Here is a 123,573-nt window from a genome sequence, read left to right as displayed (position 1 = left end):
CAGATAGGAGACTGAGGTTCAGCAAGGCTCAGTAATTTCTCCAAAGTCATTCAAGTAGCAATCTGAGATAGTAGAGTGGGAGGTGAGACCAGACTTAGAATTCTGCTTCTCCCTGTCCACACAGTCATGTGGCTATTGAACAGGTATGAGGTCACACTGAGCAAATGTCTCTCTCTTTATGAGAGATGGGCAATATTGGGGATGAGCCAGACCCTTGTGCATGCTAGGCAATTGCTCTACCACTGCACTCCAACCATAACCCTGTCCTAGTTATAAAACGTTTCTTTTACATGTTTTTCTTTTTCGAGACAGGGCTACACTAAGTTACCCAGGCTGGTCTGGAATTCATTCTGCACTCAAGGTAGAACTTCAGCTAACGATCCTCTGTCTCAGCCTTCCAGGGTGTGGAGAGCTTGGCCTGAGCAGCAGCCCTCCTCTTCCACGTATCCTTATGGGTTTTAGCAAACTGCTTAACTTCTGTATGACTGATTCATTGTACAAGGAGGTATGTCTACACAGTTTCTGACAAGGAGGTATGTCTACACAGTTTCTGAATGACTTTAGAGACAGGGTATAGAATGCACTAAGAACAGCAGCTGTCTCATGTCTCCCAATGTTAGATACAACATTCATTACTGTTCCGTGGCAAACCGTTGTTTGGAATATACTGGGTGATCAGATAAAATGTGTATCACTCTGCAGAGATAGTTAGGTTATCCATCCCATCCTGCAGGCAAGTCTAGGTCAGTCTCTTAGCAATCCAGAGAGGGATGTGAGGGCCTAACACTAAAGTGAAAATACTTTGGCCCGAAAGACTTATAAACTGACTAATGGCCTTAAGTAACTGAAAACCAAGACTTTTCTGGCCACTCCATAACCTGTTGCCGTGGTCTTAATTTTTCTTTTTCAAAAACTGCCATCACCAGGTCTGGTGGGTGGCACACACCTTTGATCCCACCACTCAGGAGACAGAACAGGCAAATCTCTCAGTACAAGACCAGCCTTGGGCTAGAGAGATGGCTTAGCGGTTAAGAGCACTGACTGCTCTTCCGAAGGTCCAGAGTTCAAATCCCAGCAACCACATGATGGCTCACAACCATCCATAATGAGATCTGATGCCCTCTCCTGGGGTGTCTGAAGACAGCTACAGTGTACTTACATATAATAAACAAATAAATCTTTAAAAAAATAATAAAATATTACTGCCAAAACAAAACAAACAAAAATTTTATGAATTATTTCTTGTTAAAGAAGTAATATTTTAGTCAAAATGACAAATTATAAGGCGATCTCTTTAGAAGTCTGGGCTTCCATGTCACATATGCTTGATGTATAGCTTTGGATTTTTCAGTCCTGTTGATGGAACTCACAGTCTGTGCGTGCTAGGTAACCATTCTGTCACTGAGCTACGTACTTAGTCCCATGTTGTTTATTGGTAAGATTCATTCTTAATTATTGTATTTTTATGTCTGAGTATGTGAGTGCTGGTACCTGTGGAGCCAGAAGAGGGCGTCAGATCTCTGGGGTTCCTCCCAAGAGTAGCAAATAGAAGTGAATTTATTTCAGCTGCTGTTGTTCATGTGCCTCTATAGAAAAAACGTGTTTTTGTGGCTTGTGGCTTGTCCTTGTGACTGAACACCTTACTCATGTGATTCTTCTGATGTTCTGAGTAAAGCTGGCTATTGCATGTGACTCTCTCCCCCAGACTCACGCCACCATCTAGTGTGGAAAACAGCCCTCCTGCCTCACCTTCCTATGATGGGCATGCACCCAGCTTGTATACATTCTCTATCCAGTTAAACACACTCCATTTGTCTCTCTCTTGCCTTGTATCACTTTCTTTTCTGTGATAATGCTGATGTTTTAAATATCATGTCTCTCCCATCCAGAATTTAAGCTTCATAAGAGTACAAATTCAAATATTTTGTTCACACAATGAAGTCCCAGTATCTAAAAATACCAGCTAATATGGAGGTTTTCAAAATTAAATATTTGTAAAATTAACAAAAACGTTTATCAAACTTTAAAAAAAAATTTTTTTTAGAACAGTGCCTCCTGTAGCCAGTGCTGGCTTCAAATGTCCTCTGTACATGCCCAAGGATGACCTTGAACTTCTGACCCTCCTGTCTCTGCTTCCAGAGCTGGGATTACACATTTGTACTCCCCTACTCAGAATGTTGCATTAGGGATCAACAAAAGGGTTCTGACATGTTAAGCAAACACACTATCAACTGAGGTGTTTTAAAAGGACAAGGCTCTGTACCTATGAGATCTGAGCTCAAATCCTTAGCGCACACATTAAAAGCCAGACATGGTTATGTGTACCTAAAACCTAGCACTGGAGAGCATAGACAGGATCCCCACAACTGGAGAATGTAGCCAGGAGCCAGCAGCCCAGCTTAAAGGTCACACTTCTGGTCCAGTAAGAGAACCTGTTTCAAGGCAGTAAGACACTGGGCATCCTGTTCTGACTTCCTTATTTACACACATGGGCACACACCATGTGATCCGACCCTATACACACCCCACACCCCCTCCCACACACCCCTACACCACACATAAACACACACCCCCACACCCCCCCCCACTCCACCCCCCTCCCACACACACCTCCCCCCCCACACCACACATAAACACACACCACACACACACCCTACCCCCCCCACCTCACACACACACCACACATAAACACACACCACACACACACACACTCGCACACTCTTTGGGGGGGGGGTGTTTATTTATATGTGTGTTTTGCCAGCATATGTGTATGTGCACAACTGAGTGTCAGAGGAGGGAGTCCATAGCCTGGATCTGGACACAGCTGGCCTGATGCTAAGTGCTGGGAACTGGACTAAGCGCTCTGCAAGAGCAACAAGTGCTCGTAACCAATGAGCCGTCTCATGTTTTAAAAACATGGTTTTAAAAAGCATGTCTCGGGGCTGGTGAGATGGCTCAGTGGGTAAGAGCACTCGACTGCTCTTCCGAAGGTCCAGAGTTAAAATCCCAGCAACCACATGGTGGCTCACAACCATCCGTAACGAGATCTGGTGCCCTCTTCTGGAGTGTCTGAAGACAGCTACAGTGTACTTACATATAATAAATAAATAAATCTTTAAAAAAAAAAAAGCATGTCGCTGGGCGGTGGTGGCGCACGCCTTTAATCCCAGCACTTGGGAGGCAGAGGCAGGCGGATTTCTGAGTTCGAGGCCAGCCTGGTCTACAAAGTGAGTTCCAGGACAGCCAGGGCCATACAGAGAAACCCTGTCTCGAAAAACCAAAAAAACAAAACAAAACAAAACAAAACAAAAAAAGCATGTCAGGTGGTTTGGGGAGATGGTTCAGAGATTAGGAGTACTTGCTGCTCTTCAAGAAGAGCTGACCCGAGTTCCATTGCCTACTTCAGCTAACTCCCACGGTTGATAACTGCCTATAACCCCAGTTCTTGAGGCCCTGAAGTTTTCCTGTGGCCTGAGTACAGACACAGATAAACCCACAAATAAAAATAACCCTTTTCCTTTTAAAAGACACATCAGGGTTCAATCACTTCTCATTGTTAGAATCACATTAGCTGTCCACTATGATAAAGTCTATAAAACTTACTTCATAGTGTTAATTTTTCCTCCCTACATTGTAGCAAGATCAAAACAGAGTTTCTATTCTTGGATTTGCCCCAGTCACAAGGTAGTCTTGGCAAACCACCCTGTTCTCTCAGTTTACTGAGGCTGCTTGGGAACTTCAACTGCCAGCCAAATAGAAACTCCAAAAGCCCCAAGTTATGTGGATGTGGTTGAACTGTAGATACCAATTATTGCAACTGGATTTCCTATATACTGCTTGAGGGGAGTTGGAAGGAAGACATTTTATTTCTGGGCTGGTAAAAAGGGTGGACTTTACAATATAGCTAAGCGAATTCAATGTTTGTGTAACATGCATTTTCAGCTAAAGATACCCTTTCTGTGTTCCTACTATATATGGACACCCCAAACCTCAAATGTTAGTAAAGGAATGTGGCTGAACTGGCCCTAGCAAAGTACACTTTAAATATATTGCTTCCAGACAGATAATTCTTAGTTGTGCTGTCTATGTGGTCTTAAATTCTTCCTGCTTCTGCAATCAGCATCCGCTCTTACAACTGTGTAGTGCTTTTGGGGCTCCTAATCCACCCCACTCCACGATGCCTTCCGACACAGTGACTCTGTACTCACACTGATGGAAAAGCCCTGGGCATGCAGTTGTGCAGGTCTCATATGGAGCTGCTGCTAAGCAAAACCTCTCTGCCACTCTCGGCTTGGCTGAGTTCCTCTTGGCTCAGGGTTAGTGATCTGGTAAGGTCTAGGAGGCTTAGGACCCAGGGGGCGCCTTTCAGCTGAAAAACACCTCGGCTGCAGCAAGCTAGCTGGGAAGCTCCCAGTTCTAAAGAGAGGCTGTTTACCAGAAGAGCAGAACAAGGGCCGGCCAGTCTGACTGCAAGGAGACAAAACTGCTGCCAAGGAGACCCCATTTGGACACTGGCTGTTGAGTCACCTGCGAGCCGAAGAGACGAGGATGCTATTGGCTTGGGTACACACATTTCTTCTCAGCAACATGCTTCTGGAAGCCTATGGATCTGGAGGTGAGATTACGTTTTCTCCCCCTTTCTGCAGCAACTTAAATGAAGCAGATCCCCCAAACGTGGTCAGGCCGACAGGGAAGGAAGGTTTTGGCTGCTTTTCTCGTTATCCTACGAAAGCATTCTTCTCTCTCTCCTTCCTTGCTAGAGGCTTGCAGCTCCATCTTTGCCATTAAGAACAAAGACAAGTAGTCACTTTCTCTTTCCCTTTCCTTTCACACGAGTGGATGGAGCTTGGGAATTGTCTCTTCTACTCCCCAGAGTCTTACCCTTTTTAAAGTCCGTTTGCTTAGTGTGGCAGGCGCACAAACCAGCCCCTCTCCAGCCTCCTCCTGTGGCTTTCTGCTGAGGGGGAGTGGGAGCTGAAGAGATGAGGCAGAGTCCCTCAGCTGGGGTCTCTATTGGATCTTTTGCTTCCCTGAATCAAAGGCTTTTGTGGAATTCTCTTGGGAGCTGGTGGTGTCTGTTAAACTAGCAGAAGGTGGCTGTATTCGTAGAGAAGGGAACACCAGTTTATATAACATTGACTTCTCAACACTGGGATGACTTCCATGTCTGACTGCCCAGAACCAAACTCACCATCTCCACAGAAAGACCTTAGGGAGAAAGACCGTCTTGTACCTTCAAAGTGGTCCCAAGTCCAAGAATAACAACCCTTTGCAGTTGTGCAGCGATCTCAAGCTTTTTTAAAAGGAAGGAAGGAAGGAAAGAAAGAAAGGAAAGGAAGGAAGAAGAAAGCTAAGTCTGAGTGTTGTGTGTGGACCAAACGCCGCTAGGGGCGTGACACTCTGAGGTACACAGGGCTTTCTCCCGCGGGGCCAGAGAAACGCACTAAGAGTCTCGGGCGGGTTCCTCTTCCTCATAGGCTGCTTCTGGGACAACGGCCACCTGTACCGGGAGGACCAGCCCTCGCCCGCGCCGGGTCTCCGCTGCCTCAACTGGTTGGCCGCGCAAGGCAGCGGCGAGTCGCTCACCGAGCCCAGTGAGTGTCCCGGGGAGGCGGGCGGGGTTGGTGGGCGGCGGCCGCGGCCCTTGACGCCTCTTCTCCCCACCTCAGGCCCGGGCAACCACAACTACTGCCGGAACCCGGACCAGGACCCGCGCGGACCCTGGTGCTACATCAGCAGCGAGACCGGCGTCCCTGAAAAGCGGCCCTGCGAGGACGTGAGTTGCCCAGGTACTCGCCCTGGGACCACGGGTAGGGGACTCCAGCCCCGTGCGCCGAGCAGCGCAGCGGCGGTTACACCCGCCGCGCACGTGCGGCCGCTCGACGCCCGTCCCGCCCCGTCCCACCCCCGCGCCGTCCGATTGGTCAGAGCTATCTCCAGGCGGCGGAGCTCAAAGCCCATTGGCCGCCGCGGCATTCGGAGTGAGCTCATCCTCTGCGAGCGCTTGTAAACAACGGTGGGAGGCAGCTTGCCTGCCTGTTCCGCCAAGCCAGGCCCCATGCTCACAGTCCCCGGCGAGAAGCTGTGTGGGGGATCTGAGTCACCCAGAAGTTTGACCACCTGCCAAAGGCAATGGGTGTGTTCTGATTTGAATTCAAAGCTTTTAGACTTCAGAAAACTAAAATAGTTCTCTAGTATTAGATGAGGTAGTCAAGGTTAAGCACTTAACACTGGGATTGGCAGGAATCTTGTACGCAGTGTGGATTGTCTTCTCCTGTGAAGACCTGTGCAGGCTCTGGAGAAACCGCGTGGCAATCCCAGCAAGGTGTAGGAAGATTACTAAGATTTGAGCAGACAAGTAGGAGGCCAGAGAGAGGCTATTGTTTCTTGATACCATTTCCTCACATTTGCCTTGTAACATCCCAGCATCCCTGCAGCCCTTTCAGGTCTGATTTTGCCCCTGGGGCAGGGGAGTTGTTTTCCCCCTTTCTGTTTTTGTGATAGGATCTCATTTTGCAGCCGGCTTGTTTGGCTGGCAGGGATTCACAGAGATAGATGTTCCTGCCTGTGTTCCTTAATTCAGGTGTTCACCACCACTCCTGGCCTGGGGCAGGATTTGATACCAGTTTAGGGAAGCATTTTAGGGCAGACCCTTCCCAAAACATCCCCAACAGTCTTGTCAGGTTTGGCTGTAGAATGCACTTAGGACAGCCTTTGATGAGAGCTATTTTTCACCTCACCTCCAGAGACCACTTCCCAAGCACCACCGCCTTCCTCTACCACGGAGCTGGAAGAGAAGTCTGGTGCACCAGGTGACAAAGAGGCACAGGTGTTCCCTCCTGCTAACGCCCTACCAGCCAGGAGTGAGGCAGCCGAGGTGCAGCCAGTGATCGGGATCAGCCAGCTTGTGAGGATGAACTCCAAGGAAAAAAAAGACCTAGGAACTCTGGGTATGGCTACGTGGGATGGGGTTCCTCAGATGATGTCATTGGCTGATTGTCCAGGGTGTGGCTAATGGGACCTGGTGTCCTGTCCTTTGCAGGCTACGTGCTGGGCATTACTATGATGGTGATCATCCTCGCTATTGGAGCTGGCATTATTGTGGGCTACACTTACAAGAGGTGGGTACTTTGTCCTCCTGGATCCCTCGGTATAGGGCTAAGGAAGACATACAAGCAATATCACATCAGCTTCTTGGCGTCTTTCAAAAGGAAGTAAGGCAATGAATCAAAATCAGCTTAATAGTAGCGATTTGGTTTTAGTCACTGCCTGGTGATCTTGGGCCCTCAGGGCAAGGAATCCTCCTGCCTCAACCTCTTGGAGAATGGAATTTCTGAGCCCGTGTCGTCATGCTCTGAAGGAAAAGAGATTCATTTTGTTGAGTTTTAAAATTTTGCTACTAAGATAGGTGTCCTGCTTCATACATACTCTAATCCCAGAACTCAGGAGACTGAGGCAGGAGGTTTACAAGTTTGGAAACTGAGGCTCTGTTTCAAAAAGACAAAAAAAAAAAAAAGTAAAAAAGCAAAACATCTTTAATCTCAGCAGGCAGGAGGCGAGTTACCTCCATTTGTAAGACAGAGACTATGTGTCAAAACATTCCACTGTTGAAAAAGGTCCCTAGCTCCTGGTCTTGAAGTCTCATATTGGGGCTTAAATGTCATCAGTGGGGTGTCTTCTAGTGTAGGGAGAAGAAAATAAATCATTACAGAAGAAAATCCATTTGCTGCTCCTTACAAGATATGAAAGTGTAAGAGACTGCTTGGGAAGCAAGGACAAACTTGCAGCCCCATGGGACAAGTCTGTCCTAATCAGTGACATGAATCAAAACCATTGTTACAACACTGAGTGTTCTCAGACAAAGTCCGGGTATGAGTTCCAGCCCCAAGGACCAGCGATATTTCTCTGCCAGGAGAAGCCTTCCTGAAAGGGAAGTGGTAGAGTGGGCTGCATTGTCCAGCCTTGGGAGCCACATCTAAAATGTGTTGAAGAGCCTCTCAGCCATCACTTTCTAACCCCGAGGCGTTCTTAGAGGTATTGAGTCAGCCACATTGCAGATGGAAAAGGGCAGGCGAGGCATTGCTTCAGCAGTGGCATGTTCTCACCTACTGCTATGCTATGCTCTGACGCTTGGCTTGCCCCAACCTCATTTTCTGTTTGAGACTGGGTCTCATCTACTAGGCTGGCCTTGGAATCTTCATATAGCGAGAACGTGGCCTCGAACTCTTCATTGTGGTTGTTGTTGTTTGATGGTGGTGTTTTGATGGAGAAAGGGTCTCAGTCACCCTGTAACTCTAGCTGTCATGGATCTCTCTAGACAGACCAGTCTGGCATTGGATTCAGAGAAGTGCCTGCCTCTGCCTCCTGGTTGCTAGGATAAAAGTGTTAACTCACCAAGCCTGGCTTCTTGCAGTCTGAATCCTGCTTCCTCCTCATGAGAGCTGAGATTCCAATCGCTCTTATCAGATGAATGGCAGTTCTTTCCAGCTCTCAGATGAGGAAACTTGAGGCAAGAGAGAATAGGTGGTGGAGCAAGCTGCCGTCTATGTGGCCTGCTGGGCAGGCTGCTTCTTGTTACCCATCGGAAGCATTCCTGTGGGGGGAAGGTGTGTGGCTGCTTAGCTTGGGTGCATGGCGCACAGCGAGTGATCCATTAGCAGCAGCTGGTGTGCTTGTCTATAGACTGTGAGTACTTGACTACTTACCTTTTCTGGACCTCAGTTTCTCTCTCAGCTGGGGAGTTAGGGATGGTGACTGCAGCCCTGCTGTTTCTGAAAAGGACACTGGTGCTGTATTGCTTTCTTTTTCTTTTCTTTTCCTTTTGGGTTTTTTGAGACTGGGTTCTCTGTATAGCTCTGGCTGTCCTGGAACTCACTCTGTAGACCAGGCTCAGAAATCCGCCTGCCTCTGCCTCCCGAGTGCTGGGATCATAGGCGTGCGCTGCCACGCCAGGCTGTTGTGTTGCTCTCAATCCCAGCTCTACCATTCGCATGAACAGGTGATTTTACTTTATGGGTTTCTCTGATTTCCTGTGAGTCGGGAACCATGGACCTGTGGGAGCATCCTGACTAAGGGTGTGGTCCTCAGAAGCATCGAAGACTTGCAGGTCCAGCCAGTGACACCCACTTGTTCATTTAGAAACTCTGAAGAAAACCGTATAGTTCCTCTGCCTGTCCAGTCAACTGACCCAGCCTGAGCGCTGAGACTCTCCCATGTTCCTTAGCCTCAGGATAGCGTTTGGCCGCCTTCCCATTTTAGGACAGTTTCCAGACCTTCAGGAGCTTGATCTAGCTGCCCTCAATTCCAAGTTCAGTGGGTGCCCCGTGCAGAAGCCAGGTATTTTTCTTTTAGTTTTACTCTTTTAGGCTGTCATGGGGCTGCCACGTGACCTTGAGTGAACTTTCCGGTATACGGGGTGGGGGTGGAGGAAGGCACTAAGTCACCAGATTCCCTGTCACTAACCTCGGGACCACCCCTTTCCTTAGCAAACAAGCTCTGAGAACAACCTGTACAACAGGAAACCGCATGTGGTCTAGAAACAAGCTCTGAGCTTCCCTCTCTCCACCCAAAGGGAACAGATGGCAGGGCAAGAACTTTACGTTGAGTGTCATTTCAGGCCACCCCTGCTTGGTAGGTATCATGTCTGTTAAATGTTTCCCCTGCACAGACATTTATGTAAGCAGTCGGACAGCATCAGATGCTGCATGCTTCTTGATAAGTCAGGCCCTGCTGTTCGGTGATTATTACTTAGCTCGTCGCCTCCCTTGAAGCTCTGGTCCCAATGAGGAGCTGAGACTTAGAAGAGTTAAAATACATCATGTCCTTGGTACCCAGTCTCGACCACTGTGTGTGTGTGTGTGTGTGTGTGTTTCTTGTTTTGAGATAGGTTCTTGCTCTTTTTGTTGTTGTTGTTTAGGGGTTTTTTTGTTTTGTTTTTTGAGACAGGATTTCTCTGTGTAGCCCTGGCTGTCCTGGAACTCACTCTGTAGACCAGGCTAGTCTCAAACTCAGAGATCCGCCTGTCTCTGCCTCCCAAGTGTTGGGATTAAAGGCATGCACCACCACTGCCCGGCAGGTTCTTACTCTTTAACCCAGGCTGACCTGAAACTGTGTGTGTGTGTGTGTGTGTATGTGTGTATGTGGGGTTTGCCTGCATATATATCAGTGCACCCTGTCCTCAAAAGCCCGGGAAGGCACTGGACCGTCTGGAACTGGAGTTGTGAACCACCATGTGGGTGCTGGGAATCCAGTCTGGTTCCTCTGAAGGAGCAGCCAGTGTTCTTCGGCTGCTGTGCCATCTCTCCAGCCTCGTTTCACTTGCATGTTTGTCCTGCCCTGTGGCCTTCCCAGAGGGCTGTGAGCTGCCATGTGAGGCTGGGAATCAAACCTGGGTCCTCTAACAGAGCAGCAAGTGCTCCTAACTGCTGGCCATCTCTGGAGCAATAGCTAGGAACTCTTGGCCTTTATACCTCGACCTCCTGAGTGCTGGGATTACAGGCCTAAGGTACAGCATGGCTGGCTGGACAGGAAGATATATCTAAATACTGTCAGTTATCTCCAGCACCCTGACAAGACCCAGCAGCCTCATCTAGATTTTAACCACTCGGGGCAGTAGAAGAGAGAGAAAGTTCTCCAACAATGACTTCATTTAGAAACTTAAAACACAACCAACCTAAGCTCTTCTTTCAGCATCCCCTCCAATTGCTGACAGCACATATCAGGGACATTATTCACCTTTTCTGGGACTCAGTTTACTCCCTAGGATGGAGGTGAGCTGGGATTTCTTTAGAGGACACTAGTGCTTGGTTTAAACCCAGTTCTGCTCTTGCTTGGACAGGTAGTTTAACAGCACTCCCTCCCTCTCCTCTCCTCTCCCTCCCTCCCTCCTTCCCTCCCTCTCCTCTCCTCTCCCTCCCTCCCTCCTTCCCTCCCTCTTCTCTCCTCTCCCTCCCTTCCTCCTTCCTCTCTCTCCTCCCTCTCCCCTTCCCTCCTCCTCTCTCCTTCCCTGTCCCTTCCTCTCTCTCATTCCCTTCCTCCCTCTCTTCTCTCCCTTCTTCCCTCCTCTCTCCCCCTTTCATCTCTCTCTCCCTCCCTCCCTCTCCTGTCCTTCCTCCTCTCTCCCTTTCCTCCCTCCCTCCTCTCCCCTCTCTCCCACCCCCACCCCCAGCTTTATCAGAGATAAAGAGATGATAATAGATGGGGCATGGGTATCTTGTGAGGATAGAGTCAGTGTGCACACACTCGGGTATACACTTGTGTGTCTGTACAGTAGCCTCCTACATACATAAAATAAATAAATCTGGAGTGAGAGCACGGCTTTGGGTTTGGAAACAGCCGCAGAGGCCTCTGCTGTTTCCACGCCTAGGGTGGTGTAGGAGGCAGGAGACAGGTACAGCTCTGATTCTTCACCTTCCTTCTCTCTGGCCAGCCCAGCTTGCACACGGGCCCTAGAGCCATTAGTGTGATTCCTGCAAGTCTTCAACTCTGTGATGCCCGGGGCTTGGCTGATGAAGGGAGCTTCCCAGAGTTGGGAAGGGTGGGCAGGCCCCACCGCTTCCTCCTTGGAAAGAATAGCTGAAGGTGGGGGTGGAAGGGAACTCACGTCTGGCTGGGCCTTTGTCCTGGTCACTCAGGCCACGAGGTGCAGCTAGGCGGCGGCTGGGGCTGCTCCCTGTCCCTGCTGAGTGCTGTCTTAGCTCTGCAGGGAGCTCTTAGTCTGATAAAAGGAGGGAAAACAGTAAGGCAACACCACCCCACCCCCATGGGAGAGAAGCTGAACCAGTGAGTAAGCCTTTGTTCTGTCTTGGCTGCCAGACAACAGCCAGACTGTCCCCTGCCCCCACACAGTGGGAGGGGGCTGGGCTGCCTAATGGTCACTTCAGCCTGGCAGCCTCCATCTCCAGGATTCCTAGGTAGGCACGTGGGATGAGGCATGCTTCCAGGCTCCTAGATGGATAAGGCTGATCCATCCAGACTAGTCACAGCGGTTGCTTCCTTCACCCTTGGTTGCTGTTCTAGCCCTCCACTAATACAAACTGTTTTGACTCCTATAGACTTGTGAGTGGTGAAGCCTGCCTTACCAGCTGTTCATCAGGGTACAGACACATGCTTCATAGGGGAGGGAGTGGAGGAAAACCAGGCTTCTGCATGTAATAAATGGGCAGAAGTGAGGGCAGGGCCTGTGTAGTGTGTGGCGTCCATCAAAGGTGCAGTTAAAACGCTGTCTCTCTTCCTGGATGATGCATCACTCCTGGTACCTCGATGGCATTCTGGAAGCGGTGGGTTCCTGGCTTGCTTTCTTCCTCCAGCATTCTTGTAGATTTTGAATTTTAGCCTCTGGTAAAAGATGTTCCTTCCCACACAGGGTTTCTCTGTGTAGCCCTGACTGTCCTGGAACTCATTCTAGATTAGGCTGGCTTTGAACTCACAGAGTTCCTGCCTCTGCCTCCTGGGTGCTGGGATTTAAGGCCTCCACCACGACTTGATTGCATTATTTTTGTGAGTCACTGCTAGCTTGGGGACGAGGATCCCTTACTAAATCAAACCCAGACATTCCAAGTGTTTGCCTACATGAGCCATCTTGAAGAGCATGGCTTTATATTAATTATACAGATAGGTGTTTCCTTCTGTATGGCAGTCAACCACAACTGATGGGTGACTGAGGAGACAAGTGAGGAAATGCTTAATCCAGAAGGCCCTCTCTCTGTGATGAGTGTACCAGGTGGGAGTTGATATCCAGTCAAGATGCTAATGGGAGGCCGGGCAGTGGTGGCGCATGCCTTTAATCCCAGCACTTGGGAGGCAGAGGCAGGCAGATTTCTGAGTTCAAGGCCAGCCTGGTCTACAAAGTGAGTTTCAGGACAGCCAGGGCTACACAGAGAAACCCTGTCTCAGAAAAAAAAAACAAAAACAAAAAAAACCCCAAACAAACAAAAAAGCTAACAGGAAGCACAGGCCAGGCCTGGGCTTGTATGTTGAGAAACTTGGTGCCCCAGGGGCTCCAGGGGGATGAGTTTATCAGCCTCCTGTGACCTTACAATGGGGACTCGGGGATCAGATCATTAAGTCACGTGGGGGAATCACAGACGGTCCAGGGCTCCAGAGATTATCATGCCCAACTCCTTATTTTAAGATGGTGAAATTAAGGCCCAGAGAGGAGGGTATCACTAAGTAAGATGAATAATTCTTGTCTTGGGTGGGTAATAGGAGAGGTCTTTTAAGGGCAATGAGGGTAACATTGCCGAGCGAGTCAGGACTGTGCCAGAGCAAGGCATAACCTAGATCATGCAAGCAGTTGCACTGGCTTGTGCAAGCTGCTTCAAAAGTATTTCACATGTGAAAAAAACGAGGCACAGAGAGCTGTCTTGCCAAGTGTTAAACAGATAGGCTAGACTGGAGCTAGGATACACAGTAGAGGGAATTAGCTAAGAGGGTATTTAAATTGAGGCTCCTGTGAATTTGTCCTCCAGTATTTTTTTTCTTTAACTTTCATCAGCGCCTATCATGTGATGGATGTTGGATACAGATGATCATAGCTATGTCCCTGAGATCTAAACCAGGCCCCTGTGTTTTGATTTAAACAAACAAACAATATTTTATTTCAGTTGCACTGGGCAGGTCTTGGCAAGGCGGGAGCAAGTTCTCATGGAGGGAGAAAGGTTCCTGCTGTACTTGCTGGGGATGAATGGGGTCCATACCACAGGATGAGCAGGGCCATCTTAAAGATGCAGTGATCCTTGTTGCTTAGATGACTTCTTGCTGTTGTTGCTCTCGGAGTCAACATCTCTGTCACATTCTCCAGCACCATGTTGCAGTGGTGGCTGAAGTCCTTCACCTGGCCTGGGAGCTTACTATTGCAACAGATGATGAACACCAGTGTTCTTGAGTGACGGCATGAGCAGAGAGAGAGGGGGGCCTGTGCCGACTGACCTCGTCCTCCCACTTCTGCAGTCATCTGGCTCTTGGGTTTATTGAGATTTGTGGTGGAAGTTTTGCCAGAAGACCACTCCCACCTGCACTGCATTGCTTCAGCCTCTACTCCTGAGGCTTGTGTAGTTTTAATCATCCACTTGGTTCCTGTCACCTTCTGAGAGCAGAGCCCAAGTAGTTGGCTTCAAAGGATGTGCCCTGGGGTCGGTACTGGCTCTGTCGTGCAGTCTACTGGACATAGTGGACGGGCAGGGTTCCCGTGGGAAGGGCCCACATGTGGAGTTAGAAGACCTAGGTTTGAATCCCTGTACCACCATGCCTTAGGGGTTGACTCTGCGTCACAATTTCTCTTAAGAGCAGCCAGAGCCCAATGAACTTGTTAGAGTCTATCCTGTATCCCTTAAATGCTCTGGACTGTTTGTTGTTTTTTAACTTTTTAAAAAAGGTTTATTTCATTTATATGAGTGCATTGTAGCTATCCTCAGACACACCAGAAGAGGGTGTCAGATCCCATTACAGATGGCTGTGAGCCACCATGTGGTTATGGGAATTGACTCAGTCAGTGCTCTTAACTGCTGAGCCATCTCTACACCCCCCGCCCCCTTTTAAAAATAAAATAACTAAATCTTAGGCTGAACAGAGACTGAAGTGAGATCTCCATCTCTCTCTCACTCTCTCTCTCTCACACACACATACACACACACCCCTCAGGCATGCTGTGATTATTCAACATAAGCAGAACAGCACTGCAGCCCAAATGGGTCACAGAGTATCAGGAGACATCAAAGACATTGACAAACTTGAGAGGTTTTTGATAGCCATTTTCATCGTTTGCCCTTGAGTCATTTAATTTCTAGCCTGGGCTCCCACTTTCCAGGACTTCAGGATGAGAAGACAGTCTTTTAAAACAAACAAAAATTTATTCTGTGGAGGAGAGGGTGCATGCCTGCTACTGCAGGTGTAGCGGTCAGAGGGCAACTTGTGAGATATCACCTGTGACCTTATTCTTTGGAACTCAGGCTGTCAGGCTTGGTGCTTGGTGCCTTTTCTTGCTGAGCCATCTCGCCAGCCCAGGAAGGCAGGTCGTGAAGCATTTGGGTCTCTGGGACTCCTGGGCTGAAAACAAAGCCCCGTCTTACTTTGTTTCTTTCTTGTACATTATCCCCACTGAGTCCCATGCAGCAGCCACCCAAGACAGGGCAGCCAGCAGTGGGCAGCGCTGCCTGCGGAGTCGAAGGCTGCCCGATAGGATGGCTAATCAATGTCTTGGTCCTGGGCTGGTTTAGTCCTGACTTGGTCAGGTGACCTGCTCAGGCTGCACAAAGGCTAACTGAGCAAAGCCATGTTAGAAGCTCAACCTGATGCTTTCTTTTCCTGACAGGGGGAAGGACTTGAAAGAGCAACATGAGAAGAAAGCTTGTGAGAGGGAGATGCAGCGAATCACCCTGCCCCTGTCTGCCTTCACAAACCCCACCTGTGAGACCGTGGATGAAAACACCATCATTGTGCACAGCAACCAGACTCCTGCTGACGTGCAGGAGGGCAGCACCCTCCTCACAGGCCAGGCTGGCACCCCTGGGGCCTGAGCCCCTTCAGTGGGCAGGTGCCCATGTAAACACTGGTACAGGACAGGTCACCCTCCTGCAGTTGGGAGGAGCTACATTTTGTGTTGTGGTTAAAACCTTATCCCATTTTTCTTTTGGGGGGGATGTGACTCCCCATGACACAAGAAGAAGCAGGTAGCATTATGAGTGAGGGTGAGGAGGCTGGGTAGGGTCCTATCAACGCTCCTTTTCTATCCCTTGGAGCAGGATTTGCCTGTGGAGAGAGACTGGCACAGTAGCCACAGTGGTGCTGTGGCAAATAAGGGCTTCCACATTGCCTGGGCCAAGGAAAGACTGGGAGCTGGCTAAAGCGCTTCTGTCCTCTATACTGAAGAAGGTGCCTCAGTCTCTGCTTTTCCATTCGTCATCCAGGAACTTGAGTGGCATATACTGTTATTCCTAGTTAAGGTCAAGCATAAAAAAAAAAAAAAAACTATATATATAAATGAAAGAAATATTTAGGATGAAAGTCCCTTCTAACTTCCAAGAACCAGAAATGAATCTGTAAAAAGCTAGAATTCTGGGCTGCAAGTGGGCTCTAGATGGGGACTGCTGGGCATGCCCCAGCTTGCTGGCAGTGATGTGCCTTGACAACTGTGGGGTAGGCCTGGGCCCAAGGGTCTCTTCCTACCTTGTAAGTTTCTGGAAGAATTGCACTGAACCTTCCACGTAGGTGAAGGACCCGCTTCTGCCTTCAGCCTCATGCAGTAGACCTGAGTATCTAGACTGTCTTTTGGGGGCTGGATAGAGGAACCTCTCAATTTTGCACTGATAAGAAAATAGCCAGCCAATTCATGGGAATTACATGCTTGAGAGTCTGGTGACCTGCAGCTGAAAGGTGAGCCTAGAGACTAAACCAGAAGTTAGGTAACAGGGGCATGGTGGGGCTTGCATTGTAGTCCTACCTGGCTTGCAGACAGCTCTATGACTCCTAGGCCAGTTCCTTCCATAGGGTTAAGATTAACCGGTACAAAACAATCACTGAGCCACTGGGAAAGACCTGAAGGGGTTTCCAGAAAGGGCAAAGCAGCTTCCCAGTGTCCTCCTGGCCTTGGCAGTGTCCCCAGCCAGGAGCCCTTCTACTCCCAACACTGGGAGCAGGCTTCACCAGGCTGCTCTCACGAGCCATTTGTTGAGGGGGCCTGGATCTCAGGGTTCCCATGGTGGTGGTGACTGTGGGAAAGAGAACAGTACTACTTCCTACTTTCCTATGAAAGTATTTCTCTGTATGTTTTATATACCTCATTCTGACACCTGTGTATGAACTATGGCAATTTGTTTTGCATTTGACTTATATAAACACAAAACATGATTTTACCTTGCACATTTTTTGTGGTGATGAGGATGTCACTTCCCAGCCACTGGGAGATAGTGGTCACTGAGTTGTTAGAATGTCAAGGTCACCATGACTATCTTAGGCTTGAAGCCCTTCAGTTTCTTTCCAAGGTAGAGCAGGGAAGTTTTAGGATAAACCCTCTCAACAGCCTTTGCTGGGGGTTAGAGACAAAGGGGCAGTTGATAATTCTGCAGCAGCCAAGGGAGAGAAAGGTAGGTTGTGCCTAGGGTTAGAAGGGTTGAGAATGTGCAGGGCTGGTGTCCAAGTTTTAGCAGTTGACCTCAGCAACAGGTTGAGTTGTAGCCCAGCACTGGGAACTTCAGATGCGGTGTTTACTAGGGACTGCATTTTATTCCATTCTTGGTTTCTCTGTGTAACAGCTCAGGCTGGCCTCAGATACACCTGCCTCTGCTGGGTCTAAAGGTGTGAGCCACCAATACTGCCAAACATACATTCTCTTAACCTGAAGTCTTCCACCACAGGATGCTTAGGAGACATTACCTTTACATTTATATACAAAATGACCTCATTTTAGAGCCACAAAGCTATTAGATCTGGCTTTCAGTGCTTTAGCCATAGCTGGCCCAAAATTCACTAGACAGACTTAGGCTGGCCTTGATCTTGGTTCCCCAGCCTCTGTATCTTGCGTGTAGACTTATAAACACACACTTCCACACTTGGCAGAGGCTGTGGGGCTTCTTTTTCTTTCTTTGGTGCCCAGGATCTTACCAAACATTGGCATTATTTGGGCCAGTGGTCTGGTGCAACAGCTCTGGAAGCAGAAGGCCCCTGAGGACTGGGTAAGCAGCCGAGAACCTGATAGCTTTGCGGGCCTAAGATGAGGTCATCAGCTGCTCCTCAGAGGGGCTCCAGTGGATGCATATGATCTCTGAAGGTTTGTTGTCCAGGTGAGGGGATTAAACTTGAGACTGAGAATTCCCTGGTAAGTTATATGAAAGTGGCCAGCAGACCATGTTTCTTTAAAACACTTTAAAATGTGAATTTATGTACCCAAGAGCATGTATGTGTACCATGTATGTGCAGGAGCCCACAGAGGTGAGATGAGGTACAGTACCCCTGGAACTGGAGATACAGATGTTAGAGAGCCACCACATGGGTGCTGGGAACCAAACCCTGGTCAGACAGTGATTATCCATCCTGTCCTCCGTGTTTAAGTCAGGCCCTAAGTCACTTTGGCACTCTCTGTCATCACTATGTTAACTGCTTAATTTATTTAGTCTGCTTCATGGCCTAGCGCGGGCCCCACTCCCACACTTGCTGGGGACAGTGCAAGCATACTCAGTCACAGGACGCTGAACCATGCCCATCGGGAGTTCAGGATTCCCTCTGCAGCAAGTGTGCAAACTCCACACGCAAGTACAGTCTACACAGCAAGTAAAGTGGCCAAAGACTTCCCATCCCATAATTCATTTCGTCTATGTACAAAATATCTCACGTATCACCCCAGAGATAAAAGCTAATAACAGCAACCACTCTTTCTGAATCCCCCACCAGTGCAACCCATCACACGCATTTATAACCAAACCCATTCCCAATTTGTTAAACATGGCGTGAGCTCCCGCTTAGATGACAAACCTTGGTGAGCTAGAGTCCCTGGACACCTGACAGCCAGGGGTGGAAAGTGCTCCCATAGTTGCCCATGCCCATGGCCCTCGAGTGTGGCTCAGGAAGCAAGCTGGACCAGCAACAAAAGAGGTAGAATCTACAAGGCCCAGCTCTGGGTGTTCTTTTCCTATCTCAGTTTCGGGACTCAGCAGCCACCAATGCCTGTCCCACGTTGCTGCCTGGCCCAGACATTCTAGAGGATGTGCAGTAGCTGCCACAAGGGTGCAAAGAAATTGATGGGACCCCCTTCTCTCTGCTTAGACCCAAAGTCTGAGGCAAACCAGGCTGGCATCCAGAACCCATGTACTGTTAGGCAACATGCTGAGTTTTTGACTGAGCCCACCAACCTGGATACGGGGCTTTTAGAGGGCAGGGCCTGTTTCCAGCCCCAGTTTCTTTGGTGTTTTTGTGAGTGACTGCTTGTTGAGACAGGATGCTGAAGTGGAAACTCCCCACGCACTGATGTGGTCCCTGGGCTGTGAGCAGAGACCAGTCCTTTGTTGGATTCTGTAGGTTTTACCACATACTTAAGACTCTTTAAAACCTGCTCCAAAGGGCATCCCAGGATGGATGAGAAATTGCTACTGTCATTTCACATGCTTTGAAGGTTCCCTGTTTCTGTAACTCACTACTACTACTTCAAGTCCTGCACCTTGCTGAGCCAGACTCCAGAGCCCTCAGGCCAGTTCACTCGGTCATCCTGCCCAGCAGGCCCAGATCATGTTGATTAGTGTAAAGCTACAGCCTCCCAGAATCTCAATCCACAGAGGTCTCAAGTAGTCCCGAGTAACAGACTCTTGGTCTAGAATCCAGGCTCTTTTATCCTCTTCACAGCTTTCAGGTGAGTGTTGGATTTACAGATAGAAACTAGGCCCCCAAAACTTGCGGAGAATTTTTTTCCCTGCACCGAAGTGCCTCCTGGGGAGGTAGTAGGGATGGCTTGTTGTGCCTCTAAGCAAGCCGTCAATCCACAGGAAACCTAGGCAGTCCTGCTCACAGCAAGGACAGGGTGCAGAGGGGGCAATGCTGGCTGTGGAATGTCCCCCTGCAGGGGGATGGACCAGGGCTAGGGTGGTGAGTCCCGGGTTAGGCCATACTCCATGCTCACAGTGTGGTCCAGTTCTTCTAGCTCTGCTGGCAGTGGGATGGCCAGCTCCCCCAAGAACAGGGAGAGTGCCTCAAACGAGTCCTCCAGCTTTGAGAATGCCGGTCTGCAGAGAGAAGGGATGAACAACAGACAGATGTGAGCAACCAGAGCTGAGAAATGAACCCATGGCCCCATTCATTCCACACATTCTATTGTGGGTCCACACACCGTGCCCAGATTTTCTTTAAAAACAAAAAACAAAAAACCCCACTGCTCTTCTATCTTGTCCAGCCCCCTTGCTTCTGAGCTGCCCCTGTTCCCTAATGTGGCTGTCAGAGATGTCAGGGGCTTGAGTGGTTTAGCAGTTTACTCTGGAGCTCAAGGATTCAATTGCTCATCTAGGGAAGGGCAGGGGTTGATCTAAAGCAAGCATCTCGGGACTGGAGCGCTGTAAGGTGGGAGAAAGAGGTGAGACACCAACCTGCTCTCAGGCTCTAGTTTGCAGCAGATAGCAGCCAGGGGGAAGAAGGCTGGGGGACAGTCTGTTGGGACAAACTTCTCCCAGAAAAGCTTTACATTGAGGCCAAAGTCCAGTGTGCGGGGCAGGCAATCGGGATCCGCATAAACCTGCCCAATGATCTGCAGGCAAAAAGAGCGATGGTCAGGAAGGACTACAGAGGCCACAGAGAGAGGAGGGAGGGTTGCTCTTATAGACAGATACGCAGGGCGGCAAAACCCCAAGTTAGAGGGGGCAGCCCTGTGCCCCACCTCCCTTCCCATGCTAATCTAGACCTCTCTACACTGAGTCCGGATACTGAGGAGGGCTCGGAAGAGGCCTCCCTGCAGCAGAAGCAATGCTGGTCACTAGAAGCCTCCACGTACCCTACCTGCCCATTTCTATTACAGCTACGTCCTCTACCGGGCCAAGGTTCTGGGCCAAGGCTCTACAAGGGGATGGACTGGGTTTCATTGATGTCTGAAACCCTTTGGCTGCCATCACCTTAATTTTCTATAGATGGCAGATATTCTATTGCAGTCTACTGAAGAAAGCAACTTCGTAAAAAATACTTTAATTATTCTAACCATCGTGTGTCCTCCTGTCCCTTATAATTTTGTAGGAGAAAAGGTTCTCAATGTGTCTCCGTGACTCAGGGCTTTGAGAGATACTGGGCTAGGCTGCAGCCTAACCACTGAGTTTGTGGCAAACTGTTCACTTGTAAGAGAAAAACCCAGATCTCAGGGAGGGAGGGAGGGAGGGAGGGAGGGAGGGCTCCTTGCGTATCTGAGCCCGAGATTACCTCACAGAGAACGATCCCAAAAGAGAAGACATCCACCGTCTCATCGTAGCTCTTGCCTGGGGAAGAGAGGGAAGCAGCTTTCAGGTGGCAGAGCCAAGAACTAGGGCTTCAGCAGCCCCAAAGATGCCCAGGGTGACTTTATGACTGCGTGTCATAAAGAACAACACCCAGGTTCAGGCTCATCTAGACTGACCATGAGCCAGGGTTAGCCAGCATCCACCAGGGGGCACCATACTTCAGTTCTTGATCTGGAGACGGAAGGCTAAGGCTAGAGAACTCGGAACAGCCTGGGCCATTTGGAGACAAAAGATCCCTAGAGCTTACCTGCCACCCAGGATGGCTTGCTGCTTTCCTAGCTGTTATTGAAAGTTTATGAGGCCTAGCCAAGCCTGAAAGTTCATCGGCCTCCCCTGAGTGCCTGTCCCTGTCACGGGCCTCCCCAGCTTACAGCACTTAATTTAAGACATGGCTTCTGTCTTCTCTCTGGCTCTTTTCCCTCCATGGATTTTGAACTTACCATTCAGCATCTCGGGAGCCATCCAGTAGGGGTTTCCCACCACAGTGTAGCGCTTTTTGCGGTCACTCTTGCGTAAGGTGCGTTTCTTGGTGGTGGCCTTCTCTACTGGAGGCCTTTTCCTCTCTTCCACTATAAGCCGTGACAGCCCAAAGTCGGCTACCACCACTGTCTTGTCCTAGTAGGACAAGGGCTAGGTCAGGACCCGGGGGGGGGGGGGGGGCTTCTCTAACCTGTCCCTGGGGTGTAGGCAAAGGCAAGAGAGGCCACCTTCAAGGGGAGTGAAGTTACACAGCAGAGAAGAGTCACACCAGAAAGTTCTCCTGGGAGGCAGTGGCTGGGCCTTTGTTGGTTTTTTCTTTTCAGTCTGGTATCTGCCCACAGATTCCAAACTGAAGGGGGAGAGCCTCGGGGAAGTGACCCGTAGAGTGCACTTCAGGTGACTTAGGATTTCTTGTCTATCTTCAGCCCTTTGTCTTGTTCCTAACAAGGACTTGTAGTTGCCAGAACAGGTTCAGAGAAAAGGTCAGGCAAAGGCAGTAAGGGAAAGGGAGGAGCTATGGGGCAGTGGCGTGAAGAGGGACGACTGGAGAGGGAAGCTGGCAGGAGACGCAACGCTGGAACAACTGTAACTGAGGGCTGTCTGAGGAACCCTGGCCCCATGCTACCTATGTGGATCAAAGACCCTGCAGCCCGTCCGCGTTGTAAAGTGGGATCAGCAAACTGTTTTAGGGGCCTGTTCCAAGGCAAGAGCTCTTCACAGACAAGGAATTCAGCCCCTATCCACACCCAGACTCCTGCCTGCCAGACAGGCGAGCTAATCCCTTCTAATAATAATCACCTCAAGGTTGCTCCTGGGGAGGTGAAATTGTTCCTGCATGTGTGTGTCTGAGAGCTTCCATAAGATGGGGATGGCAAAAGGCACTTGATTTAGCATAAAGCCCAAAATAGATCCTATAGATGGCGTGTCTGGTCTGAAGCCAGAGGGATAGCCCCAGGCATCTCAGGCCAGCACAGTGGGACGTACCAATTTGATGAGACAGTTGTGTGAGTTCAGGTCCCGGTGGATGATGCACATGGAGTGTAAATAGGCCTGTAACAGAAGCAGGAGCCATGGAGCCTCTTGGCCCAGGCCACGCCCATTCTGCTGCCCCTCCCCCAGCCCCAGCTACTCCTGTCTTCTAGGCCAAGCCTGTTTAGCTTCCCATCCCCATCCCCAAGCCACACTTGTGTCCTAACATCAACAGAAAACTGCCAGTTCCTGCCCAGGTTTTCCCACTGTCTCCACCTCTACTGGCCTCTGAGTCCCCCATCCTTGAGGCAATCTAAAGTGAGCACTCAAACACACTGCTCCCCCTGCCCCCTCCAGAGTCTGGCTTCAGCCCCTTTGGGGAAGCAATGACCTCCTGACTCACCTCCCCTGAGACATCCTCCTCCTCTGTCTGTACTTCAGCCCCTCCCTCTTCCTGTGCAGCCATTTCTAAACTATTTTTACTAGACATTCCCGAGTCACTCTTTTTTTTGTTTTGTTTTGTTTTTTTTGAGACAGGGTTTCTCTGTGTAGCCTTGGCTGTCCTGGAACTCACTCTGTAGACCAGGCTGGCCTCGAACTCAGAAATCCGCCTGCCTCTGCCTCCCGAGTGCCGGGACTCACTCTTAGGAGCTCATTTCTCAGTCTTTCCTTTCCCTGTAGATGGGGAAGGCGACACTGCCCTCTTCCTAGCCCCCTGTACTACTTCACTGTTCCTGGGCCCACAGAGTTTTTCCCATAGCTGTAACCCAGCCTGGCTGCCTGCCAACCCCTCCTCAAAGGCTGTCATACCTCCCCCATGTACCCTCTTTCCTGAGACCCCTGTGTGTTGATTCTGTTCCAGCCCCCACAGGGCCATCCCTTTGCAGAGCCATCTTCTCCTGTGCTGGCCATCGCTGCCTGCACAGCTCTGGCTCGCCTTCTGTTTACAGAGCTGGGTGACTGCTGGCAAACTCCTGGCAAGCCCAGGACCCAGCCCTTCCTCTTCTTCCTCACTTCTTGACTGTGAACAGAGGTCACGCCTGGGTGCAGCCCCTCCCTCGGCACAGTGCCTGCTGTGTGGAGCAGTCACTTCCCTAGTTGTGAGGATGGCTAGACTCGTGCCCACAATGCACCCAATAGGAACTTTAGTCTACTACTGGCTCATTCTTCAGCATTCACGTAAACATGTCCCCCTTCCCACCTCACCTAGAACACATGTCCCCCTTCCCGCCTCACCTAGAACACATGTCCCCCTTCCCGCCTCACCTAGAACACATGTCCCCCTTCCCGCCTCACCTAGAACACATGTCCCCCTTCCCGCCTCACCTAGAACACATGTCCCCCTTCCCGCCTCACCTAGAACACATGTCCACCTTCCCGCCTCACCTAGAACACATGTCCCCCTTCCCGCCTCATCTAGAATACATGTCCCCCCTTCCGCCTCATATTTGGTAGGTAAGGTCCCGCTGCACCTGAGCACCTCTTTGCAGAAAGGTCAGGGTACACTGAGCTATGGTTTGCCTTGTTCATGCCGTTTGGTGTTAAAGAGATTTGGAGTTCTTTGAGAACAGAACTGTTGACTGAAAGAGAGTAGCTAGCCAACATTTCCTTGGTACTGAAAGAAATTCAGTAGGCAGCTGATGAATGTCTCAGCCCCCAAGATGGGTCTCTGTCTTCCAGAGCAGCCTGCAATCCTGCACCTCACTCTACACATGCGCAAGGCTGTTGGTAGGACTCACCATTCCAGAGGAGATGCCTTTGGCAAACCTGACCTTCTGTTGCCAGGGGAACGGGTCCTGCAGGGTAGGAGAATGTCCATAAGAGGAGTCCTTCCCAGCTTTTGGTCTAGACTCCATTCCAGTCCCTCCCAGTATACACCACTGATGGCAAACAAGGTCCCTCTAACCCTCAAGGTTCCAGAGTAATGAGCACAGGTGTCCCTCTGATAACCCACCAAGGCTCCTCCTGACTGTGGGGTTACGTGCTTACCACACTGCGCAGGAAGTCTTTGAGTGTGCCTCCCTCGATGTACTCGGTCAGCAGGTTCAGCTTCTTGTCCTTGTACAGAACTCCGATGAACTTGAGCACATTAGGGTGGTCCAGGCTCCGCATCACTTTCACCTGGGGGAGGGGAGACAAAGTGAGTATAGCTTCACAGGTTTTGCACACTGGGCCCTGGTTTTCTAGGATATACTCTAGAGAGCCAGGCGGGAGGGCCCAAGAGTGAGACAGAGGCCTGTGGTGGTGCAGCCGAGCAGGAAGCCCAACCTGGCCCACTGCAGTTGCCCCAATGTCCCCTGCTGCAGCTACCTAAGGAGCAAGAGGCAGTACAAGTGGGATGTTCATGGATGGGGCATCTGTTCCCTGGAGTCCCACTTGAGGATATTTGGTGGTGACCATAACAGCATGTATTACAGTGGTACGTTTATACCATCACCTCACCCCTGTAGCCTGAATCTCACCTTAGACTGGCCTGTAGTGTCCTTAGTAAATGTGCACTCAACAGATGTACTGTAATTTAGAGGAGTCCCTTGAGCTGATGGAGCCAAGGCTGGCCTTGAACTCAGAGCTCCACCTGCCTCTGAGGGTACTGAGATTAAAGGTGTGCATTATCACAACAGAATCTCTGCCCAGGTTCTAAGATAATGGCTGAGGGCTGGGGAGATGGGGAGAGCACTGGTGGCTCTGCTCTTCTAGAGGACCTGGGTTTGATCACCAGCACCCACTTGACTGCTTATACCTACCTCTAACTCCAGGCCCATGGCCTCTCCTGGTCTGCAGACATACATGCAGACAAAACACCATACCATAAAAAGTCAAGAATAATCATGAAACTTGAAAAGACTGAGACAAAATAAACCTTCAGGTTTTTTAAATAAAATAAAATAGCGGCTGAAACAAGATTTCTACTGGGTCACTTCCTAGCTCAACTCTTATTCATTCATTCATTCATTCATTCATTCATTCATTCATTCATTCATATTTACTGTATGTGAATGAGTATTCGGTTCCACGTATGTGTGTACCACATGTGTGCCTGGTATTGGAGCAGGTCAGGGTGGGTCAGAACTGGAGTGATGGGATGGTTTTGAGCTACTATGTAGATGCTGCGAACAGAACCCAGGTCCTCTGCACTGGCGGTATGTACTATTACCTGCTGAGCCATTTGACTGGCCTTGCCCCACTTTTTTCTATTTTGAGACAGCCTCATTCTGTTGCCTAGGCTAGCCTTGAACTTCTATCCCTTGAACAGAAATCCTCCTGCCTTAGCCTCCACAGTAGCTGCAGAGGGACAGGACTGGGCCACTAGGCCTGGCAGCAAGTTTTCTTTTCACTTTCTTTTCTGAACGGGGTCTCACTGAGTTGCCACCTCTGGCCTGGGTTCCCACGATCCTCTTGTTTCAGCCCCAATACTGTCTGACGGGAAGTCCAAGCCCACGTCTTACCTCAGTCAGGAAGGTCTTCTGAGTTTCCTCGTCACAGCGAATCAACTCCTTCATGACCATCACTTTGCCTGTGGCTTTGTGAGTCACCTACAGGAAGGGCAAGTGTGAACAGCACAGAGACCAGAGACAATTCTGGCATTCTGTTTGGGACAATCTGTGGGCTAAGGGAGTCGCTCAGTGGTAGAGAACTCGGCTGACATGCTCAAGGTTCCAGGATTGACCTCCAGCACCAGGGGGAGGAAAATAAGAAAGAAAAAGCAAAGGAAAAATAAAAACCTTTGCAGTGTCATCCCACTCCTTGGAGGACAGACTAGCCAGGGACCATGTGTAGAAAACAGCACGGGGCAAAGGGGACTAGGAAGGAAGTGTATCTTCTCCCCTAGAATGCTGGGGCATGCATAAGGGCAAGCCAGGACGCTAAAAACGGAAACTAGGAAGAATTGGGAGGGTACGCTGCCAAGTCAAGCAGGGCCCTGCTCATCTGGGACAGGAGTGAATCCCCTGGGTGGACAGAGTCTGGGGGCAGGGTGTCAGTACCACAGACATGCACCCGGGAGCTGGATGGGTCGGAGGTGAGCCTTCCATCCCTGCTGCCTGGAAAGCTGATACACAAAGCTTACCTGACCCCCCCTCCCAGCTCTCAGCAGAGGAGGAGGAGAGAAAGAGAGAAAGATTAGTTCCTGAGCTCACCAGGGTAGCAGGAGCCTTCACCTTGTAGAATGCCCTGCAGCCTGGAGCCTGTGGGCACCTAGCACAGCCTCACTGATTGGTGGCGTGAGGGCCAGGGATGTGGACCCTACCTAACCTGAGCTTCCAGAGCCACTCACTACATCACTCACAGCCAGGAAGGAGGCCGGTGTCTGCATTCATGCCTGATGACTAGAGCTGGATCCCAGAACTTATGTAAAGATAGGAGAGAGCGAACCCCTCCGAGGTGTCCTCTGGTGCCACCCAAAGGAAGGTGGTGGTAGCAGAGCGTGCAGCGGCTGCTTCCGGTGCTCACCTTGATGGCCTGCCCAAAGAAGCCCTTCCCCAGGACCTCCCCGTGGATCAGGTCGCAGGGCCGGAAGATCTGCTGGGAGTAGCTGCTGGAGCAGCGGAGGGATTCTGAGCGGCTTATGTCCCGGCTGAGGAGCAGGGGCTCCTTGGGAGAGCTGGGGCCCGGAGACTTGGAGATGCTGTTACTGCGCCTGAGGATGAAGGAAGGGTTAGAGCAGGCAACACAGAATGACAGGAGGGAGAATATGCTTGGTCTAGGGAGTGGCACTATTAGGAGGTGTGTTGTGGTCTTGTTGGAGTAGGTGTGTCATTCCAGCAGTTAAAATTTGAATCTCGGGGTGGGGGTGGGGGGAAGGGTTCTTAATCAGACAGATGTGATCTTTGGAAGCCAGGAAATCAGGAGACTGGAGGTGAATCTCAGTGGGGAGGTGTCTGCCTAGCATGTGCGCCATCATGGATCCCATCCTGCACTGAGGAGGAGTTCAGAGAAGCAGGCTGGGGGCCGATGGACTGAGCACTTCAGATCAGGATAATCAGTCTACCAGCTCCCGATGCTCCAGACATAGCAGCACTACAGGCAGCAATCCACCACCTTAGCCTCTGTTTCCAGCCCCACAGCTGCTTGACTCAAGGTACCACACAGTGACAGAGGACTCCATCACAGAAGGGCCAAATGGCATCGTAGACCCAATTTTGAATGAATGTGTACTGGCTTACATTTCAAGATAATAAACATACATGATTTTTATGGCAATCAAGCTGCTGTGTTTGTTTGCAAAAGCAACCAGTTACAGTTACAGTTACATATGGTAGGTGACTCCCCCCCCCCCCCCAGACAGGGTTTCTCTGTATAGCCCTGGGTGTCCTGGAACTCACTCTGTAGACCAGGCTGTCCTCGAACTCAGAAATCTGCCTGCCTCAGCCTCTCCAGTGCTGGGATTAAAGGCGTGCGCCACCACGCCCGGCGGTTGGTGACTGTTGTTCTGACTTAGTAAAGACAAAAACTGACCTCTGTCCTGTTCCACCTTGCTTGCTACAGCACACACAAAGTGAGCTGCCCTTTCTAAACAGAGGCTCTTCAAGTTATGTGGGCAGCTCCTGGCCACCCAACCTTCCCTTTCCAGTCCGTCTGCCCTTTGGTACCTTGCCTCTACTACTCAGTCATGCTAGCCAAGGCCCAGAGGCAGTCAGGGATGACCTGTGGGGAGGTCGTGTTTCCAACAGAAGTCAGACAAGATGTCCTGACCTACTGAGCCATCGGCGGCAGGGAGTGGGAAGCATCTGGTCCCCAGTGCTGACCCTGCACTGTGCAACCTCATATCCTTGGCTAAATTTAACTCTTACACATCACAGATACAGAAACTGGGTACAGGGGATGGGAGGGAATGAATGGTACAGATATTTCTGCCTGAGAACACAGGCTCTTGTCTCCAGTCCTGTAAGTAGCCTAACAGGGCTCACACACAAGGCAGCTGGTGCCCTCCACAGGTTTTGCAGGCTTTGGGTATGGGGCTCTTTGTTCCCCAAGTCTTAAAACATCTGTGTTTGACTGGGAACAGCAGCGCCCTTAACCCAGCACTCAGAGAAACAGAGAGGCAGGCAGATCTCTGAGAGTTTGAGGTTTGCCTGGTGGTGTGGTTTGAATATGCTTGGTCTAGGGAGTGACACTATTAGGAGGTGTGGTCTTGTTGGAGTAGGTGTGTCACTGTGGGGGTGGGCCTTGAGACCCTCCTCCTAGCTGTCGGAAAGACAGCAGTGTTTTCCTGTTTGTCTCTGGAACAAGATGTAGAACTTTGGGCCCCATGCCTGCCTTGGAACTGCTGTGCTCCTGCCTTGATGATTAGTGACTGAACCTCTGAACCTGTAAGCCAGTTAAATATTGTCCTTACTTGCCTTGGTCATAATGTCTCTTCACAGCAATGGAAACCCTAATTAAGACACCTGTTCTATGGTCCCAGGACAGCCAGGGGTACATAGCAAGATCTTGTCACAAAAACAACAAAAAACAACCTCCCCAGCCAGGCGGTGGTGGCACACACCTTTAATTCCAGCACTCAGGAAGCAGAGGCAGGTGGATCTCTGAGTTCGAAGCCAGCCTGGTCTACAAAGTGAGTTCCAGGACAGCCAGGGCTACACAGAGAAACCCTGTCTCAAAAAACCCAAACCAAACCAAACCAAACCAACCAACCAACCAAAAAAAACCCTAAAAAAACAAAAAACAACCCCCCAAATGCCACGCTTCTCTGTATGTTCATACCTTTCCCCCTTCTTTTTTAAGACAAAGGTTCATCTGTGTGTAGCCCTGGCTATCCTGGAACTCAAGAGATCTGCCTGCCTCTGCCTCCCAAGTGTTAAAATTAAAGACAGCGCCAGCACTGCCCAGCGTCTGTCCATCACTTCCTTTACTAACTTTTTTGTACACTTACTTGGCCCTGCTTGTTTCCAGCCCCCCCCCCCTTTCCTCCATGATGGATTTTAAAGCTTGTTGACATTACAATTTCCAGTCAAGTTCAACTTGAGTGGATAAAGCCCACGCTTTTGTTTTGGTGTATGTGGATACTGTTAGAGAGGGAGGGAGAACATGTGTGCATGTACAGATGTGCACGTGTGCTTGTGTAGACATGCAGAGGCAGTGGAGGAGATCAGTTATTCTATGCCACTTTTCACCTTACTCCCTTTAAGGATCTCTCCCTGAACCTGGAGCTAGGCTGGCAGCCAGCAAGTACCATTAATCCTCCTGTCTCCACTCCCCAGTGCTGGGTTATAGGAACGTGTACAAGCCATGCCTCTCTTTTGACATGAGTACTAGGGGTCCAAGTTATCCTGTTAGCTTAGCAAGTAGTCTGACCACATCCCCAGCCTGATCCTCTCTATTCTGAGACAGCATTTACTGTCTAGCCTGGTCTTGAACTCATGGCAATCTTCCTGTCTCAGCCTCTGGTGTGTTGACTTTTTTTTTTTTTTTAAGCTGGATGGTGGTGGCTCGCGCCTTTAATCCCAGGACTCGGGAGGCAGAGGCAGACGGATTTCTGAATTCGAGGCCTGGTCTACAGAGTGAGTTCCAGGACAGCCAGGGCTACACAGAGAAACCCTGTATCCAAAAACAAAACAAAACAAAACAAACAAACAAACCCCAACCTTTTTTTTTAGATAGGTCTTACTATGTAACTGTAGCTAGCTCAAACTCATAATGCTCCTGCCTGAGCCTTGCTGGGAGAACAGAAATGTGCTGCCACTCCAAGATTCTGACCCCGTGGTTTCTAAGGAAACCTGATAGAGACCTGTTTCCGTGTCTATACAGAGACTATGAGCGGTAAGCCCCATGGGCTAGCTGGGTCAGCTCAGGTCTCATGTCCCGACCCTGGCCTGCTGGTTCCCTAAAGCTGCTGACCTCCAAAAGCCAATATAGCCTCTGAGGGACAGACAAGGAACGAGTCAGAGGAGACAGAGCAGCACCTCAGAGACCGTCTCCTCAGTGTCCCCTCCTGATTCTCCTTGGTGTCCAAGGTGCTGAGCATGAGCGCGTGTCCGGTGCTCTGCGTGTGGGGAGGAAGCTGGGCATCCATCCGTAACTGGTCCAGGCGCTGGGGCACAGGGTCATGTTCAATCAGCAGCTGAAGTGTCTGGCTTGTCTGCTTCATCGCATCCTCCACCTGTGGCCAACAGCAAGGGAAAGTTGCTTTCCACAAGCTGTCCTACCTGAGGCTACCTACTGCCCACCCTAACAGTCTAAGCACAGTGTAGCCAACATCTAATTTGCCTAGAAGGTAGCATTTGGCTGCCAGAGGTCATTCTGGCACCTTGTCACCTCTCCACCTGTCAGCCCATCTCTTCTGCCCTGGAAATCTGTTGGGTTGACCCTGGAAGCCACTCAGTTGTCACAGGCTCAGTGCTAAGACTGCCTGGTTATGGGAAAAACGTAAAGGCCATAGCCAGATCTTTCGGGGTGCCTGTTCTGTGCACCAGGCCCACAGACAGATGGACACATACGTACCTCCTCTACTCGCAGAGTACGGACAGGGGTCCCATTGATCTCCAAGATGCGGTCCCCAGGGTGGATGGCATTTCGGTTGTTGGGACTGATGTGCATCCGGTTGACCCTGAAGATGGACAAGAGTTAAGGCAGGATGAAAGCATTCTAAAAACTCGCTTGGCCACCTGTACAGGGAAAGTTCACCAAGTACCCAGCCCCCAGTGGCCACATGTTTGAGGTCCCCTACAACAAAATGTCGTACCCACCCCAGAATGCTTCCTCTCAGGGAAGGGCACTGTCATTGACCTACTGACCTAAGCCAGAAACCTGGACATTGTCCCCATTTGAGTTCCCCTCAAATCCTTCCCCTTTTCCCCCTCAACCCCCACCCACTTCTGAGAATCCTACCTTCTCTCCATCACCATAGTTACCAACATTTCTCTCCTGGATCACCAGAGGAGCCTCGTAACAGCTCTACATGTCTGGGCCTTTCCTCTCTCCTGTCTAACTTCCATACCAGTGATCCTTCCAAACGCCAACCTGGTTATAGTATCCTGATGCTTAGAGCCCTTAATAGACTTCCTGGCCTTCACAGTCAGGTCCTCCATATTAACAGCCACTTGGGCTACTCTCTCAACATACACTAAACAATGAGATACCCACCTCTGGAGATATCTGGCTTCCTCTGCCCTAAACACAATCCCCTCTCCTTTTTATCTACTGAAGCTACAGAATAGATCTTACTTCCTCCTGAATTCTTAATCCCAGTAACCTCTCACCTGCCTCACAGTACCTTCAGGGCTCCGTCCCCACCCCCCAACAGCCATCACAAAGTGATTTGCCACATGTTTCCCACCATGATGCTCTGCCTCAGCATAGACCCAGGGGAAAAAAATGAAGCCTGGTTACATGGACGTAGTCTCACCGCTTATCTTTGGATGAGACCCAAGGTAGGATCTTACCCTTTTGGGGGCCCATTTTCTTCTTCTCCATTCATAAATGCAACCAATAAAACATTAACTTCCAGGCCGGGCGTGGTGGCGCACGCCTTTAATCCCAGCACTCGGGAGGCAGAGGCAGGTAGATTTCTGAGTTTGAGGCCAGCCTGGTCTACAGAGTGAGTTCTAGGACAGCCAGGGCTACACAGAGAAACCCTGTCTCGAAAAACAAACAAACAAAAACCAAACCAACCAACCAACCAAAAACCAAAAAACCCCAATAACTTCCTATTAATGGTAGTTCAGTAGGTATATAGTACCGAACAAGACAAAGGGAGGCTCTTCTGGATTGTATGTTGGAGTGGTGTCTTAGGGTTTCTACTGCTGTGAGAAGATCCTATGATCACATCAATTCTTATAAAGAAAAACATTTAAGTGGGGCTGACTTATAGTTCATTATCATCATGACAGGAAGCATGGTGACACACAGGCAGACATGGTGCTAGAGAGCGGTAGATGAGAATTCTACATCTGGATCTACAGGGAGCAGGAAGAGAGTGACACTGGGTCTGGCTTGAGCATCTGAACCCTCAAAGCCCATCCTCAGTGAGACACTTCCTCCAACAGGGCCACACCTCCTAATGCCATTCCCTAAGCATTCAAATATATTCACTATATATTCAGATAGGAGCCTCTGGGGGTCAATCTTATTCAAGCCACCACAGGTGGGGAGGACAGATTACAATCAAGCTGAAACACATTGATCAGGCCAGGTAATTTCCAGGAGTAGACACGAAACCTGACACCTGAAAAGTTGGGAAGGCAGGCGAAGCACTTGGAAGAAATGTGAAGAGCCAAGGTCAGGAGAAAGGTGATGGTGAGGACGGAGGAAGCTCTGTGAGCTGAGCCCTGGGAGGCTCGGTCCATGAGCCTCTGCTGCAAGGCTCTCAAAACACTTACTCTTTCACTTGAACGGTGGTGGCATAGTTAGAAGAGGCACTTTCCACAGTCACCGAGAAGCCGCGTCTACACTCAGTGGTGGCAGGCATGGAGATGAGCGTGACAGAGTAGGGCAGCTGGTCCTGGACAGACTCTGTAGACAGCCTTTCAAACATGGGTGCCAGCACCACCTCGTTGTGGCACTTCCCACTGGGGAGAGGGACACAAAGGAAGCTGAGATCCTGCAGGCCCACCCGGAAGCCCTCCAGCAGCCACTGTATCATCATGTGGCTTGAAGCAGCAACCCCAGTCTCCCCATGACTGTCTTTGCTACAAGTCTTTTTTTTTCTTTTTTTTTTTTTGGTTTTTTGAGACAGGGTTTCTCTGTGTAGCCCTGGCTGTCCTGGAACTCACTCTGTTGTCCAGGCTGTCCTTGAACTCAGAAATCCTGCTGCCTCTGCCTCCCGAATGCTGTGATTAAAGACATGTGCCACCACGCCCGGCTGCTGCTGCTAAAAGTCTTGATGGGCTGTCCAAAAGGAGGAGCCTAAGACTTGGGTGACAGCTGAGACAGCAGCAGAGAGAATACTGGGAACCCTGGCCTGGAGGGGAGACGGACTAGGTTTTCTTGCTCTGCCAGACTCACACTAAGAACCCTGTCCTTTTCTCCCCTCTCTGGGCCTCAGGTGCCTTCTGTTAACCAAGGCAGCTGGATAGGGGACGCAGGTCAACTCTACAGTCTTTCCTATAATGTGAAGCTGTCCCTAAGAGGGCACTGCCCAGCCATTTTCTTCCTCTGGGAGGGCTACGAGGCAGCCCTCCTAGGACACCATCCAATTGCCTTTACCTAACTCACACTGCTCCTGTCCCGCTTTCCTGGCTGCTGTTACTGTGAAGGACACACAGGGCACATCTTACCAGTAGAGTGTAGCATGCTGCACCAGGGCATATGCATCTCCATCCTCAATGATCACCTTGCAACTCATGCAGGCGAAGCACTCTGGGTGGTACTTAAACTCCCCAGCCACCTGTGAGCAGACAGGAGGAGGAAAGGAGCTAGTTACCACTTTTGTTAGAGTGGACCAAATGAATGGCAGGTGAGTGACACCCATCAGAGATGTGCTGACCAAAAGCCACTCTTACCAAGGGCAGAGCTGCAGATCCCGGTCAAAATCCAGCCCTTCAGTCCCTGCCCTATAGCTTCCATGTAAGTGACCGGATGGGTGTAGGTGGGTGGGGTTGGGGGTGGGTGCGTGGAGATGTCTCCTGCCATTTCTAACACTACAGAAAACTGCTGGCCTCAGTCATAAGGACATGTCCCCAGAGTTGTGACTCCTACCACGAGTCTCACTGTTCCTCCAACACAGGGCTGGCTAGTCTGTTCATTCTTGAATCCCATATGTACACAGGCAGCAGACCATGTCTCCACCAGACCATTCTGGTTTCTGGCACCCGATTCTCTGATGAGGACCTACGTGCATCCTCTTCTCACTGTCACTGTCCTTTAGGTTTCACCTCACTGCATGTTAAAGTCCCTGAGGGTAAGACAGACACCATGCTGCCGATCTGTCACGTGATGTATGGACTCACTGGAGAAGTTGGCTCTGGAAGCAGGGCTGCCTGCTCCCATTGGAGACCTAAGCATGTTTGTCTCAAGGTGTCTTCCAAGAGCCCTTGTCTGGGAGTGGGCTTGCTCTCCTCGCTCTGACGGGGGGGGGGGGGGGGGGGATATTGACAACACAGCCCAAGAAGAAAACACCGTGTCCTTAAGAACAGGAGGGGCAATCATTCTACAGAGGTCACCAGTGTTTATGTCACGATATAAAAGTGCCCGCAGGAGGGCTTTTATAAAGGTCGGAGGTTCAGCCACCAACATTCATCCATGGCAGGCAAAGCTAATCAGGGAGTCTTGTCTCAACTTTCCGTCAGTGTCTGCTGGATGCTGTAAGCACCTGGCCTGATGTTCCTTTCTTTCGCTTGGTAGCTTCACCTGAGGGGACACTTGACTCCACCTAGGACTCTGCCATCGGGAGCTGCAGCTGGCTTCCTCGCTGGGGGTCTGCAGTTGTTCTGCTGGGTTATTTGTGAGCCTCTGATCTGATGAGGTCACTCCTGTCGGTGTCTGCTAGAACTCAGGGTCCTGATATGATGGTGTTTGTTGTGGGTCTGCGGCATCCTACCAGCTGCTACACTGCTGTTGCATTTACTGTTGCTTACCACTCACTGGAAACCAAAATCACAGCTCTCACAGATAGTCCTCTGGACCACCCAAAACAGAGGGAAGGCTAGACCTGTCTTTAGTAAGGGCTCGGTGGACTCCTGTGGTTGAATGAACGATAAAGGACATCATCTTTCTATTGACCAGGTGATGACTATCACGGGGACCTCGAAGGGTTATCAGTGGACTGTGAGGGGCAGAGGTGCAGCTCACCATGGCTGGCCCCGTCATCAGCAGGGAGCACCCATGGCAGAATTCTCCAAACTTGGCCCAGTAGTCCTTGTGGCAGTACAGCTTCCCATCCTTCTCATAGTACCAGTTGGTGAGGGATTCCTGGCATTCGGAACACCTGCAAGGCCAGAAAAGAAATGCTATTGGGTCGAGAGAACAGGCCGCACAGGGGTGCTTGGCTCCCAGTTTAATGACAAAACAGGCAGTCCTCTCTTCTTCCAAAGACAGGATGGAGCACAGCTGCAACTTCATGCCCTCCCAAGGAAAACTGCTTCCGAGCAAACAAGGCCCCAGAGGCCAGCTGTGCCGTGTTGCGTGTTGCCTGCCTCTGTAGCAGGGGCTTTGAGTACTGCAGCCAACTGGGAAGCTTCAAAGACCCAACCCCCACCCCTAATAAAAATGCACATATAACTTACGTGTGGGGTGTACAGGTATCCCTCAAGTCCATATGTTTCAAGGACCAAAAAAAAAATCCGAGTGCTGGGATTAAAGGCGTGTGCCACCACGCCTGGCTCAAAAAAAATATCTTAATCAGCCCACTTCAAAACCAAGTCACCACAGCATTGTGAAGGTGTTCTTGAGGGAAAAGGAAAAAGAGAGCAAAAATCTACCTATAGAGAAGCTTGTCACCAGGCTCAGCACTGAGAATACCCACTGCATCCAGTGCTCTAATGGCACCTGCACTCACAGGCACATACCTACACACAGATAAACACTGTCTAAATGGAAGACACTTCCTCTCCAAGGTATGGTAGAGGGCAAGGTTTTATTATGGATATGAGGGCGAGTACAGAGGCATCTGAGGGGGTTGAGAGAGAGAGTGCATGCAGAGCATAACTGAAATAGCATCGTTATAAAGGAATAAGAAGCTAGGGGTGGGAAGCCAATAAGCGGGGCTGGAGAGATGGCTCAGTGCTCTTCCAGAGGTTCTGAGTTCAATTCCCAGCAACCACATGGTGGCTCTCAACCACCCAGAATGAGATCTGATCCTCCTCCTCCTCTTCTCCTCCTCCTTCTCCTTCCTTCTTCTTCTTTCTCCTCCTCCTCTGTCTTCTCTTATTTTTTTTTAGAGATTTATTTATTTTATGTATGTGAGTACACTGTAGCTGTACAGACAGTTGTGAGCCTTCATGTGGCTGTTGGGAATTGAATTTAGGACCTCTGCTCACTCTGGTCAACCTCACTCGCTCCCGTTGCCCCACATTGCTCAGGCCCAAAGATTTATTTTTTATAAATAAGTACACTGTAGCTGTTTTCAGACACACCAGAAGAGGGCGTCAGATCTCATAAAGAGTCGTTGTGAGCCACCATGTGGTTGCTGGGATTTGAACTCAGGACCTTTGGAAGAACAGTCAGTGCTCTTACCTGCTGAGCCATCTCGCCAGCCCGTTCCCAGTTTCTTTTGAACCTGACACGTATACAAAAAACAATAAAGTGAAATTGTTTTAAGATTTATTATTTTTATGTTTATTGGTGTTTTGCCTGCATGTATGTCTGTGTGAGGGCATCAGATTCCCTGGAGTTACAGACAGGTGTGTGCTGCCATGTCTGTCGGTGCTGGGAACTGAACTCAGGTCCTCTACAAGAGCAACAAGTCTCCAGCTCCAATAAAACAAAATCTTAAAAAATTTTTTTAAAAAAGAAAAGTTTATCAGGCAAATTCAGCAAGTGGGTGTGGGGGGTTGGATAAGAATGGCCCCCACAGCCGGGAGTGGTGGCGCATGCCTTTAATCCCAGCACGCGGGAGGCAGAGGCAGGCAGATTTCTGAGTTCGAGGCCAGCCTGGTCTACAGAGTGAGTTCCAGGACAGCCAGGGCTACACAGAGAAACCCTGTCTCAGAAACAAAACAAAACAAAACAAAACAAAAACCAAAACCCCAACTAAACAAACAAACAAACACCAGAATGGCCCCCACAGGCTCATGTGTTTGAAACCTGAGTTACCAGACTGAAGCTGTTTGAAAGGATTAGAAGGATTAGGGTTAGGAGGCATGTCCTGGTTAGAGGACATGTGTCACAGGAGGTGGACTTTGAGGTTTCAAAAGCACAAGCCAGGTCCAGTGGCTCCTTTTCCACCTGTGGATCGAGGTGCAGCTCTCAGCTGCTGCTCCAGACACAGAGAGCTTAAAAGGATTTATTCTTTGATTCATAAACAGTTCTGTGGAGTTGTTTACCTCCTTCCAAGCCAGTGTCAGTCAGGGACTGAAATCTGGTCAGGAGGTCTTTGCCCATTGAGTCACCATTCAGGCCCCAGCACAGGTTGTTTTATTTATTTATTTGTTTGAGGCAGGAGGATCTCTGTGAGTTTGAGGTCTGTCTATCTTGAGTTCCAGGACCTCTACACAGGCTTTGGTAAATAAGTAAATAAATAAATATTCTCCTTTCTTCTTCATTTTTCCTTTTCTTTGAAACAAGCTCACATGTAGCAAAGGTAGGCAAAAAAAAGAGGTAAACTATTCTTTTCATTTAAGCCAGAGCCATAGTCTAAGTAGCTCTTTTATTTTAAACACTGTTTCATGTGTTTGATTGTTTGTCTTTATACTTCCCTGGTGCCTGCAGACGGAGGTGAGAAGGTATGGATCCCCTGGAGGGAGGGAGACCCACTGAACAGCCAGGTGGTACTGGGTACTGAAACCGGTTCCTCAACAAGAGCTGTGAGCGCTGGGAACTGCTGAGCCAGCATCCCAGCCCCAACAAAGACAAAGGGCTTAAAAAAAAAACCCTTCAGTGTGATTTCTACTGATATATGAGCTGCTTCATAATGTTCATAACAACAGATACGGTTTCTACTGAGTTCCCAAAAGTCAGCAGGAAAGTGGGTGGGGCTTGAGAAAGCCTACAAAGACACAATAACCCAATAAACACTTCAACCCTGGATTCAACTTTAGACTGAAAATGGAAATTGCCACAAGCAACAATTGTGGTAACAACTGATCAAATTTTAATTTAGATTACAATTTGATAGTCCTCCCAACCCCCCTGGGTTTTTTTCAAGACAAGGTTTCTCTATAGAGCCCTGGCTATCCTGGCTTGGTAGACCAGGCTGGCCTCACAGATTGGCCTGCTTCTGCCTCCGGAGTACTGGATTAAATGTGTCCATGCCTGGTGAAATGTGTTACTTTTCTTAGCCTTAAGAGTAACAGTTGAGGGCTGGTGAGATGGCTCAGTGGGTAAGAGCACCCGACTGCTCTTCCAAAGGTCCAGAGTTCAAATCCCAGCAACCACATGGTGGGATTTCTGAGTTCGAGGCCAGCCTGGTCTACAAAGTGAGTTCCAGGACAGTCAGGGCTATACAGAGAAACCCTGTCTCAAAACATCCCCCTCACCCCCCAAAAAAGTAACAGTTGTCACCTTGTTGGAGATTTCCACTTTTCAGTCAGTTGGGGCATGCTGTCAACCTGTGGGAACAGCCAGCCACCATCTCCTTTCTTAGCCTACCACTACACACAGCTAAGACCCAGTGCCTTGCCCACCCAGCAATGAACCTCATTCCTTTTAGTCAGACTCCTTTTTATTGAGATAGGTCTTACTATGTTGCCCAGCCTGGGTCTGGGCTCAAGAGATCTTTCTGTATAAGATCTCAGGTAGCAGGAACTGTAGGTCATCACACCTGTGCAGGTAGCCTGCCTACTGTAATCAGCAAGGGCTTTCTGACCCATACTGGCTACACTCTGACTTCTCAGAGGTCACACAGGGCAGCCCCTCCTAGGGCTGCTAGTCCTGCCTCTTAATAATTATGTCTGGGTAAGTATCAGGTAATATACTTTACTTCTCTGATCATCATCTGTAAATAGCTAGTTGTGAAAATTAACGAGACAATATGTATAAATATACAAACAGCTTATCTAAAAGGTTCAGTCCAGCTAGGACACAATATTAACTGCAATTAAAGGTGACAGCTCATGTGTCTTTGGATAGTCACTGTTCTAGTTAGGTGGCTTTCAACAACTTTTGTTTATCTTTACTTTTACTGAGTTAGTCTTTCTATATACTCCTGGCTGGCCTCCAACTCAGAGATCCTCCTGCCTCTGCCTCCTGAGTGCTGGGATTAAAGGTGTGTGCCATGCCTAGTTATTGTTTGTTAGTTTTGAGGTCAAGGTTCACTCTGTAGAGCAGGCTAGTCCCAAGATAATAGCAATTCTCTTGCCTCAACTTCCCACTATACCCAAGTTCTCTGAGGGGCTTTTCCCTACTGCCTGGCCCTCAGGGGCTTGCTTGGAGGCAGAGCCTTACTATAGCCCTGGTCGTCCATTAACTCAGAGATACGGTATGAAAGGTGCTCACCACCAGGCCTGGCTTCTAGAAGCCTGGTTAACCAGATGTAACAGCATCCCACTATAAACTGCCAATGTCAGGGTCCTGCTCCATTGTCTAGCAGGACAGAGACCACAACTGGTTAAAACGCAGGGTTCCTGAGCACAGTCCCAGCTGATGCATCTACAACCTGACTCCTGCACCTAAGGTTCAGGGATCACTCACTGCCCCAAGAGGAACACAGGAAGCTCCATGTGAAATTGTGTCTCCTAGAAATTTCAGAGAAGCTATACCCATGAAGTCTCCCCAACACGGTTGCCTAAACAAGAACCACACCAAAATGGAAGGAAAGCTCACGGGGCTTCAACCCTAGACAAAGAACTACAGGCAACTACGGAATGCTGAAAGTGGGAGAAATAGTCCCCCCCCCCCCCTTGCTGGCTATCAATGCCAAATGGCCAGCTCCAAAAACCTACATATAACAAGGAACACTGTAACATTATACAGACTGAGCAGGCTCTATTTCTATATTTAGGGGGGAAAATGTAACAATTAAAAGAAAAAGAGGCCATGAGTTTGAGAGAGGAAGGTGGAACATGGGAAGGGGTTAGGAAGGAGGGAAATGATGTAACTATATTATAACTTTAAAAAAAAATTTAAGGGCTGGTGAGATGGCTCAGTGGGTAAGAGCACCCGACTGCTCTTCCGAAGGTCCAGAGTTCAAATCCCAGCAACCACATGGTGGCTCACAACCATCCGTAACGAGATCTGGCTCCCTCTTCTGGAGTGTCTGTAGACAGCTACAGTGTACTTACAATAAATAAATAAATCTTTAAAAAAAAAAAATTTTAAAAGGTAGTCCAGGACAGCCAAGGAGAGAGAGAGAGAGAGAAAGAGAGAGAGAGAGACCCCTGTCTTAAAAAAAATACAAAACCCTTTAATCCTAGCACACAGGAGACAAAAACAGGTAGATCACTGTAAGTTTGAGGCCAGCCTGGTCTACAGAGTGAGTTCCAGGACAGTCAGGGCTACACAAAGAAACCCTGTCTTGAAAAAACATGAATAAATAAATAAATAAATAAATAAACAAACTAATTAGTAAGAAAAAACCCAAAAGACCTAGCTAGAATGAGGACCAAATAAGTTAATGTATGTGTGCAAAAGCATTTTACAGTGAAGGACAGCATTGCATTAACTTGCTAGGCAAGGCAGAGATGTGAGACAGATACACGGTGCCCTATATCAACTTCTAGAAGATCTATACGAAACCAAATCACACAGGTGAGAGGCCACCCAGTGCTGCTGTTCCCGAGCACAGTGCTTACATGGGAACTGGGGTGATCTGAAGCAGCAGTGGATAGCTGCCAAGCTAGGAGGGCTAGAGAAGCAAGCCCCGGAACACAGCGCACCCAACTGCCAGTGGATGCTGCTGCTCCAAGCCTTTACTTTTCTGCTTATTTATGGACGCTATTGACATCTTGTGCCACATCAGGCTCTTGGGAGCTGGGTGTGGTACAGAGAATATATGGATACAATGGGCCTAGAGAGTGTGATGAGCTCCAATATAGGAGAGAGCTAAATTCAAGTGCCTAGTGCTACATGTGCCTGGACAAACCCTCCCCTTCTGTGGGTTCAGGTTCTGCGCTTATGAAATGATGGGCACATTCATTATCCCCAGAAGACTTGAGGTTCTAACCTCAGGACCACCGTTTGCTTCCTGCCTGATCTTTGTTTCTCATTTGTGAACTGGTGGTACATGGTCCCGAGCACTTAGGTGGCTGTACTGGTTCTGAGTGACTGTGAGGCTTCTAGCAGGAAGCTGGCACTTGGAGTGAGGCTTTCGTCCTGCCTCCCACCTCCTGACTTAATGCTTTGGGGTATGTTTCCTTCTCTTCCTTCAGACTGTGAAGTCCTTGAAGGTAGAGGCGGGATCCTATTTCCTCTTGGTACACTCAGCATCCAAGCCCAGGGCGAGGCGGGGAAGGCCTTCAGCGAATGCTTTCAAACTGAAAATGGGCCATGTGTGTCAAGAACCGTGAGCCAAGGAGGGAGCAGAGGAGTCCCTGTCATGAGGCCTATCCTTCTCCAGTCTGCTGTAGTGCGATGCTGGTGCGGGCCGCTCTCATACACCCTCACAATGGTATGTATGCCACCTCAGGCCATGGAAGCACCAGAACACACCCTCCTCTCTCCTGCCAATATCCTGCTTTTGTTTAGTGCAAGTAGCTCTGCCAGGCAAGGGAGTGGGCAGAGAAACAAGTGTAGGCATGCAGGAGACAGCCACAGCAGCCTGCTGGGACGCACACCTGGCTGGAGAGCCGCCACACCGGTGCACACGGCACGTGTTACAGAATGCCATTGTAGAGGACAGCCAGATGCATACCCTGCCACAGGTGTCTCCTGAGTAAGGTGAGCAGCTGACAGAACCCACTGAGGTCCCTTAAGCTCTGTTTTTGCCAATAACCACAACAGGCCTCTTGGGCCACTGGAGAATTTAAAGTGCTAACCTAGGCATTAGCAAAATCTGCTGATATTTGTCCATGCAAGTGATGGAGCTGGGGTCTGAATCTGTGTAGCTGGCAAGGAAGCTTTCTTCATCGCAGCGGACCTCAGGGGCATAGCATGTCTTAACTTCCAGGCTTCAGGATTCTTGTCTCCAATAATAATGAGACTAGAACCATGACAGCTCATATTTGAGTGTTAAGTTAACCCTCCATGATGCTTCTCCTTCAGCTCAAACAGTTAATGTAACTAGTACCAGTAGCTCCTCACCCATTAACCCAGTGTTCTCCAGTAGCAGTGTCTGTTAAAGAATCTAAATCCATTGTGAAAGTGAGGAACCACTTGAAAATGTCCCACCTCAGATTCTCGGAAGCCATGGCATTTTGTTTTCTCCAGCTTTCCATTTTTGAAAGCTTCAAGTTGAAGTCACATCTGCCCTGGCTGCAGACCCCGAAGCGCCCAGCTAGGAGGCAGTAGTGGTGGGTCAGAAACCAGGGCTCAGGTACAGTCCCTTGTCTCTTGAGGAGCCAGGGTATACAGAGCTAAAACCTCAGAAAGACACACAGGAGGCTACATACTGAAGCTGTAACCTAAGGCCAGCGCTTGACCAGTTCTGACGCACTGCAAGTGACCTGGGCAAAGAAGGTGCATGGGAGCGCTCATTCTCAGACCTGAATCTGCAGAAGACTTCTCAGTAATCGCTGAGCTCAAGGGGAGCTGTGAAAATGACAGCAGGTGAAAAGCCCCGAGCCACGCCCACAGCAGCTAACCAGGAAGTTATAGCAGCTAACAACAAGTGTTCCTTTTCTCTCTTCTCCAGTTCGGGAACAACAAGGGCAAATAGAGCTGACCCTCTTCCTGCCCATGCCAGGGAATATAGGTCTGTTTCATACCTAGGACTAATAAGCAGGCTCTCAGGAGGAAAGGAAGACCCTAAAATGAATTTCCTCTAGAGCCTTAGCAATCAGGACCTACGTACAACATGAAAGGACCAAGATGAAATGCTGAGAGATGCCAAGTGATACAGGCTCCACCTCCACACATTTCCTAATTCCTTAGACGTGTTTACAGGTAAGTACTCAACCCCACGGAGTGAGGAAACCCAGAGTCCTGCGTATGAAAGCGCAGCCCTCCTAATGCTCTGGGACAGGCTGGGTTGGATGCTCCCCTTAAATCTAAGCAGCTGTGGCTACTACTGCTAGCCTCTTTCTGAAAGCTACATGGCCTCAGAAGTCCACCAAGTAGGGTTCCAATCGTCCTCCAGGGCCCACAAGAGCAAGCATGACAGGCGCTAGAAACTCAGGTCGCCACCACACTCTATCGCTTTTCTTCCTCAGACTCGAGGGACTGAAACAGTCTACCAAACACTGTAATTCTTGTGGACTATGTTGCTCCACTGTTTTTACAAAAATAACCAGACCCGTAACAAGCTTAGCAATAGAACACACCGATGCAGCTCCAGTGGGGGCCGGGGGCTAGTTGTCAGTTCACGTGATCTGCACAGCTCACAGGGGGCTGCCTCTACCTGGGAGGGGAAAGTACCAAAGTGTGTGCCTCAGAGAGTGGTCAAACAAGCCACAGCTGGGACCACTCACCTGACCCAAGCCCCTCAGAAGGCTGCAGGAGGCTGCAAGTTACCATCAAAGGTTGTTGCTAAGTATTCAAACACGGGGTGCTTTATAATGCAAACAGGTGCTTGTTTTCCTCAAGAGATAATGTCCAAACCAAGCTCATCTAACCCAAGCAGGACACTAACGGGAATCCTATAAGGGAATTCTTTCTCGACCGGGCACATAGCTGAGTGACAAGAGTTCCTGTTGATAACTGTGACGCCATGGCTTTACCAGCAACTAGACAAAAAGACCCCCTCCCTGATTTACCTCTTGCATAGGAAACTTCAATTTGAGATGTTTCCTTATTTGGGAGTACCTGAGATTACCCCGGGCCGATCCCACCAGCGGCAGGCAGACAAGCCGTACTCACTGCTAGAGTGGCTTGCTAGGCAGAGGGGTGTACAGGGCACAGAACTGACATCCTTCATTCCCGTCTCTCCCCGTCACATGCTCAGGCCTGATCATGTCCCATGGAATCTGGTTGCGTCACCTTTCTTGCAACCACAGCCCTAGAACTCTTATGTCTTACGGCCTTTACTCCTCCAGAGGCCCTCCACAGGGTCAAGGACTTCACTTGTTTGACAGAGTCCAGGAAGGGCTCTAATCCCTGTCACAGAGGAGCACATGACAAAGGAGGGGCTGATGGGAGGCTGTTTTATGACAAGGTAGTGGTTTGGCCTGGAGGCTTGGGAAGCAGGGTCCAGGCAGCCCCGCCCCCCGGGTGGTCACAGAGCCCTGAGGGCTTCAGCAGGAGCGTCAGGAATCTGGCCTCTCACATAGGAGAGGGCAGAGGGTCTACTGCAAGATTCCCTTTGACTCCAGCTGGGCAAACAGAGCCTGGAGAATGGAGGCGAGGTCATCAGGTTTCCCAGAGAGGTTGGCAGAGAACAAGACAAAGGACTGTGGGACCTGGGAGGCCCTGGGGACCTGGCTCTCAGAAGTTCATCACCTGCTCTAGCTCCAACTCCTGAGAAGTGTCATGGCCGCACAAATTAAAAGGGGCATATTGTTCCTGCTGGCTAAAGGAACAGCCAGCCCTTCCCCCAGGATGCCTTCCCAGGATTCAGAGGAACACAGAGGACCTGAACAAGTCGCTGCCACAACCCTTAGCACCCCACGTGGCATCGGATCCCACATGTTAAAATCTGCCTCCTAAACTCAAGGTCAACTTCTCTCCTCAAGTCAGAAAACACACACAACAAAAGTCTCCAACAGATCTGGCAAACCATCCCTCTCCTGCTTAGCCAGGGAGGAAAGCCAACCTGCCAAGAGGTATGTATGAGAGACGCGTACGGAGGGAGCTGCAGCCCCACAGAGGACAAGAAACTCTACAACCAAAACAAGCCAGCTGAGGGGACCTTGCGTGATGCCACTGTTGAGACTTCATCAGGAAAACAGGGCTACATCATATCTTTAGGCTTGATAGACGAAAAGTGCCAACAGGAGGGCTGCTGGAGTCAATAGCCAGGACCAGTCCCCTCAGTCTCTACAAGGGCCCGGTCATTCGCTGAAACCTCATGGTAGCTGCTCTTCTGCCCAGGGACAGCCACAGATCACTATCCTAATAGTGAGGTCTGGCCACCAAACTGGATTGGGAAAGCTGGAAGAAAAAGTCAGGCAGGGCTACTGGTGAAGGGGAGGCAGTCATCAGAAAAACAGGTTTCTCCCAAAGAATAAAAACAAGCCCCACCCGAGGCAGGAATGGTTCCATTCAGAAGGGACCCAGAGGGCCAGAAACCCCCTAGGGAGTTTCTCTTGAAGGTGGGGTGGGGCAGAGAGCAAAGACAGACAGGTCAGAGGAAGAAAGTCTCCACGCCTGCCCATGAAAGGCCTCACAGTGAGCCCCTGCAGATGTACATATCTGGGGGCTGACCCAGAAACTCCATTCATCTGGGAGCCGAGGAACCCCTCAAAGCCAGGGCAAATAAGCCATTAAGAGAACATGTATACAGTACCTACTGTGTACCAGGCTATCCACACCCAGGCCTTGCCAGCTTTTAGTTTGGCAAAACCTGCCCATCCAGCTTGTTGGGACAAATTCCTAGGCAGGCAGCACGGCCTGTAGGAAAGACATGTGAGAGTCACAGAATGGCACCCCATTTGTGCTTTCTCCAGACACAGTAACACCAAGGTGTGGCTTGTTAGGAAAGGGAACCCGGGCTCCCCAGGAGCTTCCTTCACCTCCCCGTCTTCATGACACCAGAGTGCCCTTTTCTAGGCTTCTGTATAAGCTCTTCTGGTAAAACCAGACTAAGTGAGGTCAGAGGAGAACAAGGAAGACTTTGGCCGAGCAGGGATGGGGGGGGGGGGGGACTGGGAGAACAACTCACCTAAAGGGGTCTCTGGAGGTGAAGTAAGCTGGGACAGACAAGTAACTCCCCATCTTCTTCCCACAGCAGATAAACAGGCTCAGCTGCAAACCCGTCTGGGAGCGCCTCAGGCTGGCTGCAGTCGGCCACCATGACAGGCTGGTTCCCGGCACCTTGGGTTGGAGCCGGCTGCCCGGTGCTCACCTCTGCCTCCGAAGCAGCAGGAGAGAGAGGATTCCAGGCCCCTGGCTCCTTGGCAGATTCCCGCAGGGGCACATGGCTGGCAGTCTCCTCCCCAGAATCTCGGGAGCTCCGTGGCCCCCCGAGGCTCCGGGAGGAGTACCTCTCTTCAGAGGCTAGAGACACACAGGCATTCTGGGGAAGGGGCTGGTGACTGGCTACAAATGAGATGCTGCTGTCAAGTCAGTCCGGTCCTTCAGTCCCACCCACCCTGAATGAGGGAGGGAGGAAGAGGAGGAGCTCGGGCAGAACCGAGGTGTGTGGTTGGAGCAGCTGTTAGGAAACAGACCTCGCATCAAGGGGTGGAGCCGGGGCGGGAGCGAGGCTGCAGGCAAGCGCCACAGACAATAACTGGAGCTGGCTGAGCGTCCACCGCACAGCGCGCAGGACAGGCAGCGCAGGGGGGTCAACACATCAGAGTCTAATGTCACCAGCCTGAAGAGCTGCCTACAGGGCGCTAACTCTGCCGAGGGGTTAAAAACACAGGATGACAGCTTCGGCAGAGCTACACCTACAGGAGGGGGACCCTCCAGCTCAGGAGGCTGTTCCCCAGAAACATCCACAGATCTGGGCTGGTCTCTGTTCTCTTCTGGTGTTGGGACTCCCATTCATCTACTCCCTCTGCCTGATCTGGGGACAGCCTCAAGAGACTGGTCATTTACACTCTGGGGCAGGGCTGTGCTGCCTTCCTGAATGGTTTCCACTCCAGATTCCCTGAGCTCCTTCCCTGACTCTCAGTGTAAACTGAAATAACTCCTTCCCAAGTTGCTTTTGGTCATGCATTTATCACAGCAACAGAGAGGAAACTACAAAAGTGTCACATGGTAACCCTGCTTCCTAACTGAGAGCCCAGCAGGTGGAGGAGAGAGTGACCTGAGGTGCCTGGGAGAGAGAGCGCAGGCCTAGCTAGGTATCTGGAATGGGAGCAGACCTGAGAGCCCCAGCTGTGGGCTGACCAAGCCAGGTCCTGCATGAAGAAGGTCTTCTCTCCCCCAGTCTACAGGGTTACACTGGACAAGACTAGGGACCCCCGTCCCCAAGACCTTGATGGACACAGGGTTGTGACACAGGCTGTTTCCCACCAGGTATACACACCTCCCCACTAGAAAGAGCTGAAGTCACCTGGTAGTTCCTATCTGTCACTCACTGTACAGTGTGACAGGAAAGTCCACCCAGAAGTGATTCATGGGTTACAAGGGGATGATTTCTCTCTTCTTCAGCTGGGCACAGACCATGAGCGTGAGGAGAGACAGCTCGCACCGAGCATGTGGCATGTTCCAGCCCCAGTTAACAGCTTGCCACATATTCACTATCACTTTTAAATGGCCTTTGTTCAGCATACATGTTGCACCCACTGAACAGATGTCAAAACCAAGGTTCTGAGGAGGTTGTTGACAGCTTAAAGACAAACAGTCTGTAAACAGTGAAGGTAGATTTCTACCTCAGTAAGAATGCCCATCGCAGGGGTCAGAAGACTTCTGTAAAGGTTAGAGGACAAATATTTTAGGTTCTATAGGTCACATAGACCCTGTCACCGCTATTCAGTATTTCAACATCTCAGCATCCTCAGTAAAATAGAAACAAATAGATCTGGCTATGTTTCAATAAAACTTTATTTGTGGACACTGATAATAATTCTCATATGCCATGAAATAGTCTTTGGCTTTTTAATTTATTTACCCTGTCAAGAATTTAACAATGTAAAAATTGGAGCTAAAGAAATAGCTCAGTGGTTAAGAGCACCAGCTGCCCTTTCAAAGGTCCTGAGTTCAATTCCCAACATCCGCATGGTGGCTCACAACCATCTGTAATGGGAAAAATACCCATATAAATAAATAAATCTTTTTTTTTTTAAATGTAAAAATCAAAGGCAGTACAGAAACATGGTTTAAAAGTGGCTTTGAGTGCCGGGTGTGGTATCCTAGCAGAGACAGGTGGAACTCTGAAGCCAGACTGGAGGATCTAGAGAGTTCCAGGCCAGCCAGGCTGCATAGTATAGTGAAACCCTGTCTGTAAAATAAAATAAACATTTTGGCATCTGCACTGGATGCTGAATTTGGGTCTGTGTATCTACCACTGCAGACAATATACTCCTGCTCCGGAGGCAGGGAGGTGAGCACTGGGTGGGCACTTAGCCCGCACCTCAACTGCTCGCAACATTTCGTGTAAATTACCTTTGACCCCTACTATATGACAGTACTGTACCCCCCTCACACCCTTCTCTTTGCAGAGGAATGAACTGAGGTACAGAGAGGTTAAACTGCTTACCTGAAGTCATCTCACTGAACAAACAAGATGGGAAGCCAGGGTTTGAACCTAAGCTAGACAGTATAGGCTGTGCTCTATCTACCATGCTGTACTGGGGAGTGCAGCTTGGGCCTAGAGCCAGACTGTCTGGGTTTGAATGCAGCAATGCACTTAAGCCCTTGGCACTAAGTCTGGGACACATGAAGAGTTGATGAATGTTAGCTGTTAATATCATTAAGACTACTGTTCAACTTCTGTGCTAGCTATGTGGCCCTTAGAAAGCTCCTGCCTGTCTGAGCTTTCGGTTAGGTCTCTAAATAGCTTCCAGCTTCAACATTTTTCATTCCGATGAGGTGCCGGTGGGCTCCCTGTTTTCCTTGGGTCTCAAGTTGAGACTGAATCTCTTGAGCCAGCCTTGAAGGAATTGGGATCTTGGCTGGGGGCCACGCAAGAGCCAAAGGGACTGAGACGCAGTGGAAGGGAAGTAACACAGAAGACACTGAGAGGACTGCCACAGGCTGGCAGCTTCCTCCGAGTGACAGAGCCCAGATATACTTACGCTCCCCCGTAATTCCATCAGGCAAGGGGGAAGCCCCTGGTTAAATCTGAACTGGCATCTAATTGCATCCTTTGATTTCCATCTGATGAATGGAGTGTACGTGGAAGAGAATGCAAGGCACAGAGCGGGCCAGGGAGCTCCTGAGCATAACTCCTTTTGACATTTCACACAGCTCTGCTGCTCCAGTGGCTTCGGGCAGCAGTGAGTCGGTGTCTAGGAATGCAGGCAGGAGGCTGCAGGCTTTTTATCTTCCCACTCTTCTTACAAAGGATTTGGTGGGTGGACTAGTGGGGGACTAATAAGAGGATTTCTCAGCGGCCATGTGAGTGCCTCCTCCCTGGCAGCGCAACAGCCATCTCCCCGTGTTCAGAGCTGAAGTGGAAGCCCCTCCCAGGAGGAATCTATCTACCCCCATACGTCTGGCTTTCAGGAGGTGCCTTTAAAGGATTGATCACCAGATGTAGGGAACAGCTATTCAGCTGGCGACTCAGATAGAGCTATTCTTTCAGGCCAACTGTAAAGGGTCCAAACCACTCAGAACTTGGAGGTGAAAAGTCACACTGTGGGTGTACTTTTTCCACACATGCCCAAGGCAACTGCAGGGACCCTGGGAATGGTAACCGTCGCCGGGATAAAACATCAAGATGGTGCTAATCTCCAGTACACTTCGAAAGCTGGAAACCATTAACCAGAACCAGATGACACTCCAAAGAGCCTGCATTTGGGACAGGCTGGAGAACAGCATTCAGAGATGACAGCCCCAAGTGACCATCCTTGAGAGATGTGGTAAATTAATGACTCACCCCATCCTCAGCCTGTACGAAAGCTCTGGACAACGGATCCGAAGCACTGGGACCTGTGCTTGCTGCACCAGGGAAAGGCTGCTTGTGGCTTGCTGCACGTCTTTAGACCGAGTTGGGAACTACTTGAGCATGCCGGGCAAACACTCCGGGTTTGTATATCTGGAGCTCTCTTTTTATTTTTTTAAAGAAAAATTTAAATTTTGAAACAGGATCTCACAATGTAGGCAGGACTTGCTTGTGGTCCTCCTGCCTCAGCCTCCTGAAGAGATACAGCCCCCCCCCCCCCCCTGTGTGTGCTGTCACAGCTTTCTGGAGACTTGCGTCTCCTTGCTGCTTAGCAAAGCCATTCCTCCAACAGGCTACTTCTCTGGTCTCTGCTCCTCCCCTCCCCAGGTCACTCTAGACTTTGGAAGTGCCCAGAACACTTAGAGAATGCCGTGATAGTTTTATGTCAACTTAACACAAGCTAAAATTATCAGAGCAGGGAACCTCAATTAAGAAGATGCCTCCATAAGCAGGTGTGGTAGCACACGACTTTAATCCCAGTACCCAGGCATCAGAGTCTCTGAATTCAAGGCCAGCCTGGTTTATAGAATGAATTCAAGGACAGCCAGGGCTACACAAGAAACCCTGTCTCAAAAAACAAAAACAAAACCCAAACCACCCCCACTCCACCCCACCCCCCCCCAAAAAAAAAGAAAAAGAAAATGCCTCCATAAAAATCAGGCTGCAGGCAAGCCTATAGGGCATTTTCTTAATTAGTGATTGATGTGGGAGGCCCCTTTACACCTTGACCACAACCCTTCCGTGGTCTTGGGTTCTATAAGAAAACAGGCTAAGCAAGCCAGTCATGGGGAGCAAGCCAGCAGGAAGCACCCCTCCAGGTTTCCGTCTGGCTTCCTTCAGTGATGGACTATGCTGTGGAAGTGGACGCCAAAGAAGCTTTTCCTCCCCTTCGTGATTTTTGGTAACTGTGTTTCATCACAGCAAGAGACACCAGGGGCTCCCTCCCTGCCTGCTTATGTGCATCACCTTTGGAGTAGTCCCTCAAGCAGCACGGACAAGGCGCTGTCATTTACACTCTGATAGGCTGCCCTGACCACACCTGGCTTCCCTCAGCTGCTCCCAAAGCTCTGCTCTTCGCTCCTTCTACAGCCTCCTATGCCTTCATCCGACATCATGCCTATCTCCTACTACAGCCTCCAATGCCTTCATCCGACATCATGCCTATCTCATTCTACAGCCTCCTATGCCTTCATTCGACATCATGCCTATGACTTTTCTTTTCTCTCACCCAATTATAATGGAACTCTTTCTCCTCTAGGAAGGGCTTCCTGCTCATGTTCCCAAGCCCATCACACACAAGCAAGGTCCTGTGTCCATGCCTGTCCACTGCCGTATCAAAATACAAGAGGGTAGGTGCTAGGTTCTAGGTTTTGGCAGGACCCAAGCCTACCCATGTGTTCAGCCTAGTGAGGCTGAGCCACCTCTCTTGTCCACATAACTCTAGGCTCTTACTGTGAGAGAGACTACAGTCCTACAGGAAACATAGATGATAATTAACATTGATAAAGCATTTTCAGTTCACAAAGGATTTTAGTCCCTCACATGCAGTAGGGCAGGGCAGGCCAGCTCAGAGATGCCAGGCAAGCCATTCACGTTTATACTGCCAGGAAGTACAGAGCTGGGATAAAAGCAGTGTTTGCTGATTTAAAATCTCAAGGCCTTTCCTCTATTCAAACCCAATCAAACATTTGGGAATCCCACCTCTGCAGCACAGGGGCTACACTGACAGATATGCTGAGGTCTTGGATCCTACATCTATACTGTGAGGATAAAACAAAAGAAAGAGTATCAGGCTCTTGGGAAATCCATGAGAAAATTTCACCACCGGCAAATCCCTGAGAACTAGAAATACCAACTTCCTCCATAGCCTAAGCAACCGGCTCCTCTCCCAGCTGTTCACTGCCCACCCTGCCCATCATCTGCCCAGAACTTCTGATGAACTCACTGAAAGAAAAAAAAAATCATAAATTTAATTTTTCTGTTAAAAACAAAACTGGGCCAGTCAGTGACTTCTATTTCTATTTGATAGCAGATTCGCATGGCCAGACAGAGTGATTAGACCTTGGGTGTCACCGCCACTCTCCGGGTTCTCTAGAGCCACATGAGTGGCTGCATCACTGTCCCTCCCTTTCAGTGCACGAGAATGACCTTCTCTAATAATCAGGTCACGGCATATAACGGGGTGGCGCTGTTGAACATGTTGCGGTTTGCCATTCCTAATTTCAGCTTACATTCTACCCAGAAGCCACGCTGTCCTCTCTTCTTCCTGTAATAGCTGATTAGTGTGCTGTCTTAGTCATGGCTGCTGGGACCACAGCCTGAGCTCAGCCTCAGTCAGCCTGGGCAGCATACGTAACTGCACCCCATACCTCACCCTGGAAGGCGAGTGCTCCAGAAGTGTAGGTATTTAGTCTTCAGACTAGAAAACATGGAGACCCACGAGATAGACACTGAGGCAAGCTTGTTATGCATGCACATGTTCTCATTACATTTCTCACTGTAAGGACGGCTACCTCCGTTTGTTTGTTTGTTTGAATACAGGGTTTCTCTGTGTAGCCCTAGCTATCCTGGAATTCACTACGTAGACCAGGCTGGCCTTGAGCTCAGTAATCTGACTGCTTCCACCTCCTGAATGCTGGGATTAAATGGTGCATCACTGTTGCACCTCCTTTTTCCATATGAAGAAATGAAGACTGGGAATGTTGTTCAGAGTCTCATGAGTAAAACTTGACAAGGTTGGGATCTAACTCGAGTCTCTGAACTCCGGCTCTGGCACACTTAAGTTGCTGCAAACAGCTGTTCTGTACTTGCTACTTGGTCATGGTGAGATCTTTCAAGGTGTGGTTGAGGAACAGCTATCTGGATCCCACTGGGAAAGCGAGGCTATCCCTGGCACCACCCAGCCACACAGCACCCGAGGTTCTGAGGGTGAGGGAAAGAATCTGAATTTTATATTACATCTTCGTTGTTGTTTTGAGACAGGGTCTCTCTGTGTAACCCTGGCTGTCCTGGAGCTCCACCTGCCTCTGCTTCCTGGGTGCTGGGTGGGACGAGAGATGTGGACCACTCCCCCAGCCTGTGCACCAAACCTCTATTTTTAAACAACACCTAGTGGTTCTGATCCACATGGACACTGAGGACTCCACCCTACTCTTTCCCAGGCACTTCTCCATTTGATTTCACCTCACTGTCACAGTAACCCTAGAGTCGGACAGAATAGCCACTCGCACTCCCTCACTGCAGATGAGGATGCACAGGTAGACAGTTCATTTTATTCTGGAGGCAGCTTGGTCACTGTCAGGGTTAGAGCTGCTTAAACCTTGATGTAATGGGGACTTCACTTTCCTGATGTGTTATTACTCATTTGAAACTTCATGGTAGCCGTCTCCCTCTTTCTTCAACAACAGTGTATGGAGACATGGCTACTCTGCCCGGACTGAGCCGTAGATGTAACTCAGCGACAGAGCTGTTTTCTAGTATGTATGAGGTGCTGGGTTCCATTCCAGCAACACATGCATGCGCACGCAAGCGAGCTCAAACAAATGTGTGCTGCCAACTTCAAAACCAGTTGTTGCTTCTAAAAGAGTCATTCACTGAGGGAGTGGGACATCGGACTGATCCAATCACAAGTGCTTCAGAGCACTGTCAGGAAGGCCTAGCCAGAATGTGACAGAGACACAGAAGTAAATAGCCTTAATTTATGTCTGACATGGATGCCTGCGGCTGTGTGAGGAACATGAAAAAAAAGAGAATTTGTGGCCGGGTGTGGTGGCACATGCCTTGCATCCTGGTACTCAGGAGGTAGAGACAAGAGGATCTCTCAGTTTGAAGCCAGCCTAATCTACACAGAGAATTCCAGGACAGCCAGAGCTATGTAGAGAGACCCTGTCTCAAATCCCTGCCCCAGAAAAGAGAATTTGTTAGCACCCCTCTAACACTACCCAGGGAGAGAGAAAGCACAGTGGACGGCTATAGCAGCAAAGGCACGCCAGGGTTCAATGACCACATTATAGACAGAGGTCTTTTTTTGTTTGCGTTTGTATTTTTTGAGACAGGGTTTCTCTGTATATTCTGGCTATTCTGGAACTCACTGTGTAGACCAGGCTGGCTTCGAACTCAAGAGATCTGCCTGCCTCTGCCTCCCGAGTGCTGGGATTATAGGTGAGTACCATCACTACCAGCCGGCTATATACAGAGGTCTTATTCTATTGTCCATTTCAGAAGGAAAGCTCTTGCCCGGGGCAATGTCGCACAGTAGAGATGGTGAGGGTGCATACAGGAAGGAGTTTATTCAAGTTCTCTAAAACACCATTCCAGAAAGGCACCATTCAACCCTGAGACTGCTCCGTTCTAGGTAGTCCGCTACGCCATGGGGCACAGAGGTAGATTAGATATCGTCCCACCCTTGGAAAACTATACCTGAAGACTGCAGCTGGGTGTGCAAACAAACACCGAAGGGGATAGAGTATGAGGAAGATAACAAGGAGGTTGAAAAAACTCTCCTCTGATTGGTGGGGCTGGGGGTCGGGGTGGGGTTCCTCCAGAGGAGGTGCTGTATCAGCTGACGAAGCAGGCTGATTGCCAGGCAGACAAGAGGCTCCAAGCTTGAAGGAACAACATAACCCTGAGCATATCACACTGGAGCCCATACTTAAGCAGTGACCACAAAGGAAGCAGGGATGGTAAGGAGTGCAGACCACTGTGTACCAGGCTGGGGCAATTGGGTAATTAAAGACACTCACAGGCAACTGGGGTGGTGGGGTGGCTATTTATCAGAAGCAAGCAGGGGCTCCCAATGGCCAGGACATAAAGGCTGAGGCACCAAGGACAATATGCATTATCAGGTGCTGGCTTAGTTCAAGTCTACAGCTAGCTCTGCTATGTTCACACCAAGTTTGTTTGCCAACCACTGTTCATCACCAGTAGACAATGCCCTTGTCCTGAGGCCACATCTCTATGGACCTGCTCATTTTAACCACTAAGTTCATTAAGAATCAGATGGTGGCCCCTACAGATTATCATGAACTGTTGTTCTGTAACGCTAATGCTAGGAAATTCAGGGGGTGAGATGTGGCTCTCTGAAGCCCAGCACATAATCAACTGTAACTCTTCTTCCAGGAGATCTAATGGCCTCTTCTGATCTCTGCAGGCAGCAGGCGAGGACATGATGCAGACATACATGCAGGCAAAACACCCATGTACGTTATTTAGATGTAACCTGCAGAACTGGAGTTGCAGACAGCTGTGGGTGCTGAGAACTGAAACAAATGCAGATCTTCTGCAGGAGCCACAAGTGACCTTAACCACGGAGCCATCACTCCAGCCTCTAACTTAAAAACTTCACAAAACGACAGCAAACAATGTTTGACATTCAGTGTCAGAGCCTTCATTCCCACAGACATTCTTCTGACTTCTTCTGGGAGAAAGAAATCCTTTCACCATACCAACATATCTCTGAGGCGATGCCCACAGCGCCATTAGAAGACCTGAGATCCTTCCCTGACTGACAATGGCTTACTGTGTGATCTCAGTCAAGCCTTTAAACCTCTCTATGCTTCTTCTTTGTTAAAAGAATTAAGGTGAGAAAACAATTCCACGCCCTTTAGGTCAATGCTAAAAGAAGCAATGGTAGTCAGAAGAAGGTGGACCTGTCTATGGCTGGCATCTTGGTGAATCAACCTAATCTGGGCCTGGGGTTTTGACCTTAGGTCTAGAAACACTCTCACCCAGAGACATGCTTTGATGGTTTATCAACATCACTGTCTACCTACAGGCTGACAACTGAAATCAGTGTGCCCAAATCCCTGGCATAGGTAGGACTTCGAGACCTACACTGGGCAGTGAGGTGCTCACACTTAGAGCCCACCCAATCCAATTGTGATGCTGAGGTGGGAACATCAACTGACTCACGCCTAAGAGTTTAAAACCAGCCTGGGCCACACAGTAAAACCCTCTCTCAAAACAAACAAACAAAAAAGAAAAGAGAAAGAGAAAAAAGAAAAAGAAAAAAAAAAAGACCCCCCAGGGGCTATCAGAAGAACTGTCACAGAGATCTTTACTTTGGCCAAACTAGCCCTGCCTATAACGTAGAACCCAGCTTGGTTGCAGCCAGGCCACACTCAGCAACCTGATCCAGGCAAAGGGATCACGGCTCACTTCTAGTTCACTGTTGGCCACTTACTTGTCTTTACTTCTGTTCTGTTTGCTTATGACAGGATCTCACGAACCCCAGTGTGGGCAGTGAAGGTAACCCTGAGTGTGTGAAGTCCTGAGTGGGTGTGTGTTGTTGACATGACACAGACATTTGAGGACAAAGCCTTAGACACAAAGGAAACTGGCAAAGGCTCACTGTCCCCTGTCACCTCAGTGAGGCTCAAGTGACTGCAACACCATCCTCTGTTCTGACTCTAAATGCTGACAGCGTGTGTGGAAAATGTTCACCTTTGATTGCTTTCCTGGGTGTTCATGGCCTGAAGCCTGCTCCCCTATGGAGCCTGCTCCTACTGCGATCAGCTAAGCCCCTCCTTGTCCATCTGTATGGAATAACCCTGCCTCTCTGCTTACCTCTATGTAACAATGCACTACCGTATTCAGCTGTAGGTAATACCTGCTCCCCTATGGAGCCTGCTCCTACTGCGGTCAGCTAAGCCCCTCCTTGTTCATCTGTATGGAATAACCCTGCCTCTCTGCTTACCTCTATGTAACAATCCACTACCGTATTCAGCTGTAGGTAATTCCTCTTCTGTGTCCAACTCCATATAATAAACATTCTGAGCTTCTAGGTGCTTCTCTGTCGCAGAGCCCAGCTTTTCTGTCCATGTGTCTGTTACTTCTTCATGCCCTTGTCACACAAGCCAGGGTTCTAGGCTACAAGCGGTGGCAGCCTCCAGGCTGGCCTCAAACTCACTGTGTAGCTAAGGCTGTCTCTAATACTCACCTGATGGTTAGTCGTTTTACTTAATTTACTTTTTGTCAACTTGACACCAGCTGGTGGCATCTGGGAAAGTGGAGCCTCTACTGATAAGCTATTCTCATGAGCCTGGCCTGTGGATGAGTTTGAGGGAGCACCTTCTTGACTAGAGACTGATGTGAGGGGCCCAGTCTACTGTGACAGCAGGCTGAGCAAGCCATGGAGAGCAAGCCAGTGAGCAGCATCCCTCCACACTCTTAGCTTCAGTTCCTGCATTCAGGTTCCAGTCCTAACTCCTAAGGGACTAGGTGTGCGAGTGTAAGATGAAACAAACCCTTTCCCACCCGAGTTGCTTTTGGTCACATTTACTACAATTTAGAAATTGTGTGGGCTAGGGCAGCTGAACTCATTCCTCTTCCCCCGCTCTTCTTCTTCTTCTTCTTCTTTTTTCTTTTTAAAGATTTATTTATTATATGTAAGTACACTGTAGCTGTCTTCAGACACACCAGAAGAGGGCATCTGATTCCATTATAGATGGTCGTGAGCCAACATGTGGTTGCTGGGATTTGAACTCAGGACCTCTGGAAGAGCATTCAGTGCTCTTAACCGCTGAGCCATCTCCCCAGCCCCCTCCCCTGCTCTTCTTTCCAGTGGTCCCCAGGTACCCAGGGCTTGCTCCAGTCTGACCTGTACCTACAAAGAACTGCAGCTCAAGGCTGCTGGGGAGCGGCTCCCTAGGCCTCTGGACTTCCCCCACTGTAGGGCAGCTCCTCTGAAAGCCGAAGACAAAGGTTACTTCTTTTTTTTTTAATATTTTTATTACATATTTTCCTCAATTACATTTCCAATACTATCCCAAAAGTCCCCCATAGCGCCCCCCCCTTCCCTACCCACCCATTCCCATTCTTTTGGCCCTGGCATTCCCCTATATTGGGGCATATAAAGTTTGCAAGTCCAATGGGCCTCTCTTTCCATTGATGGCCGACTAGGCCATCTTTCGATACATATGCAGCTAGAGACAAGAGCTCCAGGGTTCTGGTTAGTACATCATGTTGTTCCAACAATAGGGTTGCAGATCCCTTTAGCTCCTTGGGTACTTTCTCTAGCTTCTCCATTGGGAGCCCTGTGATACATCCAATAGCTGACTGTGAACATCCACTCCTGTGTTTGCTAGGAAAGGTTACTTCTTACCTGACCTCACAGACAATTTTCCAAAACCCAGTATCTTGAACCAATTCCTCCCCGCCATCTATGGGAGCTGCAGTCATTCAGGGAAGGATGTGAAGTGGAAAGCGGAAGTGCAGGAAAGGCCACACTTACATCACAGCTTGGGCAATTCTTTCAACAATCTCTGCTTCCTAGGCCAAGGATATGTTGCTGGTGACAGAATGAGGGACAAAACCTCCCTGAAAGTCCCTGAAGGCCTTTACCATCAGGAGTCATAGGGTATCAGAGCAGAGATAATTGCATAGATAAGCCTAAAACTACAAGAGGAGTTTCAAGGGAGAGGAATCCTGACATCTCTGAGCTGTCCAAGGAACCATCTGAACTATGTGCAGAGGCTAATTAGGCAAAGAGAGGAGGGGCTGGCAGTCCAGGCCCAGGGTGCAGAACAATATAAGCCTTGTCAGCAGGAAAGAGTAGTGAGACTCAGGCAGAGAGCAAGAGGCTCTGGGCACGGGCCTCTGTGGAGGTTTTATTTTTTTTATTTTATTTTATTTATTTATTTTTTTTTAGCAACCAGGAATATCCTGAAGCCTGTCACCTGCATGCTAGGTAAACTACCACTGAGCTGCATCCTCAGTACCATATTTTTAAATTTTACTCTTTAATGTGTTTAGGACACATACACTAAGTGAACATATATGTACCACAAGCATGTAATGCCAGAGAGGGCCAGCAGGGGCGCCAGATCCCCTAGAACTGAGTTACAGAGAGTTGTCAGTTGCCATGTGAGTGCTGGGAACTGAACTTAGGTCCTTTCAAGTGTTCTTTTCTTTTCTTTTCTTTTCTTTTAAGAGCTATTTATTTATTTTATGTATGTGAGTACACTGTAGCTGTACAGATGGTTGTGAGCCTTCATGTGGTTGTTGGGAATTGAATTTTTTAGGACCTCTGCTCACTCCGGTCAACTCCACTCACTCAGTCCCAGCCCAAAGATTTATTTATTATTATACATAAGTACACTTTAACTGTCTTCAGATGCGCCAGAAGACAGCATCAGATCTCATTACAGATGGTTGTGAGCCACCATGTGGTTGCTGGGATTTGAACTCAGGACCTTTGGAAGAGCAATCAGCGCTCTTACATGCTGAGCCATTTTGCCAGCTCCCCTTTCAAGTGTTCTTAACTCCCCAGTCATTTCTCCAGTTCCCAGAGGTGTTTTTGTTTTTGTTGTTACTGGTTTTTTTTTTTTTTGATTTATTTAATTTCTTTTTTTTCTTGGTTTTTCAAGACAGGGTTTCTCTGTGTAGCCTGGAACTTGCTTTGTAGACCAGGCTGGCCTACCTCTACCTCCTGATCTACAGAGATCTGCCTACCTCTACCTCCTGAGTGCTGGGATTAAAGTACCAGCCTGGGTACTTACATTTAATTATGTGTGTGGGTATATACATGTGAATAAAGTGGCTGAGGGATAAAGATGGCAGATCCCCTAGGACCGGGTTGTAGGCAGTTGGGAACTCTTTGACACAGGTCTGAAAATCGAATTCAGGTCCTCTGCAAGAACAGTCTTAACTGCTAAAGCATCTCACCCCCTCGGCTGCTTGAGAGAATGTGTGAATTAGGAGGCAGGAGAGTGGAGGGGAGACTGACAGCTGTGCAGGTGAGAGCTGACAACAGGAATGGGCAGAGATAAACAGAGAGGCTTGGGCTAGAGGCAATTCAGAAGCCAAGAGCTTTTCCAGCTTTTCCAGAGGACCCAAGCTCAGTTCCAGCCCCTCATCAGGTATCTCACGTGCATCTTTAACTCTAACTCCAAGAGATCCAACTCCTTCTTCTGGCCTCTAAGGACATCCCCACACATGTGGTAGATACACTAATACAGACACATGTAAATAAAAATAATAAAAGTAAATAAATCTTAGGCAAGTATGGTGTGGACACCTTTAATCCCAGCACTTGAGAGGCAGGGGCAGGCATCTCTGTGAGGTTGGTGTCAGCCTGGTTTGCACGGTGAGTTTTAGGGCAACAAGGGTTACACAGAGAAACCATGTCTCACAAAACAAAACAAAAGCCACGAACAACAACAAAATCCCAACTAACTAAATCTTAAAAAGAAAGGAGGAAGAAGAAGAGGAGGAGGAGGAGGAGGAGGAGGGAGGAAATATAAATAAACAGACCAAAACTGACAGGCTGGGCTATAAAGCATGAGGCACCAAGGACACTTGTGACGCAGGCGCATGTGGGATGGTGATGCCTGTCATTCAGGGAGTCTGGTTAAAGTGGGTGAGGAGCCAGCTTAAGGGAGACCATTGCAAGTTCCAACTGAGTCTAATGTATCTAGAAGATATCTGAATGACATGGCAGTGTTTGCCTGTGAGTTCCAGCTGCTTAGGAGGCTGAGGCACAATGATTGCTTGAAAACAATCTGGGCAATACTGTGAGACTCCATTTGAAAATATAAGAACAACAAAAGGGATGTGTTAGGTAGCTGGCAGGACATGCTGGGTTAGAGCTCGGAGGGGCGCTGGGGCAGGAGGCCCTCACTTCAGGGTCTGTGTGTCGTGGACAGCAGGAATCAGTGTGTTCAGGGAGAGGAGTGCACTACAGGGCCTCACCACAGGCCTGGGAGAAAAAGAAAACTGTAATGACCAGAGAGGCTGGAGGGAAACAAGAGCGTGTGTGGGCGTGATGGTTTAGGCCGACAATCCTGGCGCAGGAAGCTGAAGATGGTGGATGAGGTTGTGAGGAACTTTGCATGTGCGACCAATTTTAACCTGCAGAGCTCTCCTTGGTGGGGATTAGCCCCTTTGCATAAAGCAGGAAGCTGTGATTTAAGTCCCTGCAGCTGGACTCCAGGAACACTAATTCACTTTTCTGTGCCAATACCATAACCATATCCTCCACTGCCACCACGACCACTGCCACCACTGACTGAGTAGCCCTCAACCTAAATGCCCAGGCTCAGAACTGCTGCAGAGTTTTCAATTTGGGGGGATATGAACATAATCTTATAGGCTTATAGTTCACTTATGCTTCATGCTACCCTTCCACATTCAGCCTAAGGTAATCTTATGTAGTATTTTTAGTGTATCCGTCATACGAGGTCACGTGCATGAGGCTCATGCTAGCACTCAGAGGTGGGAGAGTTACATTCTGGATTGGGGACACACAGCTTGTACCTATACAGCTCACTTGGGAGGCCACGCAGGATGAAGGCTGAGAGGAGCCGGTGAACAGTCCTCTCTGCTACATCATTAAGAGCACGTATCACAGGAGCCAGAATGAATGGAGGTCAGACTGCAGTGCAGAGTCAGGGATGTTGGGTTCTGCTGTCCCTGGCTTTCTGGGTCAGTTATGGAACTGGGCTAGAACGTTACCTCTGCATCCCCAGTAGTGCCTAATCTCAGTGCCTTCACCAGCAGAGTACGCCTGGAGTTAAGCGGTGACATTGGATATGAGAAGCAAGCACTGTGCCTCTGCACTATACCCACTCTGGAATTTTCAGAGTGCTTTTTTATTATTTTTATTTTTGGAAATGGGTCTCTCTACATATACCTGGGTGGACTGGATATGTAGATCAGGCTGGCTTCTGCCCCCTGAATGCCAGGATTAAAGGCATATGCCACCCCCATGATGTGTTCATTCAGTCATCCTTAGTTACCTAGAAAGCTGGAGGCACGCTGCGTCTGGTGTTGTGCACTCTAGTGGCAGAGGAAGACCAATCTGTGAGCTCAAAGATAGCTGACCCGCCCCCACCTCTGCTGCCCCGCCCCCCACCTCTCCTGTCCCGCCCCCCACCTCTTCCCTTCTGCCTACCTAAGGCTACAAGCAAAGCAAAGTGCAAGGTTAAAGCACACTGAGGTCACATGCCACCACATCCCAGAGTTTCCAAAGGGAAGAGGAAGGCCCAGGTGTCCTTCCTTCCTTCCTTCCTTCCTTCCTTCCTTCCTTCCTTCCTTCCTTCCTGTCAGGCAGGCCCCAGTCAGCATTCAACAGCCAGCTTCAGTGGCTTGCCTGTTTGTGGTTTCCTCAGAGATAAACTGGATAAACAATCTTTTTCCTGAGACATCACAGGCAGTTCAGGCCTGGGCCAGCACCAGCAGTGACCAGCAGAGGGCAGAGTGGCTCCACAGCCTGCCAGCAGGAACCTAAGGCACGGAGTTGACAGGGCTCTTGCACTGGGGATGGCAAGAAGACTTCAAGGTTATCTGACACTAGCAAGTGCGTGGCTCACGTTGCAGAAGCAGAAATGGGGTTAAATGACATGCCCATAATACAGGACAGCATGCCAAGACTCACAACCGCAGGAGCCTGGGTTCAGATTTAGCTGGCTCTGCAGTGTTAGTAGGTAACTCTCACTTCTCTAGCTTTATTGTTATTTGCATCTGTGTGTCTGTTTATTTTGAAGCAGGGTCTCTCGCTTGGCAGCCATAAATCCACTGCCTTGGTGCTCAGACTACAGGCAGAAGCACCGTACCTGGCTTGGTTCTGGCATGTGCTTTTGAGACAAGGTCTTACTGTATAGCCTAGGCTGCCTCAGGTTCACATCACCCTGAGGCAGCCTCTCAAAGTGTTACAATTACAGGTGCCTATGAAAAATCCTGGCTGTTTATTTTGAAGTAGGTAAAACAAGCAACTCATTTACTGAGTTATCTTCAAGAGTAAATAAGCGACTGCTTGTAAAACAGTAAGGACAGTATCTGGCATGGAATGCTAGTTTGTGGTTCCCAGAACTGTAACTAGGATACCACACCTAAATGGGAACAATTGATATGGCTTGGCACTTCCGAGGTACCCGTTGCCAGTTGACTGTGACCCTAAAGTTTCTGATTCTCTGTCTGCTGCACCGTGCTGGACTCGCAAACGGAGCAGACACAGTGTGCTGCCTGATGAGATGAGTACCACCTTCCACTGGCATTGGCCTTACCCCAGAGGGCAGGCATGGACAAATGCTTCTTACAAGATACAGCTCAGTCTGTGCTTATCACCCTGAGAAAGGAGGCTAGACAGTCACCAGTGCCCTAGAGGTGGTAGGTTCCCTTCGTTAAGAGAGCTAGGGGCCAGATCCAACAATAGCAGTTCCCTTCAGGGCTGTGGAAGACTGACAGGCAGCTTCTCCTTCTTCTAGGACCCTGCTTAAAAGGCTAAACTTCCCCATAAAAGGAAACCACTAGCTGGAGAGATGGCTCAGCTGTTAAGAGCACTGACTACTCTTCCAGAGGTCCTGAGTTCAATTCTCAGCAACCACATGGTGGCATATAACCATCTGTAATGGGGATCCGATGCCCTCTTCTGGTGTGTCTGAAGACTGCATATATCTATGTCTATATCTATCTATCTATCTATCTATCTATATGATAAGTAAATCTTTAAAAAAGGAGGAGAAGGAGAGGGAGGAGGAAGAGGAAGAAGAGGAGGAAGAGGAGGAGGAAGCAGAAGAAGCAGCAGCAGAGCAGCAGCCACTGGGAAACAGGAAGTCGGGTTGTAGTGATCCATCCTGACAACCAGCTACTCCAGAGGCTTACACAGGAGGGTCTCAAACTTGAGATTAGCCTGAGAAGCGCATAGCTTGGACAACTTGGTCTCAAGATAGAATTCTATAAGGACCAGAGTCTCAGTTCAGTGGTAGAACAAACACCTTGCCCAGTATGTGAGGCCATGGGTCCAATCCCCAACAATGTAAACAACAAAATCCCCGAGAGGCTAGATGAGGCTAGGACATGCACATCTGTAGTCCCAAAGCTAAGGATACTGGAAGGATTCTGAGGCTAGCCTGAGTTACACTGCAACTCTACCTCAAAATTTTAAAAGGATTAGAGTGTAGCTCAGTTGGCAGAATACTTGCATTCTATGCAGCAAAACTCTGGCTCAATCAGCACAGCATAAGCTAGGATTGGTGGCACACACCTGTAGTCCCAGCACTCACGTGGGGAGGCAAAGAGGATCAGAAAAGTTCAGCCTCATCCTCAGATACATGCACAAGTTCAAAGCCAGCCTGGGATATGAGAAGCTATTAAAAAGAAGGGGAGAGGGCTGGAGAGATGGCTCAGTGAGTAAGAGCACTGACTGCTCTTCCAGAGGTCCTGAGTTCAATTCCCAGCAACCACATGGTGGCTCTCAACCACCTGTAATGGTTATCTGATGCCCTCTTCTGGTGCATCTGAAGACAGCTACAGTGTACTCACATACGTTAAATAAATAAATTTTATATAAAAAATTTTAAAAAAAGAAGAAAGGGAGGGGAAAAAAAAGAAGGGGAGGGGAACAAGACAGACAGATGGGACAGTCGGGTCACCATTCACAGTTCCACAGGCTAACTTCAGCTGTGTTGAACATGTGCTCTGTCTGATTCCACTCTTGGCCCCAGGAGGGGCCTAGGCCAGGAGCTTCAGAGAACAGTTCCAGATTTAGATTCAATGGCACTGTTCAAAGAAAAACAGGCCAAAGCCAGGCAGTGGTGGTGCATACCTTTAATTCTAGCACTTGGGAAGCAAAGGCAGTCAGATCTCTGAATTCGAGGCCAGCCTGGTCTACAGAGTGAGTCTAGGACAGCCAGGGCTTGTTACACTGAGAAACTTTGTCTTGAAAGAAAAAAGAAAAAAGAAAAAAGAAAAAAGGAAAAGGGAAAAAGGAAAAAGGAAAAAGAGGAAAAGGAAAAGAAAGGAAGAAAGAAAGAAAGAAAGAAAGAAAGAAAGAAAGAAAGAAAGAAAGAAAGAAAGGGAGAAAGAAAGGGAAAGCAGGCCAGAGGCACACAGTTTAAACGGGACCTGTGGGAAGGAGAGGAAAGAGAACAAGGGATGGTCAGAAGAATCCTGGCCAACCTGCCCAATGCCCTGAGCTACTTCCAGGAGGCCTGTGAGCTGGACTTGACCCAACAGGCCCAGGCTCCAGTCTGAAGATGTCCTGGGCACTGGAGAACCCAAGGAAGGGTCTCAGAGGTGGAACTACAGACGTCATTCTAGGTCACCATGAAACACAGTGAAGGAGGGGAGGGGTGGAGGTTGGACCAAATCCCAGCAGTCTCTTCATTCAAAATCTAGCCTCACCCAGGGAGAACAAAGGTGTTGAGGGGAGCCATCTGCTTCCTGTTCTTTAACTGTGGCCCAGCTGGGAAGAGCAGGGCTGGACAGAAGTCATGAAGAACGAACTTCCCTCCACAATACAGAGGGAAGGGAGATCCTGCCTCCCACAGGCCTGTACCAGAGACTCTAAACCTCACCAGAGCTGCAGGAGAGCTGGGTGAAAAGACTGGAAAAGACAATTATTCAGGCTCCTTATCCCCACATCCTCCTTAGCCCAGGTGGCCCCTGAGGTCAAACAAATAGCCCTTCCCAGCCCTAAAGGACTTTACCTGACTTGGGCAAAAGTAAAATTGGATCCAAAAGACTGCTATGCTCCTCAGGGCAAATGATTCTGCTCTGTGGAAGGTCCCATGGCATCCCAGTTCTACCATGAGAAAGTTCATAAGATGAGAGCTATCTCAGAACTAGGCAAAGCAGCAATCAGCAGGAACTGGTATTCTATCCCCCCCCCCCCCCCGTCCCCATCCCCATGGGCATGATCTGTGATTTAACTGCACTGCAGTAGTTCAAAGATGCCACCCCCAGGGACTCTACAACAGAAGCCCAAAGAATGTGCAACCAGAGGTGAGTGTGTGCCTGTAGGTGTGTAGATGCACACTCTGCACACAACAGAAAGCCACAGCTACTGGTAGGAAGGTATTTCTCATGGGCAAATTATCTGAATACTTTAGAGTATCACATTTCATCACTTACTCCCAATAAGCCTGTGAGGTCATATTCTTTTTTTTTTTTTTTTGGTTTTTCGAGACAGGGTTTCTCTGTGTAGTCGTGGCTGTCCTGGAACTCACTCTGTAGCCCAGGCTGGCCTCGAACTCAGAAATCCTCCTGCCTCTGCCTCCTGAGTGCTGGGATTAAAGGCGTGCGCCACCACGCCCGGCTGTGAGGTCATATTCTTATCTTCAGTTTTTAAAAAGATTTTATTTATTTATTATATGTAAGTACACTGTAGCTATCTTCAGATCTCATTACGGGTGGTTGTGAGCCACCATGTGGTTGCTGGGATTTTTTTTTTTTTTTTGGTTTTTCGAGACAGGGTTTCTCTGTGTAGCCTTGGCTGTCCTGGAACTCACTTTTGTAGACCAGGCTGGCCTCGAACTGAGCCATCTCACCAGCCCCTCTTATCTTCATTTTAAAAGGGCAGGGAAATCACCAAGGTCATATAATAACTTGAAAGGCTCTGCCTGAGAACTTGACCTCACTCTATAGCTTGTACCTTCATTCAATGCTTACATTTATTTTATTTTGTTTTGTTTTTGAGACAGAGTTTCTCTGTGTAGCCCTGGCTGTCTTGGAACTCACTCTATAGAGATCTCACTGCCTCTGCCTCACAAGTGCTGGCCCTAAAGGTGTGTACCAGCAGCAGCAGCAGCAGCAGCACTGACCTTATACTTTTTTCTTTTAAAGGCAGAGTACTGCTGTGTAGCTTAGGCTGACCTCAAACTCAGAATCTTCCACCTTAGTTTTCTGAGAGCTGGAATGACAGGTATGTCACTCCACCCATACATTTCTTTTCACGCCCTTACAAGCAAACATCTGATCAAAACTGCAAAGGGTTCAGGACTTCAGTCTAAAGACCAGCTCTTGGCATCCACAGTCTGAGTGACCCTGAACAGTCTTCTTCTCAGTATGAAGGGTTACAGATGTAACAGGCGGTCTTTCCTAGTTATCAGAAGTAATAAGAACGAGCCAGGTACAGTAGCTCATAACCCTGGACTACAGAGCAAGGTCTAGAATAGCCAGGGCTACACAGAGAAACCCTGTCTCGAAAAACCAAAAAAAAAAAAAAAAAAAAAAGAAAGAAGAAGTTTGGACTGAAGCTAAAAGGACAGAAAACATTATTGGTACCTCTCCAGCTTTTGGTGGCCAGCCTCTACCTTGAGCTTGGTGGGTGGAGGAGGGAGGTAGGCACATAAGGCTCAACTGCTTGATAGCGGGTTTGCATATAGAGCTGTGTGTGGGAGCCAGGAGCTGTGCCGCACAGTCTCTGTTAACATCCATCTTACTATCAGACATGGGTAACGCATGCCCACCCCACCTCTATAGGAGAGGCACGGCATTTGGAATGACTGTGGGCTAGAACTGTATGCAAAGGCAAGTTTCTGCCCTGGAAAGGAGCTGGTGCTCAGTGGGTACCTACTGCCCACTGCATGCTGAGGTCCCTAGTAACATCTCCAGTTCCTTATAACTGAGTCTCAGAAAGCAAAAACCATTGTTTAAAGCCTGTAATATTTTAAAAACACATCTATATTTGTTTGTTTGTTTAGTGTGTGTCTATGTGCAGGTGCACACTACATGGTGTGCATGGGCAGGCTAGAGGACAACTTCCAGGAGTTGGCTCTCTCATTCAACAGTGCTAAGATAGAACTCAGATGGCCAGGCACGATAGCAAGTGGCTTCTTGGCAGGGCGGTGGTGGCACACACCTTTATTCCCAACCTTGGGGAGCCAGACACAGTCAGATCTGTTGAGTTGGAGGCCAGCCTGGTCTACATAGCAAATTCCAGGACAGCCAGGGCTCCACAGAGAAATCCTGTCTCAAAAAGTGAACGAACCAAAGAAACAGAGCTGCTTCTCAACAATACTATGGAAGCAATAATAAAGTCAAGGAGGAGGGCCACAGGGTGGGGAGTCCTGTGGGGGAGAGATGACACTGCCAGCCCCCCTCGCTGCCACAGGCACCTTCCTAAGCAGTGATGTGGTCATGGGGAAAGGTACTCCTTCTGGCCTGCTTCCATGCTGTGAAGCAGGGGTGTTGGAGAAACTCTAGAATAGCTCCTCCCCTCGCCTGGCTCTTCCAGGGCACCTGACCCGTCTGCAGTTCCTGGGACTGGAATCTGGCATTGGGACTGTTCCTCCTTGCACATTCCTTCCCTGCCCCTAACGCCCCACCAAGATTAAAATTCTCTAGCCAGAAGCTTGCTTTCTGCATTTCTCAGAACGTGGAAGCAGTGCATGGACCACGGCCCAATGGGAAGGAAAGAGAGGCACCTACCGGAAGCAGGAGCCATGCCAGGCTTCATTGGCAGTCCTATAGAGCCTCTGACTCAGGGGAACATAGGTGCCACAGCCCCGACATCTCCAGGCTTCATCACCTGAAACAAAACCAAGGCGGTCAGAGTCCCTAAGTAGCAGGAAGCAAGGAACAGAATTTCAGTCATGTGGAATAACTGAAGCTCCCACTGAAGGGATTAGGCTCTGCCAGTGCTGTTTCCCCTCCACAAAACCTCAGGTAAACACTTGGCAAGCCTCACGCCAACATCTCTCTAGGTAAGACAACTCTTGCTTCAGAAGTAATCTCAATTAAAACACAAATCTGTCTGATGGAGCCGGTAGGATGGCTCAGCTGGTAAGGGCCACCAAGCCTGCGGTCCTGAGCTGGGTCCCTGGGACCCACATGGTGGAGGGAGAAGTCACTCCACCCTCTGCCACACATAGGCCACAGTGTGTGTAAGACATTAAACATTAGTCTTTTATACCAAACACTATAAAACTTTTATGACTAGGAATTCCAATCATTTTTATCTGCCCCACCTTGTAAAACCTTTATGCAAATGTTTTTTTTTTTTTTTTTTTGGTTTTTCGAGACAGGGTTTCTCTGTATAGCCCTGGCTGTCCTGGAACTCACTCTGTAGACCAGGCTGGCCTCGAACTCAGAAATCCGCCTGCCTCTGCCTCCTGAGTGCTGGGATTAAAAGCGTGCACCACCACCACCCAGCTATGCAAATGTTTTAATCCCTCAATCTGGTAAGACTCTGGTTTATACTGTGACCATGCTGTGTTCTTAGCACTTAAGTGACTTAAGTGGCCAGCTCCACTTTTGCCATCCATTGATGCAATTCATCTAAAACTCGCCAGCCCCCAGCCAATGGGGAAAAGGCGCTGTGACCACTTATGTTAGAATAAAAGTGAGCTGCTCATCCTTCCCATGTGGGGAGAGCACCTTTCTCGTCATGGCGGTCTCTCCTGAGATCCTGAAAACATTCTAAAAGTACGCACAATAAATAAGAATGTAATTTTATATAACTGACTGTTCTCCCCCAAACCTAAGTCTACTAACAATCTGCAAAGCCCATCACTTCCTTCAGACCTTTCAGCCTGTGCTCTTATCAGTAGATGTGAAAGGGTCTCCCTCCTTCCATCCCTCCTTCCCTGGTAGTACCCACACGCCACCCCCCCTACCCCCACCCCCGCCTGCTCCCTGCTCCCCCCAGTTTGGCTTACACTATGTCTTGAATTTCCCATAACCTGGTCCAGGAGCTCATTCATTCAATCAACCAACACAACCGGTCCTCTCCACACAAAGCCACAGGATGCAGGCTGATGGTTACATCATCTTTGATATTTAAAGAGCCAAACCACTGGAAAAGAAGCGCTCTCCCATAGTCTTAATTTTTTGTTTCAGAGACAGAACTGTCTTAATTTGGTGACAGAAGAGTAAGCCTTTAATGAATGTTTCTGTTTCCTGTGCTAAGAACTACTGCTGCTTTCACAGACCCAATGGGTTTCAGTCTCAAATCATCTTGCAGTCTTTAATGGATGGATGGGTTAATGCTGAGGGCTGTGTGCTCACGTGTGTGTGTGTGTGTGCGTATGGGACACTAGCCTCTCCTCTCCATGCTAATACTGTTCCTTCAAATAAGGGCAGAAACGTCTCCATAGAGAAGCAGAGCAAAGCCTTGGAAGCTGGAGAAGATTGGCAAAGGAGGAGGGTGTGGGTTAAGATTGGTACAGGCTAGTTTATGACCCTCTAACACAGAGGAAACCCAATCACAGCAGTGCTCTTGGTGTGGCTCAAATGCCAACTTCTTCAAGTAAAATAGGCAGCTGAAATCAAGCCGTGGTACCCGACTCTACAGACAGGGGCAAGGTTGGCACAAGACTGCGAATACTCTGTACGCAGCTCTGTTCTCTCTCGGTAACTCTACCCTGCCACAGGCACAGGGGCCATGAATAGACAAAGCACGGCTGGGGGACTTCAAGACTGCTCAGCACTATGGGGGCAGCCAGTGTAGGGGTTGTCGTCTTTGTACCCCAGAGCTGTCAGCACTTCAAGCTGGCTCCTCTCCACTGCTTCCTCAGGCTCGGGACATGTGAATGCCATCAGTCACTTTCCTTTCTTTTCTTGTGTTCCTGGGGTTGAATCCAAGTCCTTGTGCACAATAAGGAACCACTCTAGCCCTTCTCTTTTTAGACAGAATCTTACTCCGGCGTCCAATCATTCTGTACTACGAGCCTAGAACTTGCCCATCTACCTGCCTCTCCCTGATTCACCAGTAGCCAGGCTTAAGGGGCCTGCTGCCAGGCTAGCTTTCAACTGGTCTTCCTGAATCTGAAGGTCTCTCTCTTGCTTCTTTTTTAAATAATTTTTGTCTTGAGATAGGATCTCTATATGTAGCACTGGCTGGCCTGGAACTTGAAATGTAGACCAAGATGCCCTAAAGTTCACAGAGCTTCCTTCCTCCATCTGCCTCCTGAATACTGGGATTAAAGGAGTACACTAAAACACTTTTATTATTTATTATTATATGTTTGCATTTATGATGTATATGCATGTGTTTTTATGTGTCAGAATAGCAGTACTCAGTGCACATACACTGTCGTTCTTCAAAACTACAAAGTAAAAAGGTTTTACTTTACTCTTTAAACCTGGCCCAGGCCAGGTTAGACACATGGAGCAAGATGATGACTTAGAAAGACAGATAGACAGACAGAGAGAGTGAGAGCGAGAGAACACACACGTGTGTATTTATGTATGTATGTGTGTTCTGTGGTGTGGTGAGGATCACCCAGGGTTCCTTGAATGCTAGGGAAGGGTTCAGCTACACTCTTACTTAAGCAGCAGGACTTACATATACCATACTGATTGTGTGTGTGATGTGCGTGCACTTGCATGTGTGTGAATGGCAGAGGGATAAGATGCAGGTGCCACAGTGTGTCTATGAAAGTCAGAGGACAACTTTTGGGAGTAGTTCTGTCCTTCCACTGTGGATTCCAGGGATCTCAATGAGAGGATATGGGATGAGCCAGGGCCAAATCAATCTTCTCAGTTAACAACTGCTTCCCAACACCCATATCAGGCTCCTCACAACCCCCTGTAACTGCAGCTCCAGGGAATCTAACACCCTCCTCTGGCCTCCTTGCCCCAACTCCAAATAAGCCTACAAGAAATGTCCACCTCCACTTCCATCTAACATATCTCATTATCTTAAAGCTATATCTTGCTTTTGAAACAAGAATTTGGTATTTTTGAAATAAGGACTCATACAGCATAGGCTAGCCTCTAACATACCATGTAACTGAGGGTGACCTTGAACTCCTGATCCTCCTACCCCCCACAGACCACATCACCCTTCTTGTGTTTGCTTTATAACCCACTGACTGAGCAACTCAGCACCTTGGCTCTGATACAATGTTGTCTGGCTGTTCCCAGACCTCAGAGCGCCAGCCCCTCCCCTTTACTGCATGCCTCATGAGTCCACCTATTTTCTCCATGTGAACACTTAGGTTAGCAGCTGCTCAGCATTCAAGCTCGACTCCCAGCACCCTCCTTTCTCAGACACAGGCTCCGATCTGTATCCATGTCCTTCCCTAGCTCTACCCTTTGTCCAGTCTACAGTCCGGTTGCTGCTGGCTCACCCATACTCCAGGCTAACTCTATTCCAGGTCAGACTTCCTAGTGTATGTAGGATAAAAGCCAGGCTCCCTGACATGGCCTTGCCTCTGGATCCCTGTCCTGCTTCTTTGAAGACACATTTTTTTGGTTTATTGCCCAGCTCTGACCCTGGCACCAAAGCCTTTCTGTTGTCATTTAAATCAACAGAGTCTCCTAACAACACCAGCAGCCATGCCAGTTCTCCCCATCTCAGCTGCATCTGCAGGGAAAGGTCCTCGCCACACTGCACTTAGCCCCCCTTCCCGGCTGCTTCACACTCCACTGAAATCTGCCTCCCACTGTCTTTTCTCTGAAACTGCCTCAACCAAGTGACTGTGGATTGTTAAATTCAATAGATACCTTTCAGGCCATTATTTGAACACTTATTTATTCCATGCCAGCTACGCCTCCAGCCCTCCAACAGCACGATTGTGTTTATAACTGGGGCAGTGGCATGGAGGCGGAGTGAATTCAGAACTGGGAAACAGGAGAAGGGCAAAAGAGGATTCCCTGAAGAAGCAACTTCCAAGCTGAGCTCTGAGGAAACATGTCTATGAACACAGGGCAGGAATTCAGGGTGTCTCATCTCTCCTCATAAAGAGAACCTTTTTTCCTTGGGGATTGTGGGGAAGAGAAAGAAAGGGACATTAGAGACAGGAGACACAAAAATCCACACATGATTAAATTATAGTCATGTTGAGTACTGTTGACTTTAAAGGCCTGGAGAATCAAGCAAGCCTAGGTCTTGGATGAAACAGTCCTTCACTAAGCATGTATGTAAAGAGTGAAGGGGCGTGGGGGTATAGTTCAGCTGACAGAATGCTTGCCAAGTACCTCAAAGTCCCCCACATAACACTGGACACACGTGCCTCTCGTGCATGCGCGCACACACACACACACACACACACACACACACGCTCTTGGAATGTTATGGCCTGTAACCTTGACTGGAGCCAACAGGGTCAGAAGTTCAAGTCATTCTTAACTACACAGGGACTTGGGACCCAACTTGGAATACTGAGTTCAAGTCCCTCCAAAACCGAGGAGGCTTTCACCAGGTGACCCCAAAGAACCTGGAGGCCCCACTGCCCTTTACAAGAAGACTGCTAGTGATGAAACACTCTGAATTCCTGCCCGATGCTCACAGCCTGCCATCTCACTGTTTACACCTTAAGCACACTTTTTCCATCTTTTCACTTAATCAAATGTCTTTCTTGATGCCCCCAAAGGCATGGCTGGTTTCACTTTGTCTATACTCCCCTGGTACAATGTGTTAATTCTCCATCTGCAGTCCTGAGGCTTTGAGACCCTCACTCCCAGCTCTACACAGCTGCATCCTGATCCTCTTCCTTCTTGAGCCCAGCATAGGTCTGGCACAGACAATATTTTGGCCACAAATCCAGCTGGAAGGTTGATGTAATAGGCACCTACAAAGTTTCCAAGTGGAACTTCAAAGGTCAGCAGGGCGACTGTACTAGAACAGTCCTCTGGCTCCCAGGACAGCCGCCTACTGAGAAGTCTCCTGTGCATGAACCTGACCTCTGTTTCTCTGTTACAGACTCACTGGTGATGGGGATGGTTCAGCAGATAAAAACCAGGAGTATTCTGGTGAACCAGGAAGCATGTGCGTCTCAGCCACAGAAACAAGAGACCCTGCCTCAGAACAACACTCTGATCCCCACTCTGCACTGAGGCACTCAGAGCTCGCTCACACACACACACACACCCACATATATAACACTTTCCCATTAGATAGTATTTGAACAAACACACCCAGAATGCCTGCTATCTCCCTTCCTCTGTCGCTTCCTTCCGTGGTCCTCTCTGCACACAACTCTCTTGGCCTTCTTTGCTCCCTTAAAATCCTACAAACCAACAATCCTGATTCTCCTGAAACCTTTAATTCAGGAAATGTAAGAGAAATGTATGCGTGTGAAATCTGGGAGAGTTTCGTGAAGCCCAATGGAAGAGCAATCTCCAGGCTAGTCTGCTCTTCCACTCTGAGGCTGGTCACCCTCTCTACAGTGTTTATTGCTCACAGCTGTCACAGCTCAGCAGCAGTTACTGGTCAGAGTCTAGAAAGGAGCCTGGCTAAGTAAACATCTACAGGTGCTTCAAACAATGGGCCTTATTAGGGTGCAATAAATAGAACCACACCTTCAGCTTTTACTGGATTCATTGCCCTCCTTTAAAATGTTATTTGGACTATACAGGAAGTCCTTTGTGTTTTGCATTTTCTTTGTTATGTGTATTGATATTCTGCCTTCATATATGTATGTGCACCACATGTGTGAATTGCCCATGGAGGCCAGAAGAGTCAGGTCCCCTAGAACTGGAGTTACAGACTAATGAGAGGCACTATGTAACTGCACTTGGGTCCTCCAGAAGTGCTCTAGCTGAGCTCTATCTCCAGCCCCCTTTAAGACAGGAGCTAGGGGCTGGAGAGATGGTTCAGTGGTTAGAGCAGTGGCTGCTTTTCCAGAGGACCAGGGTTCGATTCCTAGCACATACATGATGGTACTGGGACATGCACATGTGAGTCCTAGATCTCCCTATGGAGACCCGGTTGACCTTGAAATAAATCTACCTGCCTCTTGCTTCAAAAAAGAAACAAAACCCCTATCTCAAAGAACAAACAAAAGGAGGGCTGCTGCTGAGAACGGGCGTGGCTTATTACAGGGTTCTCACCTTCAGGACTCTTTCAATCTTGCTATAAAATATTTATTTTTGCCACCTTGTTTTGTTTGTTGTTTTTCTTTTTCTTTCTTTCTTTCTTTCTTTTTTTTGTTTGTTTTTCTTTTTTTTTTTTTTTTTTGTTTTTCGAGACAGGGTTTCTCTGTGTAGCCCTGGCTGTCCTGGAACTCACTCTGTGGACCAGGCTGGCCTTGAACTCAGAAATCCACCTGCCTCTGGCTCCCAAGTGCTGGGATTAAAGGTGCACCACCACAGCCTGGTTGTTTGTTGTTTTTCAAGAGAGGGTTTCTCTGTGTAGCCCTGGCTGTCCTGGAACTCACTCTGTAGGCCAGGCTGGCCTTGAACATGAACATTCGCCTGCCTTTGTCTCCTGAGTGTTGGGATCAAAGGTGTGCACCACCACAGCCCAGCTTCTATTTTTGCTTTTTTTTTTTTTAATTTTACATATGTGAGTGCACTATCGCTGTCACTGTCTTCACACACACCAGAAGAGGGCACTGGACCCCATTACAGATGGTTATGAGCCACCATGTGGTTGCTGGGAATTGAACTCAGGACCTCTGGAAGAGCAGTCAGTGCTCTTAACCACTGAGTCATCTCTCCAGCCCCCATATTTTTACTTTTTAAGAGGTTTCTCTTTCCCGACTTCATTGGTAATGTGACTCAAACAATCTGACTCCAGTAGAGCAGGGACTGCAACAACAGGAAGCCTGAGGCTGGAGGGACTTTGTGTCCTTACTTAGACATTAGGTCTTGCTACATTGTCTAGACTAGCATAGAACTCAGGATACCCTGCTTCAGCCTCTCAAACAGCTGGGAATACAGGCATGCGCCATGCCAAGGCTTAGAGAAACTTTAAAATAATCTAAGCTCATCATTTAATTTGTCTAAAAGACACATGGACTTGAGAGAAAAAAGGCAGTTAGTTGCCTAGCCATCACAAAACTCCCAAAAGCTGATCCCACAGGAACCTGAACCCCAAACCACCAGTTGCATTTTTATGATCCTACACAGCTTCTGACAATCTAAGACTTCCTTGGACCAAAGCAGGTCAGTGGAAGGCTCGGTAGGGTGGAGCGCCCTGGTCCCCAAGTCACTGCTTGAGACCTTGGCTCAAATTTGGTCTAAGCTGGTCTCTTTAGACTGGAACTCAGGCTTCAGAACAGTGAGAAATTCACAAGCAACGGGACCTTGGGAGCCCCTGATGCCTGAACTCACACGCATAAAACCCAGCCCAGCCTTTTTTTTTTTTTTAAAGATGTATTTATTTATTATATGTAAGTACACTGTAGCTGTCTTCAGACACTCCAGAAGAGGGCGCCAGATCTTGTTATTGATGATTGTGAGCCACCATGTGGTTGCTGGGATCTGAACTCTGGACCTTCAGAAGAGCAGTCGGGTGCTCTTACCCACTGAGCCATCTCACCAGCCCGAGCCCAGCCTTTTGATGATGATGATGATGAAGGAGAAGGAGGAGAAGAAGGAGGAGAAGGAGGAGGAGGAGGAGGAGGAAGAGGAGGAGGAGGAAGAGAAGAAGAAGAAGAAGAAGAAGAAGAAGAAGAAGAAGAAGAAGAAGAAAGGGGGGAGGGTGGGGGAAGATCAAAAGGAAAAAAAACCCTTTGAATTGGCTCATGTTCCACCTGACAGGGAGAACCAGAAACAAAGTGCAGCCAACTCAAGGTAGCTTGAAACAAGTATGGTAACTGCTGGACTCTTTTGGGAATGGAAAGATCAGGCGTACAAATCCCACTTGTTTGACAAAAAGCAGAAAGCTGAAGGGCAGGGCAGCAGCTGTGGGGGACAACCAAAGGCAAAAGAAAACATAGTACTGAAGTAATGACTGTAATGACCAACTTCTTCTGATACTCTTCCTGCACCCCAAACCTCCTCGTCCTCAGAGTATCACCAAAGGGGGTGCTCAGTATACAAGGTGAGATGAGTTTTAAAGCAGCCTCTGTGTTTTTCTAGACCTTTCTCTACAACCAAGATTCTGATGACTCCTTCTAGCCAAAGCTGGCTTCTCGCCTCCAGGCTAGGTTTCATTCTTGCTGTGGTCCCTTTCTTTCTCTTTTTGAGAGAAAGTCTATTTGAGAGGGTTAGGGATAAGAACCGAGGGCTGGAGAGGCAGCTCAGTGGTTCAAAGAAACTGCAGCTCTTCCAGAGGACTTGGGTTTGGGTCCCAGTGGGCCCCAGGTGGCTCACCTGCCTATAACTGCACTTCTCAGAGATCCAACATCTTGTCTCCACAGGCACCCGTATGCATATCACATAGACATACACATATATACACATGAACTTTTTAAAAGATTTATCTTATGTATATGAGTGTTTTGCCTGCATGCACTTATGTCCATGAAGGTCAGAAGAATGTTGGGGGCTGGTCTTGTGTACTGTATATTAAGATGCTGATTTTTGTGCCCAGACATCCTATCTGGTTAAGGATGGCATGCCGAGCATCTCCGGTCTCAATGCTATGTAAAAACTGTTTTCCATCATCTTGGATTGGTTAATAAAGAGCTGACATTTGACTGGGCAGGAGAGGACAGTGGAGGTGGGACACAGGGTCCCAGGTAGAGAGAGGAGAGGGACCACAGGATGCAGATGGCACGTAATGGGGCATTTATCTGGGTATTAACAGCTTAGAGGGTTACAATAGTTCAGAACCTGCCCAGCAAGTGCCAGCAGCTTATTAATAAAAATACTACCTCACTGTGTCTTTTATTCAGGAGCTATTATGGGCTAAAGTGGGTGTTAAAATGCCTTGCAGATATCTGGAAGCAAAAGGGGCCATCGACCCCCCACAAATACCCCAACAGAAGAGGGCACTGGATCCCCCTGCACTGTAGTTACTGATGAATGCATATCATTACATAGGTGTTGGGAATTGAACCTGGGTCCTCTGGAAGAGCAACAGGTATTCCTAATCACTGAGCCATCTCTCCAAACCTATTTGAATTAAAAGAAAAAAAAGGCCAGCAAGATGGGTAAGCTAGAAAAGGTGCTTGCCGTTAAGCCTGTCCACCTGAGTTTGAGCCCTGCAATCTACATGGTAAAAGGCAGAACTGACTTCCACAAGCTGTCCTCTGACCTCTATGTACTCCACACCAGCATCATGGTACACGAGTCATCACCACCACCCCCATCAAAAACATTTGAAATTAATGTATTTTAAATAGGGCTGGAGAGATGGCTTGGCAGTTAAAATTACTGGGTTTGATTCCCAGCATTCTGGTGGCTCACAACTTCCTATAACTCTAGGTTCCAAGGGATCTGATGCCCCTTTCTGGCTGCTGCAAGTGGCGCTCACACGCGCGCACACACACACACACACACACACACACACCACACAAATTCAAACTAAATAAAAAGCTGGATTTTAAAACCTGGCTCTATTACTGCCCCTATGTCCTTGAATGAATTCTTTTCCCTCTCTGAGTCTGTCTCCTAGCCTTTATTTATTTGTTTGTTTGTTTTTGTTTGAGACACGGTTATGTGGCCAGGGTTGGTCCTCCTGTCCACAGCTCCCAGATGCTAGGGTTAGAGATGAACACCAGGGTATTAAGTTCTCTCTTCATTTAAAAACAAACAAAACCTGTGTTTTTAACTTTCTATGTAGGAGTATTTGCCTAAATGTATTTAAACATGCCACGTGTGTGCCCGGTGTCCGCAGAAGCCAAAAGTGGGTGTTGGATACCTTGGAACTGGAGTTACAAATGGTTTTGAGCTGACACGTGGGTGCTTTGAACAGAGAGCCCTTGGCCTCTCCTACAGGAGCAAGTGCTCTTAACCACTGGGCCAGCCCTCCAGTCTGCTTTGCTCATTTTTGTTTTGGTTTTTCAAGACAGTCTCACTATGCAGCCCTGGCTATCCTGGAACTCACTATGTAGACCAGGTTGGCCACAAATTCAGCCTGCCTCTGTCTCCCAGCATTGAAAGTGTGTGTGTTCCTTCCACACAGCCCCGCCCCTTTGCTCATTTTTAAAGAGGCTAAAGTTACACTTTACAGGATTAAGCAGATTAAAACAAGTAATGGCTGTGAAGACCTCCTGGGTACCTGGCCCTAAGCTGGACCTGCTTGTGTTACTTCCTACAAGCACATCTAAGGAGGTTAGCTGGGGGAAACGCTGAGCTGAGTAGACTTGCTTTCAAAACCCAAAGAAAATGGTTTCAAAACAAATCCTGCAAACTTGGTCTAGGTGCCCAAGTGCGAGCGACAGCCCAGGCTGAAAGACAAGGAGATGTAGAATATAAGTCAGAGACAAGTCAGGTTCTGGGGACAGGGAGAGCTACACACAGTAACGGGCTACAAGGTAGACAGATGAGCAAGCAGGACAGAAGGTTCCTGTGGCTGTAGGGCTTCTACTTCATTCCCCGTGAGTTGTTGGTTCCTTATCTGGGGAGGCCTGCAACAGATCTGCTAGAGAACCGTAGCTACTCAACTCTAGGCTTCTCATTCAGCTGCTCCACCCACCGTCAGTGATAGAAATTACTGTGAGTCCTCACTAGGTGTCACACAGTGTCCTAAGCACTACTCAAGTGTGACCTGACCAACTACAAGGAGGTCAGGCCAGCACTGCCGGACTCCAAAACTTCTTTCTTTTTTCTCTGTGTAGCCCTGGCTGTCCTAGAACTCACTCTGTAGAAAAGGCTGGCCTCAAACTCAGAGAGATCCACCTGCCTCTGCTTCTAGAGTGCTGAAATTAAAGGTTCGTGCCACTACGCCTGGCTCTTTTTTTTTTTCCTGGTCCAGTGGTTTAGAGGAGTAAAGACTTCCTCCAATAGACTCCCAGGGTGAAGTTCTAGAGAAGCAGGTGATGTTCTCATGTTCTAACCCGTAGCAGATGTAAATTGATATGACACATTGACAGTCCCTATTCTTCCGTTACACCTCACGAACACCAGCCTTCTCCCAGGTCTCACTGACCCAGAGCCAGCCCCGGCATGAGAATCATCAGAGTATGCAGAAAGCCCACCAGGAATGTAGAGGGCTAAATACTCTAAGCATAATGGGTTTTAGTGGACTTTAGATGTCTTGGTTGTCTTAGATCCTATCTCTGGTGCCTTCACCTGACACCCAAGGCCACCCAAGTCACTCTGCCCTGCCTCTGTCATAAAACACCTCCTAGTCAGCTCTGCCTTTCCATGGCTACTAACATCTCATGTCAGGGCCCACTGTACCTTCCTGCTGACTGGGTATCCTGTGCCCATATACCATCTGTGATTCTAAACCTAGAGTGTCTGCTGTGGGCTGAAAAACTGCATGAAACACTCCACAGCAGCGGTTCTCAACCTGTGGGTCAGAGTCGCATACTGGATTTTTACATTACAATTCACAACAGGAGAAAAACTGCAGTTATGAAGTAGCAATGACATAATTTGATGGCTGGGGGTCACCACAGCATGAGGAATTGTAATAAAGGATCGTGGTATTAGGAAGGGCGAGAACCACTGCTCTTCTACTGTTTACCAACCCCAACCCTCTGCTTCATGGTCTCCCCACCACCCACTCCTTGCTCTACCACACCGTACTATTGTGCTCCTGCTGGAGACTGAGGCCCGCGCACTGTGCATCCTACCCTACAGCTGGATGCTTCTCTGTTGATGTGCTCATTTCGCTCACAGTAAAAAATCTAAAAATAAGACTATCTACAATGTCTCAAAACTTACCTTCTGCAGTAAGTACTCTCTGAGGCTAAAAGAGCAGCTCAGTGGGAACACGGTGCTTAGCATTGTGATCAGTTCCCAACTCTGTCTCCCTCCCTCCCTTCCCCTTGACCAAGATGGGTAGCCACTCAGTTTCAACTTTCAACTGTCCTGAGTACATCTGCTAAACACTCACTGTTCCTGGCCCCTTATCAAACTTTGTCCTCAAAGCATCTGTCCCGATGGTGTTCACATTTACTCTCTCTGCCCATCCAAATGCACTCCAGGGAGGAAGGAGTCTATCCTATTTTTTTTTTTTTTTTGTCTCCTGCTTTATTACTCAAGGCTACACATATGAATACAGCCTGATATTCTGTTGTCACACATAGGCATTGCAAAACTTATCTTGATTTTCGTCATTTTGTTTTGTTTTTCCAGATGGGATTTCTTGTGTAGCCCTGGCTGGAGATCTCGATCTCGATTTCTCTCTCTGTCTCTCTCCTCCCCCCACCCCCCTCTGTAGAGATCCATTTGCCTCTGCCTTCCAAGTGCTGAGATTAAAGGTATACACCATCACACGGGGCTTCATCTGTTTCTTAATTATTGTAATTAGACAGCAAGTTTCCCAAAAGCACAAACCCTGGGTTATTCATGCCCATGGCTACTTTAGTGTGCATACACAGGTTCATGTGTTAGGGTGCAGGTGGGGTCAACCGTGGGGGTCATGACTCTGGAACCATTCATTTTGGTTTGATTTACACTTACTTGTTTGTCTATTTATTTATTAGGGAGAAGGATGTGCCAGAGAACTTAGCAGAAGTTAGCTTGGGTTATGGTGGTCAGACTCTAGTCTTCAGGCTCAGCAACCATCTCAGCAGTCCTGCATTCTGGGGCTAACCAGCTCAGCTAGGCTGGCTAGCCAGCAAGCCTAGAGATCCACCTCCCCAGCATGAGGCTTACAAGCGTGAGCCACTATATCTGTTTTTTTATATGGAGATGAAGCCCAGGTCCTGATGCCCCCAGCACTTTGCCAACTGAGCCATCCCCTCAGCCACTCCACAGGTATTTTCTAAGGGTTTGTATGTTCTAGCCCCAGACACCTCCAACCCCCAGCCTCCACACATGCCTCCAAACTCCTGTCTCCTACATTAGTCCTGGTTCTGACCCTGGACAAGCCTGTTTTCCTCCTGGAACCTCAGTTTCCTCAAATGTAAAACAAGGAGACTACACATAATCTCAAATGTCTTTCCTGGCTATGGTGTCTCTTAAAATTTGTAAGAGGTAAAACTTGGCCCAGCCCAGCTCCAGAGACATCACAGGCACATGGTAAATATTTGATTTCCTTGTTGTTGATTCTCCTGTTACACAGGAATCCGAGGTGTCTGAGAACCATGTCTGAACAGAACAAGTAAATTCCAAATCCCACTTCCTTCTCTGACTCGCCAAGCGACCTTATTCTGTTGTTTGTGACCCAAGAAGGACAAGGCACTAAAGGGAGGCTGGAAAATATGAAGTCTGAGCCCCATGGATTCAGTCCTAAACCTGTAAAGCCTGTAAACAAGTTACTTCAGGTCCTAAGTCTCCTCAACCAAAAAGAAAAAAAAAAAAAAAAAAAAAAAGAGTCACACTTCTAGGGCTGAGGATATAGCTCAGTAGTTGAGTAATGTCAGGTATGTGCAAGGCCTCAGGTTCCATCCTTGCCTATCAAAAAACAAACAAAACCCCCGACATGTTAGCCAGGTGCAGAACACGTGTCTATACAGGAGATCGAGGAAGTGCTTGAACCCAGGAGTACAGGACCAGTCTAAGCAACTGACAATGGGGTGCTGTCCTAATAAATAATGATAATAACAACAACAACAATAAGAAGAATAGCATTAGTTGCTATTATTGCTCTCGTGGAGAACCAGATTCACCCAGCACCCAGATGGTGGCTCATACCCATCAGTAACTCCAGATCAAGAGGACCTTCTGGCCTCTGCACTCACCAGGCATGCATGTGGTACAATGCACGTGGTGCATGTGTGGACATGCAGACACACATATAAGAAGGTTCTGTAATCTAAAAAAATGAGTTAAAATTAAAGTTTAAAAGGTTCTGAGGATGTCGCTCAGTGGTAGAGTGCCCATCTAGCTGGCGTGAGGTCCTGGACTGATCCTTAGTACCACATACACACAAATCAAAAATGACTAAACTCATGCACAAAGTCCTGATAATCAAGGTTCAAAGCTGAGAACCAATAGTGCTTAGAAAAAGTCACCATGCTGGGTGCAGGGATGCAGGGCTTCGATCCCATCACTCCGGAGGCAGAGGCTGGCAGATCCAGGACAGCCAGGGCCACACAGAGAAACCCTGTCTCAAAATTACATAAATAAATAAATAAATGAAAATTCACTGGAAATCGGTTGAACTGAAGAACTCTAAAAGCCACATGTTTAATTTTTAAAAGCAGACTTTATTTATGTATGTGTGTGTGCATGGGCACCAGGACTGCAGGGACCTATAGAGGGCTGAAGAAGCCTCTGGAGATGGAGGAATAGGACATTGAGTTGGGTGTCGGGAACCAGAAGGGACCTCTGCAAGAACAGCACACCCTTAACCTCTGAGTCACCTCTCCAGCCTCATTGAAAAGAAAAAGAAAGCCCGTATCTCTCATGTAACCCAGGCTGGCCTCAAGTTCCCTACATATCAGAGGAATGACTTTGAATTCTGACTCTCCCTCGACCTGGGATTGCAGGCATGCAGCAGGTATAGGCAGTGCTGGGGATGAGACCCCTTGCTTTGTGCAAGCCTTCTACCAAGTGAACCACATCCCATCCCCCAACTCAATTTTTAAAAATTATTTATTTAGAGACAGGGTCTTATTTTGTCGTCCAGGTTGACCTAGTTAGCACTCCACACGCAGACCAAGCAATTCTCCTGGCTCTGTCTAGTCTGGGATTACAGGTGTGCAATCACCACTATCAGCCAGGAAAAAAATTAAGGGAAGAGACAGACGCATTTCCGCTCCGTGCTTTCTTTCTCCAGAGCATATTATCACCAATAAGGTCAGAAATTCCATGTTCCCGTAGTGAGGAAGTGACCCACTGGCGGCCCGGTCCTTGAATTCAGGATGGAGGAAGTGACTGTCCACCGGCCCAAAGCCAGGAAGTGGAGGCACATATTCAGTCCCTCCCCCACCCCTAAAATTCTCCCTTGGCCTTTCTAGAAAGCTTTTGGAGGTCGACCCTGGTAGACCCAGAAACTGAGCCACCCACACGGTGGCTGGGAATCAGGCGGCAGAAAGTTCATGATACCGCGGGGCAGGAAGCTGCAAGACGATACGTGAAGGGATTTACAGGCCCAGCTAAGCCAATTCTGAAATTTCCTTCACTCAACTCTTCCCCTCAAGGTGCAAAGCTATTAATCTGCTGGCATAAGAGACTACGCGAGGACTCAACTAGTCTCTAGGAAGACTTGAAGCTGTTCTCCACAGGAGGCAGAGGTCTTTGAGCCTCAGGAAGAACGGTCGGATGTCTTCTCATCCACATCATAAACTCCACACTCATACTCTATTTCTAGGAACCACTCCCCCAATCCCAGAGGCCAAAGACACCTTCGAGAACTTTGGGTCTACAGAAAACCTAGAACCCAGGATAACTCGGAATCTCAAGTCCTGAACTCTGGAAGACCCCGTACTTCCCATATTTCAGAATCTCTGACACTCAGGTGCCTTGGCTTCCTTAACCAGGAGACTTGCCCGGTCTGCAGATCAGAGGATACACCTCGCGGGAAGTCGCCCCATGCGCCGGCCCCAAGGAGCCCCCAGTCTTAGAACGACGGCGCTCGGACTTCCAGAGTTCCAAGACCTCCAAGTTCCGAGGAACCATTGTGTTCGATCCTCCCCACCCTGCCAGGCTCTCGCTGAGGATTCCGGACCCAAGAGAAACCAGACAGCCAGAGACCCGCGAGCGGCGGGCAGGACGGAATGGGCCCTTCTTACCCGCTAGGGCCGCCATGGTCCAGGGTGCCGACAACACAGGAAGGACCACCCGGCAGCAGCGCCTCGGGTCCGCGCCCGCCTGCGGTCTAGAGAAGAGGCTGTCTCTACCTCTGCAGCCGGAAGGATGCACCGCCTACGGCGCCCTGGGAGGACCAAACCGCACCTGGCACGGGGACCCGCCCCGGAGCCCCTCCCACTTAGGTTAACGCCCCGCCCTGCCCCGTCCTGCCTCCCGCGCGAACTCTGCCGCGTCTCTGGCGCCTGCTGGCGACTGGCGACCTCTAGAGGCGTTCGGATTGACCAGGGTGATTCAGTATAGTCTGGAGGTCGCAACACAGGGGACCCTCAGCGCTCAGGTTAGTCCAGTTGCCCTTCTACACTACTTGAAAATGGCTCTGCTCTTCAGGTGCAGAGCGTGAGTAGGTATCACAGGTCTTTTGACTCCCAGTTTGTAATCAGCAATGTGAACACGAAGAAGCTAAGAGAAACCACTTTTGCGTGTCAAAGGCAATATGGAAATGAGGCTCCCTAGAGCAGATTATGGAGGCCAAATACCTGGGTTCCTGGAATTTTGGGTCCAGGACCCCCACTCCTTATATAAAATCCCTGGTTGTTCAAGTCTCATAGAAAATGGTGTAAACTTTGTCTATAATCCACGCACAATCTTCATATGCTTTATTTTTTCTTTTGTTTTGCCACAGGGTCTTGAAATACAGCTAGACTGAAATTGAACTTGCCAGCCTCTTGCCTTAGCTTCTTGAGTGCTGAGATATTCTTGTTTTAAATCATCTCTAGATTGTTTATAAAAAAAAAAAAACCCAAAATCTAGATGTTCTAACATAGTTATCTTATTCTGTGACTAAGATCAAGAAAGAACCGGACAGTGGTGGTGCACACCTTTAATCCCAGCACTTGGGAGGCAAAGGCAGGTGGATCTCTGAGTTCGAGGCCAGCCTGGTCTACAGAGTGAGTTCCAGGACAGCCGGGGCTACACAGAGAAACCCTGTCTCGAAAAAACCCTGTCTCAAAAGAAAAGAAAGAAAGAAAGAAAGAAAGAAAGAAAGAAAGAAAGAAAGAAAGGAAGAAAAAGACGTATCACTCTCAGCTCCTTCTCCACCGCCGTGTCTACCTGTATTCTGCCATGCTTCTGGCCAGGATGATAGTGGACTAAACTTCTGAACCTGTGAGCCAGCCCCAAATAAATGTTGTCCTTTGTAAGAGTTCTGTGGTCATAGTGTCTCTTCCCAGCATTAGAACCCTAACTATGACACTCGGTTTTAGACAATTGTTACTTCCCTCCATCAGATTTATGTACGTGGGAAAAGTGTCCAGAGGATCAGGAAATGGGTAGGAATGGAGCCCAAGGAAACTAATCCTGCCTTCAACTCTCCCATCAGCTGCCTCTGGCTCTACTACTTAGGTAAATAAAACAGCACAATTCTGTCTTCCTGCATGGCCTTTTGTTAACAAAAGTGGCTGCTAGTTAGATGTTTCTTCTGTGGCGCCTCCATATGACCTAGGGTGCACAAGTGCTAGGGAGGGGGCTGTACCTGGCTTCCTTCCTGGGAACCCACTTGAGCTGCTGGTTTCCCTCTGAGGAAATATCTGATGGGTAGGGAACACTAGATTGTATACTGAATTAAAGGAAAGAATTCTTGGGACTCTTCTGACAAGCTACTTAATGATTAGCAGAGAGAGGCCCTGCTGTATTTTCCCGGGCACAGATGAATGAGGACCGGCGGCTTGCTTGCTTCTTTGTCCCTTCTTCCACAACTGAGCACCACATCTGTCCTCCTCCCACTTTTTGCTGACTGCCTTTTCATCCCACCCCGTCTCTCTTATAATCACTGTTTAAAGGGCAGTATGTGTAATTTGTTTCTGTTTTTTTTTTTTTTTTTTTTTTTTTTTTTTTAGATTTATTTATTGATTATATGTAAGTACACTGTAGCTGTCTTCAGACACTCCAGAAGAGGGAGCCAGATCTCGTTACGGATGGTTGTGAGCCACCATGTGGTTGCTGGGATTTGAACTCTGGACCTTTGGAAGAGCAGTCGGGTGCCCTTACCCACTGAGCCATCTCACCAGCCCTGTTTCTGTTTTTTAAGATTTATTTATTTATGTAATGTATATGAGAACACTATTGCTGCCTTCAGACACACCAAAAGAGGGCACCAGATCCCATTACAGATGGTTGTGAGCTACCATGTGGTTGCTGGGAATTGAACTCTCAGGACCCCTAGAAGAGCAGCCAGTGCTCTTAACCACTGGGCCATTTCTCCAGTACCATGTAGGTTTTTATTTGTTTGTTTGTTTGTTTTGTTTTTTAAATTAAAATTTTGGAGGGACAGTATGAAGCCTTGGCTGGTTTAGAATTATGTAGATCAAGCTGACCTCCTAAGTGCTAAGTTGAAAAGTGTGTATCACCATGCCTAGTTCAAAGAAAACTATTAAATTATGCCATTGTGAACTGAACTGTCTTCCCTAGACTCTTGTGATGAAGTCCTATTCCCCAAAGTATCCCTGCAGTTGAGGGCTTTACAAGGTAACTAGGGTTATATGAGGTCATGGCGAGGCTGTTGTAATGGGGCAAATGTGTTCTAGGAAGAGGCACCAGACAGGTCTTCTTGTTTCTTCTGCCTCCTGAAGACACAACAAGAAGACAGCTATATGTCAGGCAGCCATCGAGCCAGCCATCAGCAGAAATCAGCCATAGTGGTAGACTGGTCTTCGTGTTACGGCATCCAGAACTGTAAAGAATAAATGGTTCCTACTCAGGCAAAACAAAACAAAACAAAAAATAATATAAAGGAAGGAAACAGTTCTCTGAGGAATGATAACACTCAGAGGCAGCACTCCAAAGTGCACCCAGAATCTCTCCCACACTGTAAGAGTAACGAGCAAGGCTTAGAGAGGAAGAAGGGGCTGGGCAAGGTCTGCTAGGTTTCTAGAAAGCACCCACCTCACTAGTTTATTTAGTTATCAGACCTAGTTAGTACCCAAGACTAGATTGTACTGGCTGAATCACAATCTAGTCTTTAGGCTCTTGAAGACTTGAACCTTACAGCTACCTCAGATTGGTCTTGGCGGCTCATGTCTGTATTCCCAGAAACTTAGGAAGCAGAGACAGGAGGACAGATTGAGCCTACTGGTTCAGGGCTAGGCTGAGGACTATGAAGGAAACACAATGCAGGTGACAGTGGTTGTACAGGGGATTGCTTAGTTTACTCCCTGTCAAGAACAAAGAATTGAACTGAGAAAGACAGAAGACTCAGCTGCAGAGTAAAGCAACACCTTTTACAGTCAAGATATGCTGGCTTGGGTATTTTACAGGCACTCTAGGTCCTTCCCTTTCCGCTACTGGTCCTGTCTAGATACAGAGCCAGCCCAGTGCCTTCCCGTAGTTTCTCTCTGAAGAGTCTTCTGGGAAGAAGCAGCAGCTACTATCTCAGGGAGCCTGCCTTAGCTTTCCCTGCCTACCTAGCTGTGTTCCTCTAACTCTGCTTCACAGCCATGTTCCAAAACAAATAAGCAAAGCAGCTCTTGTTCTGCCACCTAAGGGCACTTGTTTGTGCCCACCAGGATTTTGCCACTGCCACTTGTGCTGGCTTCAAGCTAAGCCAGTCTTTGGCTTCCAGACTCCTTCCCTCCTGAGTTATCCCTGAAGATGGACAGATTTAGGTCCGAAACCATTTCTGGTCTTGCTCCTCGGTTCCTTGCTAAACTCCCTGAATAGCTCCCCACTCCTTACAAGATCACACAGTTCACCCTGCAGCTGTCTCCTGCTCCCTCATCCTGGGACTCTTCTATAAACACCACGTAGACCATTGCAGACCATATTAGTCCTACAATCAACATCTTTCCATAGTCTCTGCAATTTTATGCCTGATTCTTCTCAATCCTAAAAACATTCATCGTATCATTTTACAACCCTTATGAGTTAGGCTAAATCTGCACTGAGCTATATGATATTAGATGGGGTTATTTAAACTAAGATTGGGATTGTGGATGGAAAAATGGCTCACTGGTTAGAAGACTATACTGTAAGTCCAGTTCCAGGGAATCTGATACCTCTTCTGGCCTCCTGAGGCCCCAGCACACACACATACATATTAAAAAAATATTTTTTTTTAAAATAAAAAATAAAGATGGGGAAAAAGTAAAAATGAAATGGAATTATAGAATAGGAATGGAAAAATATAGTTGTTCTAGAGCTCCACTGGTGACATTCCCTGTGCTTCACAGTCACACATTGCTAGTGGCTACTGTGTGGCATGCTGTCATTTCCAGCACTGTAGAGAGCTTTATTTCTAAATTTGCTTCCCCACGTGTGTGCATCTCAGGGTTGAATCTTGTGAAACCATTGGGCTTAACAATTTTATGCACTTATGGAACTTTAACCTCAACAGGAGTGACTCAGGTCCTTTCCATTAAGACACTGAGCCAGCATCATGACAGGGTTCTTTCTTTCTTTTTCTAAATATTTATTTATTTATTTATTTATTTATTTATTTATTTATTGTGCATGAGTACACTGTAGCTGTCTTGATCCCATTACAGATTGTTGTGAGCCACCATGTGGTTGCTGGGAATTAAACTCTGGACCTCTGGAAGAGCAGTCAGTGCTCTTAACCACTGAGCCATCTCTCCAGCTCCATGACATGGTTTCTTTAAAGGACAGATGTGGGATAGTAAAGGAAGAGTTGAAGGCCAGCAGCGGTCTCAACCCTGTGTCCCCTGCTCCAGAAACTTACTAAACTGATTTGAATCACAGTATATATGTGTACACACACACACACTCACACACACACACACACACACACACACACACACACACACACACAGTTTTTTGAAATAGGATCTCTCTATACATTCCTAGCTCCCCTGGAACTCACTATATATATGAGGCTGGCCTCAAACAGAAATTCTCTTGCCTCTGCCTCCAGTGTGCTGGGATTAAAGGCTTGTGCCACCACACCCAGCCTACACATACATTTTTTTTTAAATAACACCTCCTTGCTGTCCATGTTAGTCTCAAACTTGATCCTCCTTTCTTAGTGTGAGAATATAGGCATGCACCATAGTGCTGTCCCCCACCCAAAATACATAAAGGAGTTAAAAGTTAAGGAAATGGTATTTGTTCCAGGGAGATCTAACATCTTCTTCGGAACTCTGTGGGTGCCAGGCATACATGTGGTGACACGACATACATGTATACAAAACACTCACACACACTGTGATGGCATGAATGAGAATGGTCCCTTATAGGCCCATAACTTTGAATGCCTGGTTTCCAGTTGGTAGACCTGTTTGGGAAGGACTAGGAGGTGTGGCCTTGTTAAAAGAGGCATGTCATGGGGGCTGGCTTTGAAGTTTCAAAAGCCCATGGCATTCCCAGTTGGCTCTTTTTCTGCCTCATGCTTGTGGACCAGATGTAAGCAAGCGCACAGCTACTGCTCTGGTGCCATGCCTGCCTGATGCGATGATGGCCATGGACTCTCATCCTCTGGAACCATAACTCAAGTCAGATGCTTTCTTTTATAAACTGCCGTAGTCATGGTGTCTCTTCAAGGAGATAAGAAAGTAACTTAAGGCACATAAAACAAAAAATATTTTTTAAAGATTAGCCTGAGCTAAATGATACCCCGCTTCCCAAAAAATTTAAATGTGAGGCTGGAGAGATGACCAAGAAGTTAAGCGTTCTGGCTGTTCTTCCAGAGGACCCATGTTTGGTTCCCAGAACCATCTGTAACTCCAGGTTCAAGTTCAGTGCCTTCTAGCCTCTGCAAGGACCAGGTACATACACAGCATTCTTATATACATACAAGCAGAACACTCACAAAACCAAAATGCACAGTTCTGGGATGCATACTGAGACAATTGGTTGACTGGAGTCTGGGTAGGAGAGGGAGAAGGAGCATGTTAGGATGAGGTGGATCCAACAGGGCTGGACCTGAGTTAATGGATGCTGGGGTTGGGTGGTTGGGATAACACATGAAGGCTTTCTTGTCCTACTCTGTGCTGTAAGGGTTTGTGTGTAGTATATGCATGCATTATGTCTGCATTTGTACACAGACAAAGAGGTCTTTTATTATTGCTCTAACCTTTGGCGAGCTTCAGGGATCCTCCTGTCTGCTTTCCTGGCAGTAGGATTACAGACCTGCACATCAGGCTTTTGATGGGTGCTGGGGATCCAAACTTCCATGTCTAGTTCTCATGCCTACGAATCATTTCTCTAGCCCCTGCTCTATACATTTTGTTCCCCATTAAAAAAAACAAAAAACAAAAAGTCTGGTATCATTGGCTTATGAGTTCCACTGCTTCCTTGTTTTTTTCTTTCGATGGTATTTAGGTCTGAACTAGTGCTTCACTGATATAAAGTGCTCTATCACTAAATTATATCTTTGGTCTTGTTTTTTGCTTTAAAAAAAGTTTATTTTTAAAAGATTTTCGCTGTATGTTTATAAATGTTTTGTTGGCACATATCCATATGCACCACATGAATGTTCTTATAGCAGTCACAGAAGGATGGTGAAGCCCCTGGAACCAGACACTTGTGAGTCACTGTATTGGTCATTGAGAACAGGTCCTCTACAAGAGCTGCTATCCCTCCTAAGCACTAACCCCTCTCTCCAGTCCCTAAATTTTAAATGTATTATTTTGAATGATGTGGCAGGGTAGTCAGGGCATGCACGTGATCTGGTCCAAAAATGGAGGTCAGAGCACAACTTTTGGGAGTTAGTTCTTTTCACCGTTGGGTTCCAGAGGTCAAGGTCCAGTTGTGGGATTTGGTGGCTAGTGCCTTTACTAGGCTGAAACATTTTAGCAGCCCAAGCCTCACCAGACTTTTTGTCCCCCTGCCTTTGTGTCTTGAGTAGCTGGGACTCTAGGCTCACGCCAACAGACTTACTCTGAAGCTCCTTACCTCCCAGTTCTCCTGCTGTAATCAGGCCCTCTTCAACTTGACCCTTGTTGGGTCGAAATCTAAGAGGAAGAAATGTACTTCTTTCAGAGGGCGTGGCCTATAGCTTTGGTGTTTTGGAGCCTGAAGCTGGGACAAATGCAAAACCTCATCAACTTCCTCCATCCCATGTCACACAGTACCAAGGAACCTCAAGGAGGGCACACTCTCTGCGCCAGGAAGGATCGGCCCGCGGGCCCTCCTGCTCTATACCTGAACACAGGGAGACATTTCAACACTGAGTAATCTGTGACTCCTCTAAATGGCATAGTCAAGGCAAGACAAGCTAAGCTTCATCATGGCAGTTTGGTGCTTGGTGACGTAGAGATTCCTTGCATTTGTCAGGACCTCTGAATGGGTGTTTAAAGACATAAACATTACTAGACAGGTACTGTCCAGGGGCCAAACCCGTGTGCCCATACATACCCCAGTCAACTAATATCCCAAGACACAAGCTCCACACTCACAGTAATGTAAAACCATTTAATTCTAAGTCAAATCACTTTCACAACAGTGAAAATCAGTGGCTGGTCAAGGTATGCGGCCTTACATGTTCCCATTGTCCTTGTCCATGAGGGTAGCAGAAAGGTGGAGGCTGAGGACACAGAAAACACAGAAGGGAAAGCTGCCTTGGCCATGGGATGAGTGGTGAGTCTGTAGAGGAATGGCCCATAAAGTCCAAGTTGGCTGTCTAGCCTCAGCTGCTGGCAGATGTATAGTCCTGTTATGTTACTATTCACAGGGGCACATGCCACCACAGCTGTGCTACTGCATGCCCTGGGATGATTCTGCTGCTACACACCTGGGTCATCCATTTCACCAGATTCCAAATGGTTTACTTCACTACTCACAATCCCTCTCTCATCTCCTTTGTGTTCATTGGCTTAAGTTTTCCCTCTACTACTTAGGGCCATGCTACACTGAGGGATACTACCAATTCTCTCTAGAACAGAGACACTCCAGGGGTCCCGTGACCAGGGATTTCCAAGCGACAAAGAATATTTAAAATCTGCCAGGCATACCATAAAGTTGGTGGCTTATTCTTACCAGCTAGAGTTGCCAAACCACCCTCCTACACAATACTCATACTGTATTCATTTCAACACTAACACTGGCGTTGGCAGGTGAGGATTGAGCAGTGAGGAGGAGGCTCTTTCACCATCCTCAAGGTCTAGGGTTCCATAGATCATACAGAGTCATCTAGAAAAATCACCAGGCAAGGCTTTCTCCCAGTTTGTTATTGCTGGGGCAGTGGGTGTTGGAGAAGTGAACAAAAGGGTCCATCTTGCTGCCCTGCTGAGGTCTCCAGGGAGAGGTGACATTTCTAAGAGGCCTGATGGGCAGAGCAAGAACCGTCTCAGCAGGTGACTATTCTCCTGCCTGTCACCACAATCCCACAATCAGATTCAGAGGAAACAGCTTATAAATTCAAGAACAAATCAACATGAGGAAGACTAAGGAATGACGACCACACTGTATCTCTGAGGTCCTTGTGTTATGTCACCAGGGAGGGGTTGCTTGCTCAGGAGCCTCGTGTATCCCTGGGCTCAGCACACATTCAAGGAGTTTTCACCATCAGATGGAGTCAGCGTCCTAGCCTTTTTTAAAAAGGACAATGGCTTCTGAGGGTAGTAGTGTTCTACATGCAGCTGGGCTGACCTGAGAAAGCCTCCAGTTTCTCTGGGCAAGTTCTGTGAGAGAATGACTCAGGCTTCTATAGCCTAGGGCAGGGGCAACCTGTCCTGCTATTCCTGTATCAGCCCTAAAGCAGAACAGTCAGTCTTGAATTCAGCAGAAGTTTAGAGAAGGCTGATGGGAAATTTGAGCCAAGTGACATCAGGGACAAGCTATACCAGGAAGCCAGCAGGTCATCCAAGCTGCTTTCTACGGTCAAGACACTGAACAAGGCCCAGGGCCAATCAAAAGCCAGAGTCTCTGGTAAGGTCATCAGCATTTTCAGTTTCTGCTGCTACAACCGACCTTCTTATGTCTTTGCTGAGGAAGGGGGAGGTGGGAGGAGCAGTACTGGGATGTGGAAGGGAGTCTCTCGGGATAGGGAGTGGAGGCCACTTACCAAGGAGTATGTAAAAAGATGAAAGTAAGTTTCTGTAAATACCATTTGGTTCATCCCTTCATTTTTGTAGTTTAAAGTTCTCGTTAAAGAAACTGTTTCTTTCTTCCCATCTCTTCCCTGTGTAGAGCTGGGACCTGCTGAGAAGGCTGGAGCAGAACTTCACACTGCCACCCATGAGAGGAGATTCAGCACAAGACCTGAGGTTATACAAGAGTGTTTACAGCAGTGGTGAAATTGGGGGTTCCTTTGGTTTTGAGTTCCAACTCCTTGATGTGTCTCTGACCCTTGATCCCAGGGTCAGGATTAAACAAATCAAACACAGGAGTGGGTGCGGCATATCACCAGTCCAGAGGCGCTGCTGTAGATGTTAACAGGGTCCTGTATTAGGCGATCAGGAGCCAGAACATGATCACCAGGGCGACAAACAGGAAGAGGCGTGACAGGAACTGCTCATCCACATACTGGGGTGTCCCAGGGACAGCTAGAGAAACAGGAGGAAGAGACTTTGTTAGAAGGCTATAGCTGTGCATGCTGCCCCTTGGGGCCAGAACCAGAGAGGACGAATCTTCATTTCTTTATATAACTCTTTATAATCCTGGTCAATAAAAAGACTCCCAAACTTCAAATAAAAGGAACCAAAACAAATATAAGCAAAATAGTACAATGAGGCTTTGATCTTCAAAAGAGCTGTCCTGCATATGCAAATGAGCCAGTGAACTATCAGGAGATACACAGGGAGCAGAGCCCCTCTGTCTTCCCTACACTGTGCCCCATGCATGGTACTCCTCAGTGGGTCTCTCTCTCTCTCTCTCTCTTTTTTTTTTTTTTTTTTTGGTTTTTCGAGACAGGGTTTCTCTGTGTAGCCCTGGTTTTCCTGGAACTCACTTTGTAGACCAGGCTGTCCTTGAACTCAGAAATCCAAAGGCGTGCTCAACCACACCCGGCTGGTAGGTCTCATTTTTTCAAGGCAGTATCAGAAGTAGAGTATAGGCCTTCTGAGACCATAAGGGCCCGAACATGAACACTGTTACTCTCCTGCCTCTCTGAACACTGCTCCAGATGGCTCTAAACCTATCTTGTATGCCTGCTCTTCCCAGAACCAGGGCCCAGAAATCACATGTCAAGGGAGAGGGGGAACTGAGTAAGTAAGAAGCTCTGCTTTTAGAAAAGCTAGTCAGAGTATTGTAAGGCAGGAAGGCAACTGAATCCACCTCTCAGCTGTGCAAACTGTACCGAGCATGACAAAGGAAAACTGATCAAGAGCGCGGCCTGGCTGTGGAATGAACTGGAGGAGATCCAGTCTGAAAGCTGGACCAGGGTGGAAAGCAGCAAGCTAGTCGGAAGTTCCTGCTGCTTCTACAGGAATCTGTCTTTCCTTTAAGGCAAATCACATCCTGTCTTTTGGGGTCCCCTTCCTCTGAGAAAACAATGTGTGAACTGCAGAGACATTCAAGATATGAAGCAGTACCTGAGTACATTGTGGGGTAGCATGTCATCCCCTCACAGTTGGTTGCTCTGATAAACTCATGCAGGCAGGCAACCAAGAGGTTTATTGCTCACTATGTCCAAGGAACTGGATGAAGCAGGGAAAGCTCTGATGACTTCTGAATGGGTTATCATACTCAGAGCACTGAGCTCCTGACCAGCCCTACACTACTCACTTCTGCTCTTCATACTGTACCCAGGCCCAAAAGGCTCCATTACTATAAGCAGGGCTGTGTCAGAGTGTAATGGAGTCTAAGCACACACCTTGCTGCTGTGCTGTACTCTGAATACAGTTTGTCTTGTTACAGATAAGAGGCTAAAAGGAGAAATGCAGATGACACATATAAACACAGTTCCCAAGGTCTGAAGTTTGGCATCAGTCCCATTTTGTGTTCTGAGAGATGCCAGGGAACAGGAGGTCCTAACATTTCACTCCTCCCTGATCCAAAATGGTCAAAGTGTGTGTGTGTGTGTGTGTGTGTGTGTGTGTAGGTCATGTGTAGGATTAAGCTTTTATTAGCTAAGTATTGTTTATAATTTTTAATTTATGGTCATAGGCTATGTCTTAGAATCACTACTTGCAGTGCAGGTGATGAGCCCCCCTGTTTGTAATAAAACAGAACGCATCCCTCGTGTACCTAATACATGGTAAGTGCTCAGATCACTGGATAAGTGTGGCAATCTGCAAAGAACTTAAGGGATTTTGGGAAGTCTATGCATGCAGTGATAATAATCTGCAACTTCTATATTGCTGAATTCTAAGCAGCTTTCTACCAGGATATATTCCTGATTTAAGGAAAGCGGGCTTACCTGGAGGAGGCCGTCCATCGTTTATGTTAAATGCTGTGGCAAATATCCCAAATGGAAATGCTCCAATTCCAAAAGACATCTGAAAGCCACCATCTCCAAATCCAAATCCTTGAAATCCCTGTGGAGAAGAAAAGCAATTAAGAAAAATAAGCAGATTTAATCACCATCTCTCAGTGTCTTACATCATAGCACAAATATGGTCCTCATGTTTCTTCTTGTCCCTCTGCCACAAACTAAGGCCTTGGCTCTTCTTCCCAGCCACACCACAAAGCAAAGGAACTCTGGAGGCACCTCTGACCTTCTACCTTTGGCGTATAGCTAAGGGGCTATAACTGGTCCAAAAAGATACAGCTCTGACCAAAAGCGAAAAACACTGCTCTCAGGTTTATATACAGTGTTAGATCATTTTCCAGGGTTCCATATTAGCCAGTAAAATTTTCTACATGTTATCTATAATACAAAGCTGGCCATCAGTCCCATGGCCAAATGCAAAGGAACATCATAATAGGATACAGACTATCTGCATACTATACAGACTATCTGCATACTATACAGACTATCTGCATACTATACAGCTAGAAAATTCATAATGAGAAGAAAGAAATTAAGGAACTATGTGCTCTCAATGTGCTTAGGGCACTAGCCATTGCAAACTGGAACGAGGAAGAGTCGGTCAGTCGCTGATTAATAAGCCAGATATTCCCTGAAATAAAGCCATCCAAAGAAAAATGAAAGAAAGAAAGAAATTAGGAGGAAGAAAGGAAACACACAAGCAAGCAAGCAAACTAGATTAGTAGCAGCTGCAGGTGCTTAGGATCCAGAGGAGGGCCTTCAGCCACCAGGGCCAAAGCCTCTGGCTTCCTGAGGTCTCTGATTTCTGTTGCTTGCTAATGCTGGTTGAGCAAGCAGAGCGTAAGAAGGTAAAGGGAGACTATCTAGCAGTCAAGAGCAGGACTTCAGTAGTACCCAGATTGGGTTTCGGTTCTGTTTGTGCCCCTGGACACTACACATATCTGTCTCTCAGCTATGCCCTCTGCATGGATTTATATGAAGCTTAAAGGAGATTGGGCACACAAAACTCTGTTTCTTTGTTATGAGACTGGGTTTCTCTGTGTAGCCCTGGCTGTCCTGGAATTCACTATGTAGACCATATTGGCCTTAAATTTAGCGATCCACCTGCCTCTGCCTCCTGAATGCTGGGGTCAAAGGTGTACATTACCACCACCTGGCAAAACTCTTACTATATAGTTCTACTATAATGTCATTCAAAACGTGCTTCCTATTGCTAGGTTATGATGACGTGAGATATGTGAAGTATAAAGGAAAGCAAAAGAATAAACAACAAAAAAGAAGCCAAGAGTGGTGGCACATGCTTATAGTTCAAGCACTTGAGAGCTGAGTTCAAGCCCCCTGCCCCCCTCCCCCTCCGCCAACATGGCTATAGGTGGAGATCCTTTCTCAAAAATAAAAGAATGGCCTAGAGAGATGGCTTAATAGTTAAGAGCATTTCTGGTTCTTTCAGAGACCAGAGCTCAGTTCCCAGCACCCATTCAGGCAGCTCACAATACTTGTAACTCCAGATTCGAGAGATTCTGGCTTCCACAGGGAATACCCACATATATACATAAATAAACGATGAAACAATAAAAAACTAGAATATGAACAAACACCCCTCTAAAACACAAGATTAAAAAGATAACACAACGACATTTTAAAGATACTTTGCTTTTAGCATATCATGAAATATACTCCCAAGTTAAATTTGAAAACAGTTAACCGAAGAGTGAGAGGGACATAAAATAAGAATATATAGCTGGAGCCATGACTCCATGATTAAGAGGACACTGTTCCTCAGAGGACCTGCGTTCAGTTCCCAGCACCACTTTGTGTAGCTCAGAACTGCCTTCCACTTAGGCTTCAATGGGGTATGATACCTCTAGCTTCTTACAATCATGCATAGCTGAGTTCACACACTGCAAACACACACACATAATTTCTAATAGAATTAAAAATAATGTATGGTATACAAATGAAGAGAACTGCAGAAATTAGCATATATTTGATTCAAGATTCTAACCGTTCAGTTAAATAAATTTCATTAATGTATATTTTTAAATTTTTTAATTAATTTGAAAGAGTTTCATATAGTCCAAACTGGCACTGAATTCACTTGGTAGCGGTTTGAATAAGAATGGGTGCTATAGGTTCATGTTTGAATGCTTCGTTTCCAGTTGGTGGAACGGTTTGGGAAGGATTAGGAGGTCTGGCCTTGCTGGAGAAGGTGTGTCACTGGGGGTAGGCTTTGAGGTTTCATAAGACTTGAGACATTTCCAGTTAGCTCTCTCTGTTTTCTGCTTGTAGATAAGGATATAAGCTAAAAGTTACTGCTCCAGCACCATGCCTGCCTATGTTCCTGGTCATGAGCTACATTCCCAGGCCTCATTAATAAGAAATTGCTACTTGAAAAAAGACTAATACTTTACTTAAATATGTACATACTTTGATCCAGTGATTCTAAGAATTTATCATAATGAAATAATTGTACTTCTGCACACAACTGTGAGTGTGTTTCAGACAGCAAAGGTAGTAGGTAAGTGACCTATAATACAATGGATGCTATTACATTAGGTCTGCACAACTCAACAGCCACCGTTAAATGTCATGACCATGGGCAACATTTTAAACTGCACTGTTGAAATTCTCCAATTCTCATGGGTACATTCCATGAAGCAGAGACCATTTGCTAGGCTAACTGTTAAATTACCACTGCTATAGTAATTACCTGAGCACATTAAGGAACGTGGTATTTGCAGAATAGATGAAAATTTAAGAATTACAAAATAAGAGCCACATACTGTAAAAAAGTAAAAAAAAAAAAAAAAAAAAAAAAAAAAAATTAAGCCAGGCATGGTGGCCTATGTTTTCCTAATGCCAGCATTAGGAAGTCTGAGGCAGGAAGATTATCTAGGCATGGAAGCCTATGTCTATAATATCAGCAGTAGAAGACTGAGGGAGGAAGATCATGAGTTCCAGATCAGCCTGGGATGCATAGTGAGACCCTATCTCAAAAACCCAAGAAATCAGGCTGGAAAGACAATCAGGCACTAAAGGGGCTGGGCGTGAAGCCTAACATGCTAAGTGTCATCTCCAGGGTCCATGCTGGAAGAGGAACTGACTCCCCACCATATACACACAGTAAAAAAGAATAAATTAAAACATATATGAAGTATGTAAGTGCATAATCAATAAACATACATGTATAAATTAATCACACACACACACACACACACACAGAGTAAAGGAAGATGAGAAGACAGGCCCAAATGCTCCCAGTGGCTATCACTGGATGAGTGGTTCTAGGATTTTTCCCTGCTTATCTTCTTTTTGAATTTTATAAATTTTCCTTTACTTAAAGGATGAGGGTTAAAACTGGAAGGTCAACAGGAAAGTTTCAAAGCCACAGGCACACTTCTAGAAGTGTTTCCTAGAATGTTCCTCACCCCTCTATTTTCTGGCTCTGGCCTCTGGCCTTGAGGACGAGGAGGAGTCTTCTCTCTGAAAAGAAACAAAGTAAGGCCATCACTAAACGTTGTTAGTTGTTCCCCTTGAGGACTGAGCAAGAGGTCACTCTCCTGTTCAACACACAAAACTGTGTTGGCTTAACAAAATTCTAACACCATTCTACCTCAAATCAGGAAAACCAGCTTGTTCTAAGAGAGCTATCAGATTGCACAGCCTACCTTGCAACAGAGATTTTGGTCCATGGTTATGAAAAATGGCCAGTTTTGCCTTCCTTAGGCCTGCATAATATGAGCTCATGGGTACCAGAAATCCTAAGCCAGACTAAAACCAAGGATAGTTTGTTTGATAGGGTTAAGGTTCAAGGTCTGTCTAATCTCCCTACTAATTTCAGTTTGGTCTCCATTATTCTTAGGCTAGTACCCCATGCTATCTATCTTACTTTTGCTGCTAGGCCTCAGACCCGCCCAATGGTGTGATGAATGTTTATTTCACATCAGGCATGAGGCAGGATGCAATCAGTACTGACACTGCGACAGTTTCCACTCTTGAGATGATGATGATTTCAAGAGAGATACAAGTAGTCACAATATAGGGTGGAAAGATCACCTGTGGGGGGTAGGGGTGGAGGGGTGTACTCTAAGGCTTTCATAAAATAAGGGCAGGAATCAAGAAAAGGCTGCAGGATGCAGGGTGTAGACTGAGTAGGACGAGGGAGAGTACTTCGGCCCTCAGAGCAAACACAAGTGTGACAGAAAACACTCTTTAGGAGAAGTTCTGTCTGTCTAATAGACAGGAGTTATGGAGTCAGGTGAAATGCCAGACAGTGAGACATTGTTCTGGAAAGGTCCAGGTGCCAGGTCAAAAGGGCATCTTCATTTCTGAAATCCCGTCCCCACAAAGCCATCAGATTTCCAATTCCCTCCCTCTCTAGACTCCTATTCATAGGTGCAGCAAACCCAGTCCTTGGGCACACTCCTGCTTCCCAGGCTGCAGGAAGTGCTTTCACAATACTGCACAACTGTTTGCCTGCTGGCAGACAACACTGAGCACCTACTGAAGATGGGCCAGCAAGTGGGAGCCTGGCTCTTCTACTCTCAGGCCCCACCCTTCCCAGGTGACTCTCATCTCCATCAAAATCAGGCAGCCATTAACAAACACCAAGCTAAAAGTAGGGTTAGAGGGCTAAGTAGATGTGAATAACAGCCCATCCAAGTGGGGATATGGGTATCAGATAAAGCAAGTCTTTACCTGGGATCCTGCTGTCCAGTGCTGCCTCTGCCATAGAGGGGGATGACCTTGTCCCGGCTGATGCCAGCTTTGCAGACTGGACACACTTGTCTGTTAGGTCTAGTCTCCAACCACTACAAGTGAGAGAAAAACACAAGAATGAACCAAAGCTGCCCTGCCATTAGTCAAGTGCAGCATCTGACTGTGAAGCCACAGTCCTTAGTGTGGGAAACACCAACTGGAGTAGCCTGAGCTGGGAACATTTAGGAACCATAATCTAATGTCTGTTTGTAGCATTGAAAAATATTTACTGGGAATAAAATAAAAATTGCCTTTAAATACCAGTAATTAAACAGGCTTCTTTCTCTGTTACTCTCCAGGGAGAGTAAGAAGGAGCTACAAGCCTGAGGCCTCCTGGCAGGCTCCTGGTATGAACAGAACCTTACTTTCAGGATCAATCAAATTATCCATTATCTTATTTTTCTTTCTGTGATTTCTCAGTTTTCTTAAAATACATATCTTGTTTTTTAATTATGTATATGTTAGTGGAGGGAGAGGGTATATGCAAACAAATACATGTGCCTCAGAGGCTGGAGGAGGAAACTAGAGCTGGAGTCATAGGTGGTGTGAACATGGGTACTGCGAACTGAACTTGGGTCCCTTTGGAAGAGCAGTACATGCTAAGCTGTACCTCCATCCCCAATTTCTCATTTTTATATCATATTCCCCTAAAACGGTATAACCTGACATCAATACCTAGATGTGATCATCATTTTTGGGTCACTTGATATTGTGTTAAGGGATAGAGTTTGCTGATTACCTAAACTTTCTTTTTAAAGTGTTATACTGTATTTTTTTTTGTTTTCTTTTTGAAGCAGAGTCTCACGTATCTGAAGATGATGCTGAACTCTTAATCCTCACGTCCTTTGCTTCCTAAGTACAAGGACTACAGAAGTATGCCACCACACCTAACTTGTGACCTCTTTTTGGGCACTCGAGGGTTTCTGATGTATATTTTCTCAACCTTTACTTATTTCTAGTACTAGGGATTAAACTCAGAGCCTTGCACATCATCAGTATACATACTATGAATGAACTATGACCCAGCCCCTCTATATTATTTTTGGATGTAAACTGAATCTCTAGTATGAAGATAAAAAGTATACTAAATGAATATGAGCCAAAGACTTCAGAGATACGGAAATAGCAGCATTTCATGACTTTATATCCTACATTCCCTAGCTGCCAATAGCTCTAAAACCTAAATTACATCATCTCCTGAAGCTCACACTAATACGTTCTGCTAAGTCTATTCTTTCAAGTTCATGTGAGTTAGACTGCTCATTCCTAGTTCCTTCTTCTCTCTCTAGGAGGAAACAGAGCAGTCTAGTCCCTGTCCTCCCCCCAGCACCCTCTAAGCCACCACCAGTGTGATGCTGCTGTACTTCTGGCACCCATGGAAATGCTACCTGGCTGTGACTGGTCACATCCAGTTGCCAACGCCAGGCTCAGTTCTTAGTGAACACTAGCTAGGCATCAGAATAAATTAAAACAAGACTTCCCTCCTCTGCAAAAGCTACCTCTCCTCACCAAACCCAAGACCTTTTAGAAAAGAGGTGCACCGACATGAAAGGAGCTACCTTTGTATTTCTTCAAGATTTATGTTTATCTTGGTGTGTGTGTGTGTGTGCACACTCACAAGTGTTGGAGTCCCTGGAGCTAGAGTTACAGGTGTTAGGAACTGAAATTGACCCTTTGCAAAAGCAGCAAACATTCCTAACCTCTGAGCTGTCTCTCTAGCCCAGAAGTTATCTAGTTATCTTTTATAAACAGATACAAACAAGAAAATGATCTAATAGGTGAGGATGTGACTTAGTTAACAGATCAACTGCTTAACAAGCAAGACATCCTAGGTTTCCAGCATTACACGAAGCAGGCATTTTGATGCACACCTATAACCCCAGCACTTTGAGGAAGGAGGATTTCAAGGTCATCTTCAACTACATAGTGAGTTTGAGGATATAGCTTGGGATACACTTGATCTTGTCTTGAAACAAACAAAAAAACAAAACAAAAAGGGAGCTAACATTATCAAGTCCAATCCATCTGTAAATGGTCATCTAAGCCCATATGGCTATTATTGGCAGAACCAGGACTAATTCAGACATGAAAAGACCTCTTTATTACATCAAATATCGGTCAGCGGGCATGTATAAAAAAGGGCAACTGAGCCCAGAAGCAAGGGAGATTGCAGTTTCTGACAGTAGTCCCCTGAGAGAAGGGCTGTCTTGTGCAACTCTAGCTGATGAAAGACAAAGCAAAATGAAGTACATCTTACCTGATGTAAACACGGCCAACTACAGAGTCCCCAGGGCGGCCAATCATCAGGAAGGAAAGCGGGAAGGAGAAAAATGCTTTCATTAGCAGAAACACTCCACGAGTAGGGAAGGGACATCAGAAGGGGGGAACAGGAGTACTGCAACCCCAGTGAGGCTTCACACCAATCAGGGGCATCACGTATAGAAAAAGGTTCGGAGGCACATATCCGTAATCCTGTACTTGGGAGGCAGGGGCAGAAGAGGATCAGGAGTTCAAGGTCATCCTCAACTACACAGTGAGACTGTTTACAGCCTAGGCTATAGAAGACCCTGTCTTAAAACAACAAAATGAAAGAACAAAACAGACAAGAAAAAGCTAAACCCGCAGGAAAAACAAGAGAATAGAGAGACATGACTCCAGTCTTCAGCCTGAACCCCCTAAAACAAACAAACAAACAAACAAACAAACAAGCCAACCAAGCACAGCTTATCCATAGGTTAATCTTTCAGATATTATAGGTTCTGAAGGAATCTGATATACGTCAAATAATCTGCATGAAAAGTCGGCATTGTCATGTAACACATGACAATATAAAAGCACACACACACACACACACACACACACACACACACACACACACAATATGCACTGTATCAGATGGGTTCACAGCCTCCTCAGGCTCACAAGTGATATATGGATTTTCTATTATTTCAAATCCAATTTAACAAATTGCTCTCCTAGCAGGAAGTGGTTTGAAAGGCCAGGCCTATTCAAAACATCTTTGTAATGGGACAGACAGAGAAGCTACCCGGGAAAGGCTACCTCCACCTTATAGAGCTGCTGCCTAACACTACTTCCTTTTTTTTCTTTTTAAATTAATTAATTAATTTATTTAAATACAGGGTTTTACCATAAGCCCAAACTGGCTTCAGACTCCTAATCCTCTACCTCAGGCTTCAGGGTATTACGTTTATTTGTTTATTTTACGGGCATGAGTGTTTCTTACATGTATGTCTATGGACCACATATTGCCCACGGAAGCCATAGGTTGTTGTAGTCCCTGGAACTAGAGTTACAGATAGTTCTAAGCTACTATTGTGGGTTCTAAGGATCAAACCTGGGTCCGCTGGAAGAGCAAGTAGTGCTCCTAACCATTAAGTTACCTCCTTAGCTTCCTTTTGGGTGCTAGGATTACAGATGGAACCATACCCCTGGTTCCAGTGTCTTGTTTTTCAAAGGAGGAAGCCAAGGTTCAGAAACATGTAACTTACATCAGGACTGAAAACTCTCTACTGTCTTTTCAATATCTACTGCTACATTAAAAACATGGCATTATGGGGAGGGTATGGGGGATTTTTGGGATAGCATTGGAAATGTAATTGAGGAAAAGATGCAATAAAAAATAGTTTTATACGTAAAAAAAACAAAACAAAAACAAAAACATGGCATTAGAGCACTAAAGGAAAAGTATTCAATCCCAGATTTTTAGTATTTCTTTGCTTTCTTATTAAGAAAGTCAACAAAAATCTACTACAACTTACTATGTGGCAGTCATGGCACCTCTCACACATCGTGTGTCTTTTCCAAATGAATAAAACCATGGTGGCTCATGCCTTTAATCCCAGCACTCGGGAGGCAGAGGCAGGCGGATTTCTGAGTTCGAGGCCAGCCTGGTCTACAAAGTGAATGACAGGACAGCCAGGGCTACACAGAGAAACCCTGTCTCGAAAAACCAAAGCAAACAAAAACAACAAAACTAAAACAAACAAACAAACAAACAAACAAAAAACCTCATGGCCTAAGGAGACAGTGATTCTTGCAATCCCTGAACAAGGCTAGCTTCACACACAAATGAAGGGTCTCTCTTTTTCTTTTTCTTTTTTTTTTTGGTTTGGTTTTTTGAAACAGGATTTCTCTGTGTAGCTCTGGCTGTCCTGGAATTCACTCTGTAGACCAGGCTGGCCTCAAACTCAGAAATCCACCTGCCTCTGCCTCTGCCTCTCCCTCCCGAGTGCTGGGATTATAATAAGGTGTGCACCACCACCACCCGGCAATGCAGGGTCTTAAATACAGGAAATGCTCAAATCTGAACCCAGCACTGAGCTTCTGGGGCCACTGTGACCTCTCTAGAGGGCATCTCAAATAACAACAGGACTCCACTAGAGCTCACTCAAATGCTGTAGGTTAAAAATCTAAGTGAATAAATGACCTTCAGGACCAGCCTTAGGACTGTAATAAAGGCAGGATTCCAGAGGCAGAGGCAAGAAAAGTGTTGAAATTTTAAGGTCAGCATGGTCTACATAGTGACCCTGTCTCAAAACCCAAACAAACAAAAATAATGATGAAGATTCCTCCCTATGAAGCAATTACTATGTGTCAGAGTGGCTGAGTTGATTTTTACTTTTTCTTGTCACTGGATGGCACCAGGAGGCATAACCATCTCTATGGAACAGAGGAAGCTGACATGCAGAGAAGAAATGGATTTGTTAAAGACACGCTGCAGTCAGACACACACTGCTTTAAACCTGTTCTTTTCAGTATCACTCTGCCTCTCTTAGTTCCGTCACTTTCGTTTATACAAAACAACAATTAGTGCCAAAAAATCTCAAAATCAAAAACCTTTGTTTAGTCTATTAATTCATCAATAAATTTACTTTTTATATTGCTGAGAATTTAAACTCTCTCAAATACCACTTTCTTCACCATATTCCTACGCAAAAATATTAATGGGGTCTATGTTCCCTGGGTTTGATAATCTGGCCCATCCCTCCACAGCTATTCTTGTTTCCTAACATCCCATCCAGGGGTTTGTTTTTGTCGAGAGGGGGATTCACATGAGCTGACACCATACATGCCCATCTCTAGAAACCACCTGCTCTGGGGTGGCATGGGCCCTGGACTTTATTAGACATCATCTCTCCACGACTCCACATCCACCTAAGTTCTCAGAGACAGCAGGGGTTTCTGTAGGCACTGAGACTAGAACACTGACCTTGCTGCTTCATTTCACAACATACATATAGAATACAGAACAATTACAATCAAAGCCAGCACACATGATATGTGGTAATTTAACATGCTCACTATTTGGGGCCATTTAATAGAAATAAGTCTGTAAAATAAGACAGAAGTTAAGATGTACACTCCCTGTCTAAGGTCATCCACTAGGGAAGTGGCAGAGTCAAGATCTGAGAAGACAAAGTCTGGCTCCACAGTCCTTGCTCAAAACCACCATGCAATCCTGTCTGTAGACTCAGCACAGCAAGCGAGCCTTGCTCAAGTGGCAGTACACGCTCACAAAATGGCCTTACTTCTGGCGAGATGGGAAGCTGGCCAGGGTAAAATCAGGATTTGTCCAAGGTTACCCAGACCTTCAGCAGTAGAGCTAGGATGGAAACTGAGGCTTCTGGTCCCTTGGGTCTGAGAGCATCAGGAATCAAAATGAGTGAGACATCTATCCCAAACATCTTCTGTCCAAAGTGAAACATCTGCCTAGGGTCATGGGCTTTCAAACTTGGTAGGGTGTCCAGAGAGATAGCAGGAAGGGTACTCACCAGAAGAGGTGGCCACACAGGCTGATGACAGCGTCCTTGGCTGTGTCCAGGCATATGTTGCACTCGAAGGTGCTGTCCTGCCCTCCACTCTCACCAGTGCCATTGCTGCTGCCACTGGGCCCCCCTGCATTGGAATTCTCAGTGGATGCAGAGGTCGAAGGCCCTTTACTTGCCATGGCTGCTTGCCAGCAAAGCTTCCAGGGAAGATTCTCAAGACAATCCTGGAAGGCAGAAAGCACGTGATTGTCCATTGCTGCAGCCTACTTCCCTCAACTTCCAAGCCAATACCTCCATCTTCTCTCAGCTATAAACTCTAACTATGATTTCCCAGAGGGCGGCAGGGACAGAAGCTCATGCACTCCTCATGAGTTGCTCATGGAAATGGCCCAAGAACACATCTCATAAAACACAAACTGCAAAAATGCAGAGCAACCTCTAGAAAGTTCTCAACACAGCTTTCCCATTTATATTTATATTTCCTGGATTAACCACAGCAGGTAATACGTGTTATTCTCCATTAAATATTAAATTAAACTGCCAAGGTATCTTATTTTTTTCTTTTCTTTTTTTGTTTTTTTGAGACAGGGTTTCTCTGTGTAACCCTGGCTGTCCTGGAACTCACTTTGTAGACCAGGCTGGCCTCAAACTCAGAAACCTACCTGCCTCTGCCTCCCAAGTGCTGGGATTAAAGGCGTGCGCCACCACCACCCGGCCAAGCTATCTTTTAATTTTGGACAATTTATGTTGACTAGGAGAACAGAATCTACTCAAGACTATGACTGGTATATGGCAGAATATAAAGAAATTCCCGTGACTGGGAAAGATTGGGAAGCTTGAAGCAGCCGATGATGGTCTTTGGTACTTTCTGCCAGCTGGATACCACTTACCTTATTTTGTCTAAATATATCAACACACTTTAAAAGGAATTTATGCCAGTGAAGGAAAAGTTGTCCCTCCCACACATCCCAACGTCATCTGGCACACTCATGCTCTAGGCAGCCCGGGTCACTTCAGGAACACTGAGTTGGCTGGCTGAGTGATTAGTGTGTGTTTAAGACCGGGACTCGTGGTACACTATTTGTATTCAAATCACCACATCACCATAGCTAAGGCTGGTCACCAACTGCCAGTGAAAAACATATCATTATTGACCACTACTTCCAAATCAAAGAAAGCAAGCAAAGACAAAGAGACCCATACAAGGCATACCCAGGAATTCTGAGTGCACAATAAGAGCCTGTCAGGAGCTTCATATGGTTACCCTCATTAGTTCAGGAATTAGAAGCAGAAATACTGGGTGGCTACCATAGAGACCTAAAGCTGCCCAGCCTCCAGCCTGCTAGGAAACACACTTTTCCTGGCCATGCTTTTCTCAGGTATAAAATGAGGACTCACCACTGGGGTATCAGATCACCTTGACTTCAGCTTCCAAATAAAAAAAGATCAAGTCCCCACAGCTGGTTTTCTCAGACCAAGAAGCCTTCCGCTGTACCTTCACAGCTTGGGGCTCATGAGCAACTCTCACTACAACTGCAGCTTAGCGACTTGGGCAGGGAGAGAGGCCAGGTCTCCGCCACTTTTTCACTCAGTTACATCATTTTACGTGATGTCCCAGAAGGGCAGCTGGTTGCTGATGGTAGCAGTGTCTTGCTAGCCTCAGTTCCAAGACCTTCTTCATGGTCTAGAGCTTCCTCCTTTTCCTCTTTATAACCTTGTGTGTTTGTGTGTGTGTGTTTATTTTACTAGGGAGTAAATGTAGGCCCTTACAATGCTAGTTCAACACTAAGCACTCCATCGCTATACACATCCACAAGCCCCAGTGCTTCCTTGTTGGAAAAACAAATGCCTTCTGAGATCTACTTCATTTTATGTGTACTACTAACGCTCATCTATTTTGTTTAACATTGGCAGAATTACTGTTAATTTTGTTGGGTTATAATCTTATTATGTAACTTTAAGTCAGGCCAACTCTGGGCCAATCAATGAGAGACTTAATCAAAAAACAAGGCAGACCACTCCAGAGGAAGGATAGTCACATACTTATATATGCACACGCATAAACAGAGATTTTTTTTTTTTAATTAAACAATAGGATATTTGGAATTTACTTTAAAATATTCCAGAATAAGGCTAGGGGGATGGTTCAGTCAGTAAAATGCTTCTTGTTTAAATGTGAAGATCTAAACCTGGGTTCCCAGCACCCACATGATGTAGACCAGGCCAGCCTCAAACTCATAGACCCACCTGCTTCTGCCTCCTCAGTGCTGGGATTAAAGGTATATATCACCATGTCCTGATGTGTCACATTTTTAATATACTGCTTTTGAAATCAGGCCAGTATAGCAGTACCTATAATGTCTACATTTCCCTCAATCCTGAAAAGCTCTAAATTCAAATTTGACGCTAATACTGACTGACCATGGTTTAAATTTCTTTTCTCTGCAACGGGGATGTAGCTCAGTTTGCAGAGAGTCTGCCAAGCATGCATAAAACAACTGGATTTTCAGCACCACTTAAAATCAGGCACAGTGGTATATACCTATAATCTCAAAACTTAAAAGGTAGAAGCAGGCCGGGCAGTGGTGGCTCATGCCTGTAATCCCAGCACTTGGGAGGCAGAGGCAGGAGGATTTCTAAGTTCGAGGTCAGCCTGGTCTACAGAGTGAGTTCCAGGACAGCCAGGGCTACACAGAGAAACCCTGTCTCGAAAAACAAAAAAAAACAAAAAAAGAGGTAGAAGCAGGAGGATCTGAATGAAGTTCAAGGGCATTCTTGGCTACATGTAAATCTGAGGTCAACCCAGGTTATATAAACTAACTAATTTCGTTTATCCCCTGAAAAGTAAGCACAGGGCTACCCAGATCAGTGATCTAGAGCAAACCAATGTGGGAGGGGCTATTGCCACATACGCAATACTTACAATCAACCCATCCTACCCGATCCAACAAGGCTCTGCATGGCTCATGCTACCACTCACAGGCATGTTGCAAAAACTGGGGTAAAGAGAGGTGTTAAGGTAGGAATAGTCAGGAGACAGCAAAAGGCCAGCTGAGAGTTTGCAGGGTATAACAGCCATGCAGCGACCCAAATACTGGGACATGACAACTCTGAACATACCACACCACTCTTATCCTGATTCCCTTCTCCAGGCCTCATCCCAGTAGGTGCTCAGATAACTGCTGAATGAGTGAGTGCAAGTGTGCATGACTGGTTATGGTCGACTGCCAGGCTGCCTGCTCACAAACCCCTTTGCAATTCTGGGTTCCAAAGCCATATACTCATCTATGAAGCCTCTTCTCTACCTCCTCCCTAACCCCATGTGCAAAGAGAGATGAGTAGCATCACTTTGGGGCTACCTGCTAAGCACCTATAGAGCAAAAAAATGTAGCCACAGCCTCATGGGTCTTGTAGGACTAGGACAGTGGCCAGATAATATAGGTCCTGGTTGACTCGGACACTAGACTTTTACCTAGAATAAAAAGAAAACAGGGCCTGACCCTTGCTGAGCTGCTAAAATCAATCTTGGTCCTTACAGAGCCTATAGACTCTGATCTTACCAATACAGCAACCTCACTGTGGCTGGTCTGGAACTTCTGGTAATCATTCTACTTCACTTCCTCAGTGCTGGGACTAAAGGCATGTACCACTGTACCCAGCCATTCTTTTTTTAAAGATTTATTTGTTATTATAAATAAGTACACTGTAGCTGTCTTCAGACACACCAGAAGAGAGCATCAGATCTCATTACTGATGGTTGTGAGCCACCATATGGTTGCTGGGATTTGAATTCAGGACCTTTAGAAGAACAGTCAGTGTTCTTACCCACTGAGCCATCTCTCCAGCCCGTACCCAGCCATTCTTTATTCTTCACCTGAAGCATACTGCAGGTTCAAATCTTTTACTGCTTCTGATCCTCACTCCATTTTACAGATAAGAGCATCAGGCCAGGGAAGTTAAAGGACTTGCCTAAAGCCCGGCTACCACACAGTGCCAGATTCAGAGCTTCCAATACAATATAAACACATTTTATATTCTTACAGATGGTTGTGAGCTGCAGTATTGGGTGCTGGGAACCAAATCTGGGTCTTCTGGAAGAACAGCAAGTACTATTAACCAGAGACACCTCTCCAAGTCCACTCTACATTTAAATTTAAATTTTATTTCATGTATGTATTTTGCCTGCATATATGTCTATCTGCCTGGTGCCTGCAGAGGACAGAAGAGGGCATGTATGAGCTGCTATATGGGTAGTAGGGAATCAAGCTGAGGTCCTCTGGAAGAGAGGCCAGTGCTCTTAACCACTGAACCATCTATGTTCCACTCTACAGTTTTATGCTACCTCACTAACATGTAGCTTTATGAGAGAGAGATGTGCAGTCTTTGCCCCCAAACTCATTTCTATAATTTTTGTGCTTCCTTAATGAAGTATGGAGCAAACTCATCATTCATTCACCCATTCATGCAGCAAACAATTCTCCACTGACAACTGCAGGCCACAGTTATTGCTGCTGCGTGGAGGTCACACAAACAATTCTCCACTGACAACTGCAGGCCACAGTTATTGCTGCTGCATGGAGGTCACACAGAGAAGAGCAAGGATGAGGTTCTGGAATTTAGCAGTCGAGCTAAAAGTACATGTTAAATTGTAAGAATCCTTTCTGTAAGGACTCCATCAGAATCACCTGAGTTAGACTGTTTTTCTTAAAACAAATAAAACCCAATAATAACAAAAACAAAACAACAATATCACTCAGCACCTCTGTGCTGGCTGTTTTTGTTTGTTTGCTTGTTGGCTTATTTTTAATGTGAATTTGACAAACTAGAGTCATTTAATCAGAGAGAACCTAAATTGAGAAAATGCTCCTGTAACAGACTGTAGACAACCCTGTAGGGCATTTTCCTAATTAGTGATTGATGCTCCCTCAACTTCCTTCAGTGATGGGCTGGGATGTGGAAGTGAGTCTAAAAACCCTCTTACTCTCCAAGTTGCTTTTGGTCATGGTGCTTCACCACAACCAAAGAAACCTGAACCAAGAACCTTTCCCCAAATGGTCATTTATTACGAGTATACAGCACATTTAGAAAAGCACTCCTTGGGCTGGAGAGATGGCTCAGTGGTTAAGAGCACCGACTACTATTCCAGAGGACCTTAGCTCGATTCCCAGCAACCACATGGTGGCTCACAGCCATCTATAATGGAATCCAATGCCCTCTTCTGGTGTGTCTGAAAACAGCTACAGTGTACTCATATACATAAAATAAATAAATCTTTCCAAAAAAAGTGTTAGAAAAGCACTCCTCAGTTGGAGATGTCTAGGGTGACACAAGTGGTGCTCTGAGACTAAGGCAGATCTGCAATTTAGTTAGGAATGCAGAGATTAAACGTGAACAAGCCCGAATCCCTCAGTTCTCATCTGCTCACCCCAGGAACTGAACAATGAGAGAATTTCAGAGTTGAATATCCTTGCAGCAACCAACCTTGGCATGTCCGAGCCTGTCTACACTGCTGATAGACCAAATGGAGACAGAGATGAGACTCATATTCCAAGAATGTCTATGTCACACGCATGAAAGGCTGCAGTGGGAAGAAATAAGTAGGTTGAGTGGAATCTGGGATACACATTAACCAGCTGTAAAATTCAAGAGTCTAAATGATGTTTAAGGCCTAAATAGTCCCCAGGAGACCTGGTCCCAAATACACGACTAAAGACATGCATGATCTTTTTAGGTCCAGAAGGATAGAGGAGTCTGAGAGGATGGTTTCTTTTCCCGGGGATGCACTGGTCCCGTTCTTCAGTCCTTATAGGCTCCCTATGGAGTCAACCTACTCTACCTTGTCAGATTTATAAAAAAGATCTCACCCAGTCTGCTTGGCATTGATTGACAGGTCTGCAGAACATGTGAGGGCAGAGGAGGATACAGATACAGCACAACAGACAGATGTTGAAGTCACTGAGCCAAAAGTCAGTGTAGGAGGAGCCTAGGGAATGGTGTGGAACCAAGAAGAGCAGGGAGGAAGACCTCAGACCCCTTCCCCCTTGGCCCGCTTGCTCATATTCTAAACTGGAGTTCATAGCTTGAACCCCCCACCCAACCTTCCAAAGTGCCCATGATTTTAATGATTCTCTCCCCATCTAGATCCTTCCCCCTCTCTAGCTATGTAAAGGGGTACATTCCAATGGTAGAGTATACTATGTGATGGAACACTGTCCATTACATTATCTTTTCTTTTTTTCTGTTTGAGACAGGGTCTTGCTATGTCACCTGTCTAGCCTAGAAATTGCAGTGATCCTCCTTGTCCTTGCTTCTTTTTTTGTTTTGTTTTTCGAGACAGGGTTTCCTGTGTAGCCCTGGCTGTCCTGGAACTCACTCTGTAGACCAGGCTGGCCTCAAACTCAGAAATCCGCCTGCCTCTGCCTCCCAAGTGCTGGGATTAAAGGTGTGCGCCACCACTGCCTGGCTCCTTGCCTCTTGAGTACTAGGAATTATAAGCATATGTCACCAGAGCAGTCTATCACACTTTATTTAAAAAGGAGGTGAGTGAGGGGCATCTTGGGAGTACCTCAATTGACAGTGTTTGCTTCACAAATTTGAGGACCTTAGTTTGATCCCTAAAAACTACATAAAAATGCTGGGCATAGTGGTATTATACACATGTAATTCCTACATGAACAAGTCTAGACAGAAGGGTCCCTGAGGCTCTCTGGCTAGTTAGTCTAGCCTACGTGGTGAGCTCCAGGTTGATGAGAGTCCCCTTATAAAAGGCAGTGGGTGATATTCCTGAGAATGACACCCAAGGTCGTTATCTGGCCTCCATATGGAAGCATATACACCTACACACCCAGGATCATGCATATGGATATGCACACATCCATGAACACTAAAAACAAACAATTTTATTTTATGATGCTGGGCTTCACCCAGGGTCACCGACCTAGAGCAAAAAAAAAAAAGTACTCTGTCACTGAACTCCTAGCCCTCTCCTATATGATTCCAGTCTGTTAGACATAGATTATATTCCCACAGAGATTTTAATTACACGAGAATTTTACTTATATGATATAATAGTAAGTGAAAAGTAAGATGCAAAACTGTGTACAAAGAGCTGGTGTGGGGCTGGAGAGATGGCTCAGTAAAAGAGCACTGGCTGTTCTTCTAGGGGACCTGGGTTCAATTCCCAGCCACCACACTGCAGTTACAGCCTATAACTACAGTTCCAGGGAATCTGCAGTCCTCATACAGACATAAATGGGTTCAATTCCCAGCAACCACACTGCAGTTACAGCCTATAACTACAGTTCCAGGGAATCTGCCATCCTCATACAGACATAAATGCTGGCAAAACACCAATGAACACAAAGTGAAAATAAATGATTAAAACAAAACAAAACACACAGACTTGGTGTGGAAGAATAAGCCTATAAGCTCAACACTAAGGAGGCAGAAGCCTAGGTCTGAAGCCAGCCTAGACAAAACGCTTTGTCATAAAGCAAAACTGTATATAAAAGTCAGGAATGGTGGCATATACCTGTAACCTCACAGCTCTTAAAAGATAGAAGCTTTTTTTTTTTTTCAAGATTATCTTCAACTACAAAGCAAGTTTGAGGCCCACCCCTCCCTACATGAGGCCCTGTCTCAAAATAAAATCCAAAGGAACCCTGTATACAAAGTTGAACATACTCTTATGTTTAGAAAAGGTGAATAGACAAAAATATTACCCATGGTGGTCCAAAAAAGAATTACAGCCAAAATTCCTAAGCTTCTAAAAAAATTGGTATGCTAAAGAGATGTTTTAGCTACTAAAACACTGGCTGGCTGTTCTCTAAGAGCCAGTGTTTGGATTCCCAGTACCATACACTGGCTCAGAGGATCCTGTGCTTTTTCTTTTGACCTCTGAAGACACTGCATACATGTGGTACACAGACATACATGTGGGCAAACACTCATACACATAAGATAAAAACTCAAAAAAAACCGAAACAGGGTCTCACTACTGTAGCCCTAGCTGGCCTTGAACTCACAGAACTTCACATGCCTCTGCCTCCCAAGTGCTAGAATAAAAGGTGTGTATAGTATGTTTTACCTAGTCAAAGTTTTTAAAATTACACTGCTTATTTTATGCATGTGTATGGAGGTCCATGCCATAGCACGCAGGGGGAAGTCAGAAGACGACTTTTGGGAGCCAGCTCTTTCCTTTTACCACAAGGGTGTGGAGGATTGAACTCAGGTCATCAGGAGTGGTGACAGATGCCTTTGCCAGCTGGGTCATCTTTTTTTTTTTTTTTTTTGGTTTTCCGAGACAGGGTTTCTCTGTGTAGCCCTGGCTGTCCTGGAACTCACTTTGTAGACCAGGAGGCTGGCCTCGAACTCAGAAATCCGCCTGCCTCTGCCTCCCGAGTGCTGGGATTAAAGGCGTGCGCCACCACGCCCGGCTCAGCTGGGTCATCTTGATGGTCATAGGATGCCCCCACCCCACTCACTTGTACTTTCCACTTTGTCCACAGTAAATACTATATTTGAATTTTTGGTTATATTTATTTACTTAAGATGTATGTGAGTGTGTGGGTACCCCTGCCACAAGTGACTTGGAGGTTGGCATTCTCCTCCTCCATCATAGGGAACTTGGGGATTGGATCCAGGTCATAAGCTTGGCAGGAGGCACTTTTACCCACTGACCCATCTCAACAGCTCACTTACTAATATTCAGAAAAATAAGAGAATTTGTTCAAAATTCTGTATCTTCATATTTCAACAAAGGACAAAAAGGAAGCAAGCAGACTAAGAATCATGCACATGAAATTGTGGTTGAAATTTTAGATTTTGTTGTTGTTGTTGTTTTAAAATATTTATTTATTATATGTAAGTACACTGTAGCTGTCTTCAGATACTCCAGAATAGGGAGTCAGATCTCATTATGGATGGTTGTGAGCCACCATGTAGTTGCTGGGATTTGAACTCAGGACGACCTCTGGAAGAACAGTCAGTGCTCTTAACAGCTGAGCCATCTCTCCAGCCCCCCTGTTGTTTGTTTTTAAAGACAGGTCTATGTAGCCCTGGCTGGCCTGGAACTAACTAAATGGACCAGACTAAATCTAGTCTCTCATAGAGATCTGCCTGTCTAAGATTAAAGGCATGAGCTACTACACTGGGTAAAATTTTAGCACTTTATACTTACACACACACACACACACACACACCCCTACCTCTGCATGCACAAAATTTCTATTACTGGCTAGAGTTTTGTCAACTTGACACAAGTTAGAGTCATTTAAGAGGGAACCTCTTATAAGTACAGCATTTAGTTGAGGCTGAGGTTCAGAGGTTCAGTCTAGTATCATCAAGGTGGGAACATGGCAGCATCCAGGTAGGCATGGTGCAGGAGAAGCTGAGAGTTCTATATCTTCATCTGACGGCTGCTAGAAGACTGGCTTCCAGGCAGCCAGGATGAGGGTCTTAAAGCCCAGATCCACCTTGACAAACCTACTCTAACAAGGCCACACCTACTAACAGTGCCACTCCCTGGGCTAAGCATATACAATCCATCACACTGGCCTATGGCAAGTCTGTTCGACATTCCTTGATTAATGATTGATGTATGATGGCCTAGCTTGCTTGGGGGGGGGGGGCAGTGCCAACTCTGGGCAAGTGGTCCTGGATAGTATAAGAAAGCAGGCTGAACAAGCCAGAGCAGCACTTCTCCATGGCTTCTGCCCTGCTTGAGTTCTTGCCCTGATGTCCCTCAGTGATAGGGGGTGACCTCAGAGTTACAAACTAAAATAAAACCCTCCCTCCCCAAGTTGCTTTTGGTATGGTATTTCTCACAGAAACCCTAAGACAATACCCATACATATATTTTTTTAGATTAATTATATGAGTGTTTTGCCTGCACATATGTCCTTGTACTGTATGTGCATCTGGTACCCAAGGAGGTCAAAAGAGAGTGTCAGATTCTCTAGGACTAGTTACAGATGGCTGTGAGCCACCATGTGAGTTCTGGGAATCAAGCCCAGGTTCTCTGTAAGATCAAGTGCTCTTAACTGCAGAACCATCTCTCCAGGCCCCAAAATATTTTTTTTAATTGAAAGGAAAAAAAATGGCTGGAGAACAGCTCAATGGTAGAGAGGTGTTCAATACCCTTTATTGTAAAGTAAATAAATAAATACAGTTTTTAAAGACTTATTTATTTATTTATTTTAAGACTTATTTATATTATGTATGTGAGCACATTGTTGATCTCTTCAGACACACCAGAAAAGGGCATTGGATCCCATTACAGATGGCTGCGAGCCACCATGTGGTTGCTGGGAATTGAACTCAGGACCTCTGGAAGAGCAGTAGTACTCTTAACCACTGAGCCATCTCTCTAGCCCATAAATATAATTTACCAAAAAGCATGGCACAGAGATATCTGATACTCTAAGTGTGAATTTCAGTTCTCACTTATTCTGTAATTTTGCCCAAGTTATCTCCTCTCCATGCTTGTCTGTAGAATGGGTCATTATCTCTATACACAATAGCTGTCACAATCTGACAGAAAACAGTACGGAGGCTCCATCCAGGTAAGTATTCAGGAACAGTACTCCTCATATTCCCCCAGAGAGCAACGAAATCAGCACGTGGTTACACTGCAAATGAGTCATTACGTCCCTTTCTGAATGAGCATTCTTCCTTGAAGGCAGCCTGGGTAACTATGCACTGGTAGGAAATGTAGTATGGAACAAAGCCTGACCCAGAGAATTAAGATTTCTACCTATTTTAAATAAAGATTATTTCTTTCCATAACATCTTCTAACACCCTGCTAATCTTTTCTGTATGAATTATTTCATTTAATATTCCCTGCTTGCCTTGAGGTAAACATTACTACAACACTGTTAGCATATCCTGGGATGTTAAATTAGGCTGAGTAGTTACGTCACTCGCTCATGCCATGATTGGTCACAGAGCCAGTCAGTGGCAAAGCTTCACAACCCCAAGTCATGTGCATAACAGATGGTACTTCAGTGACTTGTGCTTGGGTATTTACTGACATCTGTCCTAGCTTCCAGATACATTACTCAGAACAAGGCTTGGCACCCTAGGAGCACCTCAAAGCTGACATACAAGAGCATACAAACTGCACTACTAAACACAAGTCAATCTAGTCAACTCAAGTTTTGGAAAACCAGTATTCTACAAGAGCAGTGGATGTTTTTGAGACCTAGAACAATTATATAGCTGACTCATTCCTTGATTTTCAAGAAATGTTGCTTCAAAAGGTTTTGGTAGGGGTGGAAGGTGCTGGGGATGGAACTCAAGAGACTCAAAAAGGTAGACAAGTACTCCCACAAGCCACATCCCCAGCCTTAGTCCAGTCTCTAAACTAAAAAGGAGTAGGTACAGGAGACAGAAAAAGGGATTTCATAGATCTACAACCAGAAAAGAGTTCAAGTTGGCATTTATGATCTATGACTGCTGTGTGTGTGTGTGTGTGTGTGAGTGAGAATTTGTGTGTTCATACTCAAGACTGACTATGCAGTTCATTGTATTCTTTTAAGATCCAACTTACAAGTTCAGCAGCAAACGTGACAGGGAGGGGATAGCAGATATGTATGTGAATGAATAATAGGAATTTGGCAACTTTAACTCAAATCAATTTAGTGGGCAATGCTGCACAAGGGGAAAGCTCTTTAACTTGGGAGAGATCCCAGGTAAGAGCTGTCACTTTCAAGTAAAACACACACACACACACACACACACACACACACACACACACACACACAAAAAGAAAAGAAAAGAAAAGAAAAGAAAGAAAAAAAGCATTTAGCCTCAAGGGCTTGGGCTGAGGCCCATCTTCCCCACTCACTCAGTTAGTGCTCCTCTCCTGCAAACAGTGATTACTGTGCTTGTCCTCCTCTTGCTTTATAAGATAAGGGAGTGTTAAACAAGTCAGCAGAACTTCATTAATTCAGATTTTCCCTGGGTTGAGTTAAAGGCCTCTAAAATACTCCACACTATTAAAGAAGAATGAGTAGAGCTGACAAGAATTAGCCAATTAAGAAGACTTTCTAAGAGTTTAATACAACACAGCAGATACGTTACGAAATAATGATCTCATTTTTTATTTCAATAGTAGTTCTTGAGGAACTGTGATCAAAAACAATAAAGCCAGAGATGAGAAGACAGATCAGTTGGTAAAGTGAGGATCCAGGTTAAATCCCCAGAAACACTCTCCTAATCTCCTCCTCCAAAAGGTGCCATGTGGAGGCAGAACACAAATCCCAGGGGACACTGCCTCCCCAGCTTTGTCTACATGGCAAGTCACAGGTCAGTGAGACTCTGTCTCAAAGAAAACAGGTAATGGCAGCTGAGGAGTGGTCCCTCAGTTGCCCTCTGGCCTTCAAACACAGATGTACATGAGCACCTGTGCACATAGGCATATACACTCATACACAAAATAATGCCAGGCATCACTTGGAAAGTCTCTAACATCAACTTTTACAAACCAGGCTTGCACCCTAAAGCTCCTCAATCACTGAGTTTTACTGCTGCCACTTATCAAACGTTTAGAAAATGCCAACTAGGCTCATTGATGAAAGATAAACATGAGGAGATCTGTTTCCTGGCTCCATAGAGTTTACAGCCAAGACAGAACTCAACTGTTGCGTAGCAGTAACAAATTTCCTCACACCACAAAGCAGCTTGGACTGTTTTCATATTGCAAGAGCTGCCTATCTGTACTGTACAGGCCAACTACACCCATGTCACCAGGTACTTCTGAAGAACAGCTGGGAGTGGGAACTACCCGTCGACTGATACAGATACCACCACAGGAATAACCTGGCAGCTGGTCCTAGAATAGAACAGCCAGCTCCAATCAATAACCACAGAAATGCCACTTCCATGTGTCCCCAAGGTTACCTGGAAGACAAACCTCAACACTCAAGTACTATGTGTGCGTCAACAAAATGGAGAGGTGGGCCCATGTCTTATCCAGATGTGAAAAAGCAGAAGCAGGATCTGTGTGGAAAGTGAAAGGTCCTGGAGAAAACAGTGATGATGCTTCTAGAGTGTCAATGTTCTTAAAAATGACGAAGGTGGTAATTTTATTAAATGTGTCTTAGTATGACTTAAAAAAAAAGCTGGGCTAGGCATGTGTAGTGCTTGGCTCAGCGCCTGGCATTGCATAAATCAAGAATGGGGGTATATGTCTAGAATTCCAGCACTCAGGGGAATACTTATATTTCCACGAAAGGTCACTCATATGAATAGGAAATACCTGAAACAACCAAATTCCTAGAGACAGACAGGATACTGGAAGTTATTAGGAGGGAGAACACTGCAGTTGCAGCTCAGTGAGCACAGAACTTCTATGTGAGTTGACTATGCTTTAGAGATCTATAGTGATAGGTGTCACATAATATTATACAGGGAGTCAGGCAGTGGTGGCGCATGCCTTTAATCCCAGAACTTGAGAGGCAAAGGCAGGTAGATTTCTGAGTTCGAGTCTAGCCTGGTCTACAGAATGAGTTCCAGGACAGCCAGGGCTACACAGAGAAACCCTGTCTCGAAAAACTCAAAAAACAGAACAACAACAAAAGCTATAAAAAAAATCATAGAGGTAATTAATAGCAATAACTTAGATACCTCAAAGCCAGTAAAATGGTTACTATATATAATATTATATAATATATGTATATAATATTACATATATATATATCTATAACCATAATTCAGAAGAGATTTTGTTTTGTTTTAATTTGTTTTTAGGATTGGAGACATTGCTCAGGAGTACACTATTCTTGCAAAAGACCTGGGTTCAGTTCCCAGCACCCATGATGGGTGGATCACAACCAACCACATGCAACTCCCAGAGGCACTGCGTGTACGCAAGTACGTACACACACACACACTTATTATTGTTAATGAATAGTAAAAAGAAGTCTTTTAAAAAGAAACCTGCTAGGTGTGGTGGAGCATACCTGTAATCCCAGCACTTGGGAAGAGGCAGAAGAATAAAGAGTTAAAGGCCATCCTTGGCTAAGAGGCCTATCTCAAAACAAACAAACAAACAAACAAACAAACAAAAACTCTGTTATTGTAAAAAAACCCTAAACCACAGTCCTACCCTACTGATTGCAGGCTGAGTGGTTATCACAGCCAGTATGTCTGTTTTTACTGACTTAACTGAACAGTTAAGAAAATGGAGATTCGTTCAGACATTACAACTAATGCTTACAAAAAACCTGGCCAGAACACAAAGACATTAACATTAATATGTCAACCAGCTACCTGCTAATGGCAGGTACCAGTAATCCCAGCTACGGGCAGACTGAAGCAGGAAGATCCAGTAAGGTCAGGAGTTTGTAACTAGTCTAGACAACCTATTAAGACCCAATCAAAAAATGATAAGGAAAAAAGTGAAATACAGAACTATGTATACCAACTGGTTCAACCATAAGGGTGAGTTATGAAGATTGCTAAACAGGTAAAAGTCTTTGCTGAGTATGTTTTCCTAAACTTATGTTTACCATCAAATTTCTTTTTCACAGGCCAGTAGAACACACTTACATCAATCAAGTATCCCTTTAAAAGAAACCCCCAAATTAGTACGTTTTTAAAAATCCAACAAATTAAGAGTATTTTCCTTACCACTGAGATGACAATGGAGTCCAAGGCCAAATCATCTCAAATGTTAGGTAACAACTGAATGACCATTTCACAACTTTTTTTTTTTAATCTTGAGAAACATAAACAACAGGAAAACAGGCAGGAACTTTTGGTTCAACCCTAACCTTTTGTTTTGTGGAGGAAGTGTCAGCAGAATTGGGTCATAATATGGAATCTTTGCTTCTCTAGACAACATAAGCATTCTTAAGTACTCTAATGGGAGATGGAAAAGCTATCTACTTAGTGTCTGGTAAAGTGCAAAATAAGGAAATCTAAAGTTAGATTACAAAGCTATAGGTATGCAAGTCAGAACCATAAAAGAATTGGTCATATGTGCTGGGCACCCGGAAAGCTAGCTTTAAAACTGCAGACACTCTCACACCTATACACACACTGCTAGACAAAGAATTAAAGTTCAGTTTATAAACCAGAGAGAAGACTGACCCAAACAACTGAATTGGCCTTCCATTCTGTAATCAGAGCCCACTGGCAAGCAAAGCCTTGGGCAACACAAGCAATGCCAGCATTTGGGAGGCTAAGGCAGGGGGACCAGGAGTTTCAAGTCACCCTGGGCTACATAATAATACTCTGGAAAAGGAAGAGAGGGATGGAGGCAGAGAGGAAGAGAGCACAGATAGACAGAGAGACACAGATAAGACAGACAGAGACTGACTTTCTAAATTGTTCTCAGCCTGAGCTGAGTGTCAGAGTGGGACCCCGACTTAAAATAAATTTTAAAAACTTAAATGTAAAACAAAAATTACTAACTGATCAATGTATTAATTTTAATTAATTAATTTTTATTTCCTGTTTATTAATACAATGTATACTTCGGATACTTTTTATCAGATAATGGATCATTCCAAAAAGGATGATGAAAAGAAGGATGACAAATGTGACAACCAGTAAAAGATTACATAAGATCAAGTGTGCTGGCCTTATTGATAGGAGATATAAACTAGGGAGGAGAGCTCAAGAAGGGAAGACAAAGAAATGTCACATTCTGTAGGCATAATGGTACTAAGTAGCCAGTGATCCTGGCACTCTTAAGACCGAAGCAGCAGGATCCGGGTTCAAGGCCAACTACAAAAGGAGCTTGAGGACGGCCTGAGATCCCTGAGACCCCGTCTCAGACCACAAAAGAAGTATCACATACACTCTGAAGACAGAGTTATCAGTGGAGAGGTAAGAGTCACAATAAATACTAATACGAGCCTTTTAAATTGGAAAGGACCGCCTCCTGTATACTTCCTTTCCCAAGGAGACAGTCAATCCCATCAGTCGTCACCTCGGACAATTCTTCCGTTAAATTCTTAATAGTAAGTACACATCTGTCTTCCCCCTAGACCCTAACTATTAATCCTAGCTGTACCTCTTTCAGCTACAAAGATCAAGCAGAAGGCCTCTTTGCCATAACTCCCCCACCCAACCCCCACCCCGCGCCAGCTTTTAAAGATAGTTATTCTCCTCCGGCGTTCTTTCCTAACCTAGAAGTTTCATAGAATCGAGCCGGCTCCAGCTGCCTCGAATCGAATACCGCATTCACAGCGGGACCGCACTTCGGATGAGCAGGCTTCAAACACGAGTAGGTGTAGGACTCCAGAGGAGAACGTTCAAAATAAGGTTTCCTAGGATCCAGACCCAGATTCGAAACAAGCTGTGGGAAAAGCCCAGGGCCGGAGAGCCGGCATCCCGGAGGGTTTCGGAGCAGGTGCTGTGGAGGCCCACGCTTTTGAGACAGCCGTGCCCGGTGGTACAACTGTGGGAACTAGGTTCAGGGAGGTTAAAGACTTGGCCTCGAACGCACAGTGAGCTGCAGGCAGCGAACTCAAGTCCAGGTCTCCTACGCTTCACCCCAAATCTGTTCATCACATTCATCTTTCCACTCCACCAAATCGCCACCCACGAGAGAGGCGGTCCCGCCCCCGAGGCTACGGGAGTCAGGAGAGCCCCCGTCTGGAAGGGGAGCTTGTGCGCACCCTTCCTTCCCTTTTCTGGGGCCTTAGTTTGCCCAATCTGTACCCACGGATGCCAGTCTGACCTTCCTTCTGGGACCTGGACAGAGCCAGACTGGCTGACTCCTGGCCCTTGGCTTCAGGTCCCTGAGCCTGGGAAGGGGGTCCCATGCCTCCCGGACCCGCCGTCCCAGCTCGTCACCTACCTGCCGCCGCGGTAGAGCGAGCGCCAGCGACGCCAGCAGTCCGTTCCCCCGTCCCGGAGTAGCCGAGCCAGTCTTAGCGACGCGTCAGTCAGAAAGATTGAACCTCCGACCCCTCCTACCAGGACCTTGGTCACCTGACGCGGAGCCGCCTCTAGTAGAACAACTTCCGGTTCCAGCCGGAAAAGGCTGGTGTGCAGCGCTGCTCTCCGGCCCAGGCGCCCGGCTCGTAAGTTCCGCCCCGGAACAGGAAGGGGAGGGCGTCTGGTCTTTCCGTAGGGTTTCCTAGCGAGGAGGGAAGGCAGCTCGGTCGCGTGAGGACGTGGGAATAAATATGTGCGTACCCGCCAGCTAATCACATCATTCATTCGGGTGATGGGTCAGAATTTCAATGTCGTTTTCGAAGCAGGCTTGGGATACATGGGACCGTGTCGTAAAAATTATGGGCGGATGAAAAAGCCAGTTCTAGAAATACCAGTTTGGAATGCCTTGTACTAGAAAGTAAGGACAGTGGTTGTTCTGTTTTTTAAAGAAGAAGAAGAACAGGAGGAGAGGAGGAGGAGGAGCAGGCGGCGGCGGCATGGGAAGTGGAGTTGGGAAGGGAGTAGAGAATGAGGAGAGGGGAGAGAGGCCAGCCAGGAACGCGTGAAGAGAGAGGGCGGAGGGGGAAGGGGCAAAGAGTAAGGGAGAGGAGGGGGTTTTTAGTAAGCCGGGCATACCTCGCTGTTGCCAGGTAACTGTGGGGGCGGAGCCTAGAAGGAATGCTAACAGTGGTGATGGATGGGAATGTGTAAAACGACCCAGGAGCTCTCTTGAAGACTCTACTAGCCAAATCCGTGAAATTTCAGTATCAAAATAATAAAGGTAATAAGAGTATAACTAATTGGAGCCCATGAGATGGTTCAGAGGTAAAGATGTTTGCTGCCAAGCCTGTCAACTCTAGTTCAGT

The 123,573-nt window shown here is 47.2% G+C and overlaps 3 protein-coding genes across 10 annotated transcripts; 1 reads left to right on the top strand and 2 right to left on the bottom strand.

Annotated features, from left to right (window-relative positions):
* The first annotated feature begins 4,358 nt into the window (after positions 1 to 4,358).
* Positions 4,359 to 16,857, top strand: Pik3ip1 (phosphoinositide-3-kinase interacting protein 1). Its single transcript, XM_021178211.3, has 6 exons — positions 4,359 to 4,615; positions 5,478 to 5,594; positions 5,670 to 5,789; positions 6,747 to 6,950; positions 7,043 to 7,121; positions 15,311 to 16,857. Exons 1-6 carry the CDS (start codon positions 4,549 to 4,551, stop codon positions 15,513 to 15,515), a joined length of 792 nt encoding a protein of 263 aa, XP_021033870.1. The 5' UTR covers positions 4,359 to 4,548; the 3' UTR covers positions 15,516 to 16,857.
* A 1,221-nt stretch (positions 16,858 to 18,078) lies between these two features.
* Limk2 (LIM domain kinase 2) lies at positions 18,079 to 83,993 on the bottom strand. 4 transcript variants are annotated; one of them, XM_021176297.3, is made up of 16 exons: positions 83,871 to 83,993; positions 67,891 to 67,990; positions 35,133 to 35,268; positions 33,620 to 33,729; positions 32,723 to 32,911; positions 30,846 to 30,951; positions 30,308 to 30,504; positions 26,856 to 27,042; positions 25,853 to 25,939; positions 24,396 to 24,527; positions 24,146 to 24,202; positions 22,422 to 22,487; positions 21,398 to 21,572; positions 20,881 to 20,936; positions 20,064 to 20,221; positions 18,079 to 19,706 (listed from the first exon to the last, which is right to left on the bottom strand). In XM_021176297.3, exons 1-16 carry the CDS (start codon positions 83,884 to 83,886, stop codon positions 19,562 to 19,564), a joined length of 1,917 nt encoding a protein of 638 aa, XP_021031956.1. In that variant the 5' UTR covers positions 83,887 to 83,993; the 3' UTR covers positions 18,079 to 19,561. The 4 variants fall into 4 exon arrangements, with proteins under 4 accessions (XP_021031956.1, XP_085685289.1, XP_021031957.1 ...); XM_085829163.1 differs by lacking the exon at positions 67,891 to 67,990 and having other exon boundaries at positions 83,871 to 83,966; XM_021176298.3 differs by lacking the exons at positions 67,891 to 67,990; positions 83,871 to 83,993 and adding an exon at positions 45,850 to 47,145.
* Positions 83,994 to 91,296: 7,303 nt separating this feature from the next.
* Rnf185 (ring finger protein 185) lies at positions 91,297 to 122,775 on the bottom strand. 5 transcript variants are annotated; one of them, XM_021177645.3, is made up of 8 exons: positions 122,628 to 122,758; positions 111,298 to 111,394; positions 105,820 to 106,040; positions 102,285 to 102,303; positions 99,968 to 100,080; positions 98,698 to 98,752; positions 95,198 to 95,315; positions 91,297 to 93,383 (listed from the first exon to the last, which is right to left on the bottom strand). In XM_021177645.3, exons 2-8 carry the CDS (start codon positions 111,358 to 111,360, stop codon positions 93,286 to 93,288), a joined length of 687 nt encoding a protein of 228 aa, XP_021033304.1. In that variant the 5' UTR covers positions 111,361 to 111,394; positions 122,628 to 122,758; the 3' UTR covers positions 91,297 to 93,285. The 5 variants fall into 5 exon arrangements, with proteins under 5 accessions (XP_021033304.1, XP_021033305.1, XP_085685287.1 ...); XM_021177646.2 differs by lacking the exon at positions 111,298 to 111,394 and having other exon boundaries at positions 122,628 to 122,775; XM_085829161.1 differs by lacking the exons at positions 111,298 to 111,394; positions 122,628 to 122,758 and adding an exon at positions 107,215 to 107,363.
* Between the last annotated feature and the right edge of the window lie 798 nt (positions 122,776 to 123,573).

This window comes from Mus caroli, unplaced genomic scaffold (genome assembly GCF_978045245.1).
Source record: "Mus caroli unplaced genomic scaffold, Mus_caroli_1 scaffold_13, whole genome shotgun sequence".
NCBI classification, from domain to species: domain Eukaryota; kingdom Metazoa; phylum Chordata; class Mammalia; order Rodentia; family Muridae; genus Mus; species Mus caroli.
The sequence above is the reverse complement of the archived record's forward strand: the minus strand, read 5'-3'. Positions and strand labels throughout refer to the sequence as shown.

What these genes read in the sequence shown, in the direction of transcription:
- Pik3ip1 (XM_021178211.3), top strand. Translation starts at nt 4,549, where the DNA reads ATGCTATTGGCTTGGGTACACACATTTCTTCTCAGCAACATGCTTCTG. An exon ending in GGAAGCCTATGGATCTGGAG is followed by an intron (nt 4,616 to 5,477) that starts GTGAGATTACGT and finishes TCTTCCTCATAG; the next exon opens with GCTGCTTCTGGGACAACGGC. An exon ending in GTGGGCTACACTTACAAGAG is followed by an intron (nt 7,122 to 15,310) that starts GTGGGTACTTTG and finishes TTTTCCTGACAG; the next exon opens with GGGGAAGGACTTGAAAGAGC.
- Limk2 (XM_021176297.3), bottom strand. An exon ending in CAGCATGCTACACTCTACTG is followed by an intron (nt 32,912 to 33,619) that starts GTAAGATGTGCC and finishes CCCTCTCCCCAG; the next exon opens with TGGGAAGTGCCACAACGAGG. An exon ending in AAGACTTCCTGCGCAGTGTG is followed by an intron (nt 24,203 to 24,395) that starts GTAAGCACGTAA and finishes CCTACCCTGCAG; the next exon opens with GACCCGTTCCCCTGGCAACA.
- Rnf185 (XM_021177645.3), bottom strand. Translation starts at nt 111,360, where the DNA reads ATGAGTCTCATCTCTGTCTCCATTTGGTCTATCAGCAGTGTAGACAGG. An exon ending in ACAGGCTCGGACATGCCAAG is followed by an intron (nt 106,041 to 111,297) that starts GTTGGTTGCTGC and finishes TCTGCCTTCCAG; the next exon opens with GATTGTCTTGAGAATCTTCC. An exon ending in CGATGGACGGCCTCCTCCAG is followed by an intron (nt 93,384 to 95,197) that starts GTAAGCCCGCTT and finishes CTGTTTCTCTAG; the next exon opens with CTGTCCCTGGGACACCCCAG.